The following is a 135,939-nucleotide window of genomic DNA, read 5'->3' as shown; positions in this document are numbered from 1 at the left end:
GCCTTCAAAAAAAGGACGGCTACGGGGCTTCCCGGTGACTGGAGGAGGGGTTGCCTCAGCCCTGAAAGGAGGGCGCTTCCCGCAGCGGGTAGCTCTATTGTGGGTGCACGAAGCCCGTGAGGGTGTCGGAGCGCCTTCCATCGAGAATACGAAGTGACCAAGGCGGCTGAATTAGAGGCATCTTAACTGATTAATCAGTGGAGGTTTCGGCTGATTAGTCGATAAATTAGATTATTAAATCATCTTGCGTTTTCCCATTCCGTGGGACTTTGTGTTTCCCACTCACCCCGCCGCCTCCCCGCCGTAACAGGCACGCGGAAGATCCCACGCGCCTGCGTCTCGAAATTTTGCCCTTTGGTCGGTCTTCTTCTTGTCCCCCCCCTCCCCCGCATCTCCTTCAGTAGGTCCAGATCAGGATGGGCAGCTGTGGTAGCTTGTCTATAGCAGCAGAAAAGAGTAAGAGTCCAGAAGCCCTTTAAAGGCTAACAAAACTTGTGGCAGGTCATGAACTTTCGTGAGTCACTGCTCAGTGGGGCCTATGGTTTTAATTTCTAAATTGAATGGATTTTTTTTCTTCTTTGATGTGTACTGAATGTTGCCCTCTTTATGAATATATATTAGCTGCTTTAGTGACTAGTCACAAAAAAAGCATATAAACAATGAAACCATACTAAATAGGGCTGCAGAATGCTTGTTTTAAAGCGACGTGTGCACTTTCTTGGAGGGGGCACTGCAAAGCACTATAGTTTCATGTAGGTAATCTGTAGTAGAACAAAATCAAAGTATGTTTTGTGTGCAAATCAGGAATTCTTGCTATTTGTATTTAAATAATCAGCACTTTTTTTAAAAAAAAAACCTTGTTTTATTAATTGGAAGCACGTTTTAAGGCAACAAGAACAGTATTTGCCTGTTAAGCAGTTGAGAATGCTCAACTTGCTTCTGAAAGAATCAGTGCAGGGTAGGACTGTGCATGTTTAGCTTCGCAAGATACCGAAGAATCTGTAGGCAGGAGGATTTCTAACCTGTGATGTTATTTATCAGGTGATGTTTACTACTGCCAGCTTCAACAGCCCACTTCCACACCTTGGCTGTGATCACATACACTAAATAATGCATTCGGTGCACTTTCCAACTGGATTTTACTGTGTGATCTGGCAAAATCCAGTTTGAAAGTGCATTATTTAGTGCATGTGATCACAGCCATTAAGCCTCTATTAAAAGGGGCAGGACTTTTTTCTCCAGGTTGTTGGCAATTCTAGTGGACAGTTTTACTGAGGATGATTGCTACCAGCATAATTGTATTGAGTATTTGTATCTTAACTAATTATTCTCTCTCCCCACCTCTGCTAGTTTTGGGAGAGGACACAGATTGCAATGCCAGGCTTATCTTGTCACACAACAAAGTGGGTCAAAGTCACACACATTTGGTGATACCTAGAATTGGATTGATTTTAAATTTTCCGGATTGCTTGCAGTTTTAAGGAGAAGGTGGCATTATAGAAGGTTACAGTGTGAGATTATTTTATATTCATGTAAAACTCTTTACATATTTGGTAGGAAGACAAACTGCAGCTTCACTGTACAGTTATACCACAAAGGAAGTACCCATTTACACAAAGGTTACATTGATTTCTGTCTTTCATGAAGGAATTCCCTAGAGCAGTTCTGTACCAAAGTAATGGATATTAAAACATGGAATAAATGCCCTCTGGTTCTTGATTTAATTTTTAATGCAAGTACAGCTCCCCACTTAACCCATAAATATATACTCAGATGATCATTTAGACAAATGTTCAGCTCTGTAATGTCTGCATCTGTGACTATTATGTATATAAGCGCTATCAAGTCTCGACCAATTTATGACACCCCTAACAAGGGGCATTCAAGGCAGGTGAGAAGCAAAGGTGGTTTGTCATTTTCATCTGCAAAATGTTCCTTGATGGTCTCCTATCCTAATACCACTGCTGCTGAACTGCCAAAATCTGACAAGATTGAGCAATACCATGCTGCTATCCCTTCCATCTGTGAATACAGCAGATTGGAAAGAGGAAAAATAAAAGGTAATCTCTAGTAAGTATTCTTCAACTGTCTCTACAAAGTCACCTGTCAGTCCTCCCATGTGTCCAACTGCAGTCTCTGGTTGAGTGGCCCCAGAGACAGTACCACTAGAGCACTATCTGAACATGTATGCATTCAGAGGTACAACTTAAAACTCTGAAAGGGATTCCAAATCTCTCTTTGAATTTTCAATTGTACTTAAAATGTTTCTGGTCACTGAGGTCACACATCAAAACTCAGTATTTTATAATATGAATACTTTTGGCTTTGCAGTTTGTCTTTTAAGCATACTAGGGGGAGCTTTTTATCTGCATTTGGAATGTTATCTCTTTTCTGAATAGAACTTTTCTGAAATCCCATAAAGATATGAAGATACAGAAATTGACAAATTACCGGTAAGTGAAAGTAAATTGCTTGGGGAGTCATGTTTGGCTTAAATTGTGGGGTATAACCTTTTTAAGTAGTTACACTAGTTGGGTTGAAACCAACAAGAAAAATATTAGTGGGTCTTAAGAACATATAAAGAGCCCTGCTGGATCAGACCAATGGTCCATCTATTCCAACCTGTCTTATGCAGTAGCCAACAAGTTCCTCTGGACAGCCAACATAGAGGCTGAGGTCTTCCCCTAATGTTGCTTCCTGGCTCTGGGATTCAGAGCTTAGTGCTTCTGAATGTGTGTCATTATGCCTAGTGGTCACTGATAGACTTATCCTCCATGAATCTATTTAATCCCTTTTTAAAGCTATTTATTCCTATGGCAATCACTATATCCTCTGGCAGCAAATTCCACATTTTAATCACTCTGAGTAAAGTATTTCTTCTTGTCTGTCCTGAACCTACTGCCTATCTTGCAATAAACTCCCTTCCTTTTAGTCACAGCGTTAGCTGCATCAGGATCAAAACCTTTCAGCTTTAAGCTAGCTTAACCTTTCAACTTTACATTTCCTCTGGTTTATTCCTCTTCCAGTACACACATTTATCAGCACAGTCATGTCTAAAATGAGTTAATTTATTCATTGGTCTTATTGGCCAACTTTCCCTGTCCCTCTACATTGGCAACAGGTTTATTTTTCCAATATTTAGACAGTAAGGAAGCATATAAAACATTTCTGCCCAGTTCATTGTGTCTCCTTATTATATTGCTTTTCAAATAGCCCAACAGAATTGCTAATGGATTGAATGGAGGCGGCATTATAAAGTTAATCCCCAGCTCATCAACACCAGGAACAGCTGTTTCCAGCAATTCTCAACACATTTATTTTCTACCACAGTACTTTTTTTATCCTGCCCCTTTTTAAGGAGCTCAGAGCAGCATACATTGCTTGACCTTATTTTATCCTCACAACAACGCTGTGAGGTAAGTAAGGCCAAAGAGAGCACCTGGCTCAATATCACCCAGCAAGCTTCCCAGCAGAAGGAGGATCTCAAGTTATCAGTAGTGTTGAGCAAAGTCTGCTATGCAAGTCAGCTACTGTCAGAAGCTCTTTTTTGGCAAGCTGCACCTTTACAAAGCACTAAGGTCTTTGCCCGACAGACTATGCTGATAATATTTCACTATGCTGATAATAATGCCTACCTTTGGCATTATTCATGCTAGGGATGTGATTGTATTGTTCTCCAACCCTGAGAATAAGAGATACAAAGGGGATCTGTCAACCATTTTCCTTGATGATAAAGTCCAATCACTAAACACCACCCAGGACCAGATTAAAAGTAGGGCCATTGTACTTTTAATATAAACATAGGATGTAATTCTCCTGTGTTATACTTGGGTTTTGACAGAATATGTTGGAATGGAAGGTACTAGTTGGTTCTGCTTTCATCATCCTTTTTTCACTCTCGTCACTCATGCAATAATGTTTAATATAAAGCATCGCAAAGACAATATTAGATACCAACAAATTATAAATCTTGGGTACAGTGAGCATTTCTAGGAATGAAAGAATTTCCATCCATGAAGCATGCCTCCCTTCTCACAGTCTTGGAATGGATTAAATTATTGATGCATACATTTTGCATTTTATTTTAGGATTTTAACTTCTAGTTATTTTTATATCCTTTCTGTTGTAAGCCATCCTGAAGCCTAGCTGCAGAGAAGGGCAGCCTACAAAATTGATTAATTAGCTGAATGGAATGAAAAGATAAGAAAATCATAGGAAGAAGGAAACGGCCCATTGGACTTACCGTGAGGGGTCCTTCTCCTCAGAGGTTCGGAGGACATCTCTGTGGGTTATTCCTACTGTTCCTTCAGGGAGGCAGGAAACACTTTTTTCACCTTCCTTTTGGCGCCTTCGGAATAACCCTGCCCTCAGTTGTGGGACTCCGAAAGCAGTGTTGTCTTCCCTCTAACTAGAAGGACTATAAACACAAACTAACAACTTATAAACTACAACATAAACTGTAATATTGAACTCCAATAGTACTGAAAGTAGAACAGTACAAGGGAGAAAAGCTGTAGTAGATAGAGCATAATAAGATATAAGCGATGAAGATATCGGTAAATCTGGGAGTGGCGAGATGGCCTCCGAACCTCTGAGGAGAAGGACCACTCACGGTAAGTCCAATGGGCCATTCTCCTTCAGAGGTTGTTGGACATCTCTGTGGGACCTACCAGAGCAGTCCCCCCTAGTTGGGTGGGTCTTCATCGCTGGCCTCCCCCAGAACATGCTGTAATACCTTTCTCCCAAATGCTGCATCTGCTGAGGCCATGGAATGAATCTTAAAGTGCTTTACGAATCTAGATGGAGAGGACCAGGTAGCAGCTCTACACACCTCTTCCACTGAAGCGCGATTCAGCAGTGCCGCGTTTGTGGAGGCACTCCTAAGAGAATGAGCCGTAATTCCTCTAGGAATTTGCAACCCTGAAGCCCTATATGCTTCACTGATACAGGCCTTTAGAACTGCACTAATTGACGAAGTGGACATCTTATCTCCAGCTCTGGGAGGAGAGCTGTTAATGAACATATAGTCTGTTTTCCTAATCGATTCAGATCTCAGGATGAAAATTTTTAAGGCTCTGCGCACGTCTAAGGTATGCCAAACGACTTCCTTTGGATGTTTGGGTTGTGGACAAAATGTGGGTAGGTAGATTTCTTGTGTACGATGAAACTTAGAAACAGCCTTGGGCAGGAAGGAAGGATCTGTGCACAGAACCACCTTTTCTTTATGGAACACACAAAGCCCAGCTTTCACTGATAGAGCACCCAGTTCCGAAACTCGACGTGCAGATGTTATGGCTACCAAGAAGAGAGTTTTCATTCGAACCCATTTTAAGTCCACCTCTCGGAGAGGTTCAAATGGCTTCTTTGTAAGAGCTGACAAAACGGTATGGAGTCGCCAAGATGGAAAACGATGGACTGTCGGAGGTGACTTTAAATTAGCCCCCGCAAAAATAACTGGATGTGTGGATGTTGAGATAGCCTGTACCCTCCAATGACAGGTAAGACCGTGGACAGGGCAGCTATCTGCCTTCGTAAGGTAGCTGGTTTTAACCTGGACTCTAGGCCCTCCTGTAAAAATGCTAGTACCTCCGCAATGGAAGGGGCAAGTGAGGAGACCTTTTTTCTACAACACCAGCGGACAAAGGCCTTCCAAGTTGTATTGTATATATGAACAGTGGAAGGTCTTCTTGACGCTAGCATATTGTCCGTCATCTCAGGTGAGTAGCCTAAACTTCTGAAGGTTTCCCGCTCAATCTCCACGCGGTCAAGTGAAACCATTCTGGGTCGGGGTGCCACACCGGACCCTGATGGAGCATGTCGGGAAACACTGGCAGCGACAGCGGAAGGTCTATTGATAGCTCTGTCAACATTTAGAACCACGGTCACCATGGCCAATAGGGTGCTACCATGATGATTTCCGCCTGTAGAACTCTCACCCTCCACAGAACTCGAGAAACCAGAGGGACGGGAGGAAACGCATACAGGAGACCTGGAGGCCATGGAGCTGTCAAAGCATCTGTCTGTTCGGCTTCCGGATGGAAGAACCTCGTGAAATACCTTGGTAGCTTTGTGTTTGCGTTGGAAGCGAATAGATCCACATCTGGTTGACCCCAACGTTGACAGATAAGATCGAATAGACTTGGGCTGAGAGCCCACTCGCCTTCGCAGATTGCCTGTCTGCTCAACCAGTCTGCTTGTATGTTGTCCTGGCCTCTGATGTGTTCCGCCCTTAGAGAGGCCAGATTCTTTTCTGCCCATGCTAGAATCTTTGATGCTTCCCTGTGTAACTGCGAGGAACTGGAACCCCCTTGGTTGTTCAGGTATGCCTTGACTGTTATGTTGTCTGTTCTGACAAGAACGTGTTTCTGACGCAATTGTGTCCTGAAGGCAACCAGAGCCAGACGTATGGCTCTGACTTCCAGGAGACTGATGGGAAGCAGACGCTTGGGTTGTGACCACCTGCCCTGGACTGGTTTGTCCTGAAGGGTGGCCCCCCACCCCCCTAGGCTGGCATCTGTGAACAGCTCTAGGGATGAGGGAGGATGGAACAATTTGCCCTGGCAAAGATGAGTCAAGTCTGTCTACCATTGTAAGCTCCTCTTGACTGATAACGGAATTATCAAATTTATTTCCTTTCTCTCCATGATCTGAATCTGAAATGGCCGTAGGAATATTTGAATCTGGCCCATTGGATCATGTCTATGGTCGAAATCAATAATCCCATTAGTTTGGCAAGCAACATCAGTCGTGATGATTGGCTCTGGATGACCCTGATAGCCAGGTCCCTGATGGTCCTGGCCTTGGACAGAGGTAGAAATAGCGAGTTGCACGTGGAGTCGATCATCACTCCTAGATGCTCCAACCTCTGGCTCGGCTACAGCGAACTCTTTGCTATATTCACAATGAACCGGTGCGACTGAAGGCACTGAATGGCCAGAACTGTGTCCCGAAGAGATTTCTCTTTGCTGTTGGATCTGACTAAGAGGTCGTCCAGGTAGGGGTGAACGTGGACCCCCTGCTTTCTCAGCTGTACTACTAGATTTATTAAGATCTTGGAGAAAACAATGGGAGCTGTTGATAGACCAAAAGGTAATGCCCTGTACTGGTAATGTTGATTCAGTACCACAAACCTTAGAAAACGACAATGAGAAGAATGGATAGGTATGTGAAGATAAGCTTCGGTCAGGTCTATGGAGGTGAGATACTCCCCTGTCAAAAGTGAGTCCATAATGAATCTCAAGGTTTCCATTCTGAAATGACGTACCTTGACATAGTGGTTCAGAAACTTGAGATCCGAGATGGCCCTCCAGTTGCCATTCTTCTTGGGGATGGTGAAAAGAATGGAGTACACACCTTTTCCCCTCTCTGACCCCAGGACTGGTTCGACTGCTCGAATGTCGAGAAGATGCTGGATTGCTCTTGTGGTAATGAGACGTTTGTGACCCTGCTTGGGGGTAGGTGATCTGACAAATCTGTCTGGTGGAATGCAGTGGAACTCTATTGAATACCCCTCTTGTACAATTTCTAAAGACCATTGATCTGCCTGAGAGGCTTCCCAGGTTGCTGCAAAATGGAGTAGTCGAGCTCCCACCGGTATGTGGTTGTAGTCATGCCTGCTTGGACTTGGCCTCTCAGTCGGACTTGTCCATTTTGGAGAAGTTATTTCAATTGAATTTGGAGCCGAATGAACCTCTCTTAAAGGAGTTCTTTGGTGTTTCCCAATTGAACTTTTTTGAATCGGTGCAATATCTGGCCAAGGAATGCTGAGTCCGAAAGGACTGAGGGCCCCTTTTTTCATTTCTCCGAAAGGATTTGGGCATGGCCTTCTTTTTATCCGTAGTCTCTACTAGGATCTTATCCAAAGCGTCCCCGAAGAGACGATCCCCCTGAAAAGGGTATGCTGCCACTGTAGACTTAGAGAGAAAGTCATCTTGCCAAGCCCGAAGCCATAGAAGGTGTCTAGCCACCGTAGTGGACGCCATTGCCTTAGAGGCAAATGTCAGGATGTCTAAGGTCGCGTCAGCAGTAAATGACGCTGCCTTAAGAATGCGTGAGGCGCCCTCTAACATACGTCTGTTGTCCTCTGGTAACATCTGGAGTAACTTACGTACCCAAACAATGGACGCCCTGGAAACCAGGGAGGCCGCAGAGGATGCCTTCATCATCATGGTCACAGATTCATATAGTCTTTTCAAGGTCGCCTCAGCTTTTTTGTCCAGAGGATCTCTAAGAGAACCCTGGCCATCCTCTGATACCAGGCCCGAGGATTGTAGAGCTGTTACTGGACCGTCCACTGTTGGAGCCTGTAATAACTCATTAGTGTAAGCGGGAAGTGCGTACAACTTTTTGACTAAGTGAGGGAACTGCTTAAGAGAAGCTGGCTTTTCCCGTTCCACTCTAACCTGCTTTTCAAAGTATTCTGGAAATGGGAATACTTGTTCAGAAGTTTCCCCCCGGGGCAAGAACTCAATATTTCCACTGGTTCTGGACTTAAACTTCTTTGATTTAGCTACCTTGGCTTCCTCATCAATGGGCTCCTCCTCAGTTTCTAATGCTAAAAGAGTTTTGGCTAGCAAAAACTGGTAATCTTCCTGACGAAAGAAATGATTAGCCTGCTCAGGTATTTTAACCTCCTCCTGTTCCTCCTCCTGAGAAACATTCCCCCTCTTCCCTATCCTCCTGATCAGAGCCAGACGCTATAGATTCAGGCTCAACAGGTAGAGACTGGGAAGACTGTAACGGGGCCTTTCGAGCTGCCTTGGTAGGCCAGGAGAAAGAGCGGGGAGGATCTAAGAGAAAGGTCAGTCCCTGTGGGAGAAGCCCCATTCGGGCACAAAAGGATCCCATTTCCTCCTGCATCGCTCGCCTAATAAAGAGCATAGCCTCTGGGTCCAGAGGGTTGCTCATTGGTACATTACCCCCATTCTGGAAGCCTTCCATTTGCGGCTGCAGGTAGTTCCGAGCCTCCGGAGTGCCTGCTCTTAGGGGTTGGAAGGTCTGAGAGCTGAGCCCAGCACTTCCAAAATGGCTGCCGCTGTTTACTGCCACCCTGAGGCACGTAGCAGGGGCTTCCATTACGCGCCGTTTCTTGGCGCCGGCAGTCGATTCGTCTGCAGCCGCGTTGGAAAGGACGCGAACAAGCCACAAAGGCAAGTCAGCACTTTCGACGAAATTCACCGCCGCGAGAGGCGCAGCATGCGACTCTCCCTCCTCATCAGAAAGGAAACCGTCTTTGCTGCAAGCCATTTAGAACGGCCCAAGCTGATCCTCTCTGCTGCCTTTGCCCAATGAAGGGAAAAAGAAAAGGAGGAAGAGAAATAGGAATAGCTATGGAAGGGAAAATAAAGAAGAGAAAAAGAGAAAAAAGGCTTAGCCTAGCCTTGTGCTGCTGCTCCTTGTAGAGGCAGGAACAAAACTGAGAGCAGGGTTATTCCGAAGGCGCCAACAGGAAGGTGAAAAAAGTGTTTCCTGCCTCCCTGAAGAAACAGTAGGAATAACTGTTAGAACTCATATTCTAGGAAGAGACACTACAGAGCCAAGCACAGTAATTATTTGTGTAATTTGTGATTTTTCAATTAATTTTTTCAATCATTACTGACCTGCTGCATTAGACCGAAGACCCATCTAGTCCAACATTCTTTTTTCAGCAACAACCTAGATGCCTCTGGAAGGCTCTTCCAAGCAGGTTAAGAAAGTAACGGCCGTTCCCTATTGTCTTCAGGATCTCAGATGTAATAGTTTACTGCCTATGTATGTGGAGGTTCAAATTAAGTGTCAGCCAGCAGCCACTGAGATACTTACCAATGTGAATGCATCATTTTTTTCTTAAAAGCCATTACCAGCTTGTGACGCAATTCCTATACATTGTATGTTATATGAAGAAATGCTTTCTTTTACCAGTCACGCTTACATTTCTGTAAATTTCACAATAGGCAATTTTCTGTGAACCGAAAAAACCTCCCAAAAAACAGAAATCTTTGGAAACAAGCCATTATGAATCATCAAAACTCACTAGGCAAAGCCAAAATGATTTCCACAGATGCTGATATTACAGTGTTCTGAACTGCTGTTTGGTTTCTGTTATCATAGCAACTGCAAGGCTGAACAGGAAGATGTACGTGCTTTCCCATGATGGTTCTAACAAATCTCATTTGTAGGGCGATGCCTTTTTTAATCTCTTCAAACCTAGTTATTTTTTTCTGTACAAAACCAAGCAAAGTACTTGGAAGAAGGGAGGATGGAAGCAGAACACGTAGCTTGTGTGCTTGTACACCATTTTGGTTGGTTATAATCAATAAATATAAGTACCATCAGAGCACTATGTGCTGATGTTGCATTAGCAATATCCTATGTACAGTAAACATGTGATCTGTTCTGCAGGCCCATTTCTAAGCCCATTTTAACTCATGTACTTGTAAAAAGCACTTCACTGATCTGATTTTGGGGATAAATAAATCCCAATGGTTTTCTGAAAACTCAAGAAAGATTTGACAAGCAATTTAACATAAAATTATGAAACTGAAGAATTGCAGGTTTTACAGACTCGTGCACTTTTATCTTTAATTTACAGGAAGTATGACAGATATAAAACAATACCGATTCAGCTGGGTAGCCATTTTGGTCTGAAGGAACAGAACAAAGTTTTAGTCCAATGGTACTCTTCTTAGTGTGTGTGCACATGAAAGCTTATACCTTGTGTCATGATCCTAGGCCTAGTGCGGCCTATAGGCTCCAGGGAAGCATGTATTGGTGTAGTAACCAGGCCTACATTTCCCATGAGCCCTTCTGTCCCTCTGATTGGGTGGGCAGAAGTTTAGGAGGGAAAACTGGCCCAATGAAGAACAGAGTGGTGGGACCTGGGAGAAAAACAAAGGACTAGCTAAAGAAGTAGGGTTCTCTCTGGAAAATGCTGAGCTGGGGAGAAGCTGCAGGTAGGAGGGTTCTCTCATCAAAAGAGTTGGTGAGTCAGCTGGAATTTGAGGAAGGGAACGTATACCTAGTTGCATCAGGGCTTTAATTTTGTTTGCACCACTTTTACTGTTTTTTGCTTTCACTGTTGCACTAATAATTTAAAACTACTTGTTCTTGAGCACTTACAATAAACTTATTATTATGCTGCCTGGGGCTGCATGCCTCTTTGGTCCCAGATAAAAGTTATTTGTTGAGAAGGAAGATGGCTGGGTGCTCTGGGCCTTCGTAGACAGACCCTTACCAGAGTGGTGGCAGCCAGTAAAAGAGCCCTCCCTGGTCCCCTGCTTGTGACACCTTGAATAAAACTTTGTTGGTCTTAAAGGTGCGCTGGACTCAAACTTCATAAAACAATACAGAGTGGTTAGCACTGCTTTATCATAACTGATGCAATTAGCACAAACAGTAGTGTTAAGTGGCTACTGTAGTATTAAACATTGTGATTTTTAAAATAACCATACTGGGATCATTTCAACTCCCAGTCTTCAGTAAATTAAAGTTGGGTGTCCCACAATTACTATATCTGTAATTTAACTGAGGCTTCAAGGCTGTAACAAATATTGTAGAAGGAAAAGCTGAAAACCCAGAGATGGCTTTTTAAGATTTCTCCTCACATACTGAAGAGGCAAGCCAACTTCTAGCAAATGTTAACATTTGAATTGAAAAGCAACTCACCTCCTTAATAGTGCAAGCAGGTACAACAAAAATGTCAATGTGTTATGTGCACAGTTCTCCATCACTAAATACTTTGTTAATGAGAACCACTGTTACAGTTTGGTGTAGTGGTTAAGTGTGTGGACTCTTATCTTGGAGAACCAGGTTTGAGTCCCCACTCCTCCGCTTGCACCTGCTAGCATGGCCTTGGGTCAGCCATAGCTCTGGCAGAGGTTGTCCTTGAAAGGGCAGCTGCTGTGAGAGCCCTCTCCAGCCCCACCCACCTCACAGGGTATCTGTTGTGGGGGAGGAAGGTAAAGGAGATTGTGAGCCGCTCTGAGACTCTTCGGAGTGGAGGGCGGGATATAAATCCAATGTCTACAGCTGAATTTCATTTATTGATTTAAAATATTTATATCCTCCACTCACAAAATTCTTAAGGTGGCTTGAGTAGAAAGCTTTTCCAGCATTCTCCCAGACCTATATGGTTAGCTATAAGGTAAGAAAATGCCACAGTCCACAAGGAACAAGCAAACCAGAATAATAGTTCTCAGTACAATAAAAGTTGGGGACTAACTCTTACAGAACATATGCTTCTCTAAACCTCTTTCTGGACTGTACCATTTCAGACTGAGGGGGTGGGGTGGAATAATTGTTTTGTTTCTCCATAAAGAAATATTATGCACACAGTTAATCAATTTTTTTCACTGGCAGTATCTCTGCATGCAAATACTTTTAATTTTATGTGGAGAGAAATTTTGTCTGCCCTGAATCCAGTGCTCATTATCTCTAATAGGTATCCTCACATTCTAATATTGGGGGAGAGATCCACTGAAGTTAAAAACGCAGCTTATTTAAATGACAACTATTTGACCTGTTTGTACACAATATGTCCATTATTTGTTGACCAATGATTTACTTGGATGAATGGGCTATCATGGTCTTACCAAGTGAGACCTAGTATCATCTCAAACACAATACTGTTCAGTAAAGTCATGTCACTCATTTATATGAAGCTGCCTTACACCATCAAGAACATAGGCCCATCTAGGCTAGTGCAGTCAACTCCAACAGGTAGGGCCTCTTTCCTAGGTATCTTTTCCAGCCAGGGATTGTAATATTTATGGCTTTAATATGAAGAGCAACTAAAACTGAAGTCATTACATCTTAAGGCAAATCCATAAATGACCAGTTTCTTGACACTGTAAATTGTAAGGGAATGCCTCCAGATTTTAAATGCTAAAAGGATTAATCCCAGAACTTTCAGCATGTGAATTGTGTATGTGGAGAAATGGCATTTTATTTTGTGTTTACCTGTGAGATGGGGAGAAACTCAAACGTGAGGTGGGCCTTGGCCGTCTCCTCCTTATTCCCCCCTCCCCTCCTGTGTGTAACCAGTAAACTGAGGGCAGCTCCCTGGAGAGAACAGGAAGTCCATCAAAGGCCTGTCCCATAATGCTGCAGGAGAGTGGGCCAGTTCCTGGCTGGGAGCTGCAGTTTGTATTAGTACTCTTGGGGTGGGAAAGCTCAGTTTAGTCATTAGTTGGTGCTTGCAAGTAGAGCTGTGCTCCTTGGCCAAAGGTGATGGTCATGTTGGAGAATGTGTGTGATTTTATCCAGAGTAACCAAGTAAAGCGCCTGCCCGCACACCATCCAGTTAGGGCATGAGTTTAAACAGGGAGAGAGATGAACAGGTTGCTTACCTGTAACTGATGATCTTCGAGTGGTCATCTGTGCAGTCACACTGATGGGATATAGGCGCCTGCGCCGATCTCGATCGGTATTCTTGAAAGCTGCGGATTTCCGCGCCCCAGGCCCAGTGCGCATGCGCAGAAGCCCCACTGCGCATGCCCACAGCGACCGGAGCGGACATCCCGCCAGTTCCTTCTGACCGCTGCGTAAGCCCTTAGAGATGGACCGGCAGCGGAGGGGAAGGAGGGCGGGTAGTGTGACTGCACAGATGACCACTCGAAGATCATCAGTTACAGGTAAGCAACCTGTTCATCTTCTTCGTGGTCTCTGTGCATCACACTGATGGGAGATTAGCAAGCAGAGTCCTACCTGGAGGAGGGTGCAACGGTCCATCATCGAGAAGCCTCTTGAAGCACCGCACGGCCCACTGATGAGCGTCTACGCCAGTCCAGGTCCAATGCATAATGGTTTACAAACGTATGCGGGGAGGACCAAGTGGCCGCATCACAAATGTCCTTCAGTGGGATTCCTCTCATAAAGGCTGCCGATGTCGCTAGGGCTCTAGTGGAATGAGCTCTAATCTGTCTTGGCAGGGGCCTCTTGCTTAACAAGTAGCATAGTTTTATCGTCTCAGTTATCCATTTGGAGATTCGCTGTGACGATACTCTTACACCTTGTGATGTTGTGGAATATGAGACAAAAAGTCTAGTGTCCTTACGTCCAGGCCTCACTCTATGTAAGTAGAACGAGAGTGCCCTTTTTACATCTAGAGTGTGAAGTTTCCTCTCCCAGTCTGAACTTGGGTTTGGAAAGTACACGGGTAAGCATATTTCTGCATTCAGGTGAAAGGCAGATGTCACTTTCGGAAGGAAGGTTACATCCGGGCGCAGCCTCACTCCTTCCGCGCTGAATTTCAAGTATGGGTCATCGCAGCGCAACGCTGCCAGTTCACCGACCCTGCGGGCTGAGGTAACGGCCACTAGAAAGGCTGTTTTCCAAGACAGTAATTGCAAGGAACATGTCGCCATTGGTTCGAAGGGTTTTCCCGTTAACGCCTGTAACACTGCTGGAAGGTCCCAGGCCGGGGCTGGGTCACGTACCGTAGGGTACAATCTTGCTAAGCCCTTTAAGAACCGTTTAGTATCAGGGTGAGAAAATACCGAATGGCCTCCCAATTGTTCATGGTTAGCCGATATAGCTGCCAGGTATACCCTCACCGATGACACCGTTAGTCCCTTGTCCATTAGTGAAAGCAAAAAGTCTAATATTAGTGGCAGGCCTGCCGTCCTAGGTTCTTTATTAGTCTTGTTAACAAATTGGGCAAACCTTGTCCATTTATACTGATACGATTTTCTCGTGGATAACTTTCTACTATTCAGCATGACGTCAAGGGCTCTGTCCGACAATCTCGTTACTCCAGCCGCCAAGCTGTGAGTTTCAGGTGGGGTACATCGTGGTGAATCACCCTGCCGTCGTGAGATAGTAGAAGGTCTGAGCTCACTGGAAATTGGTGGAACCTCCCGTGAGACAGCCGCAGTATCGGGGAGAACCACTGTTGTCTGGGCCACCATGGTGTGATGAGAATCCCCTTGGGGCGTTCTAAATGAATCTTGTGAACCACCCTTGTGATCAGTGGGATCGGTGGGAAGAGGTACACGTGCTGGCCGGACCATGGGATCAGCAACCCGTCTCCCAACGATAGGGGGTCCGCCCCCCCTCTGCAGCAAAATTTTTTGCATTTTGAGGTGCTGCGTGTGGCAAACACGTCCACTTCCGGTGTGCCCCATTTCTGGAACACCGGCCGAAGGAACTCCCAATTGAGTTCCCATTCGTGGAGAGAGGCCCCCCCTCGACTGAGGTAATCCGCACAGGTGTTCAGATTGCCTGGCAGATGTGTGGCTACTAGAGTTGTGTCCAATTCTCTGCAGATTTCCCAAATCCTTAGGGCTAGAAAGCACAGTTTCCTTGAAACCGTGCCGCCTTGTCTGTTCACATAAGAGAGGGCAGTGGTGTTGTCTGTCAAGATCGCTACCGTTCTCCCCGTAATCAGGTGTTTGAAGGAGATGACGGCATGATGTATGGCCAGTAGCTCCAGGAAGTTGATGTGGTAACGCAGAAGATCCTGAGGCCATTTGCCCCCCACACACATGTCGTTCGCGTGTGCACCCCAGCCCCACAGGGATGCATCCGTGGTTATAGTCAGCGTGGGAGTCTGCCTGTGGAACGGGGCTCCCTGGAGGAGGTTCTGTCTCTCCTGCCACCAGGGCAGGGTCCAGAGCACCGACGGTGGGACCGTCAGTTGGCGTGAAGGGGGGTCTGTTTGGCAGTTGAACACACGTAGGAACCACAGTTGCAGTGTCCTCATGTGGAATCTGGTGAAACTCAGTACTGCCGTGGTCGCTGCCATTAAGCCCAGGAGGCGTTGAGTTTGGAACGCCGTGACTGTAGGGTTGGTCAGGAACACGTGTATTAGCGATATGATGTCTTCCGCTCTTTGTGTCGGCAGGAAAGCCCTGCAGGCTTTTGAGTCCAATATGGCCCCTATGAATTGCGCTCTCTGGGAGGGCTGCAACGCCGATTTCTTTAGGTTGACCTGTAGGCCTAATTTTTGCAGAAGGGCTAAGGTGACTTCTACGTGCCGTGTTAAAAGTATTTCCGAACTCGCTACCAGCAGCCAGTCGTCTATATAGGGAAAGACAGTGATCCCCTGTAGACGCAGATGAGCAGCCACCACCACCATGATCTTTGTAAAAACTCTCGGTGCCGTAGAGAGGCCAAAGGGCAAAGCTTTGTATTGGTAGTGGGAGTCTCCAATTGTGAATCTGAGGAACTTTCTGTGGCCCTGATGTATGGTCACATGGAAGTAGGCATCTTGCAGGTCTAGTGTGGCCATCCAATCCCCTTGGTTCAGTAGGGGTAGGATGTTCTGTAGGGAGACCATTCTGAATTTGTGGTTTTGTATGAAATTGTTTAGGCCTCGTAAGTCCATGATGGGTCGAAGGCCTCCATCCTTTTTGGGGATGGTGAAATAACGGGAGTAAAACCCTCGCCCCTCTTGGTTGGTTGGCACCTTCTCTATCGCATCTTTTTGGAGAAGCGATTGGACCTCTTCCTGTAGAGTGAGAGATGCTCTGGTGTGAATGACAGTGGGAACTGTGGGGTTTTCTCTGAATTCTATTTGATAACCCTCTCGGATTATCGACAGAACCCATTTGTCCGTAGTGATTGTGGACCATGCCGGAGAGTATGGGAAAAGTCTGGTATGGTGTGAGTCCGAAAGGTAGGGGGCAAAACGGGGGGAAGGGCAGTCAAAGACCCTGTTTGGACGGTCTACTCCCCTTTTGTCTGGATGGCTGTGACGAATTGGGTGAGTACTTCGTTTTCGGGTTGTACGGCGGCTTGGAGTAGGTTGAGGAACCTTTGGGCCTCCATTGTTGCTCGGTGGGTTGCTTGGAGAATGGCTTCTTACTCCAAGGTTTGTTCCAGGAGCGTTTCCCCTGGGTTCTAGATGACATGGGAACCCCCAAATTGCGAGATGTTTTGATGCTTTTGTCCATCTCTTGCAATATGGTGTCTGTGGTGGAGCTGAATAGCCCACTTCCGTCAAAGGGAAGATCTTCGATGCAGGATTGTGTATCCGGCTGGAGTGCCGTCGACCTCAACCAAGAGTGGCGTCTTAAGGTGATAGCTGAGGTGAGTGTTTTTGCTGAGATGTCACCTGCATGTTTAGCCGAATTAATTTGCTGCTTAGCTAGTGCTATGCCTTCCCTTTGAATTTTCTTGAGTGCCTGTTTGGCTTGTTCTGACAGGTCCGGAAGTGTTGATAACTGATCCCATAGGGCGTATTGGTAGCGGCCCATGCACGCGCCATAATTTGCCACCTTTACTCCCAGCGAGCCTGCCGTATAAATTTTTCTGCCTAAATTGTCTAACTTCTTTCCTTCCTTGTCTGGAGGAGAAGCATGTGTCTTTCTGGCCTTTGACGAGGACGCCACCACTACCGAGTTTGGCTTCGGGTGGGTAAACAAAAACTCGGCTGTGGATTCCTGGACTCGATACATGTGGTCGAGTCTTCGGGAGCTTATTGGTGTTGAGGCTGGCTTGTCCCACGATGCTTTTGTCGTGTGTAGCATCACCGTAGTAAGTGGTAAAGCTATGGCCGTCGAGGTATCCAATTGCACGACATCGAACACGTTATCGGTAACCACCGGCTTGGGTTGGACCGTCGGTAGCGATAGAGTGTGTGCCATCCTTTTAATTAAATCTCCATATGATTTTAAGTCCTCTGATGGAGATATGGGCAACTCTTCGCCTACCTTGCTGGATGGAGCTGGCTCTTCCGGCGAAGAAATCTCCTCTCGGGGAGAGTCTTCCCCGGATGTTGGGGAGCCTTCTCTGGATTCTGAGTGCTCCGAGGAATGCTTGGGTGTTTCTTGGGCCCTTGGTGACTCGGGAGTCTTCCGCTCGGGGCTCCGAGGTCGTGGGGTAGTTTTCGGCTCTTTCGGTGGCGTTGTGTCCGGTGGTTTCGACACCGACGCCGACGGTGTGTGTCGAGGTCGGTATGACGTTCGGGATCTGACAGATGCTTCCGATTGTTGGTCCCAATCCAGATGTCTGGGAGGGAACCAGGGGAACATAGAAGGCATGGGGCAGGACCCGTAGAGGTACTGCCACTGTCTTTGATCCCACGACATTGTAGGCGGTGGTTTCGGTGGGGAATGATCCCTGTTGCGAGATCTCTCCTCTGAATCTCTGGATCGATGCCGATGCCGGGGAGCGTGCCGAGGGCTTCTTGAACGGTCGCGCCCGCGGTCCTCCCTCGGCGTGGTAGATCGATCTTCCTTGGGGTGCTGGGTTTGTCGACGATCGGGGCTGACTGATGGTTGCCTGATCGGCGTTCGGGGTTGAGCGGTGTCCTCCACTGTGTGTATCTCCAGTGGGCTGCTCTCCGCTCCCGATCTTTGGGATAGCTCTAAGTCGCGATCCGAGTCGGATGAAATGGCGATCTGCGTCGACATCGATGCCAACACCGGGGGGCTTAACCGGCGGCGTGGGGAAGCGAACAGCTTCAGTGGTGGTACTTTCGCCGTCGATCCCGATGGTGACGTCGGTAGCGAAGTCGCGGACGATCGATGTTTGTCCGACTTTTTCTTTTTCTTCGCTTCCGGCTGCAGTCCCTTCTCCTCCCTTGGCCGTTTTGCAGGAGTGGAGGAGGCGGACTTTGATGCCGAGCCCGATTTTGTGGGGCGATCGGCGTCGGAGGTGCTCTTGTCGGCGCCGAGCGACTCCGATGTCGACGGGGTGTGCGTCGCTGCCGACGTTCGTTTAGGCGACAGTGCTTTCTCCATCAGTGCCGCTGCTAAACGACCCGCGCGGTTCTTTTTCGTCTGGCGGGAAAATTTTGCGCAGTGGACACACGCGTCGGGGATATGCGTTTCTCCCAAGCAAAAAAGGCAAAGAAGGTGTCCGTCTGTGGGGGAGATCTTGCTACCGCAGTTCTTACACCTTTTGAAAAATCCCCACCGTTTTTCCATACGGGGGGGGGGGTGAGGGAAAGGCGGGAAAAAAGGGGGAAAAACTGAGGGAAAAGTTTCGGAAAAATCTTTCGCCTTCTCCCTCCCTAGTCTTTAAAAAGACTGTTGTGTGGTCTATGCCAATTAAAGTTCTATAACGTTCAAATCCAACAACTAGCAACTTCCAAGAAAAGGATTTCTACCGACCGTGCGAGAGATCGACCGATCCAAGCGGCGGTCAGAAGAGAACTGGCGGGATGTCCGCTCCGGTCGCTGTGGGCATGCGCAGTGGGGCTTCTGCGCATGCGCACTGGGCCTGGGGCGCGGAAATCCGCAGCTTTCAAGAATACCGATCGAGATCGGCGCAGGCGCCTATATCCCATCAGTGTGATGCACAGAGACCACGAAGAAGATTGAGTGTTTTTGCCAACTTTGGTTTATGTCTTCCATTAACATTATTATGTCTGAAAATACTTATAAGCTTTAAATAAATCTTTTTATTATTGTTAAAGGATTGAGTCCCCCTGTACCTCTTGGAAATGCTAGGAGTGGGGCAGGTAATCCCTAGGGGGTAGGGAAAAGTGGCAAAATGGCCAGTTGCCAACTCTCCAGGGCCCCCTCAAAGGTATCTGGGAAGCCCCAAGGTGGGTTCCGAGTGACATGGGAGGGAGATTAAGAGGCTGTCCCACCTAGCCAGAGCCCAAGTTGTGGCAGCAATACCCTGAGGTAATGAGAGTGGAACGGCCCCTTCAGATCAGAGTATCAGGAATGGATAGGCAGTGCCATGGTCCACCAGCTAACGCAGGCCCGGTCCGCCATAGCATACTTCATCACTGAGCTATGAACCCCCTCTCCTTGAATCAGCTGCATTCCAACAAAGGCTATGTGTGATGCATTTTCCATACAGATGCAAATCAGCCCTGAGTCATTTACTATATTCCTATGGATAGGCGTGTATTTTTGGAAGGTTAATCAGGAGGGTGTGCCCTCTTGAACTGTTTACAGGGGTTCATTTCCCTTAAGGAAGAGCATATGTTATGAAGCCTTAATGAGAATCATCCTGTTTTCTTCTACTCTTTTTCTCTAGGAAGGAAGCATGATAAAAAAGTACCCTGGGAAGGCCTGGAGTGGGCCTCACTTTGGTGAAAGCTCACCTAAGTGAGCCTTGACTCACAAGTGTAACCTAGGAAATTTTTTCTTTCGCGTGCTACTGGACTCAAATTTTGTTCTAGTACGACAAACACAGCAACCCACCTGAAGCACTTATAAACAAAGAGTTCTGCAATAGTGTTCTAAAATTATTTTCAGGGGGAACAAAATTCTCCATTTTCTAGGCTGTTCTGATAACATTAACTGTCCTTCTAGTTAGTTTCATTGTTCGCTACCCCCTATCCTGATCAAGAATCAGAAGGGGAACAGACCTTGGTTTTCAATGCTATCAGGGATGTAGAATAAAGCAGATGGGCTTCAAATCTGCAAGATGACTGGAGAAGGGCAGAACTTAGCTGTATTGGAGTTACCACCATCAGAAGGTGGTGTCAGTCAATCTTGCAGTGGTTTCCATCTGTGCTTTCTATTACATGCTTGCCCAGAAAAAAATGACTCTGATTTCCTCCTATTGGGAGTAGGCAGGGCTTTTTTTCCTGGAAAAAGAGGTGCCAGAACTCTCAAGAGGGAGAAACACAAGTGCCCCTATGAACTTTTAAACATTTTTTGAGATTTTTGTTTCCACAAAGATGCTCCTGGACTCCCTTCTGTCACCTTCTTCCAGGAAAAAAGCCCTAAGGAGTAGTAGTACAGCGCTGCTTTGCAGGGACTGAGCAGGGGCAGATTTGGCTCCTGCCTCCAACACTCTGAGCCCCTGCTTTCCTTCACCAGGAGACTGCAGAGGAGAATGCATAATCAGGAGAGATGCATAGAGCTCCTCTAGAGGTTCATGCAACAGAAATATGTTTGATTCCCCCCTACTGAATTTAATGACAAACATTTCTCTAACTTGCAGTGTTTAATACTGATTGTTTCTAATCTTCTCTTAAATCATCCTTTAAAAAAACATAAATAACCACCAAGAAAGGGCAGGAAGCATTCCAGGTACAATCAGCCCTGGCCCTTCTAGAGTTAAAGTCTTAAAAATTAGGTCGTGGAAAGCTGGCTCTGTTGCCTAGCAACTGTTGCACAGGATGCTGCTGTCATTCACTGGATACTTCCCCGGAGAATCAACCTTCTGCTCACTGAAAACAGGTTATGATTGGGTGGGGATGACATCATACTTTTGACAAGAGCTTCAAATGGTTACAAAGGCAGCATTTAATGCAGCTGCTTGGGAAATATTTGAAAGGGAGACTTGCCCTTGTTTCTGTCCCAGTGGCCTAGGTGCATTCAGAAGTCTTTCATCTTTCGTACACATGCACCTATCATGGTTTGATTTTTCTGAGTCCCATCCATTGACTGCTGACAGCAATTCTTTTCCGTCTTAACCAATCATTGTTCCCCCTCCCTTTTGTATTTTAACATTCAACCTGATGAGTAGTTCTGGGGAACTCTAAAGCTTACTCAAACTCTGGTTGGTCCTAGCAAAAAGATACCGTATTGCTGGTTTGGGATTTTTTCCCCCTAACAGACAATTACATCTGCCTCCAACTGTAACAAATCAAGGTGAAGTTCTTATAAAAGCACATTGCTTAAGATTTTGTGAATCCCTAATGCCTTGACCTTCCACGGAGGTCACCTAACACCTTTCTTCTCCAAGTACCAGTTTTCCTTAGCCAGGGTATCCAAGGTGAGGGGAAGAAGAAAATACCCCATGCATATTGTTTCCTTCAAGAAAAGGATGGAAGACCCAACAAGGCAAGGTCCTTGGCTATAGTTCAAATATATTTCTCAAGATTGCTCTGGAACCTCAAGACACTTCCAGACGGGACAGGTGAAGGGCACAATCCTGTGCACAGTAACTTGGAAGAAAGCATTGGTAACCTCATTAGGTCGTGTTTTGTTTTTTGGGGGTGGGGGGGGACATATATGGCTGTGAATGTGCCAGGCACACCTATTCAGGTCTGCAGGCCATCTGGGAACAACACTGTGTTCACTATTCTTAAAGTATCAGTAGAGGTATCTGGGAGGGACAATGCAGTACACACAGTTCATCATACAGCTCTGAAAAAACTACATTTTCTTTTTGCAAGCACCGTTTCCTCAAGTCTCTGGAAGTGGCTGGTCTGTACATGGCAATTAAGATAGTGATAGATCTCCATGGAAGTAGTATCACCACTATTCAGGGGAACTAACATCTCTCTAAATGATCACACTACTAAGCCAGTTCACGTAATGGAATGCACTGAGAACATGGGGTTGAGAACTGTGAAGGTTGCATTGTGGTGGCTGGCCCCTTCACACAACCAGAGAAGAGTACACATATCAGACTTTGCACAAATCCAGTCAACTGACTTACCACACTGAATTAGTTGTTGGAACTGGCCTTTAAGGCTCATCCAGCACTCAGGAGTAAACATGCAGCTACCTAGTGCTGCATACTCCCCACCATGTGTCTTATCTTGTGCCCCCAAAATGCTAGACTAGGGAGCACCACACCAGGCAGTGTGGCTTATTCTAATTACAGGCTGATTACTTTCCAGGTTGCATTTTAGAGGGCCAGAGTTCCATAACTGAGCAACTGCTTTGTACACAAAAGGTGCCAGGGTTTAGTCCTAGCTTAAAAGGACTTCAGGTAGCAGGGTCAATGAAGCCCTTTATGTGAGTCCTCAGTAACTTACCTCTCATCACTGTAGTTAAAACTGGCCTAAACCACAAATGGTCAGATGCTATGCAAGACGGCCTCACACTGCATTTTCAGTTTACAGCTGCTGGAGCAGGAAGCTTGCTGGATGCATGCTGGATATTTTCCAAATAGTTAAACCCAGTTCAGCCTGATAGATGGATCCTATTCTTGGAGTGTGGATGAACCATTCATGCCAAGAGCCTGCATTTAGCCAATGATCCCTGGGAGAAATCGGGCCCTATAGTTCAATCATTCCTCTCCTTCCCCATGTGACATCCCTTGGTACTCTTCCCCTCCCTGTCCTTGAAACTGCTCAGAAGGAAAATTCTCTCCTTGGCATGCATCTACCTTCCTGGCCAGGAGGAAGCAAAGGAAGACAAAAGGGGAGGGAAGCAGAGGGGCATGCAAAGAAAAGGCTTCCTTCCGCATGCTTCTTTGCCAGACAAATGTGTAAGGAACAGAGAAAGTACTTCTTTCTGTTCTCTCCTTCTCCCAAGCACATTCTAGGAACAGCAGAGAAAGAAAGGACAACAGTATTAGGCTAGCCCACAGGTCATTCCCACATCCCACAAATAGCCCACCAGCCAAATGCTAAAAAGTCATGTATGTCTGCCAGAATGCATCCTTCCAAGATCTACAGACTATGAAATTGCAGGGGGGAAAGACATCAGTCAAAAGTGTTATAAAACAAAGTTTATTTTGAAATACTTTTATCATAATGAATTGCATCTCTTTGGTAAAAATAAACTCCATAAACATTTTAATTAATAGAGGTTAGCATACAAAAACTAAAATATCTGTAAAGTTGTCTTTAAACCAGGCAAACTACTCTACTGAGAGAGGGGGTAAAGTGTTAGAATGGTGCTGAATCTACTGGCAGAATTTTTTTTCTAAAGAAATCCAAGGTCTCTCTTATGCTATGTCAGGTTTAAAAAAACAAAAAAAGCAAGGTAGCGGTAATTTCTTCAAAAGAACTCTAGTTTGATCAGAAAGCATTCTTACAAATTTTCACTTCTTAAATAAATAATAGTCACAATGAATTGGCAATTATAAATGGTTTCATATCACTATAAGATGGCAACTTAATACTTTTAAATTATGCACTTTTTAAGTCTCGAAAAAATGTACACATACAAAACAGACCTTTTATTGGCACTGGCAGTTAGCTCTGGAGAATGTGCTTTTCCAAATAAATGACAGGTACAATGTTTTAAAAAATACTCTACTCTTCTTTTGCAATAAATATTTTGACTACCCCATTATTAGCATTGTGGGGTGTGCTTTGCTTTAACCGAAGCCATTGCTTTTGCCAGACAAAGAAGCCGCAAGCTGTACAAGTTCCAAGTTGGGTTTTCTAAAAAGGATTGCCTGCAATTCTCACAGAAGTTATAATTTAGCTCTGGAATATGAAAGAGAAAGATTAGGACAGGCCTAGTGTCTGTATTTATCTCAAGGAAGGGTAAGTCTCTCTTGGAAACCTTTCCATGTTTATTTCAGGACAGAGGAGGATCCATTTAATCCTTTACCTGCTAAAATGAGGATTCAGAATGATCTGATTTACTGAAAAATCCTTCCTCCCTCCCAGCCCCAACTTAAAATACAACAAACCTGAAATCACACTAAGGGCAGAATGCTAGGCTTGGATCCTATGCAGCACAAGCAGAGATGCAAAATATATACAGCTATTTTCCCACCTTCCCCTGCAGTCATTGTGCCCCCATGGGTCAGTGAGCAGAAAGGGAGGTTAGACCCAAGCCATAGCCTACACTTTACACTAGTCTGCTTCCATCGATGGCATCATGAATCATTTCTGCCCCATATCATGTAGACCCACCTCACTCATAGTTATCCCTACCAGTGGCTAATGATGTGGAGTTGGGTCAGTGAAACATGATGTAAGGGCCTGACCCAAGGTAAGTACTCTATTCATTATGAAGAGCAGCTGACATGAGAAAGCCATTGCCGGCAGCAGCATTGTAATATTTTAAAGTTCTCCCCTAAAGGTGTACTCCTTGAAAGAGTGGTAACAGTTACCGTTGCAATGCCATCACTTAGCCAATGACAGTTATGTCTCCAAAGGAACTGACTATCAATCCCCCTAAATCTACCTGCATAAAGTAGTTTTGTTCATCTAAAACTGTCTCTTCCTTACCCCCCTGTGTAAAACAAAAAACAAAGAGCTAAGCTGTGTTCAGTAAGTGGTGTGTGACACACTAATTTGAAAACTATACTACTTTAAATACAGGTAGGGGGCTGCATGATTGAATGTTTCCCCCCTCTAAAGAATTGCCTGAAGACAGGCAGGTAGAAAGGAGGGGAAAGGGTTCTAGCATCACCTGCACCCTATCACCTTCATGTTAAATGGATAAAGAGCATCCAACCATGCAGTTTCCTCACCCAAATTCTAAAGTAACAAAGCCCCAGGAAGATCTACTGTTTCTGAAAATACTGATTATCTCTTCAACAATTCAAATAAAGAGGGATGAAATACAAAAATATGGTAGTTACTGTTAAGTTTAACTTAGGGATGGACATAACTACTCATGAGAGAAGAAGTGTTGAAGGTACCGTATGTTAATAGTATATGTAACTGCATCTTATTTAGGAAAAAAAGGTCAAGACACAAATACTTGGAAAAATGAGCACCTTTGAACAAATTAGGAAGGCATTAATATTCCACAATAAAATCTGTTCAGAAAACAACTGCCCTTGTTTTAGTGCTTGGGCTAGCGAAGACAGAACTGGTAAAAATGCACAGTCCCCATTCACCACAAATCTACAACTCAAGACACATTGACTCACCTACCGTCACTCCAGTCATTCTTGGGGAGATCAGGAACACCACCATTATCTGGATATGTCCTGTCTGTGCATGACTTAACCAGATACAAAACCAAGCTGTGGAGGTGCATACCAGGAATACGTTGGAGAAAAAAATCAAGATTTCTGTGTGAAATTTGGCCACAGAGCTCTGTGTGAATTTTGGCCACAGGAAGACACACACAGCTCTGTGGGAATACAGGCAATGGAGTTACAATGTAGAATACAGTAGCCAACAGGAAATATTAAACCTCCAGTGCTGAGCACTAGAGAGCAAACATGAATTCATACAATACTTTTCCTCTGTAACAATGTAACTCTTCTGCAAAGTCATTGTGGGAATGGTACAGACAGGAGAACTGCATTGACCAGCCAAGAATGTTAATGTAGCAGTGCTTTTTGCTAATTTACCCCAAAGCATTTGCAAGGCAAGCAACTCCACAAAAGTATGAAAGGCTTTTGCTTCATATCATCTTACAGATCTAGGTACTACCCAGCATGAGATAAAACTCTGGGTTGAGCCACTTCAAAAATGCAGGCAAGGGTCTGTGTGGTTGCATTTTAGAATGGTTCCTGGATGCAGAAAACTAACAAATTAGGGGAAATGCTACAGTAAGCCTCTCTCCCTGATGTGCTAATGTTCTTGATGGGGGGGAGTCCCCCCCACACCACAGAAGGGAATGCCAAAACTACTTCCTACTTGCAGGCTTAAGCAGTATAGTGCAGAATGCTACCACCCTATTCTTCATAACCTGTGAGCTGGCTCTCAAGTGTTGCGGGAGCCAGCCTTCTTGTTCTGCCGCCATTTCAGCCCTTCAAATTGGATTTTAAGAGGAGTTTTATTTTCTCAGTGTCTCTTCCCATCTAATGCTTTTATTGCTTTGCCATTACACGTGGAAAACTACAGAAATCATAATCAAGGAAACTGCTACTGATGCCGACAAGTACTACATATTTTCTAGCACGGAGATGACACTAACACTGCATTCATGAAGGAAGGACAGAGAGAGAGAGAGAGAGAGAACTGCACGTGCCCAATTTCTTTTGGGAAAGAGACTCCAGACAGAACTCTTATCAAGTCAGACGCAAAACAACAAGACTGAACACTCAAGTTGTGGGGAAGCAGCCTCTTTTTCAAGACTGGCCCATTGTAGCAAGATCTAAATGTAGTTCTTGTCAAAGATATACAAGACCTAAAGAAATACTTTTTTAGAAATACAGCAGTCCTGTTATTTGCATTGCTTAAAAAAAAATTCACAATCACAAGTTATTAAAACATGTACTTTGGACAAATGCTAGTCAGAGGGACATCTCTGGTCAGCAACAACATACAGGAATTAAAAGTTGCATTTTGCACAAAACATACAGGTTTGTGTCCACTGGTGAATGGTGAATTCACATTAATTTTGAGCTTTAGTAGCCAGAGACCGCTTCACGTACCATTTGTCTTTAAAAGGAGGGGCTCACAAAGCATATTCATGGTGAAAATTCTGACACAGGTCATTTCTTTTACTATCTCCATTTTTAAGTTCAGACACAGGGTGAGCGCCTTAAATGGTCTGGGTGCAGTTCTTCTGTGGGAATTTCTTCTCCCATATGAACTACCCAGATGGCAGGACATGGGGCTTTGCTCCAGGTGCCATCTTTTAGGGAGGTAAAATGTAAGGCCACTGGACCGAGTCCTTCTTTATAGGTAGTACCTACAACACCAGAATGTCTTTTCCTGCATCCTTTTTGTTTATCAAGTAAAACGTCTGTATTAAAACCAGCATTTTAATCTACAAGGCTTTTGTTTAACTTTTCCACTATGCTGCTGTTGTATTTTACTGCTTTGTTGAGTGATACGATGTACACAATAATTATTTCTAAAAGTATCTTGGCTGTTTTCCCATTAATTACATCAATTAATCTCTATGGCCAAAACATACATGTGCACACACACACCTGCCTAAGTCTGACTAACAAATAGATATAGATGTAAACCTTTACCCATGTTGACTTGTGGCTGATCTGGGAACAATATCAACAGAAGGGAAGTTAGTCTAAAAGCACTTTCAGCAGGCAGATAATTATTTTGGCCAGTCAGTCAAAGTATTTGGGTTGAATAGGAGAAGGAGACATACAGAATGTGCACAAAACATATTTAAGCTTTACATTGGAAAGAGTCATGTACAAGCAGGTGAGCGTGCAAACATTCATGCATTCAAGATTTTTTTTCTAGTACTAGCAATGTGAATACAAGGTGGAATCATTTACAATTTGCTACCATTTTAGCAAAGATTTGATCTGAAACACTCAAAATGCTACATGGAGCCTTGGAACCCTAAGGCCAGTCCATACGGAGAATATCTGCAGATATTGTCAGATAGGTGGTAATTATGATCAAACATACTACCTGCAGACTTGGCTCTTTCTACTGCCAATGCACACTGTTCCAGAGCTGGTAACAGGAAAGTCCTAGCTGTGCCCACTGAATCATGGCCAACGGATTGGGAGTCTAAAGAACAGCTATAGGCTTATAGTGGAAGGATTTCTACCGGGGTATAAGGAAGCAGTATTCAACAAGAGGCAGTGATATTTTAAAAAAATAAAATACTGACCATCTAATACTTGTCCATCAGTAATAAGACAGAGAATCTCTGTTACTGGCCAGATTTTAGCTTCATTCTGCTTTGCAAAAACTGGTTTGGCTCACTGCAATTTGGAGCAGGTTCCCCTGCCCATGGAGTGGGCCATAGCAGTCTACAACCTCACTGGAAAATAATGTGAAGATTCAATGGCACTTCAAGCTGCCTCTCCAAACCAGGCATATGAGACAATACTTGATGCTTAGATTATTATTAATATGAAGCATTCACTCTCAGAACTACAGGACACAGTGGACCCCTGCACCCAACCATTCACAAACATTACCTGTGAAAGTACCCCATGAAAGTACAAGAAGTTGCTCAAGAGTACAGCCAGGGTTATCTCAACAGGGCTTCAACAGGAAAAGCCCCTGATGGATTCTGCCAGTGCAGACTACAAACCCACTAGAAGGGCAACACTGCAATCCCCTTTCAGATGCCATTTCCCACACTACCCTTAAGGAACATCAACAGATGGCTTGTTTCAGAAACTGAATGTGCTTGTGCAGCTCATCTGACCCTGAACTCATACACATGAACTTCCATACAAGAAACTGGGGATAAAGAGCTTAACTGGACTACACATTTGCCTTTGAGCAGCAGACTGCCTATCCCACAGGCAAAGATTGTTCCTCTATTCCCAGAGGAATAGAGCTTCCAGCTGCACTTGCTGAGCTTCCAGCTGCACTGTTGGGTCTGGCAAAACAGAAGAAGCTTGTGCCAGACTTTGCAGCTCACTGAGGTAGCAACACCACAACTATTTTTTTAAAGACTGCAACTTATACTGTAACTCTGTATGCAAGCCCACCTGCTATTGGTAATGGCTGCAAATGCGTAAACACAAGATCTCCCTGCCACTTCTGAAAACAGGCCCTACTCAGGTCTTCTCTCAAAGAGGGGTGTTGTTTCTTTCCACATTCTCTTAATACATTTCCATGTCTCTAAAACACTGTTGTGTGTAGCCATGTTTCAAATCTTGGGCCATTTGGAAAAATTACAAGTGATGTATTGTTGCTGAGATAATGAATATAGAGAGCAGTGCTATCATGGCTAAATCTCCCATAGTAAAGACCAACATATGCCTTCTGTGTAAGGCAAGATAAGATGCACGGCGACATTAGTCTTTGCGAACCTCACTCTTCAAGTGACACAGCTACACACATTACTATGCTGTCACTGGCAAAAGCGCTATTGATTTTAAAAGGGGTCAGAATTTCACCCCCAGTGTCATTGACATGTAAGAAAGATGGAGGGTGCTTGAACTGAACAACACTGATCATCTTAGCCCCCTTCAGTGTCTTAACAGGCATATGCATTCATACTCTTCAAATGGTGCCCCTTATGGCTGCATTTTATATACCAGTTCTTCAAGGGAAGTTAGGTTAGTGCAGTGCAAAATGGAAGCATGCAGCAAGTTAAAAAGGAACAGTCAAGCCTTTCAAGCAGCACAAGAACTCATTTGGCAAGTTTTCTTTTAAAATCCTAGTTCTTGCTATGTCTGAGCCAACCCACTTCAAACTGCTCCCCCATGAAAAAAACATTACTTACACAGAAACCTAGCATGCCAAAAGGAAGGGTAGGCTATAACCCTTCCTCTTTGCTATCTGGTTTCCCGTGTGGAAGGAATTTGATGTCCAGAAGGGCACTCAACCACATGATGTAGCCTGTAGTATGAAGTGGTACAGTCCTGACACAAGTTTGCCATCATAGCAAGAACTGGGACAAAGTCAGCTGGCTACTTTAACTCAGAAGAACATCACCCCTGTTTGATCTCTCTGCCTGAACATGCAAGCCCAAATGGTCTCTGAAATAATAATTTACAATGAACCCATCACAATATTTCACTTAATGTAGGTATCAAGACAGCAAGAAGAGCCTTAGGTTTGAAAATAAATATGCATGTTCTCAATCTAAAAATAAAAAAAAAAATTGAGAAAAGGAACCAGCTTATTTTTTGGTACACATCCAGGAGGGAAATTCTATGCAAAAGAAGTTGGGAGACTCATGATGAAACTCTCTTTCAAAAATATTAAAGTTCACATGTTCCATTTTTTTCTCCTACATGATCATTTCAGGTATCAAGTAACACAGCTTGGGAAGTGACCCATGGTGGCAGTTTTGTACTATTCAGATTATCATGGACCACTGACTTTTTGCACATGAGGCAACTGCATAACAATAAAAACAAGGCGAGAAAGGTGGCAAGCCCAACAGAACACAGAACAGAACACCTGAAGTGGCATCTATGTTACTAATTTCCATAATCCAACACAGACGCTGCTCTAGTGACACACAAGCCCACAAACAAGAGAGAAAATGACAGAGATTGTGTCTGCTTATTGGAATTGCCTGCTCCATCTTCAAAATCTATTTGGCAACAATGTGCTTGAAGAAGGAGGCATCCATGGCATGATTCTGTACATGCTGCCTCCCACACATATGGGGACTGATTCCACATATCCTTTGTACCACTAATGGAAGTGCTTTACTCAAGCAGAAGGAGCCTGACAATGCAAGAGGCCTGAACCAGGGAAAAGCTCCCTTCCATCAGAGTAAAGTGCCTCTACTGGTAAAACAGATCTGTGGAGTCAATCCCCATGTGAGCAGGAGACAACTGGTACAGGTCCAATCTGACCGTGACCTCCTGATTTTGATGGCTATGAGGCCTGTGACCTACTATGTGAAAATCAGGGAGGCCAAGAGGCTGGACAGGGGCAGAATTCCACATTCTCCACCTTATGCATATGTAAGACAGTTAAGAGACCCATCTGTATCCTTCAAGCGTCACTTCTCCAAAAGACCTTCCACATAAGACAAGATGCACGTTTTCACTTTTAGCATGAGATGATATAGCCAGCATCACTCGTGAGAATCCAGCTGCTCTGGTGGAAATCCAAAATACTCAACTCCGCTATAAATCATTATTGGGGGGGGCTTCTCTCCTCACCACCTGTCCTGCACAATTAAATAAGTTTCTCAATAGCTAAAACCCACCACTGCCACCTTGCAATAAAAAAATTAAATTAAAAAATCACCAAAATTATAATCTGCAAAAATTAAAAGACAAACAAAAAAGTCCTTTTATGGCTTTGATCCCCCTTGTGAAGGGTAAAAAGTAGAGGAGTATTGCCACGCTAAAAAGTAAAATATGTGTTTTAAATCTATCACTATACATATTTTTTCACATCGTGTCATTATTCTTTTTTCCTTCGTTTCTGATTATGGGTCTTTGCAGTACTTATTAGGGAGCCCAGGCATGTGCTGATCCCAGCTAAGTGAAGCAGAGACCCGGCAGCCTCCTTCAGTTCCTCATCTATTTCTTGGCAAAGCTCTTCCAGGGCTGTTTTGTGAGGTTGGTTCTTATCAGAAGGATCGACACACGGCTGGGAAGTGTAACCGCTGTCCACTAGTGGGTCATCGTCGTCTTCCTCATCATCGCCATCTGTGTCTTCCTCGCTGTGGAACCCTTCACTACCGTCACTCCCAGCCCTGCTAGCCTCCGAGACGAATTCATACACCTCATCGATGGAAGACAAGGAAGACACGCTTGACAATGATGCACAACGTTGAGAAGCCACACTGCTGGCACTGTAATTATGATCCTCCTTTGGGTCAATACTGGGGACTGTGGAATTGGTCTCCTGCTGGCTTGCCATACTGTGGCTATGGAACGCGCTGCCGTAGTTCCTTTTCTTGGAGAGCTTGAGGCTCTGAGGCTTCTCACCTATGGGAAAGTAAGTATTGATTAGAATTGGAATGACGACAGGCAAGGGATTGGATCCAGCAGTAATCTGCTTCGGATAGAAAGGGAATGATGATTTTTGTTGATCCCTTTCTTTCATTGCACTCCCCCCCCCCACCTCACGCTGTTCTAGGCAGAGGGGGGGGAATATCTGCCATCCACAAAGAGCAACATTTTAGTGAGCTTATTGGGCTGATTACAGAGGGGCAAGGCAGAAACGTTCCACTGCTGGAAGCACCTTCCATTAGCAGAAGAATACCACTGGATGCAATACTCCTTCTAAGCTGTGGAGTCTTCTGAGCAAAAATTCTACCTCATGAGCTACTGGCATTAAAGTTGTGAACTACTGCATACATTAGTTTGCTCTGGGGTCATTTTTCCTCAGCTAAAACAAAAATGTGTGAACTGCAGGCTAACAAACTGTGAGCTAGCTCACATTAACTCAGCTTATAGGGAACACTGGATGCAACCCAATACGGGGGTTCACTCTCCTCAAGCATCAGAAATGAGTGAAACTAAAATCCTGATCCTCAAATGAAAAACAACCTAAGAACGCAACTGAAACTGCTCATATACATTCTTTTTTACACATCTCCTGTCCCTTCTCTATTTAAATTTAGATTGGAAGTCTTTGTAATGTCACTCCATAAAACTTCATGAACGTCAATGGTGCAATGTAAACACTGAATTTTGGTCAGATGTCTGTGTACGGCACATCCCATGTATGCTGGGGCTTTTCCAAATTTTCTTCTTGTGGCAGCACCTTGTGTCCTCTGTAAAGCCTCTCCTGAAAGTCTGCCAAAACTGAGAGACCAGGGGGTATCGAGGAAGGGATTCCAGTCCCAACTCCTCTACCCAACAAGTCTCAACAGCTTATGCTTTTATGGCCAGGATAGGGCAACAAAAAGTGAAGTTGGTGTACACAGCTTCAAGCTATTAATACTTCTGCCCATGCTGGATGGGACTGGCAGATTTATTTGTACAATTTGTAAGCTCTCATTCACTTTCAACAGGCTTGAGGAATTCAGAATTTTCAAAGTTACAAAACCTGTTGTTTGATTTGCAAAATGAATGATATTCTCTGCCTACAGTCAACTCTTCTTCCTTAGCACACTGTACTTTATACATAAGTGTCAGTTGCAAAGGACTCTATAAGGTAGTTTACCTTGCTTATTATGATCCAAAGCACACCTGAGTTCTCATGTCACACAGCTATAGTATCGAAGACTATTCACTGAGTGCGGGGTGACATGATAGAGGTTTACAAGATAATGCATGGGATGGAGAAAGTAGAGAAATAAATACTTTTCTCCCTTTCTCACAATACAAGAACTCGTGGGCATTCCATGAAATTGCTGAGCAGAAAGGTTAAAACGGATAAAAGGAAGTACTTCTTCACCCAAAGGGTGATTAACATGTGGAATTCACTGCCACAGGAAGTGGTGGCGGCCACAAGCATAGCCACCTTCAAGAGGAGGTTAGATAAAAATATGGAGCAGAGGTCCATCAGTGGCTATTAGCCACAGTGTGTGTGTGTGTGTTTGTGTATATATATATTTGGCCGCTGTGTGACACAGAATGTTGGACTGGATGGGCCATTGGCCTGATCTAACATGGCTTCTCTTATGTTCTTATGACTACACCAGATGCAACATACAGCTTCACACCTGTACTGAATGCATCAAGCTGAATGATGAATATCCAAACTAGCACACATTTTAAACCCAAGCAGTGCAGCAATATTATGATATACCTGGCTGCATTATAAAGTATGGTGTTCTACTGCAACTGATATGACTTCTACAGACCAAAAGCCAAATCACTGCTCAATTAGTTACATGCAACCAAGGTGGACCTTTGCCAAGGGTATATTCTGCCAATAAGATACAGTACTTGCACTGTCACAAACTGAAGTTTTTTAAAACGGTGATCTGTATAACAAATTCTAGTCAGTCTACCAAATGTTATACATCACTAGTTGTGCATAAATCCTGGTTCGATTGTTTCTTGCCTCTATCCTGTTTTCCAGCAGAATATTCTTCTTGTTATTTCTGAGTGCATGAATTCAGAAATCACAACAAACCACAATCAGGATAAGCTATAGTTAATAAACCAGCTACAAATCCTAGTTTGAAATCCTAGTAAGGTGCTGGTCCACAAGCCCTGGTTTGCTGGACTGTCTGCATTCAGCTGCCCCAACTAGCCAAGGAGTGATCAAACCAGTCTGTAAACCATGGTTTAGTGCGATATCTGAACGCAGCCTAACTGTCAGATGCTTTAATGCAAGCACTGAACTGATGTCTTAATGGCAGCATTTTAAAAGTGTATAAAAACTTCTCGTGCTTACAGTCTAAAATGCCTTGTTCAATAGAAGTGTTCAACAGCATCATGGCAGTAGCAGCATCGATATCAGAGTCTGAAAAGAAAAAGGAAATCAGCCCCATTAAGTTCCACTTAAAGAGGCAAAATATGATCATACCATCAAATAAAAAGTTAGTTATATTTAGGCTATCAATAATGACTTGACAAACTTCAGAGTCAAATGAGGACCTGAACCCTAGTTTCCCACACTTAAGCCTAAATGCTTTTGTCCCTGTAACTCATTGGGTGCGTTCACACTATATTAAATAATGCATTTTGCAACTGGATATTTATTGTGTAAGAATAGCAAAACTCCAGGTGCAAAACACATTATTTAGTGTAGTGTGAATGCATCTACTGGCTCTATAGATCATGAAACTGTCTGCAACATAAACACACACAAGCAAGATCCTTTGCAAATGAAATACCTGAGTCTCCTTCAAGCTTTTAGTCATTAAACTGTGAAGTCAGAGGGCACACCCAGCAAATCACAGATACAAAAAAGGTAAAGAAATGGCATACAGACAGAGATTCTGAAAACGCAATAATAATAAAGCTTTGGATGAGCTTTCAGTCATAATTGCAAATGCAGCTGTGGAAATCAAACAGAGAAGTGTAATAGCACAATCCAGGGACTGGGAGAGCACTAATGGAGCCAACTCACCACTATGCTGGAGCATCCCAGATATACACCTGAACAGTACCCTACCGTCACCATGCCCCCCACCATGGTGCTGTCAGTGCAACCATCTACACCAGCAGGGGGTGGATCCAGGGATGTGGCAGAAGGCAGCTGACTCCCTTAAGCCGCTTCAGCTTGCCTCTCCACTCGTACATCTTCCATGCCAGTTCCCTGTGGCTCCTTTAGTTGTTTGGTTCTGCCATCTGTCATGGGGATGCCATTGTGCTCCTGTGACATCTTGTGGGCATGTTAACACTGTTACTGGGGATGTGAGTGCCTGAGTGTTTGTCTGGTCTCCATCTCTGCTGGTTTCCTTTAGTGAATGGACCAGCACTACTGCTGCTGCACTGGTGGCCAGCTACCTCCACAGCTTTTGTGACTGCTGTAAAAGTCTGGTCTTGGGAGAGGAGAGGAGACATTTTTAAGCTTCAGGAACTTATTTTATTTGGCCACAGTCTGATGCTCTCTTGTCTCCATGACTTCTTTACTGAAAATACGTGTCATATAGTGCTATGATTTCAGTCCTGGGCTCACAAGCTCTCTCCTTCCAAATATGAATTTACAATGACACCACTCTTCTACCATAGCAAAAGTCATCCCCAAGCAAAAAGTTGTTAACATCATTTTTGGAACACACACAGATTCAGGTACAGTGACAAGACAAGATATTACCAAAAACAGCAACAGACAAACACTTACCTTTGATAGACTGACCCTGACTCTGTTTCAAGACTGAGGTTAAGTAGTGAGGGGATGATGAACCACTGAAAGAGAAAAAGAGAAGAAGAACCAGGGTTCACACAGTTGGCCAGCCAAGATCAATTTAACCTCTGCAAACTACATTTGCCATCCATTGGCTTCAAAATAGCAGCACTGCTTTTTTGTTGAACAATGAACCAAGTACAAGTCGGTGCTAGTCAGTCTTGAAACTGCCATTGACACATATAGAAGAACAGTGATGCCACTGCCATTAACCACTGGCACCCACTGCTCATCGCAGACCTTCCATGCATTAAGCTGAGCTCTGGCTGTCCTATCTCAAAAAAGAATATTGCAGAGCTGGCAAAGGGCGCACTAAAATGATTAACAGGATGGACAGCATTTCCTAGAGATGGAAAGATCTGGAGGGAGGGGGAGGAAAATTCAGGGAGGAAACATAATTCTCCCCCCTGAGGACCATCTCCCTACTTTTCTGAACAGAAAAACGGGGGAAAAAATTAGGGAGCATTTTGAATGAAAACCCTCTCCTGTGAAACATTTTTCCTTTTTCAAATGAATGAAATGCTTCGTGAGACAAATTTTTTCTCAGTCAAACATATAGTATAAAAAGGCTTGAGGACTTTTTCAATTTCTCCCATGGAAAGATTAGAGGACAATGGGAAAAAAGGAAATTGCTTTGAATGAAACATTTTTAAGGCAGTTTTACTTTAAATGTATAGTATGAAAATTTTTATAAAAGGCAATCTACTTCATTAGATAATTCCTGTGTATGCTGCAGAGATATACAATGTATTTTTAAGAATATATGTATTGTTTAAATGTTATTAAGTTTTGCAACAATACATATGCTACAATTTGTTTAATAATACATTATTAAAGTATTCAGTGTTCTCAATGCTGTAAAATTTAACTTAATATCAAAATATGTTGGCAGTCCTACATATAGTGAACATATGAAAGTTTCTATTCAAATAATACATTTTTTTTGTTACCTTCAATTCCCCCTCCTACAGGTATCAAAATATAAGAAACATATGCTAAGGTAGTATACAGAGTGCAGAAGTTTGCAACTATCTCACAAGTGTTGGGTACATTTGCAGCTTTTCTTATAGAAAATTAAGATATTCATGGCTTTAAACTCCCTAAGTATGCTAAAATAACACAATTTTATGAAATGTTGCTATGTTATCAGATCAGTAAAATTAAGTTTGATAGGAAAGCATATATTTCAATATTTTCTCAAAATTTATTTTTTCAAAAAAAAAAAGCAGGGACATTTTTTCCTATGGTTTCAAAATTTCTGAAAATACTTCTCTAACCTTTCCTGTGAGGAAAGGCTGAAGAGTCTGGGGCTTTACAGTTTAGCAAATACAAACAAACAAGAGGGAACATGACAGAGATTTGTAAAATTATGAATGGAATAAAGAAAGCAGATAGAGAACTCGTTGTAGATTTTCCAGGCTGTATGGCCGTGGTCTTGGCATTGTGGGAAGTGACATTTCGCCAGCAACTGTGACTGGCATCCTAAGAGGTATAACTCAGAAAACTGGAGGAAGAATCCCAGTTTTCTGGGTTATACCTCTGAGGATGCCAGTCACAGTTGCTGGCAAAATGTCAGGTCTCACAATGCCCAGACCACGGCCATGCAGCCCAGAAAATCTACAACTAATGAACTCTGGCCGTGAAAGCCTTCGACAACAGAGAACTTTTTCATCCTCTCCATAATACTGAATTTCATGGTCACCAAAGGAAGATGGGCAATCAGAATCAGCAAGAAGAGTGATTAAAATGTGGAATTCACATCCAGTGAATGTACTGATTGTTCCTACTACTAATGTCTTTAAATGTGATTAGACCCCATTATTAGTCATGATAGCTAAAGGCAGGGGTCTTACAGTTGTGGGCTATAATGTATCTTTACTGGAACAAAATGGACTGCCTTGTTAAGTCACTTGCTTCCATTATGGCTCTTGTTTTGGGGCTAGGATGTCAAAATGCTACTTCTCAGCTATTCTGCAGACTGAGAGGCAGTACTCTGACACCCACCCCTGGGAAATTCCTCCATTGTATCGCATGGTCTTACATTCTAATAACAAACTCCAGGATACACCAGAGACATCAGTGATGTGTGTAAGTGTGTGTGTGCGGGGGGGGGGGGGGGGAGAACACCATCTCAGTCCACCCTGCTTCTTGAAGGGGGAGGGGGTGGTGAGGGAACACCACTAGGCACACTCCCTCCTTCAGCTCATGGAAGTGGACTGCACAAAATGGTGTTACCAGGCCAAATGTGGTCCATGGGTCACATCATGGCCCCTTGACTACAGGGAACCTGAACATTTAGAGGCAGTAAGTAGGGGTGTGCACTTGGTATATACCAAGCCAAATAAATACAGCAATCTGTATTTGGCTACCAAAATAGTCACACCCAAATAAAAGTCAATATTATTTGACTTTGATTGGGTGCTGCTAAATGTCTTCAGATCGCTTGCTGAATCAGGCTGAAACGGCAGAGCAACTCAGTGAGGGAACTGAAGATATTTAAACCAGGTCTCAGATTCAGTGGGTGCTCACAGGAGCACAGCTCCTGAACCTTTCTGAGAGTTCCTCCTCCTCCTCCTTCTGAGAGTTCCACCTCCTTGTCCACTGAATAGTTATGTGCGGCTGCATAACAATCCCTGGATGAGCTCCACCACCTATTTTTCTACAAAATGACCCTTGATTTAAACTATGCGTGGGGAAGGAGAGAATCCCGGCAAATAATGCCCTTTAGTGCTGTTTCAAGTCAGAAAAATGGCACGGGGAAGGTGGGATCCCCTGTTCCCCCTATACCATAATACTCCCCCAACTAGAACCAGGCCCCTGGCAGCTCAGCTTAAAGGCATCCCCAAGTGGGAACTTTCTCTTTAAAATTGTTGTGCATTCCTGGGGCAAATCTGGGGTGTCCATCTGTCTAGTTTGACCCTAAGAAGAAAGGAATCTCTAGATCCTAACAATTATTTCCACTAACAGAGAAGGGATTTTTTTTAAGATTCCCCCTTCTTACTACATTTCTCCCATTTACCCCTCATGATGTTCTGGGGCGAGGGGCCCTTGTCCCCCAGGAGAAGCGTTTCTGGGAGATCTGTGAGATGCAGCAGAAGTGGCTGACTGGAAAATTCCATACCACTAATGAAGAAGAAATGCAGATTTATACTCCGCCCTTCTCCCTGAATCAGAGACTCAGAGCGGCTTAAATCTCCTATGTCTTCTCCCCCCACAGCAGACACCTTGTGAGGTGGGTGGGGCTGAGAGGGCTCTCACAGCAGTTGCCCTTTCAAGGACAGCTCCTGCGATAGCTATGGCTAACCGAAGGCCATTCCAGCAGGCGCAAGTGGAGGAGTGGGGAATCAAACTTGGTTCTTCCAGATATGAGTCCACGCACTTAACCACTACACCAAACTGGCTCTCTATTTAAACTAATTAAATACTGCATTCTTAATTGAAAACCTTCCCATTAGCATTTCTTGAACAAGCACGCAAATTTAACCACTACCGTACATCAAACTGGCTCTCCACAATGGAAGTGCCTTCCCATCAGCAAGAATATTCAGCAGGATCCAACATAAACCTTCTTGAGAAATCAGTACACAACATACACCTTCTTGACAAACCAGTACATCCTTACACTGAACTCAAGCAATTCTGCATTATGTGGTTTTAAAAACAATCTTACCTCAATGGTGATGCCGGTGGGGTATAAAATGCAAATGCAGAGGGGAAAGGTTGCTTCTTCAGAGCTTGTATAAGGTTAGGCTTATATTCTGGGTCCACACACCATAAGGAGCCTTTCCCATTCACCTATGGAGTAACAAACACCAGTAATCATTACATAAGAGTTTTCCAAACTTGTGTGTGAGACAGTGAGTGCGAGGTCACTCAAGATGTCAGAATCAGCACCTCCACAGCTGGCTCGTTCCTGTTTTAGCAGAGTGGAGTCATAACTTCTGGGCACCTGCCTCTGACTTGCAAAAACAAACAAGAAACTGTCCTGCATATATTTTGGTAGGTAGGCAGACTTTTACAGCATGAGGCCAAAGACCATAAGAATATAATAATAGCTGCCCAAGCAGTACTAACTATTACAGTAAAAGCACAAGGTTAAAAACAATGTTAAAATTGTCAGGACCAGAACATACGATAGAATAAAAGCACGTTGGACAACAGGGTGAAAGTTTTGCACAAATCTTCTTGGCAGCCAGTGTGTACAGTGACATCTTATAGGTGACATAATGATCATCATCAGGTAAGAGGTAAATGATTGTGCCTGACACTGAATGCGAGGCTAGCCGGGCTAAAATGGCTCCAAAGAACGTGGCTCTGGGAACTTAGTAAAGGCCACAAAACAGGGCATAATGGGGGAGATCCTCCAGTTCCAAGGCTCCACAGATCCCGACTTGCTGAGTAACTAGAGTACACTGATAATGGCCGCCTAACATGGCAGTTGTCATACTTTGAAATCTGAGAGCTGTAAAGGTTTCTACAAGTTTGTGGAAGGTAATGCTGAATTAACCAGAAGCTCTGGTGTGATCCTGTCTGAGCAGTTTAAGCCATGGGAAAAATCTGCTCTATGAATTCAAACATGATTGCTGCCAGGTGGGGAAGCCAAGGGGAAACAAATACCTTTCTATATCGACACTCTATCATGACAGGTGCAGTGGCCATGCAGCTGCTACAAACTTTATGAGCCAGTGTGCAAGTTAAGAGCTTTTTAAATGTGATGTCCACTCACATGGGAGTGCACACGGGTGTGCTTTCTGACAGCTGTCAGGTTTAAAACCAACCTGAACTGATTCTGCACAGCATAACTACTGTAGACAACAAAAGCAAGTGCTTCTATTAAATACATGAAGTGGACTCGAAAAAAGAGAACCACAATGATGCAGAGCTGGGGGCGCAAACTTTTTGAGACTGGGGGCACCTTTGGAATTCTGACACAGGGTGAATGGGCTCAACAACAACGTTTTTATAGTTTAAGAATATTTTACTTTAACTATTCTGTAATTCTAGGCTATTTCAGGTTCATATTGCTAGCTAACTTGGGAGCCATTTGTATGACAAAAGATGGGATACATTTATTTCACATAAATGTGTTAAATCTCCCTCACACTGTATCTAATTGTGCTAGCAAGCCACAGTTCACTAGGCATTTTATTTTATTTCAAAATGAATAAAACTGGAAAAGGCTCATTTGTTACACTTGTTAGGTTAATGAAAACAAATGGAAATACCAAGAGATGGAGAGGGACGGTGACTCAGTGGTAGAGCATCTGCTTGGTAAGCAGAAGGTCCCAGGTTCAATCCCTGGCATTCCTAACTAAAAAGGGTCCAGGCAAGTAGGCGTGAAAAACCTCAGCTTGAGACCCTGGAGAGTCTGAGTAGACAATACTGTCTTTGATGGACCAAGGGTCTGATTAGGTATAAGGCAGTTTCATATGTTTCCTTCATTTCCTTGGAGACCAACAATTTGGTGTAGAAAATGTAGAGCGCTGTTTCTTATAACATGACCAAGGAACCTCCAGGGGTCCACCAAGACTTTTGTAATGGCAGAAGAGAGGCACCTCTAACATCCATCCAGATAAGGTGAAAATAGAGCTCTCTAAGATTTCAAGGAAGAGGACAGAGGATCTCCACCACAATGGAAAAAAACAGAATCAACTTCCCCCTCTAACAGAATCAGCTTCCCCTCATTCCATCACTGTTACCCACCAAGCCCCCCAGAGCACCTCAGAATGCTAGTCAGAAAACATGAGGATTGGCCACCAGGAATCAATAGCGCAACATTAGGATTCTTATTGGCTAAGTAACAACAAGAAGATATAGTTCTAATGCAGTCGTCATGATTCCTTCTAGTATAAAACTTATCTGGTTGTTCACTCTTTCCCCCAAAAAATGAATCTGCCAGAGAGAGAGAGATGCTATTCTGCATCCATACGCAATAACAGCCAACTGAATTTTTAAGCAATCAGGTTGCTCTATTTCTATAAGCAACTCTGGAAGATTTTTCAGGACCTTCCCCACCCCTGTTCAGCTGGCCTCTATCTAGAAGTTATTAACCAATCAAAAAGTTTCTTGGTGTGTCTGGTGCAAACTCTCTTCTAATCAAGAGATGAAACTGTTTAGAACTTAGGTCAGGTCCTTTTGAATGTGTAGCCTTACAGAATCAGTAGCCTTCTGAGAACTAAACTCGTAGACAGTATCAGCATTTTCCTGGACTTGCTTTTAATGTAGCTCTTGCTGTATTGCTCTGAGGACATGAAAGGACAAAGGCATCCACATTTCTGTTTATCTATACTTTGAAAAGGGCACATAGCAAGCAGGTGCCAACAAAGAAGAACACTTGAAGAATCTGTGAAAATGTTTATATCAAAATGGATATCCTTGGGTTGCTAGTTTCAGAACTTCCCTTTCCCATTAGTGAAGCTGAAAACCATTTCAATTCTTCCATGGTCCTGACCATGGTTCTCCATAGTGTGCCCATAAGCACCCTGGAACCTGCCAGTACTTCCACTGGCATTTGTTGAGTTTTTCAGAAAGTGGGTGGGGCCATTCTAAGAAAGGACTTGTTATTGGCTGCCTCATTCAAATGAAAGGGGTTTACACTGAAAGGGGTTTATGAGGATCATTTGCAAATGAAAGGGGTTTATGAGGATCAGGAGGACTGGTAAGCACAGGGGCTTTCTTCGTCAGCGTATCACTCCATCCCCCTCTTCAGGTTTTCCTTCTTCCCAAGAGGTGTAATGAAGGAGGTATTCAATTTGGTTCCACCTCCTGCAGATGCCATTTTGGGCTTGGCTCCACTTCTTGTGGAAGCCATTTTTGGTGTGGCAATCACCACCCCCTGTCAATTCCAGATGTGCCCACCAACTCAGAAAAGGGTTGGAGATCTTTGGACTAAACTTCAGCCATTTTTTTTCCTGCTCAAGACAAGGGATTTTATGGCCTTAATCCCTGCATGTTCTCTCAGAACAAATCTAATGCATCCCAACAGTCTCAAGCAAGACAGAAATATACAATAGAGTTACTAAAAGGGTTTTTTAAAACACATTGTTAACCATTTCAAACTATGAAGAAAGGTGACACAACAGTTATCAAAAATGACACTATGTAAGTAAATGTGTACACATGACATTTACTGTTCTAATCAGAGTTTTGTTCTTATTCTGCAAAGTACAGTAAAATCAACTTTTCATACCTGCATTTGCTAGAAGTGTCTAATTCCAAAGCTAACACAAAGAGCAAAGGGAAATGTCTTGCTTTAGAACCACCTGTGAGGCAGGTGCAGTCCACTGGATTTGGGGAGACCTTACGTTTTAATTCTATTGGTCTTCATAGCGAGAGTTCAAGTTGATTACCATCTTGTCTTTCCCCTCTTGCCCTCTTTGGACAGAACTGTTCCTACCACTTCCAAGAGCAGGGCAAAAGAACAGCAGGCAGAGAAGAACAGATGACCAGACAAAAGCGTGAAATCAAAGCAACTCTTCGTATGCCAGCAGGCATTACTGTGCTTGGATTTGTTAGCAGGAGAACTGGCCTCCATTTAAGCTGAAGCACTGCCCTCAGGTGGGAAGCACAGTCCCTCTTTTGTCCTCCAGGCAGCTACACTTGCTGCAACAAAGAACGGTGTGTATTTTAGCAACCTGACCTGCATGCACCCTGCTTTTATTGCATAAGCAGTTGTTCTTCAACACTACAAAAACTGTTTGGATTCCACCACCGCCCCCCCCCCCCCCGTAAAGCTACATACCCTCCAATACATCTGAACTCTGCTTATCAAAATGCGTGCAATTGTATGTACTCATGGCTGAAGCTTCAAAGGCAGAGAAAGGAGAGCTTCCCCCACCCCTCCTGGCTGCTCCGTTCTGTTAGCTAGCAGCACACCACCAGATCAGCACGAACACAGCCCTTTGCCTTGCTCTACCAGCCGCTCACAAGCCAGCCCAGCAAAAGGAAATGCTACCATGGAAACACAAACCAGGTTGCTATCGGAGCCCGTACTTTACACACTAAGCAGTCCTCAAAATGACACAACTTTCAAATAACCAATTTCTTGCTCTTTAGGAAGCAGAGTCACTGCAACATACCATTTCTGGATGTAGAAGCTCTGCAAAAGAAAGGGTTGCCTATTAGCTGCTGGCAACCAGCAGGAGGCGGGGGGGGGGCCATCAGAGAACAGCATTGTGTCACTTCCAGGGAAAACTCAGAAGAGCTCTAGGAATTGCCTGAATTTCTGATAATTCCAACAGCACACTGACATCACTTCCAGTTTTGCCCTGCAAGTGATGTAATGCTGTCACACTGACAGGTGGAGTTGGAGGTGGGAGAGCTCCTACCCCCAGCAGGTAAGCAGCATTCCTTGCAACAAACCCTAAAACATGGAAAGTTCTGTCACCCAGGCACGTGCCAAAACCCAGGGAGGGGGGAGAGAGTGCTAATAGTGGGCATGTACACTTAACATTAATTTCTGCAATGTGTTCAGTTCTCACACATATTGGTATATAATTATTTATGCGTCACCAAATTAAGGTGCTAAGCAGGAAAAGGGGGAAGAGATGCTGCCCACTTCCTAGGCATCCAATGGTAACCAGTGACACAACCAATGATGGCATCTGGCAAAATGAACTTCTCACATTCCCAATGATCCCTATTTAGCAGGTACTATTCTGATTCCCTGTTACCTTTCCTAGGTAAATCACTGTCTCTGCATTCACAAAGGATGAAAGTCTTGTGAAAGACAGTCAGACCTTGAAAATCACAGTGGATCAGCTAGGTATTTCAAGAGGTATTTCTTTTCTTGCCCTGTCCCAAATGCCAGAGTCTGAACATCAAGTGTGCCAGATTTTCCCATCAGACAAGAGCTACCATAAGTATTAAAACCGCTGTCATTTCCTGCTGCTTCCTTCTCTGACCCTGAAGACCAACCCAATTCGTCAAAAGCAACACTCCTAATTGTGTGCCATGATTTCTAGTTTACCTTTGGGTGCTTTTCAGGATAAGAAATACAGAAATATGATTTGCTACTCCTTACCCTAACATTTTAACCTGACAGTTCAATCACAGGAGTCACATGATACCCTAACAGAGACAGTGTGTAGTGCAGAAGGAGCAGCTGCAAAAGCAGGACAGGGGACCTCGAAAGAGGAGGCATTTGCAGCATTCATAAACACTCAGCTTAGCATCCCTGTTTGGTGTGCACAATATATTTATGTATTTTATTTCATTTGATTCCTATCCCACCCTCCCATATGTGCACAGTTGGGCAATCCGAATTTTTAATGAGTCAGTGCCTTTTGGGCTGCAGTAAAGGTGGTGATGGTGGCATGATGCTTTTGTCACTTTATGTCCATATGCTATCATCCCCTGAGCAGCCTGAGTGCAGCTGATGCATTGCACACTGGCAGCCTGGGGAGCAAAGCAGAGCCACGGGGGAGGGGGGGAGGGGGTCAGTCCTGCCGCTAGGCTGCAAACACTTCGCTTCACTTTCAACAAAGTCAGAGAACTTGCAGAAGAAGAATAGTGGAACAGACTTCCTCGGAAGGTGGTGGACTCTCCTTCCTTGGAGGTTTTTATACAGAGGCTGCATGGCCATCTGACAGCAATCTGGATCCTGTGAATTTAGGGGGAGGTATTTGTGGATTTCCTGCATTGTGCAAGGGGTTGGACTAGATGACCCTGGAAGTCCCTTCCAATCCCTTCCATGATTCTATGACTAAGACAGAGGCAAACAAGTGTGCCTAGTGCATCCTTTCTCCAAGAAGCTCAAGAAGATATACCTAGATTTTCCTTTTAATGTATCCAGACAACACTCCTTTGAGGTAGGTTAGGCAAAGAGTCAGAGACAGTGACTGGCCCAAAGTCAGCCAGTTAACACCATGGCAAAATGGGGATTTGAATCTAAGTCTCCCTTGGTCTTAGCCCAGTGCTCTAACCACTCCACTCCACTGATTTTCAGATCAAATAAGTGCCAGGAAGGTTACAACAGTGCTTTCTGTTCTTTCCCTTCAGCAGCACCAGGCACCTGAGAACTCACCTGCCCCCTTCCCACTATCCAAATGGATGTGCCAGAAGGAGAGAAATCAGAAGCAAAATGTTTGCTTAGCTTATGCCTCCAGAGAAACCAAACTCAACTGTGATTTTGCTTGCCCTGATTCCTGCTATTCAAGGTTTTCATTTGTATGCCCTCCACAACACAAGTTTCTAGAGCTGGCTGCATGGAGGATGTCGAAAACCTGAGCAGTTCCCTTTGGTGGACTTTGTGGGTGGAGGTGGGAGTGACTTCCTCTCCCCTCCTCCAACCACCAGCTATGATTTTACAAAGACTGAACACACAGAACTTCTCTGCATTGCTACAGGAAAACCCGTGCTCTGTCCAGCACCATGCACTTTGTTTCCATTTTGCTTCCTTCCTCTTGCAGCCCTCCCAGTGATTCAGGCCGCCAGTCCTTCTCCCACCCCCTAACTACTTTCCTCTTGTTAGATTATGGGCAAACACCATCTAAAAAGTTGCTGGCCATGGGGAATCACAGACTGTCATCCTGACAGCTATCTTCCATTCTAGGCACCATTCTTTAGGACTGAATGCCACTGAACTCTGAAGAACTTACATCTTGGTAGACATGCATAGGACTACACTAATATAAACACTTGCCTTCCTAACAAGGGGAGGGGAAAGCCAGTAGATGGATCAACTATGTGGGGAAATAGCGTAATTTTTTTCAGATAATCACTGATTGCTGCAAAACAGTTCCTAAACAGAATTTTCCCAACAAGGGAGAAAAGAAGTTATTCCAAAGCAATGATTACTTAGTTGCATCTATTTGCATCACTCTAGAAACTTATTCATATCAATATATGATGCTGCCTTAATGCAGAGTCAGACCATTAGTTTAGTTAGCTCAGCACTGTCTACTTGACAGTTTTTCCTTAGAAGAGTGAGTAACTCAGACAGGGTATATCTATTTTTTTATATATCACTCTTACTTTGCCATGGCTTCTCTCCACCTTCCGGAAACACTTGTTCAGGGAAAGATTATGCCGGACAGAGTTCTTCCATCCAGTAGGTGCTGTAGCAAAATATGGGAAACGTTCCAGGATCCAGCTGTAGATTTCTTTCACAGGCAAGCTCTTATTAGGAGAATGTTCAATGGCCATGTAGATTAGAAGGCTAAAGGAATAGGGAGGCTTGGAAGTAGCAGATTTCTTCTCTGGGTTTGCGTAGCAGGATGAAGGATAAGATGGCATGTTGTCACCCTCAATGTCATAGAGAGGACTGACCATTGGAAGACCCTCACTTCCGAGGCTGAAGTTTGTTAGCAGGTTTGTACTTTCATGCAGCCAGTTCAAGTTTGTGAGCTCATCGTCAGCCAGGTCACTATCCACAGCCGTGGCCTTTGGTCGAGCAGCATCTCCCGCCTCTGGCAGGCTTCCCATTCTTTGAATGTGCCTTAGCCCTACAGTCTTCTCTGCTCCAGGCGTTTCACCTTTCTTATCAGGAGTCATTCCAGTTACTGGACCCATTGAATCTTCTTGGCCTACAAACAAACAAACAAATCAATTATTTTTTAGGCATATCACTTTAAGTATTGAAATTCCAATGCCATAGGCTTGGTTCAAAAGCATGCCTCATAATCCTGAAATGTGCTTGCCTTGAAGTCACTGAGAGTTCAGCCTATCACAACACTGATGACAAATCTTGGTGCTAAACAGCATTCTAAATGTTCTGAGGGCTTCAAGTGATCTTTAAGACAACTCTATCAAGTAGCCAAATGTTATTATCCCCCAGATTTGTAAACTAAGGGCTGAGTCAGAGAAAAGGTCCTGGATCTGGAATGTTATGCCAAGGAGCCAGCGAAGGGAGCCTCAAAAGTAACAACCCATTGCATTCTAATGAACCCTGAATGGCAGTCACTCTGATCTCCTAGTGCTGCCATCAGCTGACCCACTTACAGCCAATCATTTTGCAGTAGAAGAATTCCATCCCTTGCCTTCAATAGCTCACTGATTCACTTACCAGGGACTAACATATGTGTCTTAGACCAGCCTTTCCTTCGATTTCATCTTTCTTTTCCCTTGCCCTTACTTGTCTGGTTCTTGGCTGGGGCCCTTTCTTAATGCAGCTATCCTAACCCACAGTTCCCTAACTCTGCATACTCCCAACCTATAAGGAAACCATCTGTGACAATCTGTACACAATTCTCTACCAAGAAAAGTTAAGTTCTGTAACCCACGAAGTCCAAAGTTTCACATGGAAAATTCTACTTAGCATCTCCGTTCTAATTCATCAGATATTGTCTATGTCGGAGCGGGAGTAGCAGAGTGAGGGAGATGACTTGCCCGACACAGGGCTTCAGGAAAGAAAATCAGGCAGACACGTGCAACTAGTGCCAAAAGGTGTATTAACATATATACACGACAAGTGCTCTCTTGTGCAGTCTATACAATATCACCTCCACGGACAAAGTGCTTCGCCTAACCACCATCTCACAGGGAGAGACCTGTGTGATGCACACACAGATCATATATAGTCCAAGCAGCCAATCCTGGCCGTGCTGACTCAGCAGATTGCATCACTTGGCTTCTGCCGGCTCAAGCCGGTCTGCTGATCAGGTTACTGTGACCTAGCCTGGCAGCTAGATCACCAGCTGTCATACTGTGGCTGTCAGACTGGGTTTATGTAGATTCTTGCTCCAACACACCTCCTAATCTATTTAAACCCAGTGCACCAAGACACTTCACACAGTTTACATACATGTCCACCAGCAACATTACAGTTCATATTTACGTAGCTCGGAACCCTTTCCGGAATTCGTTCAGGAACTCATCATGATTGTAAAACACATCATCGTGTTCCTGTTCAGCCAGCTCTTTCAGACGCTTGGCTTCAGCCTCCTTCTCCCTTGCCTCGCACTCTGCCACCCAGGCTTTCCATTTCTTAGCCTTTTCTTTTAACATTTCCTCAAATCCGGGTGGGTCTGGATTGACAGTCAGAGTGACATAGGGACACTTGTACCTAGCGGGACGTTGGCCTTTGGTGGACCTGGCAGACACCCGTGGCCCTGTGCTTGGACCAGCTTTGTCTTCTTCGGGTTGCTCTGTTCCCACCTCCTGGGCTGGTTGCTCTGCCCCTGTAATTGGGTGTTGAACCTCCTGACTCTCACACTTTACCTCCAGTTCCTGCATTTGAGGCTCTGCCTCCTGACTCTGCTCGTCAGGCTCTGTGCCAGCATTCGGCTCACCTTCTCCAGCCCCACTGGGTGCCACCTCCTGGGCTGGAGTTCTGGGCTGCGCTCCAACATCGTTATCGCTACTTGGCAGCAGGACAAATTGTTTCTGCAAGGAGTGCAACCTTGGCCAGCTGCTTTCTTCATTGAACTGGGCACTCTGACTAAGTGTTATCTTGCTTTTGCTATTGCAGAAACGATAACACCTGGCCCTTGGCTTGTAGCCCAGAAAAATTAGGCTCTCTGCCCGGACATCCCCCTCCCCGCTACTCGTGGAGTGGATGCCAACCCGAGCCCGTGACCCAAAGACTTTTAAAGAACTCAAATCTGGGGTCTTGTTCAACAGTAACCTGTAAGGCACATTTTTCACAGTATTACACCAAACCCTGTTTTGCAAAAAAACAGCTGCATGTATGGTTTCTGCCCAATAGGTCATTGGCAGTTGTGCATCCTCTAACATGCAATACATCACATTCTGCAATACAGCCCCATGCCCATTTTCTCGGGGCGTTGCCGGGTTCGTCAGACGGTGGGCAATGCCCTTGTTCTCCAGCCAACGTTTCATCTGGTTAGATAAGAATTCCCCCCCTCTGTCGGTTTGTACAGCTAGGAGATTAACCCCTAATTGTCTCTCCACTGCTTTGACCCACTTGGTGAATGTCTTATACACCTCAGACTTATGCACCATGGTGAAAACCCACGCGTACCTCGTGTGGTCGTCGGTGGCCACCAAGCAGTATCTCCTCCCCGACAGACTCTTTGGCAATGGGCCAATAACGTCTAAATGGACTAGTTCCAGGGCTCGTGTGCTTTCCCTTGAGTTTTCTTTAGCAACAGCACACGCCTTGCTTTTGGTCTTCTTGCAGACCTGGCAATCCAAGTAACATTTGCAAGGATTTACTTTCAAACTAGGCACAAGCTCCAGGGTTTTCTTTAACGCCCTAAATCCGCAGTGCCCAAGTCTCCTATGGAGCAAATGTATACAATTATTGTGCACAGGCTCATTCGACACCTGAGCCACCTGGGCACAATCACTCTGGACCACATACAGTTTACCTTCCCTCTTTCCTGTCACAAGCAACTTTCCCCCACCTCCCAGGATTTTGCAGCAGGTTTTCTCAAATCTCACCTGGTATCCCTGGTCAAACAGTGTGCTAACACTCAACAGGTTAGACTGCAGTGAGGGTACATACAACACATTTTGCAACATACATTTCAGTGCAGGAAATTCCACATTGCCTGAGCAAACAGAATTGGCAGTGGTCCCATCAGCCAATCTCACATACTTATGCTCAGGACTGTCAATGTTTTTCAACAACTCCTTCTCGCAGCAGAGATGGCTCGTTGCCCCGGAGTCTAAAATCCAAGCAGACCCTGTGCTCTCTACTGCAGACGTGACCAGCCGGGTTGCTTCCTCACACGGGCTGGCGGTCCTCCGCTCTCGCCGCACACGCCCCCGCCTCTTCTCCCTCTCAGGGCAAGCTCGGAGCAGGTGCTGCGACGACCCGCATCCATAGCAGCGACGGACTGCAAACGCAGTCGGCTCCACTTCCTCCACCTTCGGACGCCTGCCAGCAGCAAAAGCTGGCTCATTCTTGGCTGTCTTCCCGGACACACCGATAACAGCACGCTGCCCGGCCGACACCCCCGGACAGCTCACGGCCGCAATTCTCTCTTGGAAGTCAAGCAGGTGGGCACAGATGTATTCCATGGTCAGGGTCGCTACGTCCACCGTCTCCAGAGAAGTTATCAGGGGAGTGTACTCAGGTGGCAACGACGACAGCAAAATGTACACTCTGTCGTCTGGAGCTACAGTCTTGCCTCTTGCCTCCAGCTCAACGAAACAGTCCGTTAGCCGTTTGATGTGATCTTTCACACACCCTCCAGCCGGCATAACGGTGCGGAACATCCTCCTTGTCAAGGCCATGAGGGAACCAGCAGTGGTGCTAACATGCACCGCACTCAACGCGTCCCAGGCAGCCTTGGGAGTGTCCTTCCCTCGCACATAAACCAGCTGGTCATCTCCTATAGATAGCACTATGTTGGCCAGTGCCTTATCCGATAACACAGTCTCGGCAGGAGATAAGTCAGCAGGGGGGTTACTCACGAACAGCCATTGCCCTTCACGCTTGAGGTAGTGTTGCATTCTCAGGCTCCACACCGCGTAGTTGGCTGAGGTGAGCTTCTCAACGGCTACTCCAAGCTGTTGCTGAGCCATCGTGCCGACTCCTCCTCACAGCTGGCTGCCGACGTCCCTCTGGCTCTCAAACAGAGAACGGTGGTGCTTCTGTGTCCTTCACCGGCGTTCCTCGCCTCCGGCTCTTTCCAAACTCACAGTCAGCTCAACTCTCAACTCTCTCCTCCGCGCAGCGGAAGCGTGCTGGGCCCATAACCCTGTCGGAGCGGGAGTAGCAGAGTGAGGGAGATGACTTGCCCGACACAGGGCTTCAGGAAAGAAAATCAGGCAGACACGTGCAACTAGTGCCAAAAGGTGTATTAACATATATACACGACAAGTGCTCTCTTGTGCAGTCTATACAATATCACCTCCACGGACAAAGTGCTTCGCCTAACCACCATCTCACAGGGAGAGACCTGTGTGATGCACACACAGATCATATATAGTCCAAGCAGCCAATCCTGGCCGTGCTGACTCAGCAGATTGCATCACTTGGCTTCTGCCGGCTCAAGCCGGTCTGCTGATCAGGTTACTGTGACCTAGCCTGGCAGCTGGATCACCAGCTGTCATACTGTGGCTGTCAGACTGGGTTTATGTAGATTCTTGCTCCAACAGTCTATTCACTTTCATACCTCTTAAGAGCTAGAAATTTGCTTTAATAGAAGAAAAAGAAATTCTCAGGAGGTGTATCCAACCGGCTTTTCTGTGAGTAGAAATGGAAGGATGGGTCCTCTCTCACCACTCAAAAAGGCTATGCGGGGGATCATGAAACTTGCATGGAGAAAAGCCATGTGGGACGGAAGCTATAGTCCAGAGGGGAATTGGGCAAGATTGAGTGGAAAAGCTGGCTGGATGCATCATATGGTCTCAGTTCTACACCTAGTACACCCTTCTGTTTTGCTTACTACATTCATAGATTACACATAGCATTTCTCATGCCCGTTTTGTTTTGTTTTTAACAGATAAGCAGTTCAGGAAAAAAAATTAACCCCCCTCCTAATAACTCTGCTCAAAATTCCATCACCAGCTGCTTTTCTCTCAGAAATGTAAACCTTTTAAACTTCAAGGAGAAAAGCAGTTGGGTAGAGGGCATTCTGAGCAGATCAATGGCTGGGAAGGAAAGGGCTAAACAGCCCCTTCCTTCCCCACTGCTCCTCCACTTACCCATAATTGCTTTAATTGCTTAAGAGCATGTTTAGGGGAAGAAAAACCTCATAAAGCTACACATAACATGCCATTTCAGCCTAAGGTAAAGTTTGCTCCAGTTCCTTCCACTGCCTTCCTCAGATGCTCAGGATCTAAGACCAGCCACAGAGGATGACTGCTTTGCTCCCTGTGACAGCCATCTTAGCATGCCTCTCTTGCATCCATCCATCCAATGTCCACTCAGCAGTCAGTGTTAGAGGAAGAGCTGGCTGCAGCTCCTGCCTAAAACTCATGATACAATTAAAATTAACAAGCCTGGGACAGGAACAGCAGCATCTCCACCACTCACATGTAAAGCAATATCAAGATTCATTATATGCATCAGCACAGCAATTAATATGGTACCCCACCTCCCCATGCACAGATCATGCTGCTGGCACAGAATAAGAACATAAGAGAAGTCATGTTGGTTCAGGCCAATGGCCCATCCAGTCCAACACTCTGTGTCACACAGTGGCCAAAAAAAACCAAGTGCCATCAGGAGGTCCATCAGTGGGGCCAGGACACTAGAAGCCCTCCCACTGTGCCCCCCCAAACACCAAGAATACAGAGCATCACTTGCCCCAGAAAGAGAGTTCCATCAATACCCTGTGGCTAACAGCCACTGATGGACCTCTGCTCCATATGTTTATCCAATCCCATCTTGAAGCTGTCTATATTTTGGACAGCCAAAAGGCTATGCAACGTCACAAAGATGCCATAAACCCATACTCCTGTCAAAAAATATTTCATTCAACTAAGTACAGAAATTTTAATGCTGTTTGCCAAAGTGCCTCCACAAGCCAGAGACTGCCTTGAAGTCACTGAGAATTCAGCCTATCACTTAACAGTTTTTAAAACATATTACTTCATTAATACCCTTTCCACCATTTGGGGACTATATAGTCAGGACAAGTTATTGGTAGTTCAGGACACTCAAACCAGCCCTCCTTGTGGCTTCCAGTGCCACCTCAGCTACAGCTCCCAATCCCAGGGATCCATTTATTACTCACTTCACGGTGGCTTTCCCACAGGCAAGGCAGACACAAGCAAAGGGCAATGTAAATCCCACTATCCAATGTGAACAGCAATGGAGGCTTTTGCAAAGATGCACCTTATTTGCTCACTCACAGACATGTGCAAAAGGGCCTTATCCCACTGGAGTCATATCCCACTGGAGACATTTTTTGGCAGGGCTCTCCTTTAATGGGCCTCGCCTTTATGCTCTACTCCAGAAGACACATGAGAAGGAGAACAGTGAGCAAGCCTCTGTTTGCTGTTGACATGAGGGGTGGTGAGGGTGCTTACAGAGCCCTTTGTTCCTGTAGAAGTCAACGGGCACAGCTAACACTGGCTAGTCCTTCAACTCAAAACATGGCCCGTTAAAAGCTAGTTGCTGATCAGAGCCAGACTAGAGAGCTGTGGCCACTTAAGATGTTCCAGAGGGTGACACTGTTACCTGCCTTACATGTGTTTTAAAATTACATTGTTTTGGAACACATCTGTTCTTATAAAAAGTCCTGTCATAAAATAAACACTGGGCTGCTCCACATACCTAAAAGGCAATCTGATCTTGCGGCGGGGGGGGGGGGGGGGACTGGCACATATGCTATAAATGGCATGAATAGCAGTGGCCTGCAAGAGGACACACAGTATTGTTTACAACATACAGATAAGCATGAATATCCAGAGCCTTGCAAACCACACTGTTTTCCTAGGCTGAGTGCATCACTTAGTGGTGAAATCCAATTTTGCAGAAGGGCCCAGGTTCAGGTACAATCCCTTCATTTCTAATTAAACAATCTGTGATAGTAGGGCTAAGAGCGACCTTTGCCTGAATAGAGATGCAGCCAATAGCAAGAGACGATACTGAGCAGTTTGGTGTAGTGGTTATGTGCACGGACTCTCATCAGGGAGAACCAGGTTTGATTTCCTACTCCTCCACTTGCAACTGCTGGAATGGCCTTGGGTAAGCCATAGCCTCACAGGGTGTCCGTTGTGGGGGAGGGAAATTAAAGGAGATTCTAAGCCACTCTGAGATTCAGAGTGAAGGGTGGGATATAAATCGCATATCATCTTCTTCCTCTACCAATGACTCGATGTGAGGCAGCTCACATGGTCATGATTTCTCTAAGCAAAATATTCAAGTTCACACAGGTGGAAAGCAAAAAAGGAAGGGGAGAATTTAGGCCAGGAAGAAAAGAATTAACTTCTTACATGAAATAACTCACCACTTGCTTTTTAAGACTGTGATTTCCCCCCCCCCCCAACACCAGACAAAATGTAGTATTTCCTCCTATCATGTTCTGTAAATAAATGTCTGTGCTCAATGCCTTTCCATCCACACTACAGCTCACTTATCTGCTTAGTACTATGTAGAAACAAGTTAAGAGAAACAGTCCTTTGTGATCTTTCTGTTATTACTTTTATTAATCGTGTATATAATGTGTTGTAAACTGGTGCTCTCAAAAACAATATTAAAACAGTAGGCTGCTATTAACTATCCCCTTTGCAAGTGGCTGAATCAGAGATCGCAATTTCCCACTAGGGGACTTTTCAAGGCAAAAAGCTCAGCAGGAATTCTTTTGGTCTTATCAAAAGGCAGCAACACAGGAAGTGTAAACTTAGCTGAACTGCCATTTTTAAAATAAATGCTATTTGAGAGTATTCAGCATTTATTGGCTGTGTATGCTCCCGTTTGTGGTGTTTAAGCATGAAGACGGATGTCTGGTTTGTAGAGCAGGGTTCAAAGAACTGCTATCACTTATACGATAAATGTACTTGCTCCTTCATGAATATGATGGCAACAACACATCATCAGTAGGGTAAAACTAACCTGTCTCATGGATATCACCTGTACTGACAATCTTTCAAAGAATAATGTGGTCTTGGATAAAACTCAATTGGAGCACAAGCTGGGAGAAACAATCCCTTGGTTCCAGTAATTCCAAGTTCGCCATATGTTAAGAGTCTACATAACTCTTTAAAAACAATATGGCAGCTTTGCACAAAATCTCTGGAACAGTTTGGCAACCCTTTCTTGCCTTATACTGAATGAAACCCTTGTGTATCAAAATCGGCACCATCTTGTTTTGCTGGCAATGGCTCACCTGGATCTCAGTTTCACATCACCTGCTAGCTGTCTCCAGAGGGATTGAAGATGAGACTTTCTGCATGCTAAGCACAGTCTCTGCCCCTGAATCATGGCCCCTCCAGAGTGAAGGATGGTACACCAGTCAAGCAGAGACAAATTTCGTACTAGGCTTGTTCCAGATGGAGAGCCCTTTTGCTCCCGGGGCTTCTCTCCGTTTTTGCACAAGTTACCCCAGAGCTGCGAGTTGGCACACCGCTATTTCGCAGCAAGCAAGATCCTCTGACAAGCGGTTTCTGCTTGCTGTGGAAAAGCAGCACACCAACTAGCAGCTCTGCGGTAGCTTAAGCAAAAATGGAGAGAAGCCCAGGGGCAAAAGGGCTCTGTACCCGGAACAAGCCCTAGTGTGAAATCAGTCAGAGTCACAATAGGATGAAAATTTAACAAAGCAATCTCCCAAACCTTGCACTGCCAGGATTTGAGTGAAGAGCCTCATGGTCTGAAAGGAACATGGCCTAGAAAGCCACTCAGGAGTGGGGGGTGGGGGAGAGAGAGAATGTGTGTGCTTCAGAACTCTCTTCAGCTACAGAAGGAATTAAGGGTCACCATATCAGCTTCTCTGACTGAAAGGGCAGAACACAGTCCTTGCCTGCTTAGAATACTATCTTCTGCTTGCTGTACTGTAGGTTCTAGTAATTAAACTACCAACCTCGGGAACTTGGGGCTGGAAATCTCACACTCCATATCTGAATATAGGAGCACGTATCTACACCAGCATGAGCCCTGGCTAACTGAAGCGACAGGGAAGGGGAAGAGAACCAATCTCCACCAGTCCTTTGGGGCCAACAGCTGATAAACAATGTACAGAATTGGATTAGGGGTCCATCTAGTCCAACATTTTATTTCTAGTGAAGACTAGCCATGTGAATTTAGGACAGCTATACAAGCAGGACAGGAAAATAGCAACGTCGCCCTTGTTGCTTGATCCTACATCAGCTGGTGTTAACAAGTATCTCTGAACATGGAAATGCCAGCTAAATACCATGTAAATAATGTATATTTTGCCCCGTGCAGAAACAACAATTTCAGGGTGTGTTCCAGAAATATCAGCTATTAGGCCCAGTAGAGGTACCAAATAGTGGCAAATATCAAAAGTGTGTGTGTGTGATGGTGATTTATACTGGGTGAAAGGACTTCAACCCTATGCCCCGGCACTGCTGCCCTATCTGGTTCCTTCCTTTCTGGAAGATGATTTTAACATTTTCAGGGGGAAGAAAGAGCAGGAAATAAGATCAATAACCTCCCACCATCTTGTCTAATCACCCCTACGCTAATCAACCAACCAGTACCTTCCTTTATTTATGAAAGACCATGAAGCACCCAGACCTGGTTCAAGTCACCCTAATAAAAATCTCTCTCCCCTCCTAAAGACACTCATGCACTAGTGTGAAAAGAAGGTGGTCGTTACTGACTCATGGGGCATTCCAGGCAAGAGACAAGACAGAGGTGGCTTGCCATTGTCTTCCTCCATGCAGCAGTAGCTCCAGTCTTCCTTGGTGGTCTCCCATCCAAGTACTAACTGTGGTTGACCCTGCATAGCTTCCAAACTCTAACAACCCAAACCTTCGATTTTTGTTCTCTCCTTAGAAACCTCAGCTGCTTACTCCTGTATGACAAATGTGGACAAATGGATGCAAGGATCTAAGATGAATAAAAGCAGAGCTGGAATTAAGCCACCTTTTGCTGCATAATAATAAGTGCATAATAATAAGAGCTACTCTTCGTATCCAGGTTTAATGAGGGTGGTGGCGGCAGAATGCTGGACTAGATCTGGGCTGATCCATCACGGCTCTTCTTATGGACTTGCAATGGCTCAAACACTTCAGAGAGGAGTGTTATTGTTGTTTTGAAAGCATACATAATTTTAGATCCCTCTAAGCTAAGTTAGTGTGAGCTAGCTCACAGGGTTTTTAGCCTCTGGCTCACACATTTTTGTCATAGCTCAGGAAAAATAGCTCCAGAGCAAACTAATTTATGCAGTAGCTCCCAACTTTAATGTCAGTAGCTCACGAAGTAGAATTTTTGCTCACAAGACTCCACAGCTTAGAGTATTAGATCCAAGCATAATTATTTTCCTAGTAAAAATAGAAAATGAATTTGTTTGTTTTTTAAAAATTATGCATAATAAAACTGTAAAGTATATTAAGAAAAAAGCTATTGCTTTGAAACATACAGGAAAATGAGAATTGCTGGAAAGTGGAGGAAAAAAGACTTCTGTTTGTCAGCTGTGATTCAGGTACGATTCAATGGGTACCTCTAACATTCATGGAACCACATTTCATGACCACTGTGGTGGCATGCTAATTGGGGAAGGGGAAAATATTGTGAAAATACAGTTTTTCTACCACTAGAGACAGAATTGTCCATGTTAATATGATGTCAAGGAAAGGAACCTGGATCATATAAAACAACCAGATAATAATTATGCCATCATCATACCGAAAATACCATCTAGAGAGGCTATAATAATCCTAACATCTCCCACTGGTCAAATTCAGTATTACACACAAACTCCCACCCTGATAGATGACTTCACTACTTAAATTGAATTAGTCTGTCTCCAATGACCAAGCCCTCAAGGAAGATAAACCCTGTGATAAATCAAGGTTTCCTTAAACTAAATGTGTCAATTACTACAAATGTAGAACAAAGGTCCAGTGGCACCTTTAAGACCCACAAAGTTTTATTCAAGGTTTGAGCTTTCATGTGCAAGCACACTTCCTCAGATACAATGGAATGAAAATAGAAATAACAGTCATACATATAAAGGTTGGACAGCCAACTGACATACAGAACTACGGTGTTTTTAACAGATTAAAAGAATAATAAACTTAATATATAGGTTATCATCTGTTTGGGTTCAACTGGGGGGGTCATACCAAAGGTTATAAATATGTCAGCATTGGAGACTGATGTATCCTTAATTGTGGTGAGCATCCGTCATAGGTTCCATCAGTCTTCTGTATAGAGGACTACTACAAATGTGTTGAACTTGCAGATTAGAGCCCAGTCACAAAAACTGAGAGTATAATCATGGTTGTTTCTTGCATCTACTTTAATTAAATTCTGCATCCAGGCCAATTTAGCCATTAGGTAAGCCGTGACGCCACTGAATTTATAGTCTTTGTGCATACCCATAGCTCCCTCCATTTCACAGCGGAACCCCCCAGCATTATCAGCGTGAATCAGAGTTATGACATCTAATCAAGTGAAGGTTTCTTCACTCCCAGCTAACTGGCAGCTGCTATTCATCTGTTATGCAGCAATTCCAACAATTCTTTGCAAGCCTTCATCTTGGGCATCAGCTAAATGGAAATCACCCTGTGAGGTAGCTTATTATTTTTGCCTTTCAGATGAAGACTTGAGCTGATAAGATGGGCAACTTGCCTGAAGTCACCCACAAATCCAAAACAGTGGTAGGATTTCAGCCCAGGCTTCCTATTCATGCCTATTCATCCCCACAGTCAGCTCTCTGCCATAAACAACTGATGCTCTGTGGCTTGAAAATCTTCACTTATCTCAGCAGAAGTCCACCCCCTCTGCACAACTCCTGCTATTATTCTGAAAAAAGCCTATGCAACATAATAATAGGGTTTATTACTAAGCATTTGTATACATGACAAGCAAATACATGGGTTGTTGTCAAAATCAGGATGGACTGTTGATATTCAATCTGTACTGTAGATGATGCATATGTGCACTATATCAACTGAAAATAGCAACCCAGTTCAGGCATCATCTTCCAATCCTCCTGGCAACAATTTGGAGTCTCAGGAGTGTTCCATGGGGTCGTCCTCCTCTTCACAGGTGGATTTCTTCCACCATTTCCTGGTTGCAGCAGCCATAACATCTAACCAAGCATGTTATTGTATGTGCTGATCAACATACCACAATTTGAAACAGGTCTGCAAACCACCACTTGCTTGATTTGGATGGTGACATCACACTATGGGTAGAACACCATTTGCTCCAGATATGGATCAGGGAATCTGTATATAGGAGAAAATGTATGAGCCTATGATGTACTCCCAATCACCTGAGCTGAACCAGTAGATTTCTCTAATCTCTGTTACGGTCCCTAAGAGGACTTAAATTTGAACCAGAAGCTTCCTAGTTCATAGCGGAGACCCTGTTATATGTATTTTTGTAATAACTTGTTATCAAATTATCTAGCTCCCAGTATGAAAAAATAAGCCTCCTTAAGAAGATACAGCAAACTGTTATCACAGACCTGAATTTCTGTGACTCCGCCTACCTCTGTTGTACTTATGCTGCAAAGAAAATAGATCAGAGGGGAGATCTGAACCAAGGATTTCCTGCTTGAACACCCAGATGCTGAGCTACTGCCCTAGAAGCACCAAAATATGTTAGGATTCCTTACCCAGTCACAAATCAGGTAAAAAATTGACAATTTACAAACCTGTTTTAAGAAGTGTTTTTACTTGACTGCTGTACTTGGAACTAAAGTAAATATCACTATGCCATCAAAACAAATCTTTCTATCCTGAGAGAGGTGTGTGTAGGCACCTGAGACAATATGTCGCCACCAGCTGCCTCCCTAAGCAGAAGCAACTGATACTCGCTTCAGCAAGTGTACAAGCATCTAAGTGAAATCAACATTCATGTGCACTAAGGCAGGAAGACTTGACAATTCCTCTTGAGACTATTACCTGTCGCAGAAGGATGATTTACTTTAGAATACCCAATTTTTAACCTTGATGTTTCTAGGCTTCAATGTGTGAGTGAAGTCTGAAACACTCTACCTGCACTTTCTATGAAAAGTTGAGACAGTTGGAACTACAAGCTATGACTCCCAAGATGTAATGATACAAATTTCCCACCCCATCTTCTTTGAGAAATTCCAGCTGTTTTTAAAAAGGAATTTCTAGACTTGAGACTTTACACTTTAAGCACAAGGCCTCTCACATACCCATTCCCTCTGTCTAAGGGCCTGACCAGAAAGGGGAGATTAGATGGGGGGGGGCGATTGATGCTTAATTGTTTTATTACCTTTTGCTTTTATAGCCCCTGGTTAGGAACAACCTGAAACTGACTCAGTTTTACCTGTCAATAAGGTAGCCGGCTCCAGGTTGACTCAGTCTTCCATCCTTCCGAGGTCGGTAAAATGAGTACCCAGCTTGCTGGGGGGAAGTGTAGATGACTGGGGAAGGCAATGGCAAACCACCCCGTAAAAAGTCTGCCATGAAAACGTTGTGAAAGCAGCATCACCCCAGAGTTGGAAATGACTGGTGCTTGCACAGGGGACTACCTTTACCTTTTAAAATATACTACATGCTGGAAAGAAGAAGTCATCTTATCACCATGACCTAAAAATATGCCTAAAATATGCCTTTTCCTTTTCAATTTCTTTTTGTAACTTCTGTCCTGATAAAGAGTTCTTGCAAACTTTGAAGCTTGCACACTGCTATTTGTCATTGTGTTAGTTCTACCAAAGGTACTGCATGCTTCGGGTATTTTATTTTTGGACCAGCAGGGCTACAAAACACCTGTCAAACCAGATAAGAATGGAAATCTATAACCATATCTCCAGTATCTTTAAAGTGATAAATAGCAGCTGCAGGAAATCCTGAAGAATACTGAGGTCTTTGGATAAGGGGTCAATTCCCCCTGCTCATGGTCACACACAATGTTTTCCTGACCCCCAGGAATCACCATTTCCCACTTTGGGGAAAAACAAACAGGACTCCCCACACAACAATTCTAAGGAGTACTGGAGGTCTTGTCTCAGATCTTCTAGCAATTGCTCTGGTTTACCACTAAGAGCAAACTTAGCCAGTAAGGGGGCTGACTATTGATGGAGGCATGGGGAGACAGACTTGCAACACTGCTAAGCGTTCAGGTGCCCGTGACTGCATGCTTGCTCAGCACTGCTTGCTTCAGTCGCCCTCTGAACATTTGGACTGTGCCCTCATTACCAGCACCTACATCTTCAGTGGGTAACGTGATCATGCATTATGTTGCAATGCTTTCAGGGTGTGTGCATGGAGGATGGGAGGGAAGAGGGAGAATGATTGTAACTAAGCCTGTAATTAGGAAGTGACATGGGATAAAATACTGCGTTTACCTCCTGGCTTAACCAGTTTAACCAAAGGAGAGGGGAGGTCTGCGTTAAAACAACAATTGTTTTATAGTTGTCCTGCCAGACTGCAACAGCCTCATCAGATTAGCCTGGGCATGTTTATCATTCATTCATACAGATGACTTGCATGTGTGAAATAGCCACTAGAGATCAGCCACCACTAGAAGACATAGTGCTTTCCAACGGAAGCCATTCTGACACAAGCCATCAAGAAATAGGCTATTAAATGGCATTTGCCTGTGTGTCAAACAATCATAACTTCATACAGAGTAAAAAAATAATTGAGATTGGGTTCTTTTGTTAGTAAAGCACAATGTTCAAAATGGTTTTCTTCAGGTATCATTTCAGAAAGCATTCTGAATCTCTCCTTCGTCCTGTTTTATTTTAAAATGAGCGTCAGGGGCTGTAAAGCTGTTGTTCACACTTAAAATATAAAACTGGTGTGGACATGAATACCAGTTTTCATTCAGATACTTCAGTTTCCAAAAGAGATCTATTTACAATACTGGGGTTTTATTTTTTGTGGGTTTTTACTCCCTTCTGAAACCAGGTACAGGAATCGAGCTGATATTTGAACTTGAAACCTAACATTACTCCCCAAATAGGTGTACCATTCCAGTATTTTACTGTTCAAATAGAGATATGTTAGTAACATACATGTTATCAAACAGAATGATGAATAAACAAGTTCATCACTATGACTTACCTTCCTTTTGCCATCAGGCATCAAGAACACACATGCTCAGTTTAAGCAGTGTCTATTCTAGAAGAATCCAAGAGATGATGAATAGAAAATTTTGTTACTTTCTTATCCTCAGGAACTTCTACTGCCAACACATACTGCAAATCTCAGACCCAAGGACAGGTTTAAACTCCAAACTAACAGCAAATAGCTTGTATTTGATTACAATAGTATATATACCACCATGTATCCAAGACAACTGAAGCATAAGGTTTTCCTTGGGAATAAAAAGCTGCCTCTTGGTCATAGGTTTTAGCAAACTGCCACACTGCTTAACATTCTCAACATTATCATCTCTGCTACAGTACCAAACACAAAAGCATTCACAGTACTTACTTCCCTTAGCCTGACAGGAAAAGGTAAAGACAGATATAAGACTACATTGCACCCAAACTTTGCAACTTGGTATATGACAATATATGACACTAGATTCAGTGTCAGTCTCACACTCCCTGCGTATATCAAGTACAAAGAAACTCTGGGGAATCAGGGAGGCAGAGATGCTGGGACTTTTCAGCTTAGAAAACAGACTAAAGGGGGACATGATAGAGGTTTACAAAATTATGCATGGGGTGAAGAGAGTCAACAAGGAGAACTTTTTCTCACTCTCCCAAAATACTGGAACTCAAGGGCATCTAATGAAGTTGATGGGTAGTAGATTCAGAATGGACAAAAGGAAATACTTCTTTACACACAGAATGATTAAAATGTGAAATTCACTGCCAGAGGATATAGTGAGGGCCACAGGAATAAACAACTAAAGGGGGATTATATACGATTCATGGAGGACCAGTCCATCAGTGACTACTAGCCATGGTGACTGGGGCAAACCTCCACGTTCAGAGGCAGTCAGCCTCTGAACTTCAGAACCAGGGGGCAACAACAGGAGAAGGCCTCTGTCTCTATGCCCTTTGGACCTCCAAAGGTAATAGTTGGCCACTGTGTAAGACAGGATGCTGGACTAGATGAACCACGTGTCTGATCCAGAAGGACTCTATGTTCTTAAAATACTGCCAGACACTAATCGAACTGGTATCTTACACCACTAGCTTTCCCCACATTCAAATTGATAAAGCTGACCCCAATTTGTAAAATTCATGTTTTCCCCTTAGCTCATTCTGTATTCTGAACACAGGGGACACTTTACATCTAATCCAGCTACCCTACAAATATTGTGTCCATCTTCACTCCAAGCAAGAAACAGCAAACTTAAAAGACAGCTTATGCCAAAAACAAAAACAACATAATCTAACATTTTATTTACTGGTGCCAACTTAAAAAAGAAGGCTTAAGTCAGAATTCTTCTTGTGTGGAAGGAACAGAGAAGACTGAAAGTTAATGTTATGTATGCCTCAAATGACCTTCCTATAAAACAGCACATCAATCATACAACTAAAGCATAAATCAGAGCAACTGAATACATCCACCAACAATGCCACTATTAATTAATCTGCCTTAATCGCCTTAAGCATTATTGTTCCCAAATACTGTCCTAAGGGAAACCAACTGGATTTTGTCATTGTTGAGATCCATCTGTCTGCTGCAACCCCTCGCATAATGATGAGGCAGTAAAGCTACCCTGAGTTGCCAGAGCTCAATTATTTATTTAAATTTTGTGAATGTAGCTCATCTCCCCGCTGCATTAGGGAGGGGAGAGAACACCTTTCAAATCTTTGAGTCATGATACACTGGCAAAACCATTCATGTGGGAGGGGGAGGAAAATGCTGAAAGGCAGTACTACAGATCAATTTTTAATCCAGCCACCTGAAGAAAATGCTGAATGTACAAGTAGCTGTGGATGGGCTATTTGCCAATTCTATGTGCTTCAAGCTGTGAATGTCCTATAAAGACCCTCTCCATGGTGACATCCCATCAGATTTAAATACTGACACAGAACACCCTCTTATTTATGCTTTTCTCCCCAGAGGGGGACCCTCCAAAGCAGCTTAAACCAGCATCCTCTTATCATAAGAACATAAGAGAAGCCATGTTGGATCAGGCCAATGGCCCACCCATTCTAACACTGTTTCACACAGTGGCCAACTCCCCCCCCCCCAGTGCCATTAGAAGGTCCATCAGTGGGGCAAGAAGACTAGAAATCCTCGGACTGTTGCTCCCCCAAGCACCAAGAATACAGAGCATAACTGCCCCAGACAGAGAGCTCCAACAATATGCTGTGGCTAATAGCCACTGATGGACTTCTGTTCCATGTTTATCCAATCCCCACTTGAAGCTGTCTATGCTTGTAGACACTTTATCTTCACAATCACTAACCATGAGAGATGGTAGGTAAAGCTGGAAGGAGGGGGAGGAGGAAAAAGAGGAGATTGGATTTATATCTCGCCCTTCACTTGGATCCTCAGAGCAGTTTACAATCTCCTTGTCTTCCTTTCTCCACATCAGACACTCTGTGAGGTAGGTGGGGCTGAGAGAGCTCTGAAAGAACTGCTCTGAGGGAACTGTGACTGACCCAAGATCACTTAGCTGCCATATTTGGAGGTGTGGGGAATCAAACCTGGTTCTCCATATTAGAACTGGCTCTCAAGAGAGGGGACCCACCCATGTTCCTTTAGTATATTTCTCTCAGTGGTTCTTCTGTTGGTGGAAAATATTTCAATGAAATACATTAGCATGGAATACAATTGCATGAGTAGATTGGCCCACAGAGATATGCCAAAGCAAGGATCCTTCTGGAGGACTGTATGGCTGTTGTAATGGGAGAGGATTTGGGGTACCGTTGGTCAAATCAGTAAAAGCAAGTATTTTAACATTTTTTACACTTTTATCTGGAATTAAGTTGAATAGTACAAAAAAGTGTTTTAAAAAATGTTTGCCACTTTGTAGCTACTGTCTCCTAAACCACCCAAAGCAGTGAAAGCCAAATTCAGTAAAACAAACCAAGCATCTATATTATTGTTCATATGGATTCTTAAGATTCATGCTGACAGACTCAAGTCAGTTCATGTTATGAATTAGAAATCTTATTGTGGGGCTTGATTATTTAAATCCCAGGCACCAGATTACCATGGCACCCAGAAATTTCATTGTGGTGCTTAGTATCTGAAGGAATGATTTCAGTGTATAATGTCTCAGCAATTCTTAATACAAGTACCAATGGTTGGATACAACGAAGATTTTCCCCCCTTGATGAAAAATGGGGGAAAGGGTCCTCCGCACTGATCAGCAAAAAGTTTATGTTGGGGATCCTGGGGCCTGCATGGACAATGCCATATGAAGGCAAAGAACTGGTGAAGACTGAGTGGAAAAAGTGACTGGATCCAACCCAAAGCTTATTTAACACATTAGAAAGTGTTGTTGTATGACAAAGAAAAAAACTTAAGTTCCTTTCTTGCTAAGATTAGAGGTATGCTTTTTGTTTGGTAATGACAACCAGGGTCATTTATTTATCTACTACAACTCCTTTATCAGAGTGTTAATAAAATTATGAGAAACTGTGAAGAGGTTAGGATTAGGTTTTGTAGTAGTAACAATTAGAATGTTTGGTCATACATAACCCTGAAGGCTTTCTTGCTATACAATTCCAGACGATCTAGTGTGAGCTTCAGATAATAATCACGATCTCCGTCAATGGGTGTTTAATGGGGATGCCATAATAGACTATTCACTAATTGTTCAGACAAGATCTGCCCCATGGTATAAAAATATAAAGAAGGACCACCTAAGATCCGCATATCAGGCAAATATTACTGCTCTGCGGTTTCAGACCATGCCAACAGAATACCTCCTGGGGCGATACTCTAAAACACCTCCAGAACAGTATATTTGTATATGCAAAACCTCTGTGGAGGACCTCTTCCACTATGTTATGGTTTGCCCACTGTATTCAGAACCTAGATGCAAGTTTCTGACTGAAATAACAAATCAATTGTATATGGCTTCTGATATGGATAAGCTAATATTTGTTATCAGATATTGACTCTACAGTTTCTTATAAGGTAGCACTTCTTGCTTTGGCTACTAGCAAAATCAGGACAAAGGCAATATTCATAGACAGTAAAATGATGTTAACTGGACAATTACAGCCTGATTATGGAATCATGGGGATGCTGTATGTAACTAAGATTGTGAATAATCTAAATTTGAATGTGTTAACTTTAGAGTCCTTGACTGCTTCTAACTTGTAAATTGTTGTCATTGTAAAGGCCAATGGCTTTACACAGTAAATTTAACTGAACTAAAAAAATTAGCCAAGCTCTGTAATTTCTGAGGCTGGCTCCTAGAGCTGGGTTTTTATGTGTGGGGGTTTTTTTGTTTGTTTGTTTTTTGGGGGGGGCCTAAGGTCTGCATTTAACACTTCCTCAAAAAGCTAGGATAGGATTACCATGCACTGTTACAGCTATAATCTACTTGAAATAGATTTGAGTAACTCTACTGTGTTTAACTCATCAGAATGGGGGAAATACTATACAAATTATTTTTAGAAGCAGAACATTTAACAACTATTTTGAGGACTATAACACTTACCTCCTGAATATTTTCCCTGCCCCATACCTTTAGTCACAGGTGAAGTCAGAATAGTGTAATACTGAACTCTTGAATGTGGATAGGGGACAAGTGGCTTTGGACTAGATATGCCAGCCTTCAGGAGGGATCTGAAGATATCCTGAAATTATAAATCTGTTCCCCTGGAGAAAATACTTTAGAGGGTGGACTTCATGGCATTGTATCCTACTGAAGTCTCTGTTCTCCCGAGGCTACATCCGCAAATCTCCAGGAGTTTCCCAATTTGTGTCTGGAAACTCTACTCCATGTATCCCCTGCTGGTGGTCAGGGGACACCTGGCAACTCTAGTTTATACCCTCACTCAACCACCATTCACCCTTAATCACCCTGGGCCAGGCACCCTGTACCACATATATCACAGTCCTGAGTTTCTTGGGAAAGGGACAAGATACAAGTGAAATGAATGAATAATCCTCATCAAGCTTCCTACACAAACCATCGCCCACCTGTACCCTGAAAGTTAGGTCCACCTAGGGTGCCTTTCACATACCAGTATAATGAACACACAGCTCCAGAAGCAGTCCTGGCATTTGCTTTCCTGCTCTAAACTTATTTCTTCTGGAGGTCTATCAAAGACAGAGTCTGACATTTCTCCCACAAGAAACAAACAATTTTTTGACTTAAGTAGGCTTTTAGTAGCTGAGACTAGAAATCAGGATAACCATACCCAATAAACCATCTATAATAGCTTTTAAATTTTAAGGAATAGAGGTCATAAAATTAAAAGGAAGAAAAAAGATGCATTGCTGCTGCTGCTGATATTGGATTTATATCCCGCCCTCCACTCCAAATTTCAAAGTCTCAGAGCAACTCACAATCTCCTTTATCTTTCTCCCCCACAACAGACACCCTGTGAGGTGAGTGGGGCTGAGAGGGCTCTTACAGCAGTTGCCCTTTCAAGGACAACTTCTGCCAGAGCTATGACTAACCCAAGGCCATTCCAGCAGGTGCAACTGGAGGAGTGGGGAATCAAACTCTGCTCTCCCAGATAAGAGTCAACACACTTAACCACTACACCAAACTGGCTCTCCAGTTTGCTCCTCAAAACAAACAAACAAAAAGCCACAAGAACATACTATTATTTTGGAAAACTGTTGTAACAGGACTGAAGTTGGTCATTCCAAAACAAGTTGCTTGAAAGGAACATGCAACTTTATATATACCTGTATTTGGTATACAGGTGTGTAAATAGCATGCAACAATCCTACACAAAGGTTCTGGTCAGGGCTAAACGGATGCCCCTGGGGTAGAGCACAGGACTCTCCGGGGCACATATGGGAAGATGTGGTCCCTTAGGTATGTCAGTCCCAGCCTGCACAAGGCCTTAACGATCAGTACCAATACCTTGAAGCAGAACCAGTACTCAACCAGTAGCCAGCGACAGGCAATGCAGTCAGCAGGCACGTCACTGCAATGTGAGTTACAGTAATCAAGTCTGGAAGTGACCATTGCATGGGTCACTATAGCCAAGTCCTGGAGGGAGAGGTAGGGAGCCAGCTGCCTGATCTGCCAAAGATGATAAAAGTAGGCCTGCTGCATGAGGTTCTGCCACCCAAGGTAAATTCTGCCACCCGAGGCAGAACCCCAACATGCCCCCCTGGGAGTAAATTTTATGCGCATGCGCAAAGCGCATGCACAGCATGATGATGTCACCCAGAGGTGATGTCATCACACAGGGCACTCAGTACGTCCCCTAAGCAGTGCTCGCTGAGTTCAGCAGAAGCTGCAGAGTGGAATGTGCTGTTCTTTCTTTGGCCAGTCCAAGGCTCGAGGACGGCACGAGCGGGGAGGAGGTGCCCACCCCGTGCCCCTGCTGGAAGTTGACACCCTAGGCAGCTGCCTAATTTCCCTTCTCCCATGCGCCAGGCCTGGGTAAAAGGCAGACCTGGCAGCTTTAGTGACCTGGGCCTCCACAGAAAGTAAGGCATCCAGGACCACACCTGTGCTCCTCACATTCTGGGCTGGCACAAGTAATGCACCAACCAAGGTAAGTAGCCAGATGCCTGTCTCAACTCCCCCCCTCCAGCTGAGGTGCAGGACCTCCATCTTCACTGGATGAAGTTTCAACCAGCTCTGCTGTAACCACCCAGCCACTGCCTCCAAGATCATATTTACTTACAAGAAACGTGATCAGAATACTAGTTTAGCTGTTGACAGCATTGGGTAAATTCACAATTTCAGCTCAACATCTGTAAGGAGGAAAATGATAACCTATTTCATAGAACAGTTAGAAGAGTAGTTTAATTTTATATAGGCATAATCACATATATATTATAATAGACTGGCTGGTCCCTACGTGAGTGATGAAAATCACAAAACCAGGCTCCCACAGACAAAGTAAATGTTTTTACATAGGTCTAAGATTTGTAAATATATGGTATTACTGTATTTCAGGGCCATTTTGCACGTGATGCAAAGTCAAACCCAAGTCTACAATATTGCAGTGCTCCCTCTCCCACTTCTCCTTGTCCCTTCTTGCTTTGTGACCAGCCTCTGAGAGCCACAACAACCCCCTTTTGGGGTCCTGTTGTCCCACAGTTTGAAAAACATTGTTTTAGAGAATCCTGAAAGGAAAGATTTGGTAGAGCAACGTTCATGTTCCCTCTTTCTCCCACTGTGATTTCTCACAGGTCACCAGTCAATGTAGTATAGTGGTTACAGTGTTAACTAGGAACTGGAAGATCCAAGTCTGAATCTTCACCCTGCCATGTAAGATGGTGGATGACCTCAGACCAGTCACATACTCTCAGCCTAATCTACCTCACAGGATTGCTGTAACAATAAAATAGAGGAGAGGAGAACAATGCAAGCTGCTTTGAGTCCCCAGTGGGTGGAAAGATAGGGCATAGAATACACTGAGATTTGATTTCTAATCTATCTCACCCAAAAGGCTCCAGTGTGAAAATAAAGACCAGGGAAAATATTTCCTGCACACCGGATGTTTTTTAGGCTCAGGAAACACTGAAATATCACAAAGTAAGCTAAATAAGGGATAAAATACATGCAGAACCATCTAAAATCATGATCCCCCCACAATCCTCTAAAAACCTCAAGCTGGAAGTTAAAAGTCAAAACGGTAGAAAGTGAGCCTCACATGTTTGTGGATGTCACACTTTTGTTTTATATAACTTCCCAACATAAACTGGCAGTCAGATTGCAGCTGCTAGTTTTGGTGGCAACTCCAGAGAGAAGGGATTCCTGCCTTCTCCCCTGTTCAGTTTTCCTGAGCCAAAATGGCCGAGGGGGTGGTATGTGCCCCATCAGGGGACTGAAGGTCAATCCCTGCAAAGTCCAACAATGTTCCCCCACCCAGCTGTTTTGGCTCAGAAAGAACAAGCAGGGGAGAAGGCAAGAACTTCTCCTCCCCCTGCAGTCCCAATCCAAATCAGACCACTGTGGCACTTTTACGCAGAGCTGCCCTGAGGACCTGAACTGCAGTATGACTTCAAATCCCCTTGGTGATTTAGTGCAAAATGTAACCCTCAGTTACCCACAGGCTTTGCCAACCAGACAGTAATAGTATGTTCAAAAAAATTAGGCGGTCAGTCACATGCAAGATTGCAAATGCATCTATTTTGTGGATGTGAACACTACGTACACATGCCAGGAAGCTGTGGCTAACTACATGACTGTATCTCCCTATATGAGCCCATGCGTCAATTCACAGTCATCTGGCCATCTGCCTGCTCAATATTCCATTTAATAGTACAGTTTTTCTCCTGTCTCGGACCATGCATTCTCAGTTGTTTTTCCAATGTTGTGAAACAGTCTGCCTCTGGAAGTTTGGCACACATTTGCTCTACTTGGGGGGATACATATATGGCAGTTTTGTCTGTGTGTTAGTTTAGGGGTTCTATGATTGTGGTTACTTTTGTTTGCTAGTTTCAGTTGTAAACTATGATAGGGTGTATTTTATTGCATTTTCACCTCCTGTTGTGTTGTTAGCCACTGTGACTCTTGCAAGAAAAGCAGGACATAAAATATTTTAATATAAATAAAAAGCAAAAATAAATATATGATAAAATAAAAAGCAATATAAACAAAAAGTAAAAGACTAAGGCGCTCTCCCCATTGTGAGAGCCTACATGTAGTTCGCATGCCTCCCTGTACCCTGAAGCCACTCAAAAGCTGGTCTCTTTATACACTTGTGGAATCAATTGAGCATAATCAGAGAGCTTTTGTAGTCAAATTTAGAGGACTGTGATGAAAACATAAACCAGTGGGAACTGACCATTTCAAGCAGTTTCAAAACCACAGTTTCAGTATTACACAGATAATCTCCACACCTAGCAGTTAAGTATATGGCTACCTGTAATTTTTTTCTGCAGACAGCTGCTGCAACTCAAAGCACTGAACTCACCCACAAGTATACAGTAGAAAAACGCCCATAGGATTAGCCTGGCTCATGTAACCAAAACTTGAAGCAAATATTTGCAAAGCAGATTGCCAGCAGATAATTTTACTCTAAGAAGAGCTGGGGCTCAAGCACAGCTGAAGTAATTTACACCTTCTACCTCTGAAAAACTCACTCCAAATTCCAGTTTTATGAAAGCTATAGTAATACACACACACACACACACAAGTATAGTAATGTATAGAATAGTAACTGGTGAAAGGAAAGCACGTGCTCAGAGGAAGGCTTCTTTACAATTTTGCCTGATCTAGTGCCGTAGTCTTCAAGCTTTCTATGCCCACCTTTAACCTCCTGTGTCAGCATAGGACCTACTAAGCTGCAAGCATGTGACATCATACTCATGGAAAGAGGTGCCAGAGTTATGACCTCATTGATATCGAGGTTAGGACTGTGGGTAACAGACCAAGAGAATCAGGAACAAGACACATAAACCAACAGAGATGAACCACAGCGAGGCACAAGCAAGAATGGGCAGGTTTATAGACTCCACCTTGCTATTAAGTAGATCCCACCAGTCATCCACAGGCATTTCTTTGCCTGTGCCTGTGGCAAGGCGCATCCCTGCCCACAAGAGAGCACCATGCCACAAGCACTGGAGGACTGGCTTGGACTGGCCAAGACAAGCTGTGCTAGATGAAGGGAAAGAGAGAGAAAAGAGTTTTTGCAGAGAGGGTGTCTCTGAACCTGCCTGTACCTAGAAAAGAACCATCTCCATCACTGAGCAACCTCACCATCCCACTGTTTATTATAATATGTTCACAAAGAGAGGTGGACACGTGGCATCCTCACTCTCCATGCTATCCCTCCTTCTTTCTGATTAATGATTTAATGGCTGTTTAAATGCCCTTGTATGTATTTTAATTGTTTTTGGCCAGTCAGACACTCGCAGCCTAGCCTACCTCACAATTAATTGGGAAGCTTGTTTCAGTTCATTCAACCCTTCATTACATGAAATTTACAAAAGCTCAAATCACAAGTTCAGAATCAGAATCTATGTATCTTTCAGAAACTGATTCTGACTGTGGTGGAAGATGCCATCCACTCACAGCTTACTTAGGGCAACCCCATAGGGTTTTCAAGGCAAGATACATTCAGAGGTGTTTTGCTAGAGAGAATGAATTTGAGTTAAGCTAATATGCTGAGATACGTAGCAGCCTATAAATAAAATATGGGATCAAGACACATAATTTTGTCTTCAGTTCCTTATGACACTTGTAGCCTAGTTTAACATAAGTTTACTAAGAAACTAGCCCCAACAGTTCATGAGATTCACTTCCAATAAGTATGCAATAAGACTGCAGTCTGTTAACATAAGAACATAAGAGAAGCCATGTTAGATCAGGCCAATGGCCCATCCAGTCCAACACTCTGTGTCACACAGTGGCCAAAAAATTTTTATATATATATATATATACACACACACACACATACATACACACACACTGTGGCTAATTGCCACTGATGGACCTCTGCTCCATATTTTTATCTAAACCCCTCTTGAAGGTGGCTATGCTTGTGGCCGCCACCACCTCCTGTGGCAGTGAATTCCACATGTTAATCACCCTTTGGGTGAAGAAGTACTTCCTTTTATCCGTTTTAACCTGTCTGCTCAGCAATTTCATCGAATGCCCAAGAGTTCTTGTATTGTGAGAAAAGGAGAAAAGTACCTCTTTCTCTACTTTCTCCATCCCATGCATTATCTTGTAAACCTCTATCATGTCACCCCGCAGTCGACGTTTCTCCAAGCTAAAGAGTCCCAAGCATTTCAACCTTTCTTCATAGGGAAAGTGTTCCAGCCCTTTAATCATTCTAGTTGCCCTTTTCTGGACTTTCTCCAATGCTATAACATCCTTTTTGAGGTGCGGCGACCAGAACTGCACATAGTACTCCAAATGAGACCGCACCATCGATATATACAGGGGCATTATGATACTGGCTGATATGTTTTCAATTCCCTTCCTAATAATTCCCAGCATGGCGTTGGCCTTTTTCATTGCAAACGCACACTGTCTTGACATTTTCAGTGAGTTATCTACCACGACCCCAAGATCTCTCTCTTGGTCAGTCTCTGTCAGTTCACACCCCATCTACTTGTATTTGTAGCTGGGATTCTTGGCCCCAATGTGCATTACTTTGCACTCGGCCACACTGAACCGCATCTGCCACGTTGACGCCCACTCACCCAGCCTCAACAGATCCCTTTGGAGTTCCTCACAATCCTCTCTGGTTCTCACCACCCTGAACAATTTAGTGTCATCCACAAACTTGGCCACTTCATTGCTCACTCCCAACTCTAAATCATTTATGAACAAGTTAAAGAGCATGGGACCCAGTACCGAGCCCTGCGGCACCTGTCCTCCACTGCGAAGACTGCCCATTTATACTCACTCTCTGCTTCCTATTACTCAGCCAGTTTTTGATCCACAAGAGGACCAGTCCTTTTACTCCATGACTCTCAAGCTTTCTAAGGAGCCTTTGATTATAATTTATAATGTTTATAATGACACATTAACAAAAAGCTCAGTGTTATAATGAAGAGTTCAATATTTATTGCAGCTTCTTAATTACATTATAAGAATGTTCACATTCTCAGCTTCAGAAACATGACTTTCTTCTGAACTAAGTTTGAGCCCAGTGGCACCTTTAAGACCAATGAAGTTTATTCTGGGTGTAACCTTTCATATGCATACACATTTCACAAAGCTTATATCCGGGACAAACTTTTGTTGGTCTTAAAGGTGCCACTAGACCCTTTTGTTCGGCTGCTTCAACATGGCTGCCTACTTGAATGACTTTTTTTTGTTTTTACATGACAGTAGTATATATTTTAAAAAGATTTTATTAGCTGGGTTTAGTAATGATGCAGAGTTTAACTGCTCTGGAAACGTATACGTTGAAAACAAAGCATCAACAATAGCCGCCCTGAGCCACTTGTGGGAAGGGCGGGGTATAAATCTTAAATAAATAAAAATAAATAAATAAATAAAAATCCCAATGAATACAAAGACACATGGGTAGAGCAGCTTACAATTCCACCTCTAATACCATATATAGTTGTAATCATTATTTGAATAAAACAAAGACATATTTTACTTTCAAATTCCATAAATATCCCAAAGGATAATTTCACATGCTGAGTTGTACATAATGCATTTAATGTTCAAGTACTACTTTTTTTTCAGAAGGTTCATTTCCAGCAGCTTTGTGTAGTGGAGCAGAGCTAGAGGAGGCATTACATGTCATACTTGAGAGCTCAAATGTTGTCAGCGGATTACTTTTCCTTTGACTGCTGTCAAATATTGTCAAAGTCACCCCCCACCACCACCACCACATCACACTGTAAAAAGTAGCTTACTCCCCCCTTATGGTGTCATTTGTTTACAAGGCTTACTTGCTGACTAGTCCTGCAGAAATTGGAGAAGGAAAGCAAACCTTCCAAAGGGAAAGCAAATCCTCCAGGAAAAGCTGGAGATTCCTGGGAATCCAGTGAAGAGGTTCTGGTTATAGGTGACACACCAGTGCCATTCAGTTGTTTTTCCTACTGGGGATGGTAACTAGGTACCTGTTTAGCCTTGTCAATATGCTTCTGTGCTTCCTTACAAGGAGGTAGGGTTGCCAGCTTCAAGCTGGAAAATATCTGGCAATTTGGGGAATGAAGCCTGAGGAGAGGAGAGTTTGGGGAGGAGACAGACTTCAATGGGGCATAATGCCATTGAGTCCACTTTCCTGATCTGTCAGCTGGAGATAAGCTGTAATAGTGGAAGATCTCCAGGTACCACCTGGAGACTGGAAACCCTACCTGAGGCAGCAGTGGAGATGTAAAATTCCAAAAACTGTGAAACCGGGGGGAGGGGGGATTTTAAAACCCAGAAATCTTAAGGAAACTTAAATATATACAAAACTAACTTTCCTATCAAACCAAAACTTATTTTACGGATTGAAGATAAATGTATAATTTAGTTAGCATATAAAATTGTACTATTTTGCATATTTATGGAATTTATAAATGTCTTAATTTTCTGTAAAAAAATTGCAAATATACTCAATATTTGCTGCATTCAAACACTACCACAGCATGTGTATCTTTAATTTTCACTGTCTGAGAGGTAGCAAAAAATAGAAGTTGCAGGTAGTAAACAAATTCTGTAGTACACCAAAGAAAATGTATTACTTGGACAGAAACACTTATATAATTACAACAGGTAGGACTGTCAGCTTGTTTGAATATTAAGCTAAACATTATAGCACTGAAAACACTAAACGCTTTAAGAACGCATTATCTTTAAATACATTATAGAACAGTTACCAATAGTATTTACATCTAAACAAAGCTTCTATAAAATGTCATGTGTCTACAGCATTATCAGGAATTATTATCTAATGCTATAAATCAGTGTTTCCCATTTGCAGGGTCGTGACCTGGTACCGGGCCAAAGCTAGCCCCGCCCCCAGCAAAGCATGATCTCTGGTCTGCTTCCTTCCTTCCCCCGTCTCTGTTGTGCAGAGAAAAGCTAGTCTTGAAGACTGACACAGGCTGCAAACCTGTGCTCCGTTTGGCTTCCTTCCTTTCTCCGTCTCTCTGCTGTGTAAAGAAAAGATGGCCTTGAAGACTGGCTGCAAAACCTGAGCTCCGTTTGGCTTCCTTCCTTCCCCCGTCTCTCTGTTGTGCAGAGAAAAGCAAGCCTTGAAGACTGATGCAGGCTGCAAAGCCTGAGCTCCGTTTGGCTTCCTTCCTTCCCCCCTCTCTCCGTTGTGCAGAGAAAAGCTAGCCTTGAAGACTGACACAGGCTGCAAAGTCTGAGCTCTGTTTGGCTTCCTTCCTTCTCCCTCCCTCCCAGTGTTTGAGAGAAAAGCTGGCATCCACTGGCACTTTAGACCCATGAAGTGTTCTTCAAGGTATGAGCCTTCATGTGCCTTGCAGTATGTTCTTTTGGGGAGATTTCCCCGGGAAGCCTGGGTGGGAAAGAAGGGTATATGTGTTTTTTTCAGCCAGGAGGGGTGGGGAGTGGGCATTCCAGTAGCTATTTTTTTTTTTTTACCAAACAACCCCTGGGCAGAATTGTTGCTGGCTGAGGTCATCTGATGGTGAGGAAGGCTTTTTTTTTCTTTGCCCCCCCCTTTCTTTCCCTGCAAGTGATGCTCTGTCTGTATTCTTGGTGCTGGGAGGGGAGGGAAGCAACAGTGGGAGGGCTTCTAGTGCCCTGGCCCCACTGGTGGACATTCTGGAAGTGACATCACAGGAAAAGGTGGAGTTTTGGTTCAGTGTGCCCCAGAAGTGACATCGCTAGGCCCTTGACACCACAGGAAATTACATAATTCCTGTCTCCCAGTTCCACCCCAAAAGTCTCTTGGCTCCACCCCAAAATTTTAGTGGGTCACAAAGGAGAAGTGTAAAAATAACCGGGCCACAGGAAAGAAAAGTCTGGGAAACCCTGCTGTAGATAGTTTCAAAATACCATGAATACCCTGATCTCACATGGGAGCATCTTCCACCAGGCCAGGGGCAAAAAAGCCTGGCCCTGGTTGAGGCTAAGCAGACATCTTTCAGGCCAGGAACTACCAGTAGATCAATATTATAACCTTGAACCAGATTCAGTACTCAGTTGGCAGCCAGGTAGTACCTCATGAAAGATTGAGGGTGGCTGAACACACACCTGCACATTTTGAGTAAAACCTTGGCTTTCGTTCCACCAATTGAAAAAAGCATAGAAAGAAATTTTTCCAGTGTTCCCCCAACTTTTCCAATTTTTCTGTTGAAAATTCCACCGCCCCCTCAAGGCTGTCACATCCCTGGTGGTAGTGTACACCCTCAATTAATAGACATGCTGCACCCCCAGCCTGAAGCATCATCTTACCTGAAACATCTTACCAGACCACCCGATGGAGATACATACCTAAGAACTAGTCCTCACATGAAATCAATGAACACTATCACACTATCATCCAACAGCCGACACTATCACCCAACAACATTATACACTATCATGTGCCAGCAATTAGATTAGCTAAACTGGACAGTATCCAAGTAACTGTACATAAATCAAGTATTAAAAACAGAAACATCTTAAAAGTGGAAGAATACTGCAACTTTCCTAGCCACAAGAGACTTAAAAGGTTGCAGAACTTCATCAGAAGAGCTTCAAATGGACCAAGAAGCTTCTGTGTTGGCACTGTGGCTCAGTGGCAGGGCATCCGCTTGGCATGTAGTAGGTTGCAGGTTCAATCCCTGGCATCTCCAGTTAAAGGATCAGGCTGAAGGTGATGTGAAAGATTTCAGCCTGAGATCCTGGCGAACCACTGCTAGTCTGAGTAGATGATACTGACTGATGAACCAAGGGTCTCATTCAGTATAAGGAAGCTTCATGTGTATACAATTGTTCCAATTTGACACTATCACACTTTGACTTAATCAGGACCTTGGGCATGTATTCAGATTCATCCTACTTTGCCAATTCATCAAGGATTAAAGTGATCCACACCCACTCTGATTGGATCATTTACTCTTTGACTTCTACTTAATCTGCAGTCTTCATTGTTATGCAACCCATCCATGCTTTGGGAACAGGGCCTTTAGGTCTTTTGGTCTGTATTAACTTCCCTGCCCTTCCCTTCTACTGTCTGTAGCTTTGGGTATCTTTCTGCCAACTGAACACACCATGTATTTGACAAAATGGATTCTAACTCATGAAAACTTACTCATAATAAAACATACACAGTTTTTAAGGTGCCATAAGATTCTTTGTAGTATAGCAAAGCTTCCCCTAGGGGTCATCTGCTATCATTAATTTGTATCTGAATACAAACCAATTGATAGTTAAAGCATCAGTGGTGTAGTTCTCTTAGCAATCATTGTCTAAAATTATGTGATCCATTAACTGACCAGTTGAATGCCCAACCCCATGTCACAATTTCTCACATGTCCATGTCTATAAGTTTATATCTGCTGGATGCAGCTAGAGCAATATTTCAGAACTCAAAAAATCACTGGCAAGCTTTCAAGAAGCCAAATTCTGCAGCAAAAGGGTGGGCAGGGGAGAAACAAAATCCATCACCACATTTTTAAGCCCCTGGAATTTATTTAAATCCTTTTCGAGAGCATCATAAGGCAAAAGTATAGGTATAGGAGTGTGGTCCTGGCTCCTGAATACCCTCTCTAGAAGTACATTTTATTCCCTGCATGATACCCAAGATGTAGAAATGATCCTAATCAGGGCTTTTTTTTGTAGAAAAAGCCCAGCAGAAACCTATTTGCATATTAGGCCACACTCCCTGACATTGTGCCAGGCGGAACTGCGTTCCTTCTCAGAAAAAGCCCTGATCCTAAAACAAAGCTGGGGGAGGGGGAATCCCACCTGCCTGAATGCTTAAAAATCTGATAATGGGACCTTGAAAAGAGACCCATCCCCCCATCATCCCCCCAGAAAAGGGCAACTAGAATGATTAAAGGGCTGGAGCACTTTCCCTATGAAGAAAGGTTGAAACGCTTGGGACTCTTTAGCTTGGAGAAACGTCGACTGCGGGGTGACATGGTAGAGGTTTACAAGATAATGCATGGGATGGAGAAAGTAGAGAAAGAGGTACTTTTCTCCCTTTCTCACAATACAAGAACTCATGGGCATTCGATGAAATTGCTGAGCAGACAGCTTAAAACGGATAAAAGGAAGTACTTCTTCACCCAAAGGGTGATTAACATGTGGAATTCACTGCCACAGGAGGTGGTGGCGGCCACAAGTATAGCCACCTTAAAGAGGGGTTTAGATAAAAATATGGAGCACAGGTCCATCAGTGGCTATTAGCCACAGTGTGTGTGTATATATAAAAATTTTTGCCACTGTGTGACACAGAGTGTTGGACTGGATGGGCCGTTGGCCTGAGCCAACATGGCTTCTCTTATGTTCTTATCATTCCTAGTGTGTTAAATATATCCACCTGCAGGTCAGAACTAGAGTAGTTTTTCCAAAATAAATTACTTTCCCACCAACACCTCACACATACACAGAAACATAAAGTTATCTTTGAAAATACAAATGTTTCCATGAAGGCATTCAGAGTGACAATATCAGTAGAGCAGAATAACAGAATTCATATGTATCAAATACACCAAGGAAACAGGAGGAAACTGCCTGGTAGCTCACCTTTGTATAGTCTAACTGAAAAATCAGACAACACAATGCAGGGAGGGGGGGACTGTATTGTGAAGTCATATGATAAGATTTCTAGTTTGACTTCCCACGCTCCAAATTTTAGTTTCTCTAAAAACACCTCCTGTACAACAGCCAACTCTGCCATAAAATGCATTTCTCCTTTTTCATAATCATGCAACAGTTATTTTACCTTGTAAGAGACTGAGGAAGCTTACAGACATTTAAGATACAAAAGATATGTTCGTGATGTTCTGGAGTAATGCAATAAGATTTCCAAAGGCCTTTCAACCCTAAGATCTCTTATTAGACTCCAAATTTTGTGGACAAAGCACTTCATCACCCAGTCACTATTTCCAACCCACTTGTTTGTTGCCTTAAGTCACAATGTGGAAATATTCTATTTTCTCTGTTTAAAGAAAGGGGGGGGGATCAGAAAAGGGAAAATTATAATGTGAAAAATTAAACACAAGGGCCAGCTCTCCACATTAGGGGTTTTTCCTCAAGTTTTTGGAGCCCTAGTATAGGAATGGATGCAACTTCTTTATCTAAAGCTGGGCAAGCCTGATAAGCTTCTTGAGGAGACCCAGTGCTGTCCAGAACATAGTTTGAAGCCCACAAGCGTAGGAAAATTAGGAACTATCGGACAAAAAGCAGACACACAATAACTCACATGGTCCATAGTCATGTGAATTAGCCTAGCCTTGCAAATAAGTTCTCAAAAGGAACTCAGCCACAAAAATGTTTACTAGACTTTTCAGCCCATGTAATAGCACCTCGCTGTTGGAAAACTTGTTCAGAGCAATAGTGTAGCATCAGCTCTGATTCCAAAGCTGGAAATAATGCCGAAGAGGACAACCAAGATGAGTAAGGGGATGGATCTTCTTTCCTATGAGGAAAGTCTGCAGAGTCTGGGATTTTTCAGTTTAGATAAAAGACAACCAAGGGGGCACATGACAGATTTGCACAATTATGCATGCCTTTAGAGAAAGTGGATAGACAACTTTCTCTTCCTGTACTATAATACTAGAATTCAAGCGCACCCACTTGAACTGATGGATAAAAGGAAGTACTCAATTAGTACTTAAATAGTGGACTTCATTGCCAGTGAATGTAATTATGACTACTTGTCCAATCCCTTAAGAATGGATTGGACAAGTTCACAGAGAATGCACTTATCAGTGGCTATAAGCCATGGGGACTCAAGGGAATGACCATAACTAGAGGCAATAAACGTCTGAATATTAGCGCTAGGAGGCGTCATGAGGGCAAGGCCTTGGCCTCTACGCTCCGCTCCTCCTTGTTGACCTTCCAGAACAAAGAGCCATTGTGTGAGACAGGATGCTGAACTAATCTAGTGTGAGACAGGATGCTGGTCCAATCTAGTGGGTCTCTTCTACACCATCTCTTCACTATTCTAGCCACTACTTAGAACACACCACACAATCATCTACAGCCAAGCCTTATGATATAACTACATTTAATCCAGCTGTTTGAACACAGACTCAAACTTTTTTTAAAAAACAAACTTTCTTAAACCTCAGTGGTAAAGAAAAAAATCAAAAAGGCCAGACTGGTGCACAAGGGCAGACTTCAGTAGGACAGGACCCAAACAATGCTACAGCTCCACTCTAAAACCACTCCAAACTATCATCAGTAATCTATAGTCTATCCTGGACAATGGTTCTTCTCTCACACACAGGCCTTGAGCAAGAGAAGGCTTTTACTTGTTTCCAAACAGTTATTTACCAGTAACAAAGGATCTCCTAACAGAGACATTAGCCCTAAGGACTGGACCCTGTAACAAACCCAAACATCAATTCTGTTCTCTGATCTTATAACTATTCAGGTAACACCATTAGAGGACCTGATAACAGTCACATCATTGGGGCTTGTTTACCACACATCTTACAACATGATACATGTAATCATCTATCAACAATATTCTTCTGCGGTCTATTCAGGACAAATATGTCAGTATACACAAAAGAACTAATGTAGTACTAATGTATTCTGAATGTCAACATTCAGAAACCAGGGGACATTTTAACCTATTAGGACACTCAATTGCCAACCTAGAAGTTACACTTCAATAAGCAAACTTCAAAATGGGAAATATAACTGCTGAATCAGTATTTAATTGTATTAACCAGGACTTAAACAGATCTGACACCTTTCTTTCCCAACTACAAATATTAAACTGCTTAACGCCACGATCACTAGTTAAGAGCTATGAATGGTAACTATGTTGAATCTGTACACTTTGGATTTTTGCACAAAAATATACCATGTGCATTTCATGGCCTTTTATCCACAAGCTTCACAATGTGTGCGTTTGCTGGGAGAGGTTTTACATCATATGAAATAGACTCTAACCCATGAAAATGTATATTTCAATAAATGTGTTAACCTTTAAGGGACCACAACACTTTTTTGGGGGGGGAGGGGTTTGCTTTAACAGATGAACACGTTTATTCCATTGAAATATATACTTGTAGGAGTCATTTTTATACAGTAACTGCCTGAAAGAAGCAATTATCTTCCAAATTACAAAACTTCTGCTAATTGCTCACTTATTGCAAGTAAACCTTTTCCTGGCAAAGCGGTTATTCACAGGCCTGATTTAGCCTTAATTTAGATTTGCATGTGTTCCAGTCTCTGCACAGATAAACAATAGATGGCAAGTTCTGGGTAAAGTAGGGCTGCAACACTTACAGACAGTGCAATCATATGCAGTTACTCCAGCCTAACTCTATTAACTTTAGTAGGATTGTAGTGGAGTAACCGTGCAGATCACTGCACTGCTAGTAGACTAATCAATTTAAACCTCATTGATCAAGACATAACCAAACAAGCAGATGGCAGTGTGTTTAAAAGTTAAATTTAAAATGTACAAAACTATGGCTAGCACTGCCAGACATCATTCTAGAAGAAGCATTCTTCCTCTTCTCTCCAAGATGCTACTTGCTGTGGCAAGTGCACGATCACCCAAAGGTGGAAGGCGGCTTTTTCCACTTCTGAACAACTGTTTCACTTGTATGCACATTTACAGGGATGTTATTGATCAGTTAATTAAGAGGCATGCCTAATCAACTGATCTTTAGTGGTAGCTTTACACTTTAGCATCTTGTGTATTAGGTAGGCACATGTGAACTGCCAGGCAAGCTTGAACATGAAGAAATGAAGTTTTTTAATCAGCTGGGACAACTACGAAATAAAGGTTTTCATTTGCAGTTCAGCTTGCATGTACTTTCTATCACCCATGACTAGATGTGATGTATACAAATCAGCATCACATGTCCTCCATCCCTCGTTATTATGATAGTGTACTTTCCTCTGATAGATGAATGCCTTCTGCATTTGCTGGACAACAGACTGCATGGCTGGGTCAAGGTATTTTGTTTCCCCAAGCAAAGTACACTCATTGCTTCCTATCACATCCTCAAAGGCCAGAATGGTTCCACAACACGGACAGCTGGGAGTGCATTAAGCCTCTATACATCAGCAGCAAACTGCTGAAAGAAATCACTTGGGTGGCTTGGCTGCAGCAATGACTCTGAGAGAACATCAACCTTCACTGAATGAGAAAATTCATCTGTGTGCAAAGACACCACAAAGCAGACAATGGCAATGTAATTTTTTGTACTGCAGCAATAAGAAGATCAATATTGAAGTAATTCATGAGCCAGTGTGTAGTGGTTAAGTGTGTCAGACTACACCCAGGAAACCTGTGTTCAAATCCCAACTTTGCTATGAAGCTAACTGTGTGACCTTGGGCCAGTCATTCTCTATTAGCAAACCACCCTGTAAAAAAGTGCCAAGAAAACGTCATGTGATGTCACCCCATGGGTTGGTAACAACTTGGTTCTTACACAGGGGACTACCTTTACCTAACAGGACAACGTTTGACTTTCAGTGCCCCTTTATTTATTTTAGATTATTTCTATTCTGCCTTTCCCAGATGGGCTCAGGATGGATAACATTTTAAAACAGTAAAACAGTAATTAAAACCAATAAAAGTAGACCAACAAAGTTTTATTCAAGACATAAGTTTTTGTGTGCATGCACACTTCTTCAGATACCTGACAGTTGTTGTGAGAACAAGAGGCATAAGGAAAACCATGCACACCAACCTGAGCTCACTAGTGGAAGGGCAAGATCAAAATCTCCAGACAGATAGGGTTTCTACTTCAGCTTAGCAGGAGCTCATTACAAATATATTTGTCTTCTGAAGGGTGCCTTAGAAAACGATTCTTAATCCCTTGCAGTGGCAAACTTCAACATTTGGAGGGGAGGGGATGAAATGAGAAAAAGAATGAAGTAATTTTAAGCGTTTCCATTTCCCTGGCACCTACATTAGCTGTTTACAGAAGACCAACAAAGTTTATTCCAGCACAATCTTTTGTGAGTCATTTCAGATACATCTGATGAAGTGAGCTTTGACACAGGAAAGTGTGTTCTAGAATAAATTTGTCATTGTTCAAGGTGCTACTGGACGCATGTCTGAGTCTGCTACAATGAACTTATACAGCTATCCTTCTGGAATTACTAAATATTTATAAATGCAACCCCCACCCAACCCCCAAAACACCACAGCACACCATGGGCACAAATCAGACAAAGTTAAGTACTCACTGACAGCTGGATTATCCCAACCACTGCAATCTGTTAAAACCTTGGTCCAAATGGACTCTCTGCATTAACCTTTTGGTTACTGCACATATGTCACTCAATCTCTGGCATCGATCTGTAAAGGATTTTAGGAAGCAAATAAACAGAAAGACCCTTTTCAGTATGGAATTCTTTCAGTGCTGCTGCAAAATCTAGTAGACAACACTGAGTTAGATGGCCTGATTCAGTATGAAGTTCCCACGCTTCTTCCAAAAGTGAAAAGTGTCTGAACTGACTGAAAGAATAGGTGTGCTCTTACTAGCAGTTTACCACTGCTTTACTTCTGAAACAGCCACTGGATGTCCCAATACTGCAATAAGATTTACAATTCATGCTTTAAAGCTTGGAATATTTTCTTCTCATTCCACATGTCCAGCTTCATTAAGATGGTATGTAATTACCAAAACAATATTTAAAGCTAACAGGAAGCAAGGGGGGGGCCTAACCAGTGTTCAAGTATAGTCTCTTTTCATAACCTTCAAGGAGTCACTCCCCCTAAGTGAAAATCCCCTCATTTGCAAAATGAGATGTTTACCTCAAAGATACTTCAAGGAACAAGTAGATGGCATATAAAAATTATGCCACTGACCATTCCAAAATGCATATTTAACATTCAAAATATGTCCTGACTAAAGAGAAGAAAAGACCATGACAAATTCATGATATGCATATGTTTCTTTTTCACCTTCGTGACCCTAAGCTGGACCAATTTACCTATGGTAAAGGATATCTAGTAACTTGTCTAATCAATGCCCTCTCTAAGCAACATACTCAAACTGATTTTACAACAGCTGCATTGGTAGTCAGTTTCTTTCAAACTTAAGAAGCTAGCGATAACTTTTAAAGCCCTTCACTGTGACATCCACATATCTGAAGGTGTGGCTCTCTCCACATGAATCCTGCAGAAGTCCATGGGGACCAAAGCAAGCCATAACCTGAAGAGGCACTCAACCTCTATAAATGGTTCCCAGAAAAAAATTAAAAAGACGAACTTTATTTTCAGAAAGAAAATTACCTCTTATAGACCGGCTTTTAGTTAACCAGAGAGAATATATTTTATTTAGGAACAAGATGTCTCTGATCTATAGATGTTATTGTTTTTATTACATTGCACTTTGCATTTTAACAGCTATTGACAACATCTGCAAACCACATTTATCAATTAAAAATTCCCAAGATGGCTTCCAAAATAGAGAATAAAGTACAATAGAGCAATAGGGCTCTAATAAAGCATGAATGGGCAGATTTATATGGGAACTGGTTGTTCTTTAGATACCTTTGTCCCCAACCACATAGGCCTTTAAAGAATAAGAACCAATACTCTGAACTGAGCCCAGAACTCAGCTGTCACCAAAGCTCTGATAAAAGATATTCTGTGCAGTCAACTCCTGTAAGCTGTCTTTTGACTACATTCTGAAATAATGGAAGATTCTGAAGTTGTACAACAGTATTTTATTATTGCTGTACACTATCTTGAACACTGGAGGCATTGTACAGGTTTTTTTTTAATAAAGATAAACAACAATACCAATTTTTTTTAAAAAAACGGACTGTTCTTAATATGCATACCATAATGCAGTTTAAAACAGCAGAGATTTAAAATAAAAACAGCTGATGTCTCTCTAGAAATGAGATATCTGGTGTCAGAATGAGAGACATCTCTTTCTTCCCTTTAGAAATACAACAATGCCATACTTGCAAAGGTCCCTTGAGAGTGATCTGTTACTTCCTACTATACAACAAAGTTCTAGTCCAGTGGCACCTTTAAGACCAATAAAGTTTAATTCTGAATATAAGTGTCAGTGTGCATACACAGTTCTTCAGATATCTTCAGGTATCTGAAGATGTGTGCAAGCACATGAAAGTTTATACCCAGAATTAAACTTTGTAGGTCTTAAAAGTGCCACTAGATTTGAACTTTGTTCAATTGCTTCAGACCAACATGTTCAATCGCTTCAGACCACCTCCTACTATACACTTTGTCCTGACCTGGATAGCCCAAACTCATAAGATCCTGAAAGTTAAACAGGGTTGGCCCTGGTTAGTATTTGGATGGAAGACCCACCAAGAAATACCAGGGTGGCTATGCAGAGAGAGGCAACTACCTCTGGACATCTCTTGCCTTGAAAGCCCTATGAGGTCACCATAAATAACCTGCAACTGGATAGCCAACCCCCCCCCACAACCCTATACACTTCAGCTATTGCTTTCCCCATTCACATTCAGACCAGTAGAAACAGCAGGCTGCTCTGTGTTAAGAGATTTTATAGTGACTTCTACATTGTGAAACTATATTGGTTTGACTGTCCCCAACCCTCCTCCCAAACCTGTACTCTGAACTGCTGATCTCTGAGCCATCTTATCTCAGTCAAGGGTTTGTTCCATCCCTATCTCCTATGAGTTATGTGTAGGGAGGTATGTTTTCATTTTCTCCCTAGAAGGAATACAAGATGTACTCTGAAAGGAAGGTGAAAATGCTTAAGGACAGACTTGATAAACTATCTTTTGGAATTCTAAACCCTGACCTTTTGTCTGTTTTATCCTATAAATAAGAACTCTGAATCTTGTTCAGTATGCCAGCTTGATATTTCCTTGCTGGCATCAGGATAATCATAATGTTATTAAAACTACATGCTCTGGTAACATAAAGCCTTGAGTGAATGTTTTCCTCTCCCAGATAGAGCTCAGGAACAGGGCATTAAATTAGAATTCTGAAAACTCCCCTAACACTCTGCCTTTAAACTCTCAAAGCATACTATGTGTGTGGTGGAGTGTTATATGTGCAGTGAAGATTTTCTAGTGCAAGAGTCCTTCTGAAACATATGAATTATCCATGAAGTCCAACAAAGGTGTGTTCACAACTGCATGACTGTCAAATAGCATGTGTGCACTATTATTTAATCCAGTTTGTACAATCCCACCCCCAATCAGCATAAATTTGCATTTCCTTGCTGCTTGCGACAACACTGGGAGCTTAGAAACCAGACAGGGTTGAAGCAACAGTGCAGAGATTGCAGTCCAACCCCCCCCCCCCCTCAGTTCAGCTCCCAGAGAGGAGGCGGGGAAGGTACACACTTTCCGCCTGTCTTTGTGCTGGGCTGCTTAGACACAGCCACACGCTGCCAGAGCCTCCAAGTGACCCGGGGGCCGTCTCTTCCCCGCGCAGGGCTCTGCCGGCCACGTGGCTGTCACAATCCCAACCCGAACGGACGAGACTAAAGCAAGAGAAGCAGAACTAGTCAGGACAGCGCAAGCTAAGCCAAAAGAGTGGGTGCTTTTTTGTTTTCTTACATAAAGGGGAAGGCAAACCAATCCATTCCCATTTACTATAAGACAGCGGGATAACTTCTTTTTGCAGTGTGAGGAACCGTTCAGCGAAACTCCAACCTCGACCTATTCAGTCTCTCTTGCCCAAGGGAGGGGGAGGGGTCGAGTGGGTAAGAATAGGATGCTCGGGCCTTCGAAAACTCTGTACAGGACTTATCAACAGCTCCGGCAACAGCTCTCCGGCACTCCCACCCCCTAAGCATAATAAAAGCAGGCGGGGGGAGGGCAGAGGCAGCCACATGGCGCTCCGGAGGGAGACAGGCGCAGAAGTCCAGAAGGGGGGAAGAAAAGGCTCGTTTCAATAGCAAATTCAGCAGGCGAAGAGGGGCCCCGGGTGTCCAGATAGACAGAAGGGGGAGAAAGGTCACCATGAAATAGCATGGCTGGGGCCCGGGCGAGAGATTCGAGCCCCGCCAGCACCATTTCAGACACAACCTCTCTCTCTCTCTCCCGCCCCAGGTCCCATGAAGTCTTCCCTCCAGAAATGAACAGAAACCACTCCGTAGAGCAAAGCAGTTCGCTGGATTTCATCCCCATAAACTCCCTTCAGCTATATTACTCTTAACGTCGAGGGGATGGCACCCTTCCCTGTTAGTTCCATGGCTTTTGGTCCCTCCCCAAGACATCTTTCTTTAGCACACACACCCCTTTCACCTTGCTCCTGTTCAGTTTCCCCAGCCCCACTTCCCCAGGGTCACCGGTCCGGCACAGATAGTGCTCCCCGTCTCATGTGTCTCACTATCAACGCACGTCCATCTCCGCCACACACGCAATTAAGCCTTCGCCAGCTCGGACAGAAGCCCCCCGATTTCACGAAATACAGAATTATCTCCCTCCCTGAAAAAAAAAAAAATCTTGTCTTCCAATTCCAAACGTTTTTGCCACCTCGAATCAACCCTCGTTCCGTGCTTCATAACCGAAATGCCTTCGAGAACAACACGCAGCCCTCCAACTCAGTTGCGTGCACAAAACCCGGGAACACGCACGCAAACCTCTCCCCCGGCACACAATAAACTACTCACCCTTTCCCGGCTTTCCGACCACCACCACCCTCTTCTAATCCTGCAATTGCAAAACATCTCCAAACCGGTTCTTTGATACCACCACCCCCTTAAAACACCCACAATTTAAGCCTCAGGGTCACAGACCACATCATGTAACGAAGGAACCCCACAGAACGCATCACACAGAGAAAGAAATGAGCTTATACCATACACGAAAAGTAAAAAAAAAAGTAGGAGAGAAAAGAAATCCCATGCAACCCCACGGTTGGACATTAGAAAAGAAATTTGTACCCAGCCTACCCACTCCCTTTTCCCCAGAGATAGTTAATAAAGGAAAGGTTCGAACTCACTGTACTCATGAAGCTTGGGAAGGGGGAGAGAGAGGGGGGGGGTGGCCACAATATGGCAGCAGCAGCAGCAGTAATAAGGGGAAATATGTCAGAGATCAGCAGCTGCTGCCGCTTGCGGCTGCCTCTGGTTTTCCTTGCCCTGCGCAGCAGCAGCACAACGCCGCCGCCTCCCTCGCAGTCTCCCCATAGCAACAAGGCGCCCAAGCTACTAACTCCGCCTTCTCTGCTTGCATGCAAAGCCCTCCTTGCGCACAGCAACTTTCTCCTCCCCTAGTTGCAATCGAGCCGCCCCCCTTTCCCCGGCTTCTCCGCTTAAAGAGCAGGCGAGTCCATTTCGGTACAGAGGGGGAGTGGCTGCCGTAGGAACCAGCGGGTATTGCTGGTTTAGGCGGTTTCTACTCTATAGGCTTGGCGGGGCTTGCTGTTAACAAAAAGAAAATGAAATGAAATGAAAAGTTCCCACTCACGGTGTGATTCCTTCGATGATTCAAGTGCGCCTGCGTAAAAGGAGGGAGGGGGTAGAATGATCTGTAAAGTATGTCACGCATGTAAGGTAGCGGTGGCAAAAGTTGCGAGCAAGAAAAAGGCATGCAGTTGGGTTAAAATAGAGCAGTTTCTGGCGACTGGGTTGCTTCGCAATGTCCTAGAGTTTAAGCTAGTACAGATTTACTCTAAAGTAAACCCCGTCCATAGGAAGGCAGCCTTAAGGGACCCATTTTTTATTTTTTCTGAAGTTCTGCTTGGCTACGGAATTCTATGCATTGCTTTTAGAAGTGTTGGTTGCATTATGAGGAGGGGGAGAAACTGAAGGCTGGCCTGCACAAAACTGATAACTGCTGTTAGTGGTTTTTATTCACTGGTGTATTTTTTATGTGATATATATATATAGGTTGCCAGAAATGTGAATTAGATGGGTGCCAGCAATAATACATCATTAGAAGCAATTATTTTTAGTGCCCTTTTCTTACTCAAAGAGAGTACCCTGTGCAAGTGAAACTGGTGTGATATCTAATAAGCATGCAATTGGAGTAGGATTATAAAAATCTGAGGCAAAGTAAAATGTATTAGACATGTTAAGCAATGCAGAAAATGTTATTATGTAAGTAAAAGACAATGGAGTGAGAGCATGTAATATATGCAGTAGTATCAACCACAGTCCCATTTTCTTTCTTAAAGCACCCTCCTAAACAATTCTGTTATACATTATTTGCAGAATGACAGAAGTGTAAGAGTCTTCCTGATCTCCTCTGACAGGCCATTCCACAAAACCACAACAGGGAAGGAACATGTATGGGCAGTTATTGAGTTTGGCCATTTGCAGGGTGGCATCCGTAGAAGGCCTTGCTTAGATGAGCAAAGCTGTCATGGCACAGTATAGGAGGCGAGGCAGTGTTCAGATATGAGGGTCCAAGACCATGAAGAGCTTTGTATGTGATTGATTCAATTTTTAGCCCACCCTTCCTGCAGACGGGCTCAAGACAGGGTACAATATAGTCATAACAGTAAAAATACATATAAATAAGATTAAAGCTATCTACATTAAAATCACAATCTAATGTACAAAGATGGCAACAAAAGATATTTCATGTGTTCAGTCTAGTGAAGCATAACTTCATAAAGTGATTGCCCTCATCTTGAACTCATCCCAGTGAGTAACGGATGGGGCAGTCAATGGTGAGACTGCGGAATGGGTGTACTATGCATGGCACAGCATAGGAGGTGATGCATTTTGTACCATGGTGGTGCATTTTGTACCAACTGGAATCTCTGAGCTGACTTCATGGAAAGTGCATTACAATATTGTAGACTCAGTTTTCCCGTGGTATGGATCCAGGTGGCCAGAATAGCCAAGTCAAGGTTGAGACCCATCTTCTGGGCTAAATTTATTTGGAAGACAAAAAATTTCAACTACTTAACTTCTTTATCCATCAGTAATGCTGGGATTTAGTATAACCCCAACCTCTTAAACAACTCAGAAAGATTCAGCTGAACCCCATCAGAAGTGGGAAGCACAATGTCCTTCAAGACCGTAGGTTTTCCAACCAACGTACTGTCAAGATTCAGTTTCAATTCGTTCACTTTTAGCCATTTAGCCATACCAATTGGGCAGTGTCTCAAGACCCCTACTGTTAGGAGATTTAGATAGAAAGATACAGACCTGGGTGTTGTCAGTATATTGATGGTTTCCAATTTCAAAACTAAGAATTATTTCTCCAAAGAGCTTTATCGAGTTTGTTTAACATGGGGGATGGGACAGCACTCTTGTCTATTGGACAAAATTCCATACTGATAACTGGTCTCCAGCAGCAATCCTTTGGGTCCAGTCCACAAGAAATGATTTCTGCTAATCCAAAGCGTATCCTCTGATACTGAGTTCTGCCTTCAAATGGCACGTTTGCTGTATCAATGGCTACAGGTAAAAAATGTTAAGGAATCTCTGGTGGTTCAGCATGTGCTGGTTGCAGATATGCTCCCTTGAGTGTTAACCAACAGGGGATTCTATAATTCTTTAAAGACTAACATGTATTTGTTGCATAGATTTTTGTGGTCTAGGGTGCATGAAATACCACCCTAAATTGGTCATTTTAAATACACATAAGTACTAAGAAAAAATGTAAACATTAGAGGGGATGCGAGAAAACACAATTAAATGTATTGCTGGAGTTAATATAGAAGATGGTAGCAGTTTAGTAGTTATATAAGAGAACTTTGTAATTGGAACTCTCCCAACAGGAGTTCAGTTAGCATACACTAATGTGCTAGGGATTTGGTAGTCTGAGTCCTAACCATGGCCGTTTTCGCACTAGCGTTTGCTCCGGCGTAGCGCCCCATTTACCTCCGGATCTTCTCTTGGATTTCGCACATGTTGCTCCGGCGCTGCGCTTTGCTCCGGCGCTTCAGGGATTTTACGCCGGAGTATGTTTTTCAGCAAGTTGCCGGAGTTTCCGAAAACCTCCGGATCCACTCCGGATCCACTCAGCGGAGTTTCCTGTGCGAAATCCATCCACGCCGGATCGACTGCTTTGTGGGCGTCACCCTCTCCCTTTCCGTCCTCCCACCCCATCCACCCGCTTGGCCAATCATCAGCCTTTCGCGGCGCTTCCCCAAAGTGCCGGCACGGCCATTTTTTTTTTTTAAACTTCACAGTTTTGCGTAATAGCGATATTTCGAAATTAACAAATAGAAAAAAAAAAAACCCTCCTGGAATAGCCTCAATTGGCACTTCAATTGGTTTCGTTAGAATTTTTTTTTATTATTGACTTTAGTTGCGTTATTCCGCTGTTGCGTTATCTCGATAATGCGAAAACGACCATTGTTGGGGGGGGGGGAATGTAGTGCCGGTGCGGGCCAAAGCGTCCATGTGTGTGTGTTTTAAAAAGGGAATGCCTCCCTCAGCTGTGCCACCAGGATTTCTGGACCTGCACAAAATCGCCATGTATAAAATGGGAAGTTGGAGTCCTGCATTCTTCTCCCTGGCTACATTCCGCTCGGTTAGAAAGTAGACGCGAGCGAGCTCCTCACACGCACCACAGAAGGGGAAGGAGAGAATGGAGCGGGGGGGGGGAGCTCCGGCAGCAGGAATCAGTCAGGTCCCCGTTGCAAGCGCCAGCCGGGGAGGGGAAAGAGAGCGGAGGAAATTTGGGGGGGGGGATCTAGTGCTTCAGAATTTGGGGGGGGGGAATCTAGTGCTAGGATTCTCCACTGTGAATGCTTCCGTTAATACATAAAGGGCTGTGGAGGATTCTACAGCTGCAGCCAATCCATAAGCAGCAGCAGCACACGTGATGCGGTTTGTCCAAGAAAAGAAGGGGAGGGAACAGCTCGATGTTACGTTAGTACGTTAGTACGTCATTACGCAACCAGACTTGCGCTTAAAAAAAAAATGATTGACAGGGCATCGGACTCAAGCCGATGCCAGTGGGAAAACGATTTGAGCCGGGGCTTCAGAGAAGGCGACTCCGCAAAGAGTCACTAGTGGGAAAACGAGAAAAATGATCCGGACATAATTGCGCCGCGGAAAAAGGGGAGCAAACGCTAAGTGCGAAAACGGCCCATGTGAGCTACTTGAGAGTCTTCTGTAGGCACAAAAGGGTGTGTGTAACAGTGGTCATTATAGTTGATAGGCAGTGTGAAGCCTCTGGATTTGGCCACATCTGTGATCAATCCTAGGAGCTTGACCTTCTGCCTTTGCCTAGGTGACAGATCAGAACAAAATAGACAAAACAGAACTGCTGTTTTCATGTTTTGTATGTATTTTAACGCTTCTTTATTGATTTAATTATATGTGTTTGAGGTTGATATTAATGGTTTTAAAATGTTATTTTATCGTGTATGTTTTAAATTGGTAGCCTTCTTGTTGGCCCTTGTAAGGGCAGAAAGGTGGAATACAAATTTTGTAAATAAATAATCTGCACAGCAGGCAAGCAAACACACCATACCCTGTTCTAGCGTGGATTCGGATATAGTTGTCTACTATGGTCATGTAGGGTTGCCAAGTCCAATTCAAGAAGTAACTGGGGACTTTGGGGATGGAGCAAGGAGCAAGATTATGACCAGGGGTGGAATTCTAGCAGGAGCTCCTTTGCATATTAGGCCACACATCGCTGATGTAGCCAATCCTCCAAGAGCTTACAAAAAAGAACCTTGTAAGCTCTTGGAGGATTGGCTACATCAGGGGTGTGTAGCCTAATATGCAAAGCATCTCCTGCTAGAATTCCACCCCTGGTTGTGACAAGCATAATTGAACTCCAAAGGGAGTTTTGGCCTTCAAATTTATAGGGACTGCACACCTTTTAAATGCCTTCCCTCCATTGGAAATAATGAAGGATAGGGGCACCTTCTTTTGGGGCTCATAGAATTGGACCTCCTGGTCCAATCCTTTTGAAACTTGGAGGGTATTTTGAGGAGAGGCATTGGATGCTATGCTTCTACCTCAGAAAATAGCCCCCCAGAGCCCCAGATACCCACAGGTCAATTCTCCATTATACCATTTGATAATCTGTCTCCATAGGATATAATGGAGTGCCCAGAATCTGTCTCCATAGGATATAATGGAATGACCCTGAAGCAGAGAGATGGCCTCCAAACTGGGAGATCCCCTGCCCCGACCTGGGGATTGGCAACCCTATGGTCATGGCATGGTGGAACATGCCATCGAGTTGCAGCTGTCTTATGGCAACCTAATTGGTTTTCAAGGCAAGAGACCTTCAGAGGCATTTTGCTATTGCCTGACTCTACATCATGACCCTGGATTTCTTTGGTGGTCTCCCATCCAAGTACTAACTTTAAAGATCTGACTAGATCAGGCTAGCCTGGACTATCCAGATCAGAGCAAATAGCAGCGGTGGTTTGCCATTGCCTGCCTCTGCATAGCAACCCTGGACTTCCTTGGAGGTTTCCTGCAAAGTACTAATCAGGGCCAATCCTGCTTAACTTCCAAGACCTGATGAAATCAGGCCTGCCTGGACCATCCAGACCAGGGCATTGTCATGGCATAGCCTAACATGAGAGCCAGTTGGGTGTAGTGGTTTGATTCCCTATCTCTCCACATGCAGTTGCTGGTGTGACACTGGGTTAGTCATAACTCTCTCAGAGCTGTTCCTCTCAAGAGCAGTTCTCAGAGAGCTCTCTCAGCCACACCAGAGCTCTCACAGGGTGTCTGTTGTGGGGAGGGGAAGAGAAAGGAGATTGTAAACCACTCTGAGACTCCAAGTAAAGGTGTGGTATAAATCCATTCTCCTCTTCCTCCTCCTCCTTTTCCATTATTTGATTGATTGATTGCTTTTTCTGCCTCAAGTTTTTATCTAGAAGGATCCCTAAGGCAGTTTACATAAAATAAATACACTGATTTCAGTGGAGGGTGCTTCCTTCCAATCTTTAAGTGAACATAAGAACATAAGAGAAGCCATGTTGGATCAGGCCAGTGGCCCATCCAGTCCAGCACTCTGTGTCACACAGTGGCCAAAAAAACCAGGTGCCATCAGGAGGTCCATCAGTGGGGTCAGGACACTAGAAGCCCTGCCACTGTGCACCCCCCCCCCCCCAAGCACCAAGTATACAGAGCATCACTGCCCCAGACAGAGAGTTCCAACAATACACTGTGGCTAAGAGCCACTGATGGACCTCTGCTCCATATGTTTATCCAATCCCCTCTTGAAACTGTCTTGTAGCCGCCGCCACCTCCTGTGGCAGTGAATTTCTGACATAACATTGTTCTGGGGTGACCCTTAACTGAGCCATTATTCTTTGGTCACATCTCCTTTCATCCTTGATAAAATTGATAGCTGCCAGGCTGTGTGCACCATACATCCTTCCCCTCCATCTCCCTAGACTGCAAGTCTTTACTGTCCAAGACAGAGGGAGGAGCTGGGGGCATCACCCATATCTCAGCTAAAGTGAATAATGGCATCTGGAAGGTCAGTTGCTTGGCTGTACTCCTTTCTCCCTGGGACTGTACATCTTCTCAGTGTTCCAGCAGCTTCACTACAGGCTATATTATAGTACTGTTCATCTTGTGTAAATATGCATGCTCACAAAGGCTGTGATGGTGAGGGTGAACAGCCTTCAAAGATCTAAACAAAATGATGACACATTTGAGTGGAGGACATGTGATGGGTTTTGCTAGATCAGAAAACTCCCATGCCGGAAGGTATATCAGAAGAATGTGCAGATTCTTTAGTAACAGTAGTATACATCCCCCACCATACACATTTCCTCCTTGTTTCCTCCTCTTCCTCTTTTTTTGGTGTAACTTACAGAACATTGAATTTGTCACTCTCAAACAAAGACTGCAAGTGAACTCAGTTTCTTCCATCAACAGAAATAGATTTTTAACTTTGTTCCAGGGGAATCCCAGGGTTCCTCAGAAGAATTTATAATGGGCTTCTCAATTAGAAGATGAGGAATGGTGGATACCTATAAAATGGGCAGCAAAAGGCAATATGCTATTGTATAGAGTGATAGTTGAGGCTCAGCTATCCTGTATGAACTCATGGTCAATGCAGGCATGACATGGGAAAATATCTGAAGGGATTGCCAGTGTTTTTATAGTGTTGAACAGCAGCTTCAGGGCTCTGTTTTGGCTAGATGGGAGGTATGGGGGGAGGCTTAACCCCTTCTCCTCACAGCTCCTCTGCCCTCAAACAATATTCTGCTGGGGAAGTTTCGTGGGCAAGGTAACACAACCTCTGTGTTCTCCCCAGGGCTTTTTTTGTAGGGGAAAAAAAACAGCAGGAACTCATTTGCATATTAGGTCATGCACCCTGATGTCACCATTGTTTTGTGCAGGGCTTTTTATAGGGAAAAAGCTAGCAGGAACTAATTTGTATATTTGGCCACACCCCCTGACATCAAGCCAGCCGGAACTGCATTCCTGCTCAAAAAAAAAGCCCTGGTTCTCCCCTATTAATGACTCTAAAGAGGAACTTGAGGTCTAAAGAACTGTGCAGGACTGAAGAGCTAAACTCTTCTCCCTCCACTGCATCTCCAGTCTGAATCACAACCACCACCACTTGTGTGGCTGTTAATTTACCTGCTAAAAGCATACTGGCGATTTGTTGATGGATCTTCCAGCATCTTGCCTGGCTTGACCCTGAGATATTACTCTCAGACATCCTTCAGAATCCTCTCTGCAAAGCATAGGAGTTCCACAGCAAGCATGCAGGGGTTCTTTGACTGACATGGCACCAGGAAAAGGATTCTCCCAAAGCTAGTTTCTATAGAAACTACAGCTAGAACCTACACTGGCTCCCCCCCCCCCCCATAAAGGCAAGCCAGTTGTTTTTGTAAAACCAAACAGAAAGGACGAGAGCATATCAGGAGAGGCAGCTTGCTATGTAATCTCCCTGGCTGAATTACCCAGATAGGCGGTTTTGAAGAGGGGCATAGAGATCCTTCAGATTTAATTGCCAATAAATCAGCATGATATCCACTCCATGGCACCTTTTATAAACAATGATCTTTTCAACCAAAGAATGGAGAGCAATTTTTACAGTGTGTGCAAACTGTCTATGGTAAGATAACAGCTATGACACACACTGTTTGCTCCATTAAAGGCTATGTGAGATAATGAAGAGCTCCATTAAAAAGCATGTCCTGTTTGCTTTCTGGTTATGTTCATCTTGTATTACAATGGGCTCGTGTGTACCGCCGTAAGAGCACTTGTTTTTAAACAGTCATCCTTTTAACTTGACAACTTGGTATTTCTCAATCCTTGACATTTGATTGCCTTATCAAAATACCTGTCTTCTACAAAAGGGGGTGTTCCATTCTAAGACTGGTGTGAGTTTAAAAAGTTCTGCTGCTGGAATAAGGCATGTAGCTACTGTATTAAAAGTGAACTGTGGAGGAGTAACAAGGTTTTATTAAAGAGTCAGTACTCCAGTATAGTAGAGTGCTGGACTGGGGAGACCTGAGTTCCTCTTTGCCTTGTAGCTTACGGGATGTCTGTGGGCCAGCCATGCTCTCTCAGCTTAACCTATCCCACAGAATCCTCAGCTCTTTGGAGGAAAGGTAAGATGGAAAAATGCTAAAATAAATAAAATAGATCCAGGTCAGCAGCCTTATTGGTCTGAAGCAGTAGAACCAAGTTTTAAATCCAGTGGCACTTCAAAGACCAACAAAGTTTTATTCAAGGTATGAGCTTTTGGGTGCACGCACACTTCAGACACAATGAAATGGAAGACAACAGTTCAAACATATAAGCAGAGGCTGGCCAACAAATTAGCATGCAACATGATGATGTTTTAAGATATGCAAAGGCAAAACAGGAATAACAAGCTAAATTTATATGGTCAATATTTGTTTGGATTTAATTAAGTGGGGAAAACTAGTGAAGCAATAAATATGTCAAAATAGGAGCTAAATGTGTGAATGTATCCTTCCTAATTGTGGGAAGTCAAGCATTTAACTGAGACTCCATTGTTACACTTCGTCTCCTCTCATTCATGGGAATAATTAACAGCATTTTTTTCCTTTGAGGTGGCATGAAGTGTTATGTCAAAGAAATACATTCCAATTTTAATTGCATTATGTTACAATAACTATACCATAATACTGTTCTAAAGAAGAAATACACTAAAATACAAAGGATACATAGACATGACAATACGTATGTAAGGACGGAATGAGTTTAATATATGTAGTGAGATAAGAAAGCAATATCCCTGTTACGTCCTGGGAGGATGTTCTTAGTGTTATGTGACTTGTAATTCAGCAGGTTCCCTTTCCAGTCTGTTCCTGAGGTTTATTACTTTAGATTTTTTTTTTTATCCTGCCCTCTCTGCAAGTGGACTTTATCCCTTGTAATAAAACAGCTACTTTGAGGTTCAGTTCTCTGCATAGGGTAAACAGGACAAAACCTACACAAAAGGATAAATGGACTCAAATATGACTTCAGGAATCATAAGACTGAGAAAACTGCAGGAGAACGCTGCAGCCTAGTGAGTGACCTCAAAGTAGCTGAAAAAGGAACTATAGTCTCACAGGCAGTGTGTGTGAAACATACAAAACAGGCAAGATCAATATTTGCATTGATGAGCATTAAGCATCCTTGTTCTACCTGCATTCTAAAAATATTTAGGCTGGGGGATAATGGCACCAAATTCCATACCACCTTTCATGTGAGTGCTCTATGGGCATATAGGAAAATGACAGTCTGATGCTATATCAGTAAAATACATATGTGAACACAGGTTTGAAAGTCTTTAAAACTATAAGATCCATGCTGCAGTGTGACATCACCCCTGCCATCAAGATAGAGTTGCCAATTCCCCGATGGAAGCAGGGGATCCCCCAGTTTGGAGGCCCTCCCCCTGCTTCAGGGTAATCAGAAAGTGGGGGGAGGGAAATGTCTGCTGGGCACTCCATTATTCCCTATGGAGATTGATTCCCATAGGGTATAATGGAGAACTGATCCATGGGTATCTGGGGCTCTGGAGGGGGGGGTGTTGTTTTGGGGTAGAGGCAACAAATTTTCAGCATAGCATCTAATGCCTCTATTCAAAACGCCTTCCAAGTTTCAAAAGGATTGGATCAGGGGATCCAATACTATGAGCCCACAAAGAAGGTGCCCCTATCCTTCATTATTTCCAATGGAGGGAAGGCATTTAAAAGGTGTGTGGCCCCTTTAAATGTGATGGCCAGAACTCCCTTTGGAATTCAATTTTGCTTGTCACAACCTTGCTCCTGCCCTCCCCCCCCCCAACAATGTCTCCTGGCTCCACTCCAAAAGTCTCCTGGCTCCACCTCCAAAGTCCCCAGATATTTCTAGAATTAAACCTGACCAGGGCTTGTTTTGTAGAAAAAGTTCAACAGGAACTCATTTGCATATTAGGCCACACCCTCTGACTTCACCATTGTTTCGTACAGGGCTTTTTGGGAAGAAAAGGCCCAGCAGGAACTCATTTGCATATTAGACCACACACCCCTGGTGCCAAGCCAACCAGAACTGTGTTACTGCATTCCTGCTCAAAAAAAGCCCTGGATCTGGCAACCCTACATCAAGATGTGAGCCCCTGATCTTATTGAATGTCAGGTGCGCCTACAAAACTAGATACATTTTGATTTGGCCAGATTTTCTATAAAATTCATTTTTGGTGTTTTCAAAAAGTTGGTTTTAGAATTCCACCTATCTGCATTTAAATTCTGTATGTATTTTTCAACACAAAGAAGCCAGATCTTCATCCTTTCTTTCCACAAGCAGTTTTCTCAGTCCGCTAAATTTCCAAATCTTATTCAGGATTCCTTTGAAAATTGAGCTTGGAATGGCTACTAGACCTTTCCACAGATGCATGGATGGCTTTGGCATTCGACCCACATTTCTGCTTGATGTGACTGACGTCCCCCTGCATGTATAGAAGACTCTGGTGTGTCTTTGGACTACCCAATCGACTCAAGGAGAACAAATTAGTACAGCCTGGGGATATTATGGAACACTGTGGACCCAGCAGCTGGTTCAGTTATAAATAAATTGATCAAGAGTTCCATCAGACCAGATCCTTAAATCTATCGGTGAAATCTGGTTAAAATGTTCTATCTAGAAGTTCCTCCTAAGAGGAAAAATGTACCAGTCTTGAGATAGGCTCAGGAATCCTCCTTGAGTCCTGTTACTATGTACTGACGTTTTGCTTGCAGCACATGAATGAGTTCCACACACAAAAAAAAGCCCATTCAGGCATGCCACTGTGAAATTTTAGTCTGCCAGTTCTTTAGTTAAATCCTTCCAAGGGCAGTTGGGAGGTCTACTAACCCTTAGCAGGAGAAAGACCTGAGAGCCATGTCCCTCTGTGAATCTTTTTACTCCAGTGAAGGAGGAGTAAAATGTGGGCAGAGCTCCCATTTGGATAATCTCCCTTTGTATATGTTGTACAAACACAAACTATTCAGAGCTCACAGCTGCTCTCTACCACACAGTAATTGGTGTGAATAGAATTAATACTTTCTTTCTATAATGAACATGTCTGCGCTTATCTGAGCTGGTCTAATTCTCTGTATTTCACCCAGCAAAGGGAATGGAGACAAGGGATTCATAGCACAAATAGCTGGGAGTAACTACTCCATCAGTTTGCTTGTAGTGGTTTTTGTCCTCTTCCTCAAGATGCAAGGGCTAATAACAGTCAGCGGTGGGGGGGGGGGTGTCAGCTGTTACAGCAAGTTATTCACCTACAGCTTCAAAACTAGAGTTACAAATATCAAAATGGTGAAATTTTCGATCAGTAAATGAATCTGGGGTTGGATCCAACCAGCTTTTCTCTTGGTGAAAGAGTCCTCTTAACCACAAAAAAGACTGTGCTTGGATCATGGGACCAGCCATGCACAGGACTTTCTTTGTCGCAAGAGCCCAGCAGGAACGCATTTGCATATTAGGCCACACCCCTTGACCTCAAGTCATCCAGAACTGTGTTGCTGCTCAAAAAAAGCCCTAGCCATACATGATAGGGGCTGTAGTAAGGAGGGGAACTGCGTGAGATAAAGTGGGAAGAGCTGGCTGGGTCCAACCCTTGGTCCGCCGCTTTAACTTCAGCCAGATGGTGCCACTTTTTATTTACTAAAAAGTCTGTCTTTGGAAATGCACATATAAGTTGCATTTTAGAAAAAGGGAGGAAAAGGAGAGGCATATTAGGCATGTTAACATCATAAATGTGAGCCAATAAGTACTCATTATTTAAAAATCAGCATAAAAATTATTATTTCCAATTTAATTATACTGAAAACCTGCAGAACTGGTTTATCAATGCTCACTGTAAGATTAGGAACAAGTTATCAGTGCTTGTGGGATGTTGCTATCAAAACATTATATCTGGCCAAAGTTGCCTGTCTAGAGTTAGGTTCTATGAGAACAGGAAGAACTCTTAGTTCCTAGGTCAAGGGCACAAGTAAAATAACGCAACGGTACTTGAATATCCTCCAAGGAAGGCTGTGAAAACAAGCTGACTGTGGCTATTAGTGCTGACAAGCCAGCTCCAACACTGGATTTGTGCACACTCACCTTGCACAATTTCTTGTGCCTCCTAAAATCATTTTTAGTACAAAAATGAAAAACACTGAGGCTTGTTGTAAAATTAAATTCAAGGTAAATGTTCTTTGATTGGCATTGGGGATCACATAGTCATTTCAGTTAATTAAGGTAGCTTATAACAATCCATTAGCACATAAAAACCGTTGGAAGATACTGAAGGAGGAAACTCCTGGCGGTTTAATTCTGGTGCCATGAGTCAGGCAGCAAAAAAACTTAACTCTTAACCAGCATTGCTTCTGGAGAATGGAATTCTGTTATTTCTTGACTTTACTTCTCATCCTGGAGATTTTGAGCTGGAGCCTGAGGAGGACAGGGTTTGGAGAGGGGAGGAACTTCAATGGGGTATAATGTTATAGAGTTCACCTTCCAAAGCAATCATTCTCCCCAAGTGAACAGAGATGCCACAGGGAGATCAGTTGTGATAGTGGGAGGTCTCCAGCCACTACCTGGAGATTAGTGAAACTATAGGATCTTAGCTGTGTAAATAAAAAAAAACCACTAAGAGACACCATAAATTTTAAACAACAAAGCAGTGTAATGTAAAGGTCAGTGGTGTCTTGACAGAGCTTGCACATAGAACTTCAAATAGACAAGAGCATGTAGCAAGAAGACATTAACGGAAGACAGTTCAAAAGCAGTCTTTCCAATCACCAAGGAGTGACAATTTTCCAGTATTTAGTTCATGGAACTAATGAAGTTCTTCCAAAGACATCTGTTCTAGATATCAAGACGTTTCATCTGTCCTTCTTCAGTTTGGAGGTTTATTTATCACTGGAACCCAATCTTTACAATACATTCACAGAAGATCAACAAGGTTCAGAACATGTCTGTAAGATTTCCAGGTTCTCTAATTTGGAAATCAAAACAATGAAGGTGACCAGATGCAAATATGTATTTACCTCTTACTTGGTTATCCTGTATAGATTATTGAATTATATTAACTATACTATATAATAGATTATTGAACTATACTATATATTGATTGCAAGACTGTGAACAGGATTCATTATTTTTAACCTGTATTATCGTACAGTGGCTAGGGCCTAGGCTCTTAATAATAAATTAATTAAGATCAGAGGGAGAGGCCCTCCTGATGGTCCTATCCATCGAAGAAGCTCATCTGGTAGGTACATGAGAGAAGGCCTTTTCAGTGGCAGCCCCACAATTATGGAACAACCTCCCCAGGGAGGTCACCTGGCCTCCTCACTTTTAATTTTTAGGAGGCAGTTGAATATTGTTTTATTTAGGACTGCTTCTCCATCCCACACAATCCAATGCACAGGACAAAGAGGCCCTATATTAAGCTTTCCAAGTCTCCCACTATAGCAGAAGAATTCTTGTCCCTGGCCTCTGTGGACCAGCTACTGCCTAGTACAGCAGCACATGCAAAATTGGGGTGTGGGGGGAGTGCTACCATGGTAACATTGCAATATCATATCTGGTAGTGTCACCAGAAGTGCCATGCAACACCACTGTGACCTCACTTCAGTTGCACAATACCCAGCCCTTCCCCAAGGCTCTTACTACATCTTTAGGGGGGGGGGGGAATAGAGGAAGGGCTGTGTTTCAGTTTTAGAGCCCTTGCTTTGCATGCAGGAGGTCCTAGGCTAAATCCCAAGCATATATGGTTAAAGAATTTCAGGTAAAGGCACTGGGAAAGGCTGAAAACATGAAAAGCTGCTGCTAGCCACAGTATGAGCTACTAGATGTACCAATAATCTGACTTCCTATGTGCTATAGGTTCATACTCCCTATATCTTTCCAGTAGTGTCTAGAAAGATGCCATTTGGTGTGATGTCATTGGCTCAGAGTTTCTGTGGCCCTTGCTAACAGAAGCCAATGAAATAGAAAAGGAATGAGGTAATTGAACATCCTCATTCACAGGACTTTCTGGGTAGAAAAAGCCCAGCAGGAACTCATTTGCATATTAGGCTACGCCCTCTGGCACCAAGCCAGCCACAATGGCGTTCCTGCTCAAAAAAAAGCCCTGCTCATTCGTATGATTTTGTGGGGAGGGGGAGATGTGACCCTTTGTTGGTGGCAGCCATATGTTCTTCATAATGTCTGTTTTGGCCCATATATGCAGAAGTAGTCTTCCAAGATAGACAGGAACACTCCCTTAGAGCTGGCTGTCAGCCAGTCATATAACACTAAACTCAGACTGCAAAAGTAACAAAGAAGCTTCATTAATTAATGAAAGCAGAAAGTGTTTGCTATATTTATTAGTAACTACACTGTTTATGCATGTGTTCCATAATAAGACTGTTTCCTAGAAAATATATTTAACATCCCAGGCATAACTCCTAATTATTTTTTTCACACACATAATAAGTTGTCTGGCATATAATCAATAGAATTATTCCAAATTTTCATTTGCGTAATAGAGTCTTCTATTAAAGTATATATAAAGGAAATATCAAGAAAAATATAGCGCATGGGAGAATTGGGGGGGGGGGGGGAGTTAGTTTTACAAATGACTGATCTAAACATTTTTAGCAATGACTGAATGTATCCAAATTGGCTTGCACTGATTTTTTTAAAACTGAGGTGCATCATCTAACATTTTAAAAGCAGTTAACATGAGAAATTGCTGCTTTAATTCTGTAAAATGAAATGATGGCTGCATCTGTATCAGTGTATCTTATGTTTTAATAGTGAAGTCAGGATATCTTTGGATACTTAAATCTGGTGACTGGAGCTGTGGATGGTCAAGAACCGATCTTTCTACAAACCTGAAAAAGGACCTCGGGTTGCTGGAAAATGTGAGATCTAAACAAAAAAACATTGGGCAACTTTAAAAATCCAAAAATGACAAAGGGAGTACCTTTAGCTTTAACCAATGACTGTTGCTAAGCATTCAATATTCCAGGCTTCAGTTTCTGTGAGTAAAAAGGCAAGTTAGGGTCCATGAGACCCATACCGATTTCTCACTAGCATTGCTCCACCCGCAGGCTTCTAATAAGTGATATCAGTCATCTCTAGGAATTGCTGGAAGCTTGGTGATTTTACTATAGAGCTTCCAGTGCTTCCTTGAGGAGCATGACATCACTTCCAAGTAATTTTCTGGGAGTCATATCACACCAACAGCCAGAGAGGAATGTTTTTGTTTATCTTTTTTTCCTGCCACTGCTTGGTGCAGTGGCTGGAGATGGGACCCAGGGTGTGGGGGACTGCCTGCCTCTGGTGGGGCCTGACATCTCTAAGTCATGGTAGGGTTGCCAGGTCTGGGCTGGGAAATTCCTAGAGATGTTGAGGATGGAGCCTGGGAAGGCCAGGGTTTAAGGAGGAGAAGGATCTCACCAGGGTACAATGCCAGTCAGCCCACCTTCCAAAGCAGCCATTTTCTCCAGGGAAACTGATCTCGTTAGGCTGGAGATCAGTTGTAATTCCAGGAGATCTCCAGCCATCACGTGGAGGTTGCAATGCTAGATCATGGTAACTACACACATTAATTGATTCTTGATTTTATGAACATATTCATGTTTGTACTTGGATAAAAAAGCAGTTGCCCCAAGAACAATTTTCTCCTGATGTGCTGCTTGGAGTAGCCAGCCCTGCTACAGGCATTGTATTGTCCCTTATTGAAAGGACTTCTCTAGCTGCTAGTTTGCTTCTAGGTTCAATTCAAAGTGCTGGTTCTTATCTTTAAAACAGTAAGGACCAAACTAGATGTTACAGTGGCCATGGGTTCTAGGAATGCCAGTCCCCAGGTGAGAGAAAACACGAAAAAGCCTCTCCATGTAACAAAAATATAAATAATACTATTTTTGTTCCTACTTATCCAGTATTTACTAATAACTAATACAGTGCTCACAGTGATAACCAAACATAATATAAACAAGCATATTTGTACTACACAAGCTGAACAAGCATTTCTACATAAAATTCAGCCACAAATATTACATACTAGGCAACCAATTATATATATCTTTGTTGTGAGCCAAGTAAAAAGCCACCTCCTTAATCATGCATGATTAAGGAGGTGGCTTTTTACATGGCTCACAACAAAGATAGTGAACACCATTTCAGAAGGATATGAAGACAATTTGTAGGCATTCCAAGGAGAAATGAAAATAAAGCCATGAAAGTGAGAGTGAGTTAACAATGTGACACATTTATTTATATATAATTGGTTGCCTAGTATGTAATATTTGTGGCTGAATTTTATGTAGAAATGCTTGTTCAGTTTATATGAGACTGTCACAAATCTTTGGTATACTAACAGCAAAATTTAAAAGAAGCATCACTTACCTACTGAATCAACAGCAAAGAAGACGGTCCCAAGAAGAAGAGTCTCTGCACTCGAAACAATATTGAACTGATCTTGGATATTGTCGGACTTGTATCACAGCTCTATATTTTTTCTATAGGACATTGATCCATCATACAGTAAGAGCAGCATGTGCTTTTGGTTCCGGAGGGATTTTGTGTAGTTTAAATATGCTCATTTATATTATGTTTGATTATCACTGTGAGCACTGTATTTGTTACTGGTAAATACTGGATGTATTAGTAAATACTGGACAAGTATTTTGTTACACGGAGAGGCTTTGAGGTGTTTTCTTTCACAGTAACCTTCGTGGTCCCGGCTTTGATTGCCAAGTCTCCAGGTGAGGGCAGGGAATTCCCTGATTCCCTGACCAGCAGGGGAGGCCCCACCCCCCAAGAACAACCACCCCTCTCCCTCCTCTCATGTGACATTTAAAGGGGTCCAGCTGGTCTGTGGGAGCACGTGGCCTGTGGATCAGCTTTAAATCTTGCAGGAGAAGGAGAAAGATGGCCCTCAGCCACATGCCTAAACTCTGCTGCTGGAGTTGAGGTGTACACGGCCTCTGCTGATGGATTTGCTGCTGGAATTGAGGTGTGCACAGCCTTTGCCTTTTGCAAGCAGCATTTAAACGTTCCCTTTAAATGCTGTTTACGATAAGTGTGGGAGGGGGGTTGCCTGAACTCAGGTGAATTCAGGCATGTGGTGAAGTCATTTCTGATGATGTAATTTCTGTGTGACTTGATGATGTCACTTCTGTGTGACCTCATTGTATTGGGGATGTCCCTGCTCCCTCCAAAAATGCCTCCCAAAGTTCCACACCAGGGAGGAGGCAGGACCTGACAGCCCTAAGGTTCAACACATGGCAATTTTAGGGAAGAATTTGAACATTTAAAAAATGCTGCAAGGGCCTGGTCCTGATTGGGGATCAGGCAATCTTGTCCCCCCTCCACACACACATCTGTACCTTTTGAAGCATCAAAATCTTTTTCCTGGCCATTCTACCACCAGTGCCCTAGATGGGCACAATTTGCCAGATATTGCTCACATACTTCCAAGCACGCTCTTATATCTTTATGGGCTCAATACTGCTTTTTCATACTCATTTAAAAGGTGAAGCTGTGATCCTAAATTTTGGACTTGCCACCAATTTCTAAGTGAAAATTCTGCATGTGTTGTGTGCAGGTGGAAAAACACAAAATATTCTCTTTTGGCCGGCATCGTCCAAGGGCAGGATGGCTCCAAGTGACTAGCAGCTGCTATTGCAGCTCAGCAGTATTTTGTTCCTTTTTATTTTTAGCTCACCAGCTCCTCTCTTCCCCCCCCCCCAACTAAGGCCTCCAGGCCAAGGCAAAAATCCAAACACAATAGAAGTTCCTAGCAGAGGGCTAAGCCCACACTCTGACAGCCAGCAAGGAGAACTGTCAGGCTACTTTTGAGAGCCCAACATTGTTGGAAGTGAAGGACTTGTGTTGTCTCTTAGCCTTCAGAGGAGGATTATAAGAGAGTCAAAGAGATATAGAGGATATTGATTATCTTTTCCTTCTATTACTTTCTGATGCTATTCCTTTGATGTGCAGATCGCTACTCTCAGGGAATCTTCCTTCCTTCCAGCCTAACACCTTCTCTCCACACTGTGCTGCTCTTCTCTCCACCTTGGCACCATGAGGGCAGGCCACACTGGCTATATCTCTGTCCATCCTAACTAGTTACACTAGATTAGAGTCCTCTCTCTCTATCTTGTCTAGAATGAAATTTTGTACAATATTGTACAATATTGTACAATTTTGTACAATTTTGTACAATATGTTTTGTACAACATATTAGTTTTCAATGATAAAGAGGCTTTGTGTGTAATTTTGTTTCTTGTCAGCACACACAAACCAGATAGACTCTGCTGTGTTATCTGTTTTGAGCACTCTGCCAACCAATTAATCTTAAATGTCCCTTCATCTTGTACCCACCCTCAGCTCTGTCTGTGTGTGTGTATCAAAGACTATCTCTCTCTCTCTCTCTCTCTCTCACACACACACACGCGCGCACTGGAGTGGAAACCTCTGGCTCTTTTGCAAAGCTCACCATTACAATCCCATCCCAAGAGTCTGAGGACATTTTCATAAAGACAATGAAAACCTTTTGTGGATGTTCTTTCTGCAAACGTACACCTCCAACTGGTCTGAATGTTGTTTGAATTTGAACACTTCAACACAGTGGCCCTAACAGGAAGCTCTTTTGTACATTCAGGCTACTGCCATGGTCCTTCACCTCCCAAGGGGACTGAAAGATCCATTGTTTTGTGACAATTTGCCTTTTGTGCTCAGGACAGCCATTTGGCTTTGTCCCCTCTATTGTTTGTTTTTGGTTGTAAGCACAGCAAAGCAGGGAAAGGAGGCAAGAGGGGTGGGGGTGGAGAAAACAAGGATTTTGCTTCCAAAGCATGAAATGAATAAAAAACTAACTGATGAGTCAGAGCATGATAGTCTTTGAAACATATTATGTGCTTTTGTCCATTATTATGAAATTTTGAACAGGCAAGCTTATTTGCAGACTCGCTGGATACAATTCTGGGGTACTTTTTGCAATGTGATGTAGCTGTGCAAGAGTCACCACAAATGTTTTCAAGGAAGACATTCTTGTGGGATGTACATAGCTGCAATAACACAGAGAGTTGGCATTTGGCTATTTAATAGGGGGGGAATCCTTCTTGATAACACATCCAGTTACTGTAGTCTGTCTCCCAGTCAGCAGAGTGTGCTGTAGTCAAGAGGAGCTCATCATGTTCCGAAGAGCACAATCTTTCTAATAACAACACACAATCTGGTAGAACCAGGTTTGATTCCCCACTCCTCCACTTGTTGCAGCTGCTGGAATGGCCTTGGGTCAGCCATAGCTCTTGCAGAGCTTGTTTTGGAAGGGCGGCTGCTGTGAGCCCTCTCAGTCCTACCTACCTCATGAGTCACAGGATGTTTGTTGTGGGGGAGGAAGATAAAGGAGATTGTGAGCCACTCTGAGATTCAGAGTGGAGGGTGGAATATAAATCCAATGTCATCGTCATCATCTTCTTATTATTATTTATTTATTTATCCTTCATACTTATATCCCGCCCTCCCTGCTGAAGCAGGGTCTTCTTCTTCCAATGGCTGCTGTTAGTGCTAGGCTATTGGCAGCCAAAGTTGATCCAGATGGAATTACCTGCAGGACTGGGGGTGGGTGTTGCCAAGGGGCTCTAACTGTCATTGGCCAAAAGTTCTAGGTCTAGACATTTTTTAAAGAATGTGAAGCTTGGTGATGCTTGAATGTGGACTTGTCTCTTGCAAGGGTCGGAGCCCAGAATGGATCTAGAGTAAAGACATGGATAAAGATTGGTGGGCTTTATTGAGCAAGTGATGGGACCGAACACAAAAGTGTCTCACAGGGTGGAGAAAAGGGGGGGGGGGGGTGTTTAGGGATGAAGACAGAGGCGTAGATTGGTGATTTTTGTCAGGCAGGTAGTGGAGGCCAGCCCAACACCTGCTTTTTCACCTTGTCTGTACAGGCTAAGAAGAACAACAGCTCTTCCATTAACTGGCCAGCCAGGCCATACTTTCCTGGTTAGTTGGCTGAGTTCAAAATGTTGAGGATGTTTGCATAGAAGAGCCATTGAAATCAATGGCAGTAAATGCTCCCAACTGGAATTGAGGCATCAAAACATATTTGTAATGAGGACACAGCTCTTTGGCAGCATTAGTCATGGCCATCTGCTCCAAGTATGACCATCATTTTTTTAAAAAATGGCCAGATTAGTCAAGGCAATAAAGACATGCAAACGGTTTTGCTTGCTTTGTTGCAGATGCATTTTGCTTGGTTACGCCTGGCTATGCACACAGCCACCACAACAGACGCCATCCTGTTTATGGTAATTAGCCATCTGCTGCCCTGGCAGAGCTGCATGGGGACAGTGGCAACTGCAAGCCCAAGTTAGCTTGCCAAGATGCAAAAAATAAATGAAGCTCATCAGGTTTATAATAGTAATAGAAGCAGTTTCCCCCCCTCCCCAAACGGTGATTTATGTTCATCAGAGCTGCAGCGAATGAAAGAGAGTGAAGAGATGGTCTGTACTGATTAAGAGCTCTAACGCTGCATGATGCAAAAAATAATAATGAAATAATTATATTGTCCACATAATGCATTGATGTCTTTTCTGGCAGGGATCTCACACGGATCTTTGAAAGTGAAGTATTCTGAAACCCTCAGGAGTGTTATCAAATGTTATGAATGACAATGGCAACTTCTTCACACAATATACTACTTTTTTGTAACAGGATATAGTGATGGCCACCTGCACAGGCATTTTGAAAAAGTTCTTCAGTGACTATTAGCTAAATGGAACTTCCATGTTCAGAGGCAGTATATCTTTGAATGCCGATTTTGGAAGAAGAAGCAGAGCCAGTTTGATGCAGTGGCTAAGTGCATGGACTCTAATCTGGGAGAACCAGCTTTGATTCCCCACTCCTCCACCTGCTGCTGCTGGTGGAGTTCTCAGCAGAGCTATTCTCTAAAATGCAGCTTTCTGAGTGCTCTCTCAGCCCCACCTACCTCATTGGGTGTCTATTGTGGGGAAGGGAAGGGAAAGAAGAATGTAAAGCACTCCGAGACTCTGAGTGAAGGGCGGGGTATAAATCCAATCTCTTCCTCCTCCTTCTCTTCTTGTTCTGGCTTCCATGGCCTGGTTTAGGGGCCTTCCATGGAATATGATTGGCTATTGTGGCAAACAGGATGCTGGACTCGATGTATCACTGATCAAATCCATCCAAGCTGTTCTTACCTTCTTAGTGTGTTGGTGGTCCCAGTTAACTATATGAATGGCTGGGGTACCATCATAGGTAAATTGTTGGGGGGGGGGGAATAAATAAATAAGATGTACTGCCTGATCCAACCAGAACTCTTTGTAAGAACTAAACCAGTCCAATGTACCAACAAAGAATGTGGGGTGGGGGATCTACATGTCACCTTGAAAAGATATTTTCCAATATTTATTGAAAGCCATATTCTGTGTAATAAAACAAGAGATCAGCAGTAACCTAAATACTAACAACAGTTGTTCCTGCATGAGCTTTTGTGAATCAGAATTCTGCATGCTATAGAAAGGACATTTGCTTGGATCATCTTGTGCCGGGGCTAAGGTGTGTGCTTTTCAAATGCAAAAGGGCCACTGCGTGTGCCTAGTGTTCAGACAAAGAGGCCCCAAACAAGGTTAACTCCAACAATCTGAAGATCAATGCAAAGAAATGCAATACAGAGGTCACAGGTGAGTACAGCAGAAACATTAAAACAGTAGTGAGAACAGATTTTTCCCCCATGGGATCATCTTACCTTCTTCCCATCTTCCTCATATAGATGACAGTTACATAGAATATTAAATCAAATGCTTTCTCAGTAATCAGTCTTCCCATCCCTATCTTCCATCCCTTTTAAAATATATTTTAGTGTTGATCACATGCCCTTTTATATAAAATTTTTAAAACTGCAAAATTGCTCTTGGGATTGAGGGGGAAGCAAGTTTCAGAAAGTAAAGTGTTAGCCCATCAGTTCTATACATAGCCTGACTTTTAGGGCAAAGTCAACTGATGTCTCCTCATCTTGAGCCTGGTTCATTTGAAAAGAATGCTGTGACCATGCTTCTACAGCCTCAGCTCTCAAATAATGTTACATCTCTACATACACAGGCACGTCTAGAAATCCTAGAATGCACCAGAAATTGGGGACGATCAGTAGACAGATTGTTTTGGACAGAATCCTAAAAAGAAATATTAAAAAAGGTATATTTCTTAACTAATCCAACTCCAACTGGGAACTGGTCCAGGTGGAGCATCTTCATACAGGCTGATGGGGCCTGTCAAAGTCAGGACACAAGTCTGGATTTCAGTCTTGATAACAACTCTAAACCAGACTGCAGCCTGGGAGGTTCTTTTTTTATCCCAATCAGAATGTAAGGGTGCAGGATCCAAGTTTCTCTCCATGGCTGCTCTTAATCAATCACTTCAAAAATCTGAATAATGGATATTAAAGCACCAGGGGTGGAAATTACTCATGATCCATCGTGTCCCTTGACAGCTTGGCCAAATGGCAAACTGAAGCTGGGATTCAGTTTGCTTTGTTGTTTTACAGATTACCCGTATACCTGGTCTCTTCCATTCTTGGGATATAATTTTAGGATTTAATTGCCCCATCTCAGCAGATAAAACCTATCCTTTCATAACAGGATTCGCTCCTGAGTAAACAGACATAGGATTGAGCTCAAAATTAAGTGTCAATATGGCCCTGGAAAATGATGGATGGTCTTGTAAAACATCTTGCTAGAGAAAGGAATTGAGAACGGATGTTGTACATGGCTACAGGAAGGATTAACATCAATTGGATAGCAATAAAATCAATGGCCTTAAAAAAAATCAGTTCCTCACATAATATACACCATCACAACTTTCCTGCAGTCAAGTAAAGGGAGGTGTGATCAGTACAGTCAAGTGAGGATCCAGGCTCTTAGTGTTGAATTACAGAGTTGATATCTCACGGATTTAAAATGCCATTACATAAGAATGGGAAATGCTGGGTTGTGAACAACTCAGATCAACAACACACTGCGGAATTACTAAGATAATACAAAAACTACAGTAATTCGATATTCTTGCAATTGGAGACAAGAACTTCAAAATGCTTTCCATAAAATGAGCTTTTACTGGTAAGTCTGAAATCATTAAGTTAAGTGCCATTCAGCTGAGTGCATTGATTTTTTTTCCTTCTCTCCCCTTGCCTTGCCTTTAATGGCTTCCATTTACTATTTACTAAAAGAAGCTGAGAGTACAGTAAAGACATTACCAGGCAGAGGAAAACCTAAAGCAAGGTTCTGCAAGGGCTAAGAAGGAAAAAAAAAATGGCATAAGTTTCTGGGAAACAGCCAGCCATACCCACATCTTCTCCAGAAGTATTACTGGCTGCTCAACATCACCCAAAAGATCACAGGTTCTCTGCTCTTCTAGTTTAGACAAGCTGTGATTAATTGAAGCCTCAATGATATCAAGGCATTTGATGGAGTCAAATGCGAAGATTTGGAGTGAATTTATTGACAATGCCTGGATTAAATCCTGGAACACAGAATAATACTACAAAGTTGGAGTCCAGTAGCACCTTTAAGACCAACAAAGTTTTTCTGAGAACAATACTAATGCAGAAGATGTTTATGAACATGTATTTTTCTATTAGTACCAAAAGGCAGGAGAATGTAGTGGTAGAGTCCTGAAGTGGCAGAATGGATTATACCAGTTCAGAATACAGATGGAGGATCATATTTTTAAAATATCTTACCCTGCAAGTAGAAAACAGAAGGCAGAACTAGAATCTTCTCTTCTGTTTCATATGTCTGCTTGTTTGCTATGGTATAATCAGGGCTTTTTTTGTGTAGAAAAAGCCCAGCAGGAACTCATTTGCATATTAGTCCACACGCCTGACACCAAGCTAGCCAGAACTGCGTTCCTGTGCATTCCTGCTCAAAAAAAGCCCTGGATATAATACTTAACATTTATAGCACACTCATTCAAACTATTTTGTATCCATTATTAGTTGTAATCTTTATAACAGCTTGTGGCAGAATGGACCTGGCCTACAGGCTCTGTTCCACCCTGCCCTTCAAGATTTTGCCCAACACGTGAAGAAGCTTTTCTTTGTCTCTCAGGTAACCACTGCCATCACCTGACCTTTGTAAGGAATTGCCCACTTGGAGGGTCATGACTCCCAGTTTCCCTTCCAAGTTCTGAAGCCTTGCTTCCGTATCTCCTGCTGCCCAGCACCTGGTCACCATGGGGACAGTTTACTTCCTTGTGCGCCCCTGGAGGAATAGCCATTTGTCCACTATCTGCCTTTCCCCCAGTGCTATTAAAATAGTGTGTCCAAGACAGTGGAGGTCTATGTGGTACAGAGAACTACTACCAGCATGAAAAATTGTAAAATAGTTATTAAAAATAAAATGTTCACAAGCATGCTTTTAGCACAGCACCAGACTGAGCAAGGGATTCAAACAAAGTGGGTAAAATGAAATTCCACTGTCCCTCTCTCTATACATGCCCTATCAGATGTTAAAATATAGGACAGGCTCCATAGCTTAGGATGTTGTAGATCTCTATGAAGTTTCATTACAGCTTCCTCCAGCTCTTCAAGCAAGCACATGATTAATGGCTGCCTCCTCCAGACCTCAGTTAAGAGTTCTGTCTGCTCTGATGGACTCAGCACCGAACAGACATTCTTCCTTGCTCCCCTGAGTTTTATCACCTCTTTTTTCTCCACCCACTGACTAAGTCTGGCCTGGTCAAAGAGGCTTTTCTTAGAGATGTCAAATTTCCTGCTTCCTGAAGTATCTCTAGTATTTAATTCCTCCAAATCTCTGCTCCCTTCTTGGAGGGGAGTGAACTTGACTACCCCATTGTCTAGACCTATTAGCATTTGTATGAAGGAGGGCTGAGGTAAATCTGGAAAGCAATTGAACTGACTCCCCCCTACCTGTTCTCTGCTCAGACAGGGAGGAAAAAACTTTTAAAACTCAGAGTGAAGATTTTGCTCATTTTAAACCTCAAAAGAAAAAATGAATTTCTTCACACAGTCCTCTAATATTATCCACATATTTCAGATGATGTGGGGACAGGCTGATGTTTGGAAAGAGATACTTGTCTAAGGTGACCTACTGAGTTTTTTATTTAGGCAAAATTTGAACCATGGGCTTTGCAAATTTCAACTTGAATTTTGCTTGTCTCTCCTTGTAGAATTGATTATATTAAAATATCTAGACTTGCTATTTGCCTTCCTGTGGAAAGTAAAGCCTTAGTCCCAATCCCCCTGCCTTTGAGAACTTGAGGAGCAGGGACAATAACGGCTGGAAAATGGATTTTACAGTAATTGCCCCATGTCTCTATGAACCTTACCATAGAGTTTAGGGGGATTTCCCCCAAGAAATTCCATTACATCCTCACCAAACTGCACCCTGCCCTGGTACCACCATCCAGATTTCCCAGCACTTGCCAAGGTAGTGCTGTCAACTAAGGATGCCAGGTTTCTGCCAGGCACCTTTGGGAAGATGTGGAGGTAGGGATTGGAGTGCCAGTGTTATGCCAGAGTGTCATCACTTCTGATGAAAAACCAGACATGATATGTTGACTGGGGGGCTCTTTGGTCAGAGATGCATTACCCTGAAATACAGGTTATAAATTTACAAACTGAACAAAAAATCTCAGATTCTGGGAAAGGTTTCCCAGTCAAAGGCTGTAGCCCTCAAGCAGACCTCTGGGGCTGGCCTAAACCTTTCCATTACCCAAGGCAAAAGGCTGCATCATTGCCCTTCCCCAACTGGATTTGTCCTCTGCCTCCTCCATGCTTGGTTGCTCTTGAGTGGTCGAGGTTAAGACCCTGGAGCAAGCTCAAAATTCATCCATCCCTACATCTCAAATGACCCTGACCTGGATGGACCAGCCTAGCCTGCTCTTGTCAGATCTCAGAAACTGATTTCAGCCCTGGTAGTACTTGGTGGACAGGAAACCACCAAGCAAGTTCAGGGTCATGATGCAAAGGCAGGCACTGGCAAACCAATGTTTCTCATTCTGAATCTCTCATTCCTTGAAAATGCCATGTTGGCTGTGATCTGTCAGCACTTTCCACCACCACCACTACATCTCAAAGGTACAGCCTTACAGAAACCTACCATGTGTACACAAGCTTACTAGTAACCCTCTCTTTCTAGAACTGTAGGCCAAATGACACATAATGCTGGATGTCCATAGCTGGAACTCCCAATGCATTATCAGGCTTGTCAAAATGATACATGGTGGGTAGATGAACAAGGGATAGGGATTGGAGACAAAACACCAGGAAAGGGCTAGTTTCCTCTCATTCGGTTTTCCAAATCTGGAATGGCTTCAAGAGCTGCTTTAAACCTTGACAGGGAAAAAAGACAAACTCTTATAACTCTTCCAAGGGCTTGGAATCTCTAACAGATGCCTCTCCACCCCAAATTACCATTCTCAAGGTGAGACATTTGCAGCCAGAAATATCAATGTTTCATTCAGATCAGTGTCAGACCCATTATTCACCTAAACTTGTTGCCCTCTAAGAGTTGTCAGGTCACAGCAGAGCAATAGCAGTAGAGACCACAACTGTTTAAACTAGACCTAGCAACTCTTGGATCTCTTTGTTGCCTGTCCACTTCTTCCCATCAACAGTACGTTTCATAATAATAATAATAATAATAATAATAATAATAATAATAATAATAATAATAATAATAATAATAATAATAATAATTTATTTTTATATCCCGCCCTCCCCCGCCAAAGGCAGGCTCATCTCTAGGTCCTGTTTGTGGTCTGGCTCTGTTCCATCATTCTTTCTTCAACTCCTTCTTTTTTTCTTCAACTCCATGGCTGCTGCCATTACAGCCACTTAGACTGGAAATACCACTGTTTGGACATTAGAACATAAGAACATAAGAGAAGCCATGTTGGATCAGGCCAACGGCCCATCAAGTCCAACACTCTGTGTCACACAGTGGCAAAAAATGTTATATACACACATACACTGTGGCTAATAGCCACTGATGGACCTGTGCTCCATACACTGTGGCTAATAGCCACTGATGGACCTGTGCTCCATACACTGTGGCTAATAGCCACTGATGGACCTGTGCTCCATATTTTTATCTAAACCCCTCTTGAAGGTGGCTATACTTGTGGCCGCCACCACCTCCTGTGGCAGTGAATTCCACATGTTAATCACCCTTTGGGTGAAGAAGTACTTCCTTTTATCCGTCTTAACCTGTCTGCTCAGCAATTTCATCGAATGCCCACGAGTTCTTGTATTGTGAGAAAGGGAGAAAAGTACTTCTTTCTCTACTTTCTCCATTCCATGCATTATCTTGTAAACCTCTATCATGTCACCCCGCAGTCGACGTTTCTCCAAGCTAAAGAGTCCCAAGCGTTTCAACCTTTCTTCATAGGGAAAGTGCTCCAGCCCTTTAATCATTCTAGTTGCCCTTCTCTGCACCTTCTCTAAAGCTATAATATCCTTTTTGAGGTGCGGCGACCAGAACTGCACACAGTACTCCAAATGAGACCGCACCATCGATTTATACAGGGGCATTATGATACTGGCTGATTTGTTTTCAATTCCCTTCCTAATAATTCCCAGCATGGCATTGGCCTTTTTTATTGCAAACGCACACTGTCTTGACACTTTCAGTGAGTTATCTATCATGACCCCAAGATCTCTCTCTTGATCAGTCTCTGCCAGTTCACACCCCATCAACTTGTATTTGTAGCTGGGATTCTTAGCCCCAATGTGCATTACTTTGCACTTGGCCACATTGAACCGCATCTGCCACGTTGACGCCCACTCACCCAGCCTCAACAGATCCCTTTGGAGTTCCTCACAATCCTCTCTGGTTCTCACCACCCTGAACAATTTAGTGTCATCCGCAAACTTGGCCACTTCACTGCTCACTCCGAACTCTAAATCATTTATGAACAAGTTAAAAAGCATGGGACCCAGTACCGAGCCCTGCGGCACCCCACTGCTTACCGTCCTCCACTGCGAAGACTGCCCATTTATACTCACTCTCTGCTTCCTATTACTCAGCCAGTTTTTGATCCACAAGAGGACCTGTCCTTTTACTCCATGATTCTCAAGCTTTCTAAGGAGCCTTTGATGAGGAACTTTATCAAAAGCTTTCTGGAAGTCAAGGTAAACAACATCTATCGGGTCTCCTTTGTCCACATGTTTGTTCACCCCCTCAAAGAAATGCAACAGGTTAGTGAGGCAAGATCTTCCCTTGCAGAACCCATGCTGAGTCTTCCTCAATAACCCGTGTTCATCAATGTGCCTACTCATTCTGTCCTTGATAATGGTTTCTACCAACTTTCCCGGTATTGAAGTCAGACTGACTGGCCTGTAGTTTCCCGGATCTCCTCTGGAACCTTTTTTAAAGATGGGGGTGACATTTGCTACCTTCCAGTCCTCAGGAATGGAGGCAGATTTCAATGAAAGATTACAGATTTTTGTTAGAAGATCCACAAGTTCAACTTTGAGTTCCTTCAGAACTCTCGGATGTATGCCATCCGGACCCGGTGACTTATTAGTTTTTAATTTGTCTATCAGTTGTAGGACCTCCTCATTTGTCACCTCAATCTGACTCAGGTCTTTCAACACCCCTTCCAAAATTAGTGGTTCTGGGGCGGGCAAAAAGTTCTCGTCTTCTACAGTGAAGACGGAGGCAAAAAATTCATTTAGCTTTTCAGCCATTTCCCTATCCTCCTTCAGTAATCCTTTTACCCCATGGTCATCCAAGGGCCCCACTGCCTCCCTGGCTGGTTTCCTACTTCTAATATATTTGAAGAAAGTTTTATTGTTGGTCTTTATGTTTTTTGCAATATGCTCCTCATAGTCCCTTTTTGCCTGCCTGATCACAGTCTTGCATTTGATTTGCCACAGCCTGTGTTCCCTTTTACTAATCTCACTTGGACTGGTTTTCCACCGCTTAAAGGAGTCCTTCTTACCTTTTACAGCTTCCATTACTTTATTTGTTAACCACGCAGGCCTTTTCTTATGCCTGTTTGTGCCTTTCCTAACTTGTGGTATGTATTTTATCTGAGCTTCTAGGATTATAGTTTTAAATAGCGTCCAAGCTTTCTCAAGGGTTTTGACCGTATGTACCTTTCCTTTCAGTTTCTTCCTCACATGCCTCCTCATCTCAGTGTATTTACCCCTTTTAAAGTTAAACGTGGTTGTGGTGGTCTTTTTGGACAACTCCCTATTTATACAAACGGTGAAATCAATAACATTATGGTCACTGCTCCCAAGCGGCGCAATCACTTTTACATCTCTCACCAAGTCTTGGGCATTACTTAGGACCAAATCCAGGATCGCCCCACCCCTGGTAGGTTCTGAGACCATCTGCTCCATAGCACAGTCATTGAGAGCATCAAGAAACTCAATCTCTTTCTCTCGACCAGAACACATATTGACCCAATCAATCTGCGGGTAGTTAAAATCACCTATTACAACACAGTTTTTACGTTTAGCCGCTATCTTTAAGCCTTCCATCATATTATAATCGTCCTCTCTCTTTTGATTTGGTGGGCGATAACAAACTCCCATAGTTAAATTTCCTTTTGGGCCCTCTATTTCAACCCAAAGCATTTCTAAAAGTGAATCTAATTCTCTGATCTCAGCCTTACTGGACCGTATATCCTCTCTGACATACAGAGCCACCCCACCTCCAACCCTTCCCTCCCTATCCTTCCGATATAGCTTATATCCAGGAATCACCGTGTCCCACTGATTCTCCTCATTCCACCAAGTTTCTGAAATTCCCACAATGTCTATGTTTTCTCCCAGCACTAAACATTCCAATTCACCAATTTTACTTTGAACACTTCTAGCATTTGCATACAAACATCTATAATTTCCCAGGCGAGCTAGGCCCGCCACCTTCCTCCTGCCGCCTCGAGACACTGGCAGACAGTCCATATTGTTTGTCACCTTCACAGTGGACAACTCCGGTCCGTTACCCGGTAGAAAAATAGCAGCTAACCCTTCATCTCTTTGAGACGAGTCCTCCCGAACCAGAGACATTTCATCTCCTGTCGGCTTTCCCCCAAGATTTAGTTTAAAAACTGCTCTGCCACCTTTTTGATTTTAAGCGCCAGCAGCCTGGTTCCATCCGGGGACAAGTGGAGACCGTCTCTTTTGTACAGCTCCCGCTTGTTCCAGAAAGCATCCCAGTGCCTAACAAACTTAAACCCTTCCTCCTTACACCATCGTCTCATCCACACATTGAGACTTCTAATTTGTGCCTGTCTCTCCTGCCCTGCACGTGGAACAGGTAGCACTTCCGAGAAGGCTACCTTGGAGGTCCTGGCCTTAAGTCTCCCGCCTAGCAGCCTAAATTTTTCCTCCAGGACCTCACGACTGCATTTCCCCACATCGTTGGTGCCAACATGCACCACGACCACAGGCTCCTCCCCAGCACTGTCTATCAGTCTATCTACTACACGCGTAATGTCCGCTACCTTCGCACCAGGCAGGCAAGTCACCATACGGTCAGTACGCGGTTTCGCCACCCGGCTGTCTACTTGCCTAATGATCGAATCACCAACTACCAATACCCCCCCTCTCCCCCTGCTCAGGGATGGTTCCTTGGCGCGAAAGGATTCCCGCTCACCGACCGAAGAAGAGGTCCCTTCTGAGGGCGCATTCCCCTTATCCTCAGCACGGTGCCCTGTTCCCTCTCGACCATCACGCTCTCTGGCAGCAACGGGGCTGCTACGTTCAGAGCGGGGCTCATCTAATACGCCCCCGAGAGTCTTCCCCAAGTGCCTAACTGACCGTCTCTGCTTCTCCAGGGCAGTCACCTCGGCCTCAAGGGTACGAACTCGTTCCCTGAGGACCAGGAGCTCCTTGCATCGAGCACACACCCAAGACTTCTGTCCTTTGGGCAGATAGTCATACATGTGACACTCAGTGCAAAACACTGGAAAGCCCCCAACCCCCTGCTGGCATTCTATCTTCATTGTATATATATATATATTAAAATATACAGTCCTCTTTAAATGCTGTTTAAGTGGCTCCCCTTCTGGCGGGTCAACTTACCTAAACTTACCTTATTGGGAACTTACCTTATTTGGAGAACAAGGAAGCCAGGGATCTGGGTTCCTGCTCCTTAGAGAGCCCCTAGGCGAAGAGCCACAGGCCAAGAGCCCTTCGGCTCGCGCCAAAGGCTCGCGCCTTTGGCAAGGCGCAGCTTAAAATGCAAAGAGGTGGAGCAGGGCACTCCTCAGCAATCACTCTCAATCAGCAGCAATCACTCTCAATCTCTTTCACCCTTAAGGCAGTCAACCAAACAAAGAGCAGTCAACCAAACAAAGAGCAGTTCCCCAGCTATCACACCTTAGAATTTTAGGCAGCCCCACAAACCTTAGAATGTAGTCCTTCAAAACTCAGAAATTCTCAGCAATTTCTCCAGCTGTCTCAGCTATCAGAGCTGCTCTGCTCTGCTCCTCCCAGACCTCTGTGAGATGTGCTCAGCCTTTGGCAAGGCGCAGCTTAAAATGCCAACATTCAACATCATGTGTAATGATGACATTCATGTGTAAAAATGACATTCAACATCATGTGTAATCCACTGCAGGTTTGGCTTTCTATCTTTTGTTTTTCAGACCTAATTTTGTGGTGATATTTTATTAGTTTAAAATGAAATTGCAATATCAGGCTGTCTCATATGAAGGGAAAGCACTACTGATGCTTCTCAGGGTGTCATCTCTTCCTTCTCCTTCTGAGGTAATTAATTTCTTCCAGTTCTCTTTTGTAACTGATTGGTTCTCTGGGGCATTCATGGATCAACTGTAAATGATCAGCTCTTGTTCCCTTGGGTAGTTGAAATATAAATAAGTACTGTTTTGCACTTTGTCATCTGCTATCACCACTGCTCATTTTAAAGTATGGTTGTTATTTTGTAATTGTGATATTACAGTTATGCATATGCACACACAAACACACATAGACATACATATACACATACAGAGAGTGTGGCTTTGGATGGCTTCAGCGGCTAAAGGGAATGGGAACTAGCCATTGATTCATGAGCATCCCAAGAGAACAGAAATAATTAATTAGGCTTAAAACAAAGGAAAGGAGAAGCCGGAACTGAAGAGAGAAGCCTCTGAGTAAAAGTGTAGTGGGATCTTGCCCATGGGAGATGGATTCTTATGACAATATAATGCTATATCAAGTGCTGAGTGGAACCACAATTTCAATTCTGCTTCCCAAAATCTGTAGGAATTTCCCAACCCAGAGCTGGCAACCCTACTGACTAATCTTGTCTTGCTTCAGTTCTCTGTCTTTTGCCACAAGTCTAATTTTTACTCTTTCAGGTCTCTTTTTCACAGACCATTACCTGTGCTTCATCCTTCCTTCAAATCCTGACTTAGCTCTAAAATGCTCCAGCTCCTTTGGCATCCAGTGCAAACGCCTTGTCCTTGTCTTAAAAACCTCTAGCTTTACACCCTAGTACTCTCCTCTTGCCATTAATAGACTGGCCATTAGACTTCCAAGGAAAGTTCCCGAGGGACAACTACCTTAGAATGCCACTGCCAGCCAGAAGCAAACAGAGCCAAGGCCCTTTAACATTGCCAGCTCTGCAGGGGCCACTCAGCTGAGACCCTTTAGCACCAAGAAGGATCACCAACTGCTACCAGTTAGTGGAATTGCAAGAGAAGGGAGCCGATGAGCCAGCACCCATTGTTTGGACTGAATTGAGTGGCTACTGCACTGGCAGCTTGTGATGCCACAGCTAATACTTAACTTGGCTTTCTTCTGGGTCATTTTAACTTCCTGTTCCATCCCTGGGCCTGTGACTTCTACTCCTCCAGCAGCTCTAGTGGGCAGAAGCAAAGCATCCTTGTTAACCATACTTCTCCCTTTCCTCTTTTCCATTTTCCCCTTTGTATTGTTCTCTACTCTGGGAAAAAAATGTACACTACAATCCTAAACAGAGTTACACCCAACTAAGTTTGCCATATGATAAATAAAATAAATGCCCTACTAAACCCATGAATGTAAATGGATTTAGAAGGGAATAACTCTGCATAGGATTGCAGTCTTAGATTGTAAATCCTTGGGGGCAGGGAGCTATTATGCTGCTGTGCAAAATGCTGTGTACATTTGATAGCATTATAAAAATAATGAATACCTCCCCATTTCTGTTGATTCTCTGCAGCACTACTGCAAAAATGGGGGAGAGACTTCATAAAGTGCTTTCAGCAGTGACCAATTCCATCCTCCATTCAAGCCGGTCGTAAATAATGTCATTGGCTTCCAAAAGAGCAAGGCTAAGGATTGTTTCTATCCCTGGCTGCATCTCACTGTGATGCCAGTGGTCTTTTCTTCAAATAAAGAAAAAGGAAAACCTGATGCACTGCAATATTTTCAACACAGAGAGTCTTTCCCTGGCGAAGACATAACTGTTAGGTGGCAAATTAATTTGCTACTTGTTGTCGCAAAATCTTGCAGCTGGCTTCGTTCACATCAGCTACCATAATTTATGAACAGTGAGGTGGGAAAAGACCTGAATCAGCTTAATGCACTATAAGTAGGACATTGTCATGGCAACAAGATGCAGAAGGTTTGCTACTATTTATGTATGTGTTTTGTTTTCCTACTGAATCTTGATACAAATAGATTTAGAAACATCTTGTTAGGAACATTATCCTCCCCAGTCCCCCTCCCCCTTGGCGCTTCTTTAAATATACACATATGTATGCAAAGATCCTTAAATAAGCTTGCAAAAGTTTGCAAACATTGCCACAAAGATAGCTAACAAATTGCAATTTAGTCTTATTGCACAGGAGCAAAAAAAAATCTGGATTCCAGGTTGATGCCTAATTGTTGGTGGAGGTCAATTGGACTGCTGTCAACATTTTTTCAATGCTGACATTAACATCCTTAATCTAGTTTTGTAGCCCTTTGTTACAGTACATGCACTTGTTATATAGTGCACACACACAAGCATGGTGAGGTTCCTGGTTTCCCTAAGGGGAAGAATGGTTTGCACTGTGTAGATCACCGAATAATCAGAACACTTGAAATTATATAATTATGAATGCACAAGTGGAGGACCTACAAGAACTTGCAGGGGCATCTCATTTCCCTTCCCCCACTGTTTCCTGTGTTCTTTCCCTAAAACTCCCCAGAGATTCTTCCCTTTTCCTGTTTCCTTCTTTCCTTCTCACCCACCAGTCAAGTTACCTTTATCTGCCCTTCATCTTCAGCCTTCCTTCCCTTCTTCCCCCAGCAGCAACTACTGAAGAAAACTGTGGTTGAGTTGTATAGTGTCAGTTGCCAGGACAGCCCCAGCTGCTTGGTAGGAAACCCTCAAGGACCTCATTTCTCCCATATGAACCCCAGAGAGCACTGAGGTCAACTGGGAAAAACCTAATGACTATCCCTGGGCCGAAGGAGATTAAATATCAGAACACCAGAACACGGGCCTTTTCGATCGCGGCCCCTACCCTATGGAACCGACTCCCCGAGGAGGTGCGGGCCCTGCGGAACCTCAATCAGTTCCGCAGGGCCTGCAAGACCACCCTTTTTAAACTTGCACATTCAGACTGCTAAGAAGGTCGGTAATTAAGGATCCGCCAATGCGGTCTAAAGATCTATACCGCTGTATAACTGCATTTATTGGACTGGTTTTAATTTTAATGTTTTATATTGTAAATCTAAAGGTTTTATCTACTACTGTATGTTTTATAGAATGTTGTTAGCCGCCCTGAGCCTGCCAAGGTGGGGGAGGGCGGGATATAAATGAAATTAATAATAAATAAATAAATAAATAAATAAATAAATAAATAAATAAATAAATAAATATTCGTCCTCACCACGCTTCTTCTTTTGCTTCTCCTGATGACCCTTTTATCCTACTTTTCCCTGCTTCCTCCTGTCCTGGTTACCATCAACCAACCTCATTTGGGTTGCATCCCTCATTTTCAGCTATATTATTTACTTCATACCCCATCTTCCTCCCCAGTGGGTACCCAAAGCAGCTTGCATCATTCTCCTGCCCACCATTTTATCTTCACAACGTCCATGTGAGGTAGGTTAAGCTGGGAGTGTGTGACTGGCCTAAAATTACCCATTGAGCTTCTATGGCACAGTGGGAATTTGAACCTAGATATCCCAGATCCTACTCTAAACTCTAACCACTACACTACACTGGAATGCATGCAGTGGTGGCTCTTGAATAGTAAGAAGCAGCTGGGCCTGCCAGTGGTTGCTGCCATGCCTGACCCCAATGAGCCCTCCATCATAAGCCAAAACAAGTTCAGAAAAGGACTCTTCCTGCTCCCCCTCCCCCTGTCTTTTACTGACTTGAAAGCTGGCAGTATTGTTGTGGTTGCCTAGCAACACCCATAGTGGATAAGAACATGCTTAGTGAGACACAACACTCAGAACAATGAAATCCCCCAAGACTTAACAGGAATATTGGTTTCTCATCTCACTGCATATGCTCACCTCATTCAGTCCTCACTTTTGTATTCTCATCAATCCCCCAGAAGGGCCATATGTCCTCTTTATTTTATTCTATTTCTTTTATGGAATAATAGGTTAGAATATTATATGACAATGTAATGTAATGAACAGAAGAATGTAATGTAATTTTGAATGGTAAATGGGAATGTATTTCTCTGGTCTGGGGCAGAGGAGATAACTCTACACAGCCAAGTGCCCCACTTCAAATAAGAAGATGCTGTAAGCTCACCTCCATGCTTGAGAGGAGACAGATGGTATATAATGGAAAGGTCTCAGTTAATTGCTCTCAGCATTTCACAATTAAGTAGGGTACATCTACCCATCAATCTCCACTTTTGACATATTTATTTCCTTCACTATTTTTCCCCCTGGAATTAAACCCAAATAAATGGTAACCATATAAACTAGGCTTACTATTTCCATTTGGTTCTTGAATCTTTAAACATCTTCATTATGCTGTATGCTAATTTACTGCTAAATCTCTACCTATATATATGGACTGGTAACTTCCATTTCATTGTATCTTAAGAAATGTGGGAGCACAAGAAAGCTTATACCTTGAATAAAACTTGGTTACTCTTAAAGTTGCTACTGGACACAAACCTTGTTTCGCTGAAGAGGGGAAATTCAGCTGAACCTCAGCCAGTGAGTGACTGGGAAATACATTTGTGTGCTGACTCTGGGTTTTGGAATGCAGTAACAAGTTGTCAAACCACAGAATTAGAGTGATGTTGCTGTTCTGCATCATCTGGGCATTATTACATTGGAGTTTTATAGTAGGGACATGTATTCATTACCAATGGAATGCAAAACTAACCAAAAATGGCCCATTCATTTGAATAAAAAGCAAAGAGGAAAAACAATAAATGCATGCATCCATGCATGCCGGTAGTTCATCCACTAACCTTCATTTTCTCCTCCTCCTTCCACATTTCCCACCACTACTATTTACTATTCTGGCAGCAGCAGCAGATACTAGTTAGGCATGTAGTAGTGCCAAACAAGGCAGAAAGCAACCTGCCAGTTTGATGGGCAGGCAAGGAAGATACTCCCCCTCACCCCTTTGGCTTATCAGATGCAATTTCTAATATGCCTTGGTGTACCCTGGAGAACGTTGTCCCTAAGAATGTCCACACTCCCAGCATTACATCCTTCACAGAGCACTGAGGAGCAGAAACATTCAGGGATGGGTGGGGGGAGGCCTTATTTCCTGCCACTTGCCTACTGACTGGTCTGCAGTATATGCAGACAGGGTGCCAGGAACACTGCTGCCATCTTCACAGCAGAGTGCCATGGGTAGGGCATTAAGTGCAGTAGTGGGAGGAAGAGGAGAAGGAGGAAAAGGACATTACCATAACAGGTACAAAAATAATGAAAACAAGCACAGGTAAAGAATAAATAAAGTGAGAGTAGACATGGGATTGTTTTTAAAATGAGAATTTGTTTATTTGTCTAATTATTTATTTCCTGTTTCTCTCACAAAGACTCAAGGCAGATTACATACAGTGAGTCAAAATCAACAAAATGGAACATTCAATAACCTATGTTTTAGGACTGTAAAAGTCTGGAACCAACCAGAAACAACTGAAGCATAGCATTGGTATTCCCATGACACCTTAAGCAGTAAAAATTACATAATATGATCCTAGAACAAAGCAGTAGACAAGTTCACCTTTAAGAACAACTAATTTTTTTTCGGAATGTAAGCTTTGGTATGCTCTTAAGCAGACTTCATCAGACAAAATGGGAATGGCAAGCAGCAATTCTTAATATAAGTGGGCAGTGAGTTGGTACGTAGAATCATGGGAATGTTTTTAGCGGATTAAAAGAATCCCAAATAGGGATCTGTGTTTGTTAGTGTTAGAACAAAGCAGGGCTGAAACAACACTGGAGGGTGATAAAAAGCAGACTGCTGTTGTAGGTGCGAAGTGCCATAAATATAGGTAACATTCTGACTTTGTTAGTTTAAATAGAGGGCATTTAAACTAACAAAGCCAGAATGTTACCTAGATTTATGGCACTTTGCGCCTACAACAGCAGTCTGCTTTTTATCACCCTCCAGTGTTGTTTCAGCCCTGCTTTGTTCTAACACTAACAAACACAGATCCCTATTTGGGATTCTTTTAATCTGCTAAAAACATTCCCATGATTCTACGTACCAACTCACTGCCCACTTATATTAAGAATTGCTGCTTGCCATTCCCATTTTGTCTGATGAAGTCTGCTTAAGAGCATATGAAAGCTTACCTTTTGAATAAAACGTAGTTGGTCTTAAAGGTGCACTTGTCTACTGCTTTCTTCTATTGCTTCAGAACAACACGGCTGCCTACTGGGATCTATCTATAATAGGATCCTACTTACAGTAAACAATACACAGCAGTTTGGAACACTGTCCCTAATCAATTGTGAACCATTTTTGTACCATGCCAAACCTATTACCTGTGCAGAAAAACCTTCTTGAATAAGAATGCAAGGGAAAAACAAGGCTTTCTTTAAAACAATTTTTTTTAAGTTGGTGGTGAATATGTGGAAACACTTAAAATTGCTTTGTGGGCAGGAGTCCACACAGAGACACGTTGTGTGATCAGGGCTTGTTTTAAGACAGAACTTATCTTAGGGTTGCCAACCTCCAGGTGGTGGCTGGAGACCCCCCACTTTTACACAGATCTCTAGACAATGAAGATCAGTTCCCCTGGAGAAAATGGGTGCTTTGAAATCTGGACTCTATGGCATTATACTCCTTTGAAATCCCTCCCCTCCCCAAACCCTGCCTTCCTCAGGTTCTACCCCCAGAATCCCCAGGTATTTCCCTAACTGAATACCAGCACCTTTGGGGGGAGCTCTCCCAAGTCCTGATCCCTATGTGCCAGCCACCCCACTCAGTCAGAGAAAGAGAGAGGGGATCCTCTGAAGCAGCCTTGTGGGAATCTGCCAAGAGGGTGGGGAACTGGTGTGAAAAGATACTGGCACTTTAAAAGACACACACACACAAAACACCTCAACACCGTGTTGTCAGTATAGGGCCTGGTAGCTGATTCTCACATTTCTGAGTATACACAATAGGGGCCCAGGACTGAAGAGAACTCACTTCTGGCTGTTACGCTAGATGGGGATCCCAGACCCAACCCATGTACTCCATCCCGTGTACTCTTATCATGGGTCTGAGGAACTTGTGAACTCCAATATCAGTGCTGAGACAGCATGCTCTTGCTCTGCTGCCTGTCAGTTTCCTGGTTTAATTACTGGTGGGACTACTTGTGCAGAAGGCGTTTCTTGTACCAGAGTGATCAGTCCATACAGCAAGCCTTGGCAGGACTTTACACTGCACCACGGCTAAAATTAATATCATCTAGAGTCCAACCTGACTAATCTTAAAATGAAAGGTTGCCATCTAGTGGTAAGATGCACAATGCTTACTTGGCTTGCATAAAAAAGTAGGTTGGTAGCCATTGCACCTGCACCAGACGTCTCAGTTGGATTTATTTTACATTTGCCCCTGTTGTTGTCTTCTCTTTTCCACCAGGCATGAAGAGGAATACAGCTGCAGTTTTTAAGACCACCCAAACAACATGTAGAGGGGGGGAAAACCCCAAGTAAAGGTACAAAGCCCCTAGAAAGAGAACAAGAGTTTAGGCCTTCTACAGTAATTACTGCTATTAGTGCAATCAATATACTTTTAATTAGTATGTTTATTTTAAGTTTTATATGCCACCATTGGACCAACAGGCTCCTGGAGTGGTGAACAGTGATACAAAAATTCAATAGATGATACAATAATTCCAAAGGGTACCTCTGTGTCAGTCTTTTGCAGTGAAATCCAACAGGACTCCACTGGCTTCTTGCTTAATTGATACCATTGATAATTACAGCCCTTCCATAGAGGGCTCAGGCCAGCCCAGTCTCATAAGATCTCAGCTGCTAAGAAGGGTCAGCCCTGTGAGTACTTGGATGAGAGACCACCAAGGAAGTCAAGGGTTGCTATGCAGAGGTTAAACCATCTCTGTTTGTCTCTTGCCTTGAAAACTCTATAGGGTGTCTGCTGTGGTGTGAGATGGGTATTCCTTACATGAGAAGAAACTGCAGTAAAGGCTCTTCCTCCGCTAACCGCTCATTTCACTTCTGAAGATGGGAATACACAGAGAAGAGTTTCAGTGTGTGACCTGAGCTGTTAGACTACTCAAGAATTAGACAGTCCTTTAGGTCCTCACTCCAAGTGGCCTGTATAGCCAAGACTAGCCCTCTTTTGTCAGGTCTCAGAAGCTAAGTAGGGATGGTCAAGGAAATTGGGCCTGCTCTTCAGATGAAGGCAATGACAAATCACCTCTGCTCGTCTCTTGCCTTGAATGAAAACCCCTTGAGGGATTGCCAAGAGTAGCACATTGTCAGGGTCCTGGCCCCAGACCACTCAGTGTCTTACTGGCAATAACTGACACTTTGGGTTGGGCCCAGAAAGACAGGCAGCCAATGCCAATATTAGGGAGAGGTGATCCTAGTAATCTGCACCTATCAGGAGTCTAGCAGATGCTTTTTGAATCAATTGAAGCTTCTGAAGAGTCTGACAAAGGCAGCTCTATATAAGGTACATTGAAACAGTTCGATCTAGATGTGATCCGAGCATAGGGAACTCTAGCCAGAAAGCTAGTTTGTACTGTGGCATTTTACAGAAAAAATGGCTGTTGACCCCCCCCCCCCAGCTTGCTATTTTAGCACGGGGCAAGGGGGAGGTAGAACATATAGGAAAAGGCAGGGAGAAGCCTGAGTTACCAAGGGCTAATACGACCCAATGCACTTAGGATATCTCAGGCATTCACTTTGCTGGCTGGACCTTTTGCATGATGACACATTCCAAGTCCTTGGCCCATATACCGAAAGTGAAGTTTGATGTGGGAGCTCAAAATGGCTCAGTTCACAAAAGCATCACATATTTTGTGTCCTCCCCCACAATGGCTTCCAGATGGCAGGGATTGTATGCTATATTACCTTAGGAACATGACGGGGAGGGGATGAGAGGAGTATGTGCCACCAGGGCCAGTCGGGTTTTTTCTGGCTTAGCCAAGTTAAAGTCTGTTCCTACTCCCAACATAAACAGACCCATCTGTATCTTCCTGTATGCTGAGCAGCAGAACATTAAATGATGTAGAGTTCACTGGGATATCATTGGTCCATTCTGCATACACAGCTTACTTCTGATTTTCACTGAAGTCGAGTCAGTTGGGGTTTACTTTGAATGTTGTGCCTGCATTCTGCATCTTTCTCTTTCACTCCAATTTCTATTGAGAATATTTTACATACCAATGAGAAAACCTGGGTAGTGTTCTGGAGTTGGTTTCTCCTCATTGGTTAGTTTCACACTGGGTGTGTCTTTTGAAATAGGAGACTCTTCCAGCTGAATTTACTGTGGGGTTGATATTAGTGTCCCCCACCCCTTTATCAGTAGTCAAGGAGTTTGCTGGAGGGGAAAAAAACACTGCCAGGCACTGCTTTAAAAATTTAGTAAGAGTCAATGCTGACCACTTGACTGGAGAGCTTTGCAGCCTGAGATATCCCGCATTGTTATTTATAAATTAGATTACAAAAGGGGAAGATGAGATGTTGAGATGGACCAGACTTTTTTTTAAAAAAAGGTTGCTACTGCTACAAAATAGGTTCCACAGCATTATTCTCACGTTTGAAATGTTTGTGGGCAGAGTCAATTTAAAAGGAAACCTCCCCTCCTCCCAAATATAAAATAGCCCAGCATCTTAACCAACCAAGCTAACTTTATGTTCCTGCAAATGAGTCAAAGGCAATTACTTTCCTAATCTCCTATTTCAAAAGACATGCATAGTGTGAAACTGACCAATAAGAACAGACTAATTAGCCTGCCAGGAGAGGGGAGGGGGAAAGTCCGAGGAAATGTTTCTGCTGTTAAAGGCTTGGAAGCGAATTAAGAGGAGGGGAAAATACTCCTCTGAAAAACCACTTTTGAAAGTGACGGAGATACAGCAGAATGCTGGGAAATGGATGTGGAAGGGATTTTAAAAATCCGATGGGAGAGTGAGGTGAGTGAATATGGAAACAGGTTTTTAAAGCAAGGAGGTGGGAGGTGAGAACACAAAAGCTGAAAGGGCTATTGTCTCTTCGCCCCCCCCCCCGCCCAGTTTAGGCTAATCTTCACAGCTACACTTTCTTTTAGAATCCCCATAGCTGCTGAGGCTACCAATCCAGCATGCTTGCTGGCAACAGGAGTTTCAGATGGTGGGTTTCCACATATTTTCACCATCTCCTCCCTGCAGGGTAGGGCTTTTTCTGAGTTATATTAAACTGATAAAAACAGGGAGGGTGTTTTTAATATAGTAACACAATGACTCCCTGCCCTTCACTACCCAAAGGAGTCTCAGAGCATTTTACAATCTCCTTTCCCTTCCCCTCCCCACAACAGACACCCTGTGAAGTAGGTGGGGCTGAGAGAGCTCGTTCAAGAAGTGCTCCAAAAAGAACAGCTCTGAGAGAACTTGTGGCTAACCCAAGGTCACATCAAACTCAGTTCTCCCAGATAAGAGTCCACGTACAGAGAGGCAGTAAACTTCTCAGTACCACTGCCAGGAGGCAATGTCATGATATGGCCTTGGCCTCTATGCTCTGTTGGTGCCCCTGCAGAGCAAGTGGTTGACCACTATGTGAAACAGAATGCTAGACTAAGATGGGCCACTGGTCTTATCCAACAAGACTTTTCTTATGTTCTAATGCCTTTCACTTCTTTACGTCCTGCCTCCCTGTATAAACAGTTCTGTACTGACTTGAGATAAGCAAAAGTTCCATTGCCTCTGCTAAAATGCAGGAATATCATCCAGTTGAGGGCCCCCGCCTGCTAAGCTGCTTCCTTCAATGGTGTAGGTCAGTGTTTCCCAATCTGTGGGTCGGGACCCTAAAAGTGGGTCACAAAGCCTCTGTTTTGGTTGCCCCTGCCATTTATGTTGATTTCTTTTGTATCTTGCAAACCAGGATCTTCCATGGCATGTATTAGTTGGTATTTCCCCCCCACTGCATATGCATGTTGGATCAAGTAAAACATGTCCTGATTGTTACTAGAGTGTGTAAGAATCTTAGTGGGAGAAGGAGAGGGTGGTCAAAGGCTGGAATGTAACCTGCGCATGCAAAGGCCACTTGCTTGGGGTTTAGGGTTGCCAGACTCCCGATCCAACCAGGGGATCCCCAGTCTGGGGGCTCCAATCCACACACACCCAGCTGGCTGGTGAGGGAAACCCCGCCCACCACAAGCAGGAACATTGCAGCACAACATCTCTGACATGATGACATTACTCAGAAGTGATGTCATTGCGTTGCCGACATTGCATGGTGATGCTCTGGGTTTGGGACAGTGTGTTGTGAGTATAGGGCCTGGGAGCTGATTCACACATTCCAGAAGACTCCTGGAACAGCACCACAATCCCCCCATTGGCAGGCAGGCAGGTAGGACCTGGCAGCCTTATTGGGGTTCTTTCCTCTCCTATGGTGTAAGGGGATACTATAAACAAACCAATATAGAGCTAACAAGTTCATAATGGGGCCAGTTGCACTCTTTGTACAATGTTAGTTAGTACAAAATGGAATGCTGAAGGAGATGGATGCCAAGGTCATAGTTTGCCTAGGGCACCAAAAAATCTTGGTCCACCACTGGATGGGCCACCATACTAAGTAAATTTGAACTTGTGAGTCACAGTACTCAAAAGATTGGGAACCTTGGGGTAGGCAATGGCTCTTTATATATCTGAGGAATGGCTCTTCCCACTTCCCCCAGAATTTTTGGCAAATACCTAGTTTGCCTTTGTGATTGGGCTGGCACTAGCACCTCTTTACTTTACCTGCCAAAGGATTAGCCAACCAGAGAAAGTTAAAGTCTTCACTAGATGTGCTGATAAGAGCCAGTTTGGTGTAGTGGTTCAGTGCGCGGACTATAATCTGGGAGAACCGGGTTTGATTCCCCACTCCTCCACTTGCACCTGCTGGAATGGGCTTGGGTCAGCCATAGCTCTGGCAGAGGTTGTCCTTGAAAGGGCAGCTGCTGTGAGAGCCCTCTCAGCCCCACCCACCTCAGAGGGTGTCTGTTGTGGGGGAGGAAGGTAAAGGAGATTGTGAGCCGCTCTGAGACTCTTCGGAGTGGAGGGCGGGATATAAATCCAATATCATCTTCTTCATCATCTTGATAAACCTCTTTTCTAGATCTCTCTGTAGGCTGGGTCCAGTGAAGAGTGAATAGAAAGTAAAAAGCACTTAGCACAGTTCTGCTTGTACAAGTGATAGCATGAAGGCTATAGCGACACACAGGTTTTCGGTATAATTTTTAACAAAATAGCAGGGTGCATATGGAGCAATGGAATGCACCACAGATGGTTTTATTTAAGCTTGCTTTCAAAACTGTATGGGAAGAAATACTATGTGCCAAGTCTTCCACATGTTGAAAAGATAGTAGGGATACAATTGTTTTCACACAGTGCAAGCAGATAGAAAAGAGTAATTTTAGTGCTTCCACAAGGACTGCTGCACATGCAAAAACCTTCCCTGCAATCCAACCCATGAGACTCACTTCTGAGGGGATGTAACCAAAAAAACAACCACACAGAAAATGTTTATGTCTCTTTGGTGGAATGTTAGCAGCACATAAGAACATAAGAACATAAGAGAAGCCATGTTGGATCAGGCCAACGGCCCATCAAGTCCAACACTCTGTGTCACACAGTGGCAAAAAATTTTATATACACACATACACTGTGGCTAATAGCCACTGATGGACCTGTGCTCCATACACTGTGGCTAATAGCCACTGATGGACCTGTGCTCCATATTTTTATCTAAACCCCTCTTGAAGGTGGCTATACTTGTGGCCGCCACCACCTCCTGTGGCAGTGAATTCCACATGTTAATCACCCTTTGGGTGAAGAAGTACTTCCTTTTATCCGTCTTAACCTGTCTGCTCAGCAATTTCATCGAATGCCCACGAGTTCTTGTATTGTGAGAAAGGGAGAAAAGTACTTCTTTCTCTACTTTCTCCATTCCATGCATTATCTTGTAAACCTCTATCATGTCACCCCGCAGTCGACGTTTCTCCAAGCTAAAGAGTCCCAAGCGTTTCAACCTTTCTTCATAGGGAAAGTGCTCCAGCCCTTTAATCATTCTAGTTGCCCTTCTCTGCACCTTCTCTAAAGCTATAATATCCTTTTTGAGGTGCGGCGACCAGAACTGCACACAGTACTCCAAATGAGACCGCACCATCGATTTATACAGGGGCATTATGATACTGACTGATTTGTTTTCAATTCCCTTCCTAATAATTCCCAGCATGGCATTGGCCTTTTTTATTGCAAACGCACACTGTCTTGACACTTTCAGTGAGTTATCTATCATGACCCCAAGATCTCTCTCTTGATCAGTCTCTGCCAGTTCACACCCCATCAACTTGTATTTGTAGCTGGGATTCTTAGCCCCAATGTGCATTACTTTGCACTTGGCCACATTGAACCGCATCTGCCACGTTGACGCCCACTCACCCAGCCTCAACAGATCCCTTTGGAGTTCCTCACAATCCTCTCTGGTTCTCACCACCCTGAACAATTTAGTGTCATCCGCAAACTTGGCCACTTCACTGCTCACTCCGAACTCTAAATCATTTATGAACAAGTTAAAAAGCATGGGACCCAGTACCGAGCCCTGCGGCACCCCACTGCTTACCGTCCTCCACTGCGAAGACTGCCCATTTATACTCACTCTCTGCTTCCTATTACTCAGCCAGTTTTTGATCCACAAGAGGACCTGTCCTTTTACTCCATGATTCTCAAGCTTTCTAAGGAGCCTTTGATGAGGAACTTTATCAAAAGCTTTCTGGAAGTCAAGGTAAACAACATCTATCGGGTCTCCTTTGTCCACATGTTTGTTCACCCCCTCAAAGAAATGCAACAGGTTAGTGAGGCAAGATCTTCCCTTGCAGAACCCATGCTGAGTCTTCCTCAATAACCCGTGTTCATCAATGTGCCTACTCATTCTGTCCTTGATAATGGTTTCTACCAACTTTCCCGGTATTGAAGTCAGACTGACTGGCCTGTAGTTTCCCGGATCTCCTCTGGAACCTTTTTTAAAGATGGGGGTGACATTTGCTACCTTCCAGTCCTCAGGAATGGAGGCAGATTTCAATGAAAGATTACAGATTTTTGTTAGAAGATCCACAAGTTCAACTTTGAGTTCCTTCAGAACTCTCGGATGTATGCCATCCGGACCCGGTGACTTATTAGTTTTTAATTTGTCTATCAGTTGTAGGACCTCCTCATTTGTCACCTCAATCTGACTCAGGTCTTTCAACACCCCTTCCAAAATTAGTGGTTCTGGGGCGGGCAAAAAGTTCTCGTCTTCTACAGTGAAGACGGAGGCAAAAAATTCATTTAGCTTTTCAGCCATTTTCCTATCCTCCTTCAGTAATCCTTTTACCCCATGGTCATCCAAGGGCCCCACTGCCTCCCTGGCTGGTTTCCTACTTCTAATATATTTGAAGAAATTTTTATTGTTGGTCTTTATGCTTTTTGCAATATGCTCCTCATAGTCCCTTTTTGCCTGCCTGATCACAGTCTTGCATTTGATTTGCCACAGCCTGTGTTCCCTTTTACTAATCTCACTTGGACTGGTTTTCCACCGCTTAAAGGAGTCCTTCTTACCTTTTACAGCTTCCATTACTTTGTTTGTTAACCACGCAGGCCTTTTCTTATGCCTGTTTGTGCCTTTCCTAACTTGTGGTATGTATTTTATCTGAGCTTCTAGGATTATAGTTTTAAATAGCGTCCAAGCTTTCTCAAGGGTTTTGACCGTATGTACCTTTCCTTTCAGTTTCTTCCTCACATGCCTCCTCATCTCAGTGTATTTACCCCTTTTAAAGTTAAACGTGGTTGTGGTGGTCTTTTTGGACAACTCCCTATTTATACAAACGGTGAAATCAATAACATTATGGTCACTGCTCCCAAGCGGCGCAATCACTTTTACATCTCTCACCAAGTCTTGGGCATTACTTAGGACCAAATCCAGGATCGCCCCACCCCTGGTAGGTTCTGAGACCATCTGCTCCATAGCACAGTCATTGAGAGCATCAAGAAACTCAATCTCTTTCTCTCGACCAGAACACATATTGACCCAATCAATCTGCGGGTAGTTAAAATCACCTATTACAACACAGTTTTTACGTTTAGCCGCTATCTTTAAGCCTTCCATCATATTATAATCGTCCTCTCTCTTTTGATTTGGTGGGCGATAACAAACTCCCATAGTTAAATTTCCTTTTGGGCCCTCTATTTCAACCCAAAGCATTTCTAAAAGTGAATCTAATTCTCTGATCTCAGCCTTACTGGACCGTATATCCTCTCTGACATACAGAGCCACCCCACCTCCAACCCTTCCCTCCCTATCCTTCCGATATAGCTTATATCCAGGAATCACCGTG

General features: G+C 43.6%; 1 protein-coding gene across 2 annotated transcripts; it reads right to left on the bottom strand.

Moving 5' to 3' along the window:
- Positions 1–23,280: 23,280 nt before the first annotated feature.
- On the bottom strand, positions 23,281–89,094 carry FOXN2 (forkhead box N2). 2 transcript variants are annotated; one of them, XM_060248913.1, is made up of 6 exons: positions 89,067–89,094; positions 46,571–47,121; positions 39,267–39,391; positions 35,534–35,598; positions 34,139–34,207; positions 23,281–31,773 (listed from the first exon to the last, which is right to left on the bottom strand). In XM_060248913.1, the coding sequence occupies exons 2-6, from the start codon at positions 47,105–47,107 to the stop codon at positions 31,244–31,246; spliced, it is 1,326 nt and encodes a 441-aa protein (XP_060104896.1). In that variant the 5' UTR covers positions 47,108–47,121; positions 89,067–89,094; the 3' UTR covers positions 23,281–31,243. The 2 variants fall into 2 exon arrangements, with proteins under 2 accessions (XP_060104896.1, XP_060104895.1); XM_060248912.1 differs by lacking the exon at positions 89,067–89,094 and adding an exon at positions 88,600–89,001.
- Positions 89,095–135,939: the final 46,845 nt, after the last annotated feature.

This window comes from Heteronotia binoei, chromosome 1, assembly GCF_032191835.1.
Source record: "Heteronotia binoei isolate CCM8104 ecotype False Entrance Well chromosome 1, APGP_CSIRO_Hbin_v1, whole genome shotgun sequence".
NCBI lineage: Eukaryota > Metazoa > Chordata > Lepidosauria > Squamata > Gekkonidae > Heteronotia > Heteronotia binoei.
The sequence above is the reverse complement of the archived record's forward strand: the minus strand, read 5'-3'. Positions and strand labels throughout refer to the sequence as shown.

Excerpts from the sequence above, each read along its gene's own strand:
- FOXN2 (XM_060248913.1), bottom strand. The coding sequence starts at position 47,107 with ATGGGTCCAGTAACTGGAATGACTCCTGATAAGAAAGGTGAAACGCCT. Across the intron at positions 39,392-46,570 it reads TGGAGAGAAGCCATGGCAAA|GTGAATGGGAAAGGCTCCTT; the intron begins GTAAGAGTGATA and ends GTTACTCCATAG. Across the intron at positions 35,599-39,266 it reads CCACCGGCATCACCATTGAG|TGGTTCATCATCCCCTCACT; the intron begins GTAAGATTGTTT and ends TTTCTCTTTCAG.